General features: G+C 40.9%; 1 protein-coding gene and 1 long non-coding RNA gene across 5 annotated transcripts; one reads left to right on the forward strand and one right to left on the reverse strand.

The window, feature by feature from the left end:
• Positions 1-6,752: 6,752 nt before the first annotated feature.
• On the reverse strand, positions 6,753-89,881 carry BLNK (B cell linker). 4 transcript variants are annotated; one of them, XM_077125594.1, is made up of 17 exons: positions 89,634-89,877; positions 57,210-57,275; positions 53,656-53,705; positions 46,242-46,282; positions 41,553-41,709; positions 34,779-34,942; positions 29,722-29,803; positions 28,357-28,428; positions 19,954-20,026; positions 18,241-18,268; positions 17,398-17,440; positions 15,674-15,758; positions 15,196-15,227; positions 14,202-14,278; positions 13,149-13,232; positions 10,721-10,876; positions 6,753-7,145 (listed from the first exon to the last, which is right to left on the reverse strand). In XM_077125594.1, exons 1-17 carry the CDS (start codon positions 89,678-89,680, stop codon positions 7,026-7,028), a joined length of 1,377 nt encoding a protein of 458 aa, XP_076981709.1. In that variant the 5' UTR covers positions 89,681-89,877; the 3' UTR covers positions 6,753-7,025. The 4 variants fall into 4 exon arrangements, with proteins under 4 accessions (XP_076981709.1, XP_076981711.1, XP_076981708.1 ...); XM_077125596.1 differs by lacking the exon at positions 10,721-10,876 and having other exon boundaries at positions 89,634-89,881; XM_077125593.1 differs by lacking the exons at positions 57,210-57,275; positions 89,634-89,877 and adding an exon at positions 55,542-56,484.
• A 4,953-nt stretch (positions 89,882-94,834) lies between these two features.
• On the forward strand, positions 94,835-112,085 carry LOC143653169 (uncharacterized). The gene is made up of 3 exons (XR_013161137.1): positions 94,835-95,066; positions 111,379-111,562; positions 111,955-112,085. It is a non-coding gene; the product is annotated as an uncharacterized LOC143653169 (long non-coding RNA).
• Positions 112,086-122,382: the final 10,297 nt, after the last annotated feature.

Consider the following 122,382-nt stretch of genomic DNA (forward strand, 5'->3'; position numbering starts at 1 on the left):
AGTTTTATTTTTACAGTCATAACCTCTGGGGAGGAATTTATTTTTTCCTGTTTGTATATTTCTGTTGAATTGGGCCTCTCACTATTTGGCATTCATATAAAAATATGAATACATAGTCATATGAATGAATATATATCTACTTTCCTATTCTACCAAGGATTCATCACAGATTGACATGCAATTGTTTTTATGAAAATGTTTTTTCATTAAGAGATCATTGCTTTTTTTCTATAAAACACAGTAAGTTGTTTAGGCTTTACAGTTTCTGACTCAATTCTAATAATGCAAAAGCAGTAAATGAATGAATGAGTATGTTTTGATAAATATTTACAGAAACAGGCAACCACCTAGGTTTAGTCCACAGGCCATAATTTATTAACCTCCTGCTTAAATTTCCTCAAGGGCCTGCTCTTGTCTTTTACTAAAATCAGTTTAATACCATTGTGATGCGTACCAGACTGTACAAAAGAGAAGGCATAAAAATTAAAATTTATGTATATAAAGCTAGCACTATGGTGGTATATATAAAAATGAAAACATTGTAAATATAATTAAAATGATTAATGGATAAAATAGATAATGTACTAAAAGTAATGCAGTTTAGGGAGAGATTAAGAATAAGATCAAGCAGGACTTCTGTGATTATGTCCAGGTAGGATGGGAAATAGATCTAAAAACTAGTTGTTTCAGGATCATGCAGTAACTGTTAAGAGAAAGACATAGGTGTTCTTGGGATGAGGGATTGGAAATTTCAGAATGGAAGTGGGGTTAAGACAATATTTTGCATTAATTTCAAATAGTTAAAACCTCTGTGTGTGTGTGTGTGTGTGTGTGTGTGTGTGTGTGTGTGTTTAAGTAATTCCATTTCACCACTGAGTGTCTGCTTCCATAACTTGGAATATGACTCATTTGGGTTGGGTTTTGGGCTCTGTTTCCTTTATTAGAACCTGGAAGGGTAAGGGGAAAATAACCATTCTGAAACACACCCAGAACATCTGTTCTTAGAAAAGAACTGCCTTCAAGGAAAGAGTCTAACCAATGTGGGGAAAAGGAAATACCGAACTTCAGCCCCCTCTGTCCTTTGATTTGGAAGGGAAATATCCCATTCACCCTCTCCCCCCCCCCCCCCCCCAGCTTTCCTGTTTCACCTAAGGTGGAAGGGGGTGGAGGTGGGGGCAATTAATGAGAGGCACATGTTGAAGTTGCAGACTAGGGGTATAGGTTCACTAAAAGGTGAAGACCAAGTGATAAGATTATACAGCATTTCCCCTCCCATCACACTTTATCATAGCATCACTAAGCCTCCTATATAATAATGAAATTACAACTGAAAAGAACTGCAAGACTGAGAACTTACTTAAGGAGTCTCTAGAAAAACCCAAAGACAACAAGGGACAACAGGAGACAAAAACACCAGTAGAAATTTTAGCCTCTGACACCCATAGCTACAGCAAAAAGTGAGCAGCCTACTCAGTTGAATGGAAACTTTTCATTAAACCTCAGTTTCCTTTACCTGATACACTGTCTGGCATTCAACAAAAAATTACAAAGTATATTTAAAGGCAGAAAAAAGTCTGAAACAAGCCTAACAACCATACTAAGATATGGCAGAGATGTTGGAATGATCACACCAGAAATTTAAAAGAACTATGGTTTATGTCTCAGAGCTTTAATGGAAATAGTGGACAACATGGAAGAACCAATGTGTGATACAAGCAGAGAGAAACTAAGACTCAAGAAGAAATAATAGAAATCAAAAGCACTCTTAACAGGTGAAGAATGCTCTTGTTAGGCTCATCAGAAGACTGGATACAGCTGACAAAGACATGGCACTAGAAATTTCCAAACGTGAAATGTGAAGAGAGAATGAAGAAGGCAAAGCAGAGTATCCAAGAACTGTGAGACAAATACAAAAGTTGTAACATAATAATGTCTCTGAATTTTCCAAAATTACTGACAAGCATCAAACTACAGACCCAGGAAGTGCAAGAACACCAAGCAGGATAAAAACAACAAAAACAAGCAAAGACAACTAAGGCATACCATATTCAAACTATAGAAAATCTTGGAAGAAGCCAGAGGATTGTGGTAGTATGGGGCACCTTACCAATATAGAAACAAAGATAAGAATTATATTGTACTTCTCTTCAGAAGAAGAGTGGAGTGGAATATTTAAAGTATTGAAGAGAAAATCAAGCTGGGATTTTGTACCCAGTGAAATTACCCTTCAAAAGTGAAGGAGACGGATGGTTCAGTGGTAGAATGCTCACCTTCCCTGCAGGAGACCCGGGTTTGATTCCTGGACCGTGCATCGCTCCGCCCCCCACCAAAAAAGAAAGTGAAGGAGAAATACTTTGTCAGATGAGCAAAAATCGAAGGCATTTGTTACCAATAGATCTACCTTCCAAGAAATGTCAAACGAAGTTCTTTAGAAAGAAAGAAAATGATACAGGTCAGTAACCTTAATCTATATGAAGGAAGAGTATTTGAGAATTAAGTGATGGTAAAATAGAAAATTTACTTTTCTCATTCTTAACTGATCTATATATAACAAAAAAAAAGCAATCATATATTGGATGATTGTAGCTTAGACTAAGTGGAATGAATGAAAGCAGTTTCACAAGGGACAAGAGGAAGGAATGGGAATATACTGATAAGGTACCTACACTAAGTGTGGAGCAGTATAATGCTGTTCAAAAGTGGACTTAAATTAGATGTAGGTGTATATCGCAAACTCTAGGGCAACCAGTAGAACGAGTTTTAAAAGAAGTATAAGTGATACGCTGAGACAGACGATAAAATGGAATCATATTAGATGCTCAATTGAAACTAGAGAAAGCAGGAAAAGTAGAAGAGAAAAAAATACATAGTAGATATTAACCCAATGATATCAGTGATCACCTTAAATGTGAATGGTCTAAATATACCAACCAAAAGACAGACTTCCAGAGTCTTTAAAGAAAAAAACGAGACCAAGCTACATGTTATCCATAAGAAGCCCACTTTAAATACAAACATAGAGTAAAAGTAAGGGAATGGAGAACAATATACGTGGCTAACACTCATCAAAAGAAAGCTGGAGTAGCTATTTTAAGTTCAGGCAAAGTAGATACCTGAATGAGGAAAATTATCTGGAATAAAGAGGGGTCGTTACATAATCATAGATGTCAGTTGTTCAAGAAGACAATGATTCTTAATGTCTTTGTGCCTAACAACAGAGCTTCAAAATACTTGAGTTAAAAATTGATAGAATTCCAAGGAATAAAATAGAAAAATCTATTATTGTAGACTTCAACATCCCTCTGCCAGTAATAGATCCACCAGGCAAAAAATCAGTACAAGGGTATAGTTGAACAGCAACATCAGTCATCTGGACCTAATTGACATTTGTAGAATACTTCATTCAGCAACAGAATATACATTCTTCTAAGGCTCACATCAAATATAGACCACGACTTGTGCCATAAAACACACTTCAACAAATTTAATAGGTCAGAAATCATATAAAGAATTCTCAGAGCACAATAGAATCAAACTAGAAATCAATAACAGCTGAGAAAATAAGAAAATATTTGGAGATTAAACAACACGCTTCTAAATAACATGTCAAAGAAGAAGTCTCAGAGAAATTTAAGAAATATCTCGATGTAGATGAAAATGAAAGCACAAGTTATCAAACTGTATAGGATATAGTAAAAGCAGTGCTTAGAAATTTGTAACATTGTAGGCATATAATAGAAAGGAGAAAGATCCCAAATCAGTAAGCTTTCATCTTAGGAAACTAGAAAAAGAAAATTAAATTAAATCTAAAGTAAGCAGAAAAAAAGAAATAAATAGAAATGAATGAAAGCAGGAAAACAACATTGGTTCAATGAAACCAAAAGCTGGTTCTTTGAAAACACCAACAAAATTCATAAGCATTTAGTCAGGCTAACCAAGAAAAAAGAAGAGAGATAAATTACTAATATCAGAAACGAAAATTGGGACCATCACTGCTGATTCCATCCATGAACATTAGAAGAATAATGAAATTGTTTGCCCACAAGTTGACAACTTAGATGAAATGGACCAATTCCTTTAAAGTTACAATCTACTAAATCTTAACACAAGGAGAAATAGATAATTTGAATAGGCCTATGTTCTAGTTTGCTAGCTGCCAGAATGCAATATACCAGAAACAGAATGGCTTTTAAAAAGGGAAATTTAATAAGTTTTTAGTTTACAGCTCTAAGGCCAAGAAAATGTCCCAATTAAAACAAGTCTATAGAAATGTCCAATCTCAGGCATCCAGGGAAAGATAGCTTGGTTCAAGAAGGCTGATGAAGTTTAGAGTTTCTCTCAAGTGAGAAGGCACCTGGCGAACACAGTCAGGATTTCTTTCATCTGGAAAGGCACATGGCGAACACAGCATCATCTAACTTTCTCTCCTGGCTTCCTGTTTCACGAAGCTCCCCAGGAGCATTTCCTTCATCTCCAAAGGTTGTTGGCTGGTGCACTCTCTGCTTCTCATGACTGTGTCATTCTTTCTGCTCTCTCTGAAATCTCCATTCTCCAAAATGTTTCCTCTTTTATAGGATTCCAGTAAGCTAATCAAGACCCACCCAAATGGGTAGAGACATGTCTCCACCTAATCCAGTTTAACAACCACTCTTTTTTTTTTTTTTTTTTTAAACATGGGCAGGCACCGGGAATCAAACCCGGGTCCTCAGGCTTGGCAGGCAAGCATTCGTACCTGCTGAGCCACCGTGGCCCGCCCTAACAACCACTCTTGATTGAGTCACATCTCTAAGGAGATGATCTGATTACAGTTGCAAACATATAGTACTGAATAGTGATTAGAAGAAATGGCTGCCTTCACAAAACGGGATTAGGATTAAAACAGCTTTTCTAGAGTACATAAACCTTTTCAAACTGGTACAGCCTATATGTATTAAAGAAGCTCAATCAATAATTAATCTTCCAAAACAGCACCAGGCCCAAATGGTTACTCTGGTGAATTCTACCAAACATTTAATAAAGAAATGATACAATTTCTGTACAATCTCTTCCAGTAAATGGAAGGAGAGGGAATGCTTTCTAGCTTATTTTATGAGGCTTCATATTAGCAGCTGATCAGTTTCCTTATTAGCAAAATGCCTTGACTCTTAGGGATCTCATTTGGCAAAACTTGCTGAGGGAATTTTCAGGGAATCATTTCTTGGTATTTAGGTGTGTGGCATTGGCAGAAAAGGTGAAATAGGATTACCTTGGTTGATTTTGGTGTTTATTGATTTGGGCATGCTTCCCTTCATAGATGGAAAATTGAGAAGTATTCAGTATTTTAAGATCATGGCTAGCCTTCCCATCTCATTTATTCATCTGAAAAAACTTATAGCCCTTTTATTACCCCCTCTGCAATCTAGTTTGCAATATTCCCACTATGAGAAGAGAGCATTCTTGAAACAGAAATAGGAAACAGCAGCTGAGGAGTTTGTTTCCTTCTTTAGCTGCTACAAAATACATTTCTCTCTGGTGAGTGTCTCCTTTTCCACCACCCAACTAACTGTAAATAGTATAAGCCCATGGCTATGCTCTTCCACCTAGCTGGAATGGGCCACTTTGGAGAGGAAAGTGGATTGGGGCAGAAAAAGTTATTAGGAGGCCAGGGCCACTGTGGTAATAATAGAATTAATGAGGCTTTATTTACTTAACTAGAAAAAAGTTTCCATGTACCACTGAAAGAAATTGAAAAACTAGAGAACTGATATTTCATAGTACAAATAGATGCTTTGCTTTACAAAATGCTAACCTCTCTTTCCTTTAAATTAAGGATTGTGAGGTATCCCTTCTGGTACATTCTAAATGATTCCATTGTTTTAATAAATAGTATCCCAAAACCTCTCATACAAAATTTTCCAAACTCATTTATACTGACTTCATTGTCAAAAAAAAAAAATGAATATAGATAGTAATCATAGAAAGTATATGATATTTAAAATAGTTATCTTTACTTCAGACTCAGAAATACTTCAGACTTTAAATGAGTCTGAATTACTCTGAAATCATTACATTTTAGCCTTTTAAAATCTTTTGAGAGATTGCTATCTTATTCAGTAACTGTGTGCTTCTCATTAATATTTGATTTTATCTTAATTAGCAGCTTTATCATTTCGGTGTTGTTTGAAATACACAGTTAAAGAAAAAAAAAGCTTTGATATGGCAAAGTCTAGTACATTTATGGGATAACCTAAGACCTTGAACATGGCTACTCACAGTGGTATCTCTTCTGTTTCTTAGTGTTCATAAATGTCTGCTTTTCTGCCCCCACTCCTAGGAACTGGCTTATAATTTAGTTTTGCCCTCATCTGACTTTGAACTTCATGTCAAGTTTAACACCTGCTTAATACACATTAAAATAAGATAAAAGAGGGTATAATTATCTTTAATAAGCAAAGGAAGCCACATAATGCTTAACAAGAACTTCTAGAAAATTCATATTCATCTACATGTCCCATGGTTTAGAATACTCACACGAAAGGAACCATTTCATCATACTGTTCAGCTAATTAACAAACACGTATTATAATATGATTTTCTACACATTAAAATGTTAACCAAGACAGTTGTCAAGCATTGGTAGTAGACATCCCAGCCACGTTACTGCTAATGTGGTGGCCTAAATTGCCAGCAACTTTATTTTATCCAAGAGTATTATTTCCTTGTTTTGAAAATAGAGTGGTATTTTCTTATTTCACTGAACATACTTTCACCTGTTTCTTTTAAATAAAAATATTTATTTGAAGAGTATTAGTATCATGGTAACATCCTCACCAAATATTAACAGTTTATTTGGTCAGGCAGTAGATAGAACAAGTTCATGTGAACTTCTGAAGAAATGGCTGATAACTTTCAATAGCTTCCTCCGTCTTCTGTTTTCTTACTGGATGAATCATAACCCAAAGTATGAAGTTTTAAGATGTTTCCTCAAAGGTAGAAACTTGGGGAAAATGTTTAAAACGATGGTGACCTTTTTCTTTCTTTTTTTTTTATGAAACTTTAACTGCATACTTCAGTCTTGTGGAATCTTTTGTGTTATTCTGACTATCGATGAGAACCAGGGGACTATGTTGATGATTCTTGATTATTTCAGCAACACTTCCAAAGTACTAGAGCAAGAAAACACAGATGAATTATACACTGACATTTATGTTAACTTCAAGCTCTACTTCTATTCTTCAAAGCTCAGTTGAGATCCCACCTTCTCCCATTTTATCAAGTTAGTCAAGTTTTCTGGGTCCCAGCTCGCATTCTGCCCTAACAAGTCTAGTTTAACAACAGCTGTAACATTGGTGGTAGACCCTGGCCTTTCTTATGGTCATTAAAACTAAAAACAACTGATGCGCTCAATCATCTCTAATTATTTGGAGAAATTACTTCACTGAGTTATGATTTAATATTTTAATATATCACTTTTTAGTGTCAGATGTGAAATTGTGATAGAATGAGATTATCGGCATTCTTTACGAGTCAAAGATTATCTGTTATGTTACACAAGTCTTAGATAAAAGGACTGAAATAATAAAGTCTCCCTTAGAATTTAGTGTCAGGAAAAAGTTATTTCCCAGATAAGCTTACAGTTTTTTTGTTTGTTTTGTTTTGTTTTGAACAAGTAAGGAAAGCCTTATAAACACTCGTGTCCATTTTTGCTATGGCACCCACTAAGATTAGTGCTAAATTTGTGCTAATTAAATGAACTGTTTCATGCTAGCCTCTCAACTATACATATCTATTTTTCCATATTTTAATTCCTGTGGGTCTGGGATTTTATTTAAGATTATCACAAATCTTTTCTAAAAGTAGTAATCATCTAAGTTTTAAATGAAAGATAAATATAACCATGAAATGAACTGCACTGATTATACAAAAGTGTTACAAGGAGTTGAGAATTGAGTCATGTACACTACAAAAGGCAAGTTCAGGTCCCAAATCCTGCTTCTATGGGTGTCCAAATAGGACTTTTGGAGATATCATTAGTTAAGGTGTGTCCAAACTATATGAGTATGTATCTTAATCCAAGATGGCAGAAGTCCTTATAAGCAAAGGGAATTAGACATAGAAGAAAAGCCAGGGGGAACAGCCAGGAGCTGGAAGTCAGTGGAACCCAGAAGAGAAAGAAGATGCCACCATCTGCATTGCCATGTGACAGAAAAGTCAAAGAACCCCCAAAATTGCTAGCCAGTCAAAAGATACTGACCCCAGGTGGAAGCAAGCCTTCTAGCCTCAAACCCTGAGGCAATTAGTTGCTTGTTAATCGTGCTACCAATAACGATCTATTACCAAAACTTTCCATCACCCCAAACAGAAACTCTGTACCATCAAACAATAACTCCCCACTTCTACTCACCTCCAGCCCTTGGAACCTGAAATCCATTTTCTGTCCCTATGTATTTACTAATTCTAGTTATTTAATGTAAGTGAAATCAGACAATATTGGTCCTTACTATCAACTAATTTTATTGTCTCTTAATTTTTCAAATAAAGACAACTGGAATTAAAGTTTTAAAAACCCTGTGATACTTACTTGAATGACTTCCAAATATCTACATATTTATTCAAGTAAAATAGAATACTGTCTAATTTTTTCAAATTAAATAACCATTGTCTTTTAGATAATTGGGTATGTGAATATCAGGTCAGGGAGAAGAGTGAAAGACAGGGACCTTCAATACCTTTGGCCTTTATTCCTTTCTCTTCATTCAGCCCTTGTCGCAGTTACCAATGAAATTATTTTATGATAAATCCCAAAAGACATTCAGTTTGTTTGGCATAACATGTTAAGTGAATGCAATTGGAAGTTAATTATATAGACGGCAGGGCAGGAAAATGCAATAGCGTTGATGTGCTACCTCTTTGAAGTGGATTTCAAGAAAATGTTCTAAACCGAAGATGCAAAGAAGAGAGTCACCATACTTAGCACACAAAAGTTGTTCTGTCCTGCTAGGCCCTGAATACATTTGAGTATTTCTTTGTTGTAGTATTGGAAATTGAAATGTTTGAAGTAGAGAGGGATGACTGGGGTTGAATTAAATTTGTGGTTTAATTGAAAGAATTGTGCACAGTTTAGTTGCAGTTCCCCTCAGTTCTTTTTCCCCTGTCGACACTAATTCAGTATATTTGAGAAATTCATATCTGGACCGGAAAACAATATGTTTGGTAACTCAAAATCTTGTGGCCAATAAAATAAGTTCACCTGCCAAAGTTGTAAAGTTACTAAGTATTATAGCTACACAATCCCAAAACAGCTGCCTGTAAAGTTAAGCACTTAACCCATTAGTTACTTTTTCTACCCATATTCACACAAACTTTTTAAAATATCCACGTTTGACATCATGTAATCAAATATTTCATTTTTCATTCAAAGGTTCAGTTATAGGAGATGTGATCTTTTATTATATATAATTTAAGAATTTTAATGGACTCAGTGCTTCCAGTTGGTGCTATAATAATATAGTACTTATTTTGATATCTATAGATATAATTGGAAGGGATGAAGCTCCAATCTGTTCACTCTGTGGAAGGGATGAGGACTCTAGGCTAAGAGAAAGCCCTATGTAACAGAGTTTCCTAGAAGGATAGGGGAGTCCAGAGCCACTTCGGGATTTCCAAATTTATCCAGAAAAAGTATCGCTCCCTTTATGGAGCATGCATGGATAACTCCAGTCCATTCTGCAGGGCTTACTATAAAAATAAGCTGGCTGAAGTAGAATGTGGTAAGCCTTGAATTTAGTTCAGATTGAAGAGGATTTGAAGTTTGGTTAATATAAAGGACCCATTCTGGATTGAATCATGTCCCCCACAAATATATTCAAGTCCTAACCCTTGGTCCTGTGGATGTGAACTCTTTCATAAATAGGATCTCTGAAGATCCTATTAAGGTGAGGCTAAACTGAATTAGGATAGAACTCAACCCAATATGACTAAAGTCCCTAGAGCAAAGGAAATTTGGACAAGATAGGAGGAGTGAGGAAAGACAGAAGGAAACAGATCATATGTGACAGAGGTGGAAACGAGTAATGGATTGCTAGCAAACCACCAGCAGAATTTTGCTCAGTTCATAGACCGTATAGCCTCCTGACATGTTAAGTATGGACTTCTAGCTTCCCAAACTGTGAAACAAATTCCTGTGGTTTAATCTAACTGGTCTGTTGGATTTGTTCAAGCAGCCCTAGCAAAGTAAGACAGGACCCATGTAACGGTTTTCTTTCTGGCTGCAGGCCCGTAAATTCATTCTGGTCAAAGCAATATACTCTAATGTTTCAATCCACCAGAATTTGGGGTTTCCTCTGGATCCTTCCCTGGTCACCAGCCTTGGTGTCTGAGTTAAGATTCTATGTCTTGACTTTGGAGCTCTGGACCCTGACCTTAATTCTTGTGAACTTAATTCTACTTGACATTTCAACTTTGACTATATGTCCCCCTAGACTGAAATCTTGAGTCAGACTGACTCCATTAAACAGCTGGATGAGAGAGACTAGGATGTAGCCTTAATACAACAATCTTTCCTCCTTTTTATTCTTTCCTGAATATAGCATTTTATTTTGTTCTCCATTTATAACATGTATACAAGCTTAGGTCCAAGTACTCTTGCATCCTTTCTCCTCATCCCCACCACCCAATACAGTATGATGCCATTACGTGTAATGCATACTTATAGAGTTGCATTAAAAGAGAAATTACTGACCTCTTCACCATTTTTCTTTCTGCCCAAAGCATACTGCTTTGTTGCTTCAATAAATCGTACAGGAATATTATATACTCTCTTATTAAAGAATACAACTAATGTATATGGCTGTTTGGAATCATGACCAGAACTTTTCCGAATAAGAAATGATCCATCCTGTTTAATAAAAGAGAAGAGTAATTATAGTTAGTATTACTTATATTCCCAGAGGTTAGAAGCCAGTTTATAAAGAAACCTGTGTTATATTTGAAAGATGATTATATACATAATTTTTATTACTGATTAGAGATTGTTCTATTATTTTCTAAGAAAAGACCTCAGCAAGATATATGGTAATAGAATCCTTAGTGAGGTCAATACTATCTATCTGATATGATAAATAAAATATTATATCTATAGGATTTAGAAATGTGTGAAGAGAAGCATTACGCTCAAACCTAGAAGGCGCTCTTGATCTAGGAACTATATCCACGAGTTGCCTATGAACTGAAAAAAATCAAAACAAATTCCATTCAAAAACTCCTGTAAAAATAAAACAGAATTGTGAATTAAAACATTTCAGCTGATGAAAATTCTTCCCCCCAAACATATTGAAGAAGAAACGTGAGAATAGGGAATGGGGAGTTAATGCTTAGTTGGTATGGCATTTCTGTTTGGGGTGATGGAAAAATCTTGGTAATGGGTGGTGGTAAGGCTTGCCCAACATCATGCATATAATGAATACCACTGAATTGTTTATTTGACAGTGGTTAAAGGGGAAGTTTTAAGTTGTATATATGATGCTGGAATAAAAAATTTTAAAAAAAGGAAAATGCAGAAAGTATAAATATACAAAATAAGAAATGACAAGAAAGAAAACAGTGTTTTTCAAAAACCAGAAGAGACTTCTACACACAAGCTCACCTCTACGCTGCACCTATAAAACCTAGGTTAAATGGATAATTTCTTACCAAAATTAACACCGATAGAGATAGAAAACCTAAACAGACCAATTTACACAGAAGAAATAAAGCAGGTCATCAAAATACTGCACACAAAAAGCACCAGATCCAGATCGATTTACAGAGGAATTCTATCAACCTTAAAGATGAAATATTCTCAATGCTACATAAATTATCTTGGAGAACAGAAAATAAGAGAAATTTTTCAAATTATTTTTATGAAGTAAGCATAGTATCAACATCTAAACATAGGGAGAGCAATAAAACAAAATGGAATTACAAGGCAATATTACTTAAGACTCTGGAAACAAAAATCTTGAATACAATATTGCTAGATAAACTCCTACACCATATTAAGCCTGTTATACACTATAGCCAAGTAGGATGGTTCAATAATATGGTGTCTATTAACAAAATTCACCATATAAATAACTGTAAGGGGAAAGTATTTTAATAAGTCCATGGAGGCTGAAAAGCTTTTGGCAAAATTCAGTATCCAATATTACAAAAACTTGCATTCCAGTGCTCGCCTATCTTTGCATGTTTATTTTTTTTTTTTTGTATGAACTTCAGTATCAATTTGTCTAGTTTCAGAAAGTTATGAGAGGGGACTAGCCCTGGCAGATACTAAAAAATACTATATAATATATGTATTTAAAATAGTGGCTTGAGATGCTATCTTTCATATATTCACCATTAAATATATTCATCATTTCCATATGAAGTCTGAACTTTATTCTATTCCATTGGTTTTCCTATGCATATGTCAGTATCAATAAATGGAGGGTTTGGATAAAAAATATGGTAGGAGTTCTCTGTATTTATTCTTGAAACATTTCTGTAGGTGTGAATTTTTTTTTTTTAAATAAGCAAACCAGGACTAAGGTTAGTATAGATGGTGAAAAGAATGAATTTCTTTTTTTTTGACAAAGAAAAGAGAAGAAGACAGGTGACAAAGAGGAAAAGAAAAGAGAGGCAAAGGAAAAACCCAAAGAACCAGATGTGTAGTAACAAAAGTTTCTGGTATTAAGCAGTGTTTCTACATGGTTGGCTTTGGGCTCTCCAAAAAAATTTACATCCAGGTATTTTTTGCCATCATGATCCTGATCATTTATCCCATGCAATGACCCAAAATATCCTGCCACTTCTTGCTCCCAGACGAATCTCATGTACCACCAAGCCTTACATCCTCCGCCCCCACCCCCACAACCACACAGACCCTGCTTCTCTCCCACAGTTTGGAAGGCAGCAGATCCAGCTTTGTGGTTCCCTGGAGAGATGAAAGACATGTAGAAATGAGGAGGAACAAAGAGGGGGATGCTTGAAAGAGGAGGAGATGGCAGTCCCTCTCAAGTAAGTCAAGTCAAAAGATCCCTGCATTCATAAGCATTGCAATCATTCTAATTACTACATTAATTGTATAATGTACAATTATTGTGTGTAGTATAAACTGTGGGCAAAATATGGGTTTTAGAAATAAATCAAACCTTGTTTGATCTATATAACGCCTCTTCAGCAGACTTTCGATCGCAGGCTCCAGCATACCATGGCTTACTGTGAATGTCAGCTTCCTATGAAATAGGGAACAATGTTAAGCATGAGATGGTCCATAAACTGTAATTTCTGAGTACTAGAAACAAAGACCCTTTTTGCCTTACCCAGACAGGCTTAACTACATTTGACCTAATAATTTGAAAATGAGTTTTATCTGTTTTTTGATCAACCGTAAGGATTATATAATTGACTCCCACCACCACCACCATTTGGCCTTAACTGCTAAATTTAGTGCAGAACTTGGACAGGAGAACTAAATCTCACGGGTTACCAAACCGTTTGTTCTTTTCTCCTAAATAAGCTGTGATCTCTCGTGCTGTTGTGCTCTTATTGTTGTTGCTTTGTGGAGCGCTTTACTGTTTGCTAAGTGTTTTTATGACTATTATCTGACTTGATCCTTGCGATTACTTTAAAGGCAAGGACAGATGGGATCATCTTTATTTTAGCCGAGAAAGCTACAGCCTAGAGAAGACTTGTCCAAGATAATACAAAGAATCCTTTCTCTGTCTTTAAACTACTGTGTTACGGGTGGTGTGTCAGTGGCTCAGTGGCAGAAGACTTGCCTGCCATGCCAAAGACCTGGGTTAGATTCCCGGTGCCTGCCCATGAGAAAAAAAAGTAATAATAATAATAGTAATAAAAAAAACTACAGTGTTATATATATGTTGATATCATAAGCCTCCATAGATCTATTCTGAGGAAAGGTTGAAATAAAATCTAAGTGAGAGGAAGAACAATGAAAACAACACACATTGCTAGTTTTGAAGAAACAAATTGTTATTCAGGGCATCTGAAATGTAAATTAAAATAAATGGAGCTAGGTCTTAGACATTGGAAAAATAAATATATTCTATACACACTAGCAAATGTCAACTCACAAATTAACTTCAAATATAGACTGTTCTCAAACTGTCTTTCATCAGGACACATGCTCTTTCTTGCAGTTCACTGACAGCAATTTAATGACATAAGAGTTTATTTCATACCTGGTCTGACAAGTTGGGATTAGATAAAAACCTGGGTATTAGTCCATCTACAGTTGGGCTTCCCGCATCTGGAAATCCTGAAAGGGATTTGAATAGTCAACTAATCTTCATTATTTTTTGAGCTATGCTATGCCTGTACCCCAACAGTGTGCCAGGTGTGCAGGAAACATATACACACATACACAAGATTTTTTCAGGGGTTCATGAGGTCTTTTCTTGTCCAAATACACCTCTGTGTGAAATCCAATTTGCCTCATATACTTCAACCAAAAACATACTGCAACAGATTGAATATGAAGCAGATATGAGAATCCACTGTCTCTGTTACTCCAGACATTAAAGACATTTACAAAAAATGTGAAATAATGCCACTCTTCTCACTAAAATTTTTTGTTTGGAAAATATATTTTTCATAAAATGTTATTTATGTTAATATTATGTTTATTCATGTTATACTCACAATGGATTTATTGTTCTCATTTTAAAAGCCTACAAACCTGGCTCATCTGATTTACAGATTTCTATGGTGATGGATTGTGTGCCTTGGGAAAATTGTCCACATATTTGCCAAATCCTCTTTTTGGGATGTCTTTTGTAGATATATTTTATGGACATTAAAGTGTATTTACGTTTTAATTTAAATGGCTAGAAATTACTAAAAAGTATCTATGTACCTAGTACTCCATCAGGCCCTTCCCATAAGTTATTTTATTTAATGTTCTTATGTTAAAAATAACTATTGCTTATATAAAATAATGTGTGACTGGTAGAAATATTAAATCAGTGCTAAAAAAGAAAGTAAAAATTATCTCAAATCTATTTACTTTTCATAACAACTCTTTTATATAAATACTTTTCAGTCCTATTTCACAGACAAGAAAACAGGCTAGAGAGAATACTAAAACCAACCAGATGGAAGTAACATTATTGTGTTAAAACCCAGGGTGATCATACACTAAGACCCAGCCTTAACCACCACAATTATTGCACTTACTTGGCAGAGGTACAGGTTTTTGATGCATTTGTCTGAAAGAAATGAGTTCAGATTAATTAAAGGGCAAAGCACAATATGAATAAGTTTGACTTTTATACTGAAGATATTCTGAACAGGTTGTGAACAGTCAACACAAATGACCAATAAAACATATCCACAGATAGAAGAGGCACCAGAAACTTCAAGATAAGTAAAATTGTTCCCTTTAGTTTTGACAAAGAAGGAGCTTGACTAAGATGTTAGATTTTAGTTAAATGCAAAAAATAAGGAGAGCCCGAATATTAGGTCTCTGCAACTCTGAGCAGTTCTTTTTAAGTTGTTACTTACTTAGCACCTTTTTTTAAAAATGTAATTGCAAAGCAATGAAATATCAGATCTTTACCACGCAACAAGCCAGTGTCACTGTGAGGGATAACAATGCAGGTATTAATGCCTGCAACCACCAAGGAAACTTATTTTTAGAAGAAAGGATTCTTACTTCTGGGCAGCAGGAAACATTGGTGACTGCACAGCTTCTTGTCTGTGACTAGACCCTCGGTGGCGTTCAGCAGGTATAGGTTTTTCTGGAATAGGAACATTCTCATTAGGATAACAGTACAGTGTCAGCCACTGCCCTAAGGCTCAGCAACATCAGCTGAGAAGAGCCAGATTTGGTTAGATGTCTTCCTGTGCACATGTCTTTTATCAGGATGTTATTGGTTTGTGTACCTGTTGGCCTAGTGAGGTGTTCTTGCTATTAGGGCCAGGTTACAGGTACACTCTATCCCCCTGCTTCCATCCCCTGCCAGCGTACACAGGGATTCAACCTGTGGGATCTGGGCCTGCCAGCTTGTGAGTCCTGGTAGGAGCCAGAAGATGAGCAAATTTAAGCCACCCCCTCTACTTTCTATGTAACCTCCACAAGAGTGTTGTAACATCCTGGTGTGTCTTGATCACTCGTAAGGTGTGGTATATATAAATTATTAGTGATAAGAGGTAAAATATCATAGTTCATATTTGATTTTTGAAAAATTCACTGGAACACATTCAAGGTCTTCCTATAATAATTTTAATTTGATTTGCATTTCACTTTGTTTTCCTGAGCAGGAGGGGAAGGGGTGGAGTTAAGACCTGAAGCATAAGAAATTTTATGTCAAAGCCCATAGTAAATTGTTACTGCTGAACCATTTCTAAATATTGCAATTTTAAATTATTTTAATGATTTATTCTCCATCAGATTTGGTCTGGGGGGTATGTTAAAATCTTGGTAGGTCCATGGGTGTGTCAACTGCATGTAAGAAAGGTTGAAAACTATTGATCTCCCACTATAGGAAACTCAAAGAACTCAAAGATTCAAATAAAGAGTTAGAAAGCTTCAGGTTTCTTACAGTGCCTGGAAGTTCCTTGTGCTTCTGAGGTGGCAAGCAACCCTGAGCTAACATGTTAGATGCTTTCCTCATGACTTAACATTTTGATAATTTCGAAAGGAACAAGAGTAAGCACATTAGGTCCCAAAACACATTAAGTTTTGACCACACCTGCTCTATCTTGACTGTCCTGGAATCTTCCTTCCCAGGGCAAGAAGAGGCTGCCCAGCCACTTCGGGCCTGGATGATAGTTGCCTTTGCTCTTGAAATGAGTAAAAAAAAGAAGAGGCATGCCAAGCCCCTGTCCTGGGAACGCTTTGTGAACCAGGACACCTATGCAGCATGACGCATGCCATGAGAGTTTTCTCTCCAATTTTTGGGAAAAGCATTTGAAGATGCACTAAGATAGATATTTGAACTTTGAAAACCATTATTTTGAACACTCAGCATTTTAGCAGCTCAATTTGGCAGCTTTTTAAAACTTTCATTACCTTCACTGAGTTATTAGTTCTAAGTTATGCACATGGCTCTAAATTAGTTTTCACCCCTGTGTAAGACCACTGTACTGTTTCTTGGCAAGATGCACTTCAGCAGCAATTTCAGCTGCAAAAAATCCACAAATAGGCAGATTTTCAGTTTAGACTGTAGCCAACCCAAAGACCAAACCTGGTAAGCTCAGGTTCTTAGCCAGCTTTGCTGCTTGCTACTCATTGCAGAGTGAAGGACATTTTATTTAGAAAATTGAGTTTCATTGTTGCCTTTTAATGAAAAAAGTTTTAAAGCACATTTATATCAAGTCCTTAAGTGAATTAAATTGTCGGCGACATGCTCATTCTTCAAAATAATGTAGATTTACCTTCCCAAACACTTGATGCATTCTGTTGAGATGAAACTGGAATCTATATTTTAAAAAAAAGGAAGGCAAGGATATTCAGCACATCTGAATGTGGAAATAGAAGTCAAAGCAATACTATTAAAATAAATATATTGGAGCACTTTTCATTGATGCTTAGTTATCCACACTGAAACTGTTTTCAGTTAACAACACTGAAAAATACATACCCCCTAGCTTAACCTTTGCATTATGCAACAACAGCTGGAAATGTCTCACGGAAGAGGAGTTTCTGGCTCCATTAGTGGAGTTGATGGATTCCATGACCACCAGCAGCTTCCTGGACAGTAGTGTTTGTGCAGTGGGAATCTGGCATCTGGCTTTGGTCCCATGGCCCCAGCTTCTCTGTGCTTAGTAAGTGATTATGAATGTCAGGTTGCAAAGCATGTGCCAGGTCAAGATGGGCTCCCTCTCATAGTGGGGTAGCCCAGGTTCAACATGTTCTAACCAGAATCTGAATTTAGCCAGGCCTTTCTGTGCCTCCTACATGGTAGTCAGCCATTAGCTCTGGGTCAGTGACTAGGACATGGCACAGGGGCTCCAATGCAGGTTTCCGTGGGGAAGGCAGATGTGGTGGAAGGCGGGGATGCTCTCAGCAAAGCTGCTGAGATAAATTCAGCAAGATTGTGCTCTTCTGCAGTAGCCTCCCAGTTGAGGGTTTGAAGTTTCTCTTGGACGGTCTGGGCAGCAATTCAGCTGCAAAAATTGCCATGTTCACCTTAGCTGGAAGCATTTCAACCTCACATAGGTGGATAAGAATAAACATGCAAGAAACATGAAGCACTTTTAAATGCAAAATTAACTTACTGTCTTCAGTGGGGTAGCTGATTTCTTCCTGAGGATTAAAAAGAGATGACCTTTGTTAAAAACCCACTGAAAACAAGTGGAGCCAATTACTTGTCGTTTAACTTTAAATTTTAAATTAAAATAGAGAAAGCAATAAAGGAATCTCAGAAGACTATCCTTAAAGATTGGAGAGGGCCAGAGGCAGGATTTAGTTATGATCCTCTTAGCCTCATATGGAGTCCACTGGCAGATGGGGAGGGGGTGAACTGAGGATACACTGAAGCTAGGTTGCTAGGGAGTCAGCAGAACTGAGCCACTCTCTCTCGGCTGGGAGGTCGGTCTGAGCCTCAGTTTCCTCACCTGTAAAATGAGGACCTGGATCAGTGTTTTTAAAGTTGTAAATCACAAAGGCCACCTAACAGCACCCTGGGACTGCTGCCTGGGGAGAGAGGGTGAAGACAGGAAGGTTGCCAAGCAGGTGACGTTGCAGCTCCTACCCCCACGCCAGCTTCTGGCCTGCCTCTATGTGACTATTGTTTCCTGTAGTTCTGCATGGAATTTCATTTGACTAAAGATATCCAAGACTAAAACAGCTTGAAAATCAGTGTGATAACAGTCCTAAAGGTGTTTGCCTGTGCTAACATTCTGGCTTGTCTTGTTCCAGTGGAGATTGATATCACGAAGGTTTTATGCTTCCTTTCTGTGTTCATTTTAAATACATTTCAATACCATTTCTCTCTCTTGATTTGTTTTCGGCAGAGAGATGGAGTGTGCGGGAAGAGTGCTAACAATTACCAAGTGCCTGTAAGACGCCTGGCACTGGGTTAGGCTATTCATATATGTCCTTTTTTGGGGGGGGAGGGGTGCATGGTCTGGGCATCGGACCCGGGTTTCCCACATGAAAGGCGAGCCTTCTATGACTGAACCACCCGTGCACCCTTTATTCATTCATATGTTCTTTAAACCTCACAGTGACCTTTTAAATTAGATGCTTTTACCACATTTTAGAGATGAGGAAACTGAGGCTCAGAGAGATGAAGTAACTCACCCAAATGATAAAGCTGAGGCAGAATCAAGATTATAACAATGTAGGTCAGCTTTAAACATAGTTAAACGTGCTTTTAATAACTCATTAAGACAATATAAAGTTATGGAGACACTGTTTGTAATACTGAGATTTTACAGTACTCAGCAATGTGCAGAGGCCTTCACACTCCATGAGAAGGAATGGCTCACTCTCACTTTTGAAGGCAATCTCAGCAGCACTTTGATGGAATACCCTAGGGTATGCTGCGCTTTAGATGTGCATGTTTATAAACATTGACTACTGGAGAGGGAGGCCAAAACGTAGAAGGTAAAGACAAACCTGCCAGTGGGTCTCAAATTTATTCAGTTGCTGGAGCTTCTGAAAGTTGGGATGTTATTTGTGGAACATCAAATTGATGAAGACGTATAGGGAAAAAAGACTACTTTTTTTTTAGATTTCAGTAGGGGCACCCTGGTCCATGCCACAGAAGTAGAGGAGAAGGACATCTCCTGAGAGTCAACAGGGAAACGCTTCGGGACACTCCTTCTGTAAAGTGAGGTCCATCTACATTTGAGCTTCTGGGTGGAATAAACAGACAAGCAGCTCCACCGCCGCCCCCCATTTCTCAGGCAGGGCTAAGCAGCGCTTCTGGGAAGCTATGGAGACCTGTTCAGATATCTCAAAGCTTCTCTGCCACAGGGACTCACCCGGCCCTCGGCAGCGGGGATGGCGCTGCGGGTGAAGAAGGCAACTTGGATTCCCGGGCTCCGTTGCTTCGACCTGCACGAACAAACACAGGGGTCAGTCTCCAGGTCCTGACAGTTAGCCTGGTCTTTATGGCTGGCTCAGAAATATATGCATATTTGTTGTTGCTTTCTTTTAAATATATGTGGGCTCAACATATGTGGGTAGTTACATTGGTGGTATTGTGAACACCTCTAGGCAAATGTGATGAAACATTTTTAAGATGTCAGTTTATAAGCTCAGAACTAGGATGTGGATTAGGGACACCATTTTAACGTTTCGAAATAAGCTTTTCCTTTCCCCCATGGAGCGAGATCAGAGCCCCTGATTCTGGGAGCTCAGTGGGAGAAAGCTGGGAGTTTGCAATTGCTTCAGTATACACTGCACACATATACACAGCAGAGGTGCCTAGAGGCAGACAGAGGCACAAGCCCGTCATCCCTGATATCTGCCTGCAGGCAATGCTCTTTCATAACCACACGAAAGTACATACATCTGAGTTCGCCTTCAAAGGATGTGTACTCATTCGTCTCGGACACTGCAGAGATGGAGAAGTGGAGACAAGCTGCGAGTTACTGCCAAACCTCATCTTCTGACGTGAAAAGAGAATCTGAGAAGGTCTTGTCTACCTCATCCCACCTCCCGCCCCTCCCTGAAGATAGAAGTCAGACGATCATTATGAGGAAGGGGAGAGGGAGGCGGGCTAGAGCTTTGTGCTGGGACAGAAAGCAGGCCTGGAGGGGGAGAAGTGAGACAGGACGGAAGCACGGCTCAGCATCTCCTGGCTGCCTCCTTGCAGACAGATGCTCACCTGCCTGGCCATTATTGCTGGGTGAGACAAAGCAGACTGTTGATAAGGCTCTTCGTTGTATTAAAATGAACAAAACAAATATTTTATTAAGCAGCTACTAAATTTGTAAGTCAATAATTCCTAATAGGGTTTGTGGGGGATACTGCACAAGTACAGATTGGGCCTGATACCCTCAGTATGTATTTTTTGCTTTATGAGATAAAGTACACATACATAAACATTGAAGTAATCATTTGCCAAGGATGATTGAGAATCTAGTATGTTTTAAACATATGAAAGCAGTATATTAGGGGTTGTGGAGAAAATGAAGTAGAAGTAGATCCTTGCCCTCTCAGAATTTATAACAACTGAGGAGGGAGGACATATGCCCCCCCCATGTCATTTCATCTGACAGGACCACCTTCTGAACAAAAAAAGGAAAAAAATGACCTCAACTGGCATTAAAAATAGAGATCATGAAGCCCATTCTTACATACTTTACTAGGGAGAGGTTCCCAGGCTTTCACTGCAGAGCCCATTAACTCTTTTCTTATTTTTGAAATTTTTATTTTAAAATAATTTCAAACTTACAGGACAGTTGCAAAAATAATACAAATCTCATACAGAGAACTCCAACATACCCCAATCCCTCCAGATACCCAGATCTATCAATTTTAACATTTTGCCACCTTTGCCATATCATTCAATATCTGTCATCTATCTCCCTACCTAACATCTATTAATCTTCTGGATATTTGAGACCAGGTTGCTCACATCAGTCTTCCCTGACACATACCACTTCCATGTGCATTTCCTATAAGCAACGCTGCTCACTTCTGCAATCACCTTAAATGTACTTATCAAGTTCAAGAATTTTAATGTTGATCTAAAGCTTACCTTCTACATTCCAATTTTTTTATTATGTTCCAATAATGTCCTTTCAAACTTTTCTCCTCCATTCTTAGATCTTATCCAGTATCATGTATTACATTTAATTTTCATTATCTCTTTAGTTTCTCTTTCTCTTTATTTTAATTATATAAACAGATACACAACCGAAATTTTCCTGTCCCAACCTCTCCCAAGCACACCGTTCAGTGGGATAAATCATGTGCACAATGCTGCTGTTCCCTCACCACCATCCATTACTAGAACTTTCTCTTCACCCCAAACATTCATCTTACATGAACTCCCCATTGCCCCTGTCCCCTCTCCCTCGTAACCTGTACTCTACTTTCAGTAGCCGTGAGCTTGAAAATTTTCTGATATTTTCTTTGTGGTTACCATGGGGCTTAAATCTAACATCCTAAATTTATAACCATCTCTTTTGCTTTTATAACAACTTAACTTCAATAGCATACATGAACTGTGTCCCTATACCCCTTGATCTCACCACCTTTATGTAGTGCTTGTCACAAATTACATATATGCATTATGAGTCCAAAACTGTAGAGAGTCCAAAACCATTGATTAATCATTACACTTTATACGTTTGCCTTTTAGACCCTATAAGAAATAGATAGTATTGGTATTTATATTTACCCTTGCCATTATTTTATTGAAGAACTTTATTTCTTCAGGCTGCTTCAGTTAATTGGCTAGTGTTCTTTCCTTTCAACCTGTAGAACTCCTATAAATTTCTTGTAGGAGTTCCCTACTAGTGAAGAACTCCATCTTTTGTTTATTGGGAATATCTTAATCCTTCCCTCATTTTTGAAAGAAAATTTTACAAGATGTAGAATTCTTGGTTCGTAATTTTTTGCTTTCAGCACTTTAAATATATCATCCTGCTGTCTTGTTACCTCCATCTTTTTCGATGAGAAGTTGGTACTTAATCTTACTGAAGTCCCTGTCTATGCGATGTGCTGTGTCTCTCCTGTGGCCTTCAGAATCTGTTTTTTATCTTTGGCATTCAATAGTTTGATTATAACATGGTGTGGTTCTATTGGGATTTCTTCTCTTTAGAGTTCATTGAGCATCTTGGATGTGTATGTTCATGTCTTTTGTTAAAAAGTTTTCAGCCATTATTTCTTTGAAGATGCTCTCTGTCCCTTTCTCTCTTTGTTTTCCTTCTGAGACTCCCACAATGTGTATGCTTGATGGTGTCCCAAAGCTCCTCAGACTCTGTTCACTTTTCTTCATTGTTTCTTCCTTCTGCTTCTTAGACTGAAAACTTTCAGTTGTCATCTTCAAGTTCACTGTTTCTTCTGCTCTCCCCATAAATAACTTTTGGAGGTGGGGGGTGTGTGCAATGTGTCTGAAAGGTGGACAGCCCCACTGTCATCTGTGGACGGCCCCACTCTCATCTGTGGTTACAGAGTAAAGGCTCAGGTGGCAAACCTATGGGTCTTGCATCATAAAGACAGGGTTTTAGTTCTTTCTCGGTCACCAAACAGTCTAGGTAACTTCCTAAGAGCTGCTGTGCCTTGGTTTCCCCCCACCACCACCTACCTTACCTAACTCAGAGTTAGTGTGGTAAGATAATCAGATAACTTTGATAATTAGCCAAATACAAATCAATATTGCTTGAAAGATATTAGATATAGTTCAGGGTCTATAACATTGTGCTCATTTATAGGAGCCAAATGTAAAAGGCTACATATTATATGATTTCATCCATACAAAATGTCCAGAAAAAGCAAATCTATAGCAACAGAAAGCAAATCGGTGGTTGCCTGGGGCTGGAAATGGGAACAACACAAACTGCAAAACACATGAGGGATCTTTTGGGGTGGGGTAGGGTGGGTATGGAGATTTTCTAAAATTGGATTGTGGTGATAGTTACATAACCCTATAAATTTACTAAAAATCACTTAAAATGGGTGAGATCATGATATGTATATTTTAACTCAGTAAAGGATCTCAGTAAATATGCTTGTTGTTATAACTGTTTTATCATCATTACCATCAACCAACCACAGTATCTCTTAGTCTGGACATTGTACCAGGTACTTTCAATATGCCATCACTAAACCTAACTTGACATGAAAAAGAGGAAACTAAGGCTAAGAGAGGTTAGATAACTTGCCTAAAGCAACACAGGTAGGAAGTGGCAAGGATGGGATTCAAAACCAGGGCTGACTCTAAAGCCTCAGCAGGCGTTTTCCTCTCCAGCTAATACCACACAACATTACTTCAGGGCATGATTTGGTGTGTCAGATTTGCTTGCTACTTCTCCTATATGTGGAGGAAAGCGAGAGGAACATAGGGGTGCATTGGTGGATGCCCAAGAGAGGATGGCAAACCCCTCCTATTTCATAGGCCAGGGACCCTCTGCTGCTCTGGAATCCTCACAGCCAGGACTCTTGCTTCGTGCCTTAGCTGAATTCTTGGATGGAATACTATAAAGGTGGAATTGGGAAGGCGAGACAGGGAGATGGGTTGCAGAGCATAACTGTAAAGGAGAAAATCAACTTCATTTTAATTGTATTGAGCAGGAAATTATGTTAGTATCAGGGCAGGTTTGCATAAACTAGTGCTTACCAAAGTTTCCCAAATAGAAAAATAGTTTATCCTTAGTTTTTCTTCTGCCACATACATCTTATGTATCACCCTCTTTTCAGTTTTACATACAATATAAGGAAGTTCCCTTATTCTTTCCATTCCCAAAGTGGACATTGTAAACCCTTGGGATTTAGCTGTCTTTAAGTTGGGATAGAATTCTGTTATCATAGTGGAGTTTGTACACATCTCTGGAGCATCTCTTTCTCTCAGACCCTGCATGCACTCCTACAAAATAAAGAGATTTAATCTAGCATAGCAGCTCCAGAAACTTGGGCTGCAGGTGAAATTCAGCTAGCTTATTAATAGGAATTGTAAATTCCAAAGCCTCCTTTTTTTTCCTTAGGAAATAAAGAGAATAGGATACTTTCTATTGTATTTACTTAGAAGCGTAGAACTAAATGCAGCTACCCTCTTCTGAAAAAAGCACTAATCAGCCAAAGGTTGCATTATTTTTTGAATTCTCATTTAGAGATAAATCACAAGGGGGTTGAGTCTTTTAGTTTGCTTAGACCAGTGGCTCTTAACCAGGGGCGATTTTGCCACTGGTAAGGCACATCTGGAAATGCCAGGAGACATTTTTGGCTTTTGCAACTGGGGTGGGAGTGTATGCCCATTTGAATCTGTTGTGTACCCCAGAAAAGCCAAGTCCTTTAATTCTCATTCAATATTGCTGGGTGACATCTTTTTTATTGTTTCCATGGAGATGTGAGCCACCCAGTTGTGGGTGGTAACTTTTGATTAGATGGCTTCCATGGAGATGTGTCTCCACCTATTCAAGGTGGGCTTGCTTACCGGTGCCCTTTAAGAGAGAACCATTTTGGAAAATGCTTTAGAGTCCACACAGCCAAAGACCTGTGGAGATGAAGAAGGAAAACACACCCAGGGAAGCTTCATGAAACAAGAAGCCAAGAGAGGAAGCTAGCAGACTTTACCATGTACGCTTCCGGCTGAGTGAGAAACCCTGAACTTCATCGGCCTTTCTTGAGTGAAAGTAACTTCTTAATGGTGCTGTAATTTGGACATTTTCATAGCCTTGCCTTAATTTGGACATTTTCACAGCTTTAGAACTTAAACTTTGCAGCTTAATAAATTCCTCTTTTTAAAAGCAGGTCTGTTCCTGGTATATCATATTCCAACAGCCTTCAAACTAGAACATAGTGTTACTGGCATCCAGTGGGCATTGGCCAAGGAGACTGCTAAATATCGTAAAATGCATAGGGCAGCACCTCAGACAAACAACTCTTCAGCCCCAAATATCAATAGTGTGAAGGTTGAGAAATCCTGGTTTAGAGAAAAACTTTATATCAAATGGAAGACACAAAAGTATTCCCTGAGATATGTACAGGATGCTTTCCCAGATGGGTCATGATTCAGGGCAGGTTAAACAAGGGATTCTGAATAATAATAAGAAAGAGCTATCATTTTATGAATGTGATTCATATATATTTAATATCTAATATTCATAACAGCCTTGCCTGTAGGTGCCATTTCCCCCCTTTATTAGAATAGGAAACTGAGAAACAGAGATGACATAACTTGTCCAAAGTCTAGTACTGGCAAGTGTCAGAGCCACGTCTGAACCCTTTGGAATCTGAGCGAAGTCCATGCGACTGTGCTTCTCAGTATGGCACATGAAGGGAAGTGCAGAGTCCCACACTACGCCAACTTTACTGTGTGGTCCTAAAGAAGCACATACCCACTATCGAAGAGCAAAGCAAACAACCAGAAGCGATTCTCATGGCATGGTGCTTGGATAGAAGCACAAACCTGAAACTTTAGCACTCTCCTGATGCCCATCAGGCACCCAGGAACCTTTAAAGGGTATTAGATTGTAACTCAAAGACTCAGGTATTCTGATAATTCCTTCTTATAGGAATCACAATTGAAAATGTTACTTGTGGCACACTCAGAAATTCACCCTAACTGTTCAGTTTTGTCCCTCTAAAATGATCTTATTTTCTCCTTCCTCCTGTACTAACCCACCTGCATTCAGCAATCATATAACAAGGATGTTATTTTCATGTATAAGTTTGATTTCTTCAACTGATAACTCTAGTATTAAAATAGGGTTATATTAGATTAATAGCAAACTAATGAATAATAAATCTGATGAGCTAAAGCCATCATGATGGTTCTGCAGAGTTTTTAAAATACAGCTGGTGTTGTGGGGACTCACTTATCCTCTCAACCTTTTTAGTGCCTATTCTGGTCTAGGCTCTGGGAAAAAAAGCTTTGAGCAGAAATGAGCTGAACGTCTCAGACCGAAAACTCAGGAGGTGTCAGAGGATAAAAGAAGGTTCAGGGAACTATAGAAGTGCACATCAAGGGGTTCCAACCATATGTGGGGTCAAGGAGGGCATCCAGAGCAAGTGACATTTAAGGTAATGACTTCAAAGAACTTGCAGTATGCTTACAGAGGTCAACTTTGATTAGAGAATAAGTGCATGCTAATTGTAAACGGAATGAGAGTTTTGGCAAAAGAGACCTCACTGAGGGTTGCAGCAACCAGAAGAGGCTTCCCAGAGGGAGACGCTTCAAGTTGAGCCTTGAAGGATGGACAATAAAAGTAAGAACACAAACAAAAACCTAAAAAGAAGGACCCATGAACTACATGGGGAGCTATTCAGAACCCAGGCTGACCGATGTGTGAGGTGTGTTTTAGGAAGAAGAGATCCCTCTAAATCAAGAAGAGCATTTTAAGATGTACACAACAGAGATTATTAAATTGTTTTCTTAAGGAGGGTTTAAGCTTTCATTTATCTGTTTCAGTTAAAGGTTTTCTGTCCCCCTAATAATAGCCGTTCTTCTGAGTGGTCATTAGTTAGAGACCTTCATTTCAGCTGGCACCAAACCAACTTCACCACGGCATTTTAGGTTGATGTGTTGACATTTGTTCCAAAATGGTAAGACAACTACACAAGACAGCTCTGACCTCCACTTCCCAAATTTTAAGAGCCTGTGGGTTCATAGGGAAGGGGTAAATAAGACAAGAACTTCTGAAGAGGAAAATTTTGCAGGAAAAGATTAAAAATACTCTTAATTTCTTTCTTCTTTCCAATTTCTTATGTTCCGCCTTCAGCTCTGGGAGAGAAGGGTGTGTGTGTGTGTGTGTGTGTGTGTATGAGAGATAGACACACAGAGACAGAGAGACAGAAAGACAGAACATGAGGAGGAGAGGAGGCACCCACACCTCTCTGCAATGTTAATAGGGTAGGGGTGTGAGCACCAGTCAGATTTCAGCCTTTGAGGTTGTCAAACCCTATAGGAGTTCAAACCCTAGGAACCACTGACTATTCATGGCTTTATAGGGATGACATAGTAAAAACTAGCTTTGTAGTGGAACAAAACTGGTAACATTTGGAGGAGTTCAGAGGCTCAACTGAACTCCTCAGGCTTACTGAGGAAAGAGCCTAGAGGCAGGGGTGTGGCCCTCTAGACAAGAATGTGTCAAGTGATAAAATGAAGACAGCCTGGACTAGGGTGGAGCAACTAAGATAGAAGAGCAAATTCTGGGCAAAAAAATGGCAGGCTTTGGAAAGAATGTAGGTGCTCTGAGACAGGTTCCCTGGAGGTCAGGAGGGAAGAGAAGTGATGAGTGTAGAGTTTGGTGGTGGGAACATTGAGATGTTCAGAAGGCAGTGGGTGAGTAGGGTAGGGGTAGACAAGCCCAAGGTGTTACAGTTGGTAACTAGTAGGAATGCTGGGATTCCCATCCCAGGTCTGTCTGGCTCAAAACCCAAGCTCTTAACCACTTAGAATATCCTGAAGGAAGATCTGGGGGCTGAGGGCTGAACCGTGAAGACATCCTCAGTCAGGAGAGGAGAGAAGGATGGGAGGCCAGCAAAGCGCTCAGTGAGGTAGGATGAAAACGGGACCTTGTCATCCAACAGAGTCCAAAAGACGGGGTGAGAGACCCTTCAACAGAGGTGCCCCTGACGAGTGGATGAGGATGCAGGCGAGGCCTTCTGTCACCATTTATTAAGAAATTTGGAGCGATTATTTCTTCAAGATTAAACTGAGTTGTTTATCGGATAAGTTTAAAATTTCAAACCAAGTTACACATATACTTTACCTGAAGCTGTCCCTGGAGGAGGGGCTGGCTTTGAGGAGTTGTTTGGCTTGGTTGATCTGTTCACCATGGGAGCTTAAACATACAAATATATACATATATATATAATGATTGCAGATATATTCTACTGAGAATACAGATATATTCTACTGATTGCAGATATATTCTACTGTATAAATTCACTCTACAGAAAAATGCAGGATGGAAATAATGGATGTGACCAGAGAATTTGCAAAAAGTGGGAAACAAATTTATTAAACCCACATGCCATTAAAAGAAACCTCCAAATAAGAAACATCTTTAGAACGAATATTTTAATGATCCAATGGAAAAATCAAATTGCTTTCTCATAGGGATTTTTGTTAAAGTGAATACTGGCTAGAAATTTCAGTTGCTAAACTGGAGGGTTGGGAGATGAAAGAGGTTTTTTTGTTTTGTCTTCAGAAATGTATTGTGCTCTTGAGTGTAATAGTGGAGAGGCCAAAGTAAAAGTCTCTCTTCCCCTGGTATGTGCAACAGACACCATTTCTCTTGGAGTGTGTGTGTGTATGAGTCTGTTTTAGCAGGGGTGGGGGTGGGAATGATTTGTTATTTCATCATGATGGGTGGCTTGGGAATTCAGGTGGGTCTTTAAACTGTGGGTGATATTTAGGGAGAGCTGAGAGGAGTAGTACATGATGGCAGAGTAAAAGGTCAGTACTGCTTCCTCTGGTTCAAGTTTATTAGTTGTATAACTGTTACCTGAAGAGGCCAGAAGTATCATTTATGCAGAATTAATTTCTCCATAGTGATTATATCCAAAATAAACTTGTACTATTTCTACACTTCATTTGAGGGTATTATGGTACTAGCTTTTTTTTTTTTTAAATAAAAACAGTTTTATTCACACATTATGCAAACCATCCAAAGTGTATATTCCATAGGCATTAGCTTTTTAATGTACAATTTATTTGTAATAGCCTTTAAAGAAATAGGATCCAGAAACCATCTCACCTTTTCATTTTTCTTCCCTGCAGAAAATTTTCCTGATGCAATGTTTTTAATGCCCTGGGCTTGCATTAAAAATATTACATTCTATGAGAAATTCATTTTTATAAGAGGGCAGCTGAAGGATAAGATCCCAGGTGCTTTTGTAATTTGAGATGTGAGTATTAAATCATGGAAGAGGAAGGAGGGGAAAAGCCAGGAAATACAAAGATGGGTGGCTCAGGGATGCTTTCTGACCGACCAGCCAAAGAAGGACATATGCTGGGGAGAAAGGCTTGGGCACCGTTATTTCTGATCTCAGTATTGTTTACCACCAAATAGTCTTGTATGCCCTGATTGACCACTAGAAGTATCTTGGTGCTAAAAATTAGAAACTCTTGCCTTTTTCAGATGGGGGTGAACTGCCTTCTGTGGGATGAATATAGTTTTCGTCTTCATCTTCCACAGGGACCACATAATCAGCCTAAAATAAATGCAGAAATAAATCAGGAAAATGTTGTACATTCATATTTCACTTATATGGGAGAGAACCTTTTTAAAATGGTTTGATTGAGATTTAATTCATATACCATTAAATTCCCCAATGTAAAGTATATAATTCAGTGTTTTTTTAGTAGATCCATGAAGTCATGTAACCATCACCACAATCTAATTTTAGAACATTTTCATCACCCCAAAAGAAACCTTGTACCCATTAGTCACATCCAAGTGCCCCGAAGACCTACTCATCAACTAAATTTTTATAAAATCCATTTTATCTAATTTTCTTTGGTTGCTTGAATTTTTGGTGTATCTAAGAAACAATTCTTTAACCAAAGGTCATGAAGATTTATCTTTATGTTTTCTTCTAAAAAAACATAGAGATTTAGGGTTTTAGTTCATACATTTAGGTCTGTGATCCATTTTTAGTTAATTTTCATATATGGTGTAAGGTAGGGGCCCAACTTAATTCTTTTGCATGTGGATAAACATTTGGCTCAGCACCATTTGTTGAAAAACACTATTTTTCCCCATTGAATTGTCTTGGCATCTTTGTTGATAATCGATTGACTATATATACAGGGGGAATGATTTTATATTAATAAGAGGCAAATGAGGACCAGATCTCAAAAGTGGTTTTTACAGCTTGGTAGCCAAAATGGGTACTGGGAGAAAGAAAAATCAAGCAAACATCTATTGAATATCTGATATGTTCTCATCCTCTTCTAAGTACTTTACATGTGTTATCTTACTTAATCCTCACATCAGCTCAGTAATGTACACTCAGCCCCATTTAAAGATGAAGAAACGGGCATGCATTAATTAAGTAGCTTGTTCAAGGTCTCCAGTTAAAAAGTGTCAGAGTCAGGATTTGAACCCAGAGAGTCAAGAATTCAGTGGCAATATTCTTATCCACTGCAGTCCAATAACTTTCTTCCTTCCCCTCCTCTTCGTGTCTACTTCTACCCTCTCCAATTAATTGCTCTCTCTCATCTCTTTTTTTCACCTCTAAACCTAGTTAAGAGATAATAAGTGGTTCTACTCACACAGTGTCTCAATTCTGCAGTCATGTTTAGAGGTGATCTGTCTGAAAGAGTTGAGACTTTGGAATCAGAGAGACCTGGGTGGAAATCCTTGCTTGACTCTTTTCTAGTTTTATGACATGGGGTAAATCACTGAATTATCAGAGGCCTTCTTGCATCTTGCCAATCAGAAGAGCCCACTTGTTCCTCTGTTATACACCTGGCCTCACTGTATTAGACCTTGAACTCTTGAGGACAGGCCTCTTCTTTGCCTATATTTGCGTTCCTAGTGTCTGAGAAGTCAGTAGCCTTGTGAATGGACAGAAATCGATGGACCCAATATCCAAGGTTGGGAAAAGGTCGACTTAGTAGAAGCGAATAATGGGGATGTTGAGTGCTTGAGGTATCCGTGAGAATCCTTTTGCTTCCATGGGTCCATCTCTCTGGATTAGCTCATAGCAGTGACATGTTATTAGAGCCCAGCTTTTCTTCCAGGGATTAGTTCCTGTGAGCAAAGAGCCTGAGCCCCCAGGTAGATTATGGCCACTCTCTCTAAGGCAGTCAACAAAATACTCAAATATCTTATATCTGAACACAGAGCACTGGGTCTAACAGTCAGCAATGGTGCCCGAACTACCTCAGAATTTATTCCTCTGAATTCTCAACTTTGCACTTGTTTTATTCTGCAGAACTTGATTGTGTAGAAGATTGTTTATCTGCAATAACTTGAATCTGATCTGTTTAAAATAATGCTATTTCTGGACTAGAGAAATTTTATGTCCAAAGAGCAATGATAGAAAAAAAGACCTGATCCAATCCAATCCCAATCAATTCTGTTTGATCTCTCTCTCTCTGACATTATACAGTCTAAGGAGAGGGAATGTGTAATGTATATTTCCAGCATTACAGCTCAATGCTTTAAAATAGTTGGTACCTACCAATGTAAGTAAATGATTAAGAGCCATCATAATTTGTATACTAACAGGACCATCTGGAAACTGCTGGAATGTTTTAATATAAACCTCATCATCTTGTGTGTGCAACACAAAAATTTATCAGTGATGACATCAGTGATTGATCTTGTGAAGCCAGGTGGATTATTCCATCACCATGATCTATACACAATTACAAATCCTTTTTCTGTTATTATAACGTGTACTGAAAATAGAATATTTTAAAAATCATCATTGATCAACTCCAGTGTTTAGACGTTTTCAGTATTAAGACCCCTGCCATAGATGCTTATGTGTTTGCTTTCTCCTCAGACTATAGGACTGTCATGGTGTCATTACTGCCCCATACCCTATATTTATCAAGAGTCATTTTAACCAGCTATTAATTTCCCACATGAGTTTCTTCCTTGTTACAACTCATGTGAACATTTAATAGTTTTATTTTATTGAATTCTTACAGTAATACCTACTCTCTAGTTAGGTGTATTTATTCTGATTTTACAGATGAGGAATTTGAGAGAGGTGAACTAACTCACTGAGGCCACATAGTTTGAAACCTTACAAGGACAGGGTCTGAGATTTCTTTGGGCACCATTGAAACCCTGGGACCTATGAAGTACCTGGCACATGCATGTTGAATGAAGAGCTGGTCTTTTCTTCAGTGGATGCTGGGGAAGTGGCGCAGGGCAGCCATCTAGTACCTGGGCACTGCCATCCCATTTTCTGGGCTCTCCCACTTACCTCTAGAACTTTGGACAAATTTTTCAACCCCTTTGCACTCTTGTTCCCTTATGTTTAAAATGGGGATGGATAACAGTAAATATTTCTTAGGGTTGTTGTGAGGATTTCACGGGATAATATGTATGCAGTGCCCAGAACACAAGCTGATACACAGCACTTATCAAATGATAAATCAGCTTTATCACATATAAGCTCCTTCCTCCTGTGCATCGCTGCCACACCCTCCACTCTCTGATTAGCCTCTACTTCGAGATTTTGGTTGGAACATTTACAGGAAAGTTAAACACTTATTTATGATTGTATTTGACTTCCTCTTTTCCATTCTACAGGTCTAGCCATATCTAAATGCTGACTTCTGTTTGTTTGGCTTTTTTCTTAACCTTTTTCTTATCTTGACCCTCCATCTGCCTATTCCAGAAGGCAGCCTCCTCTGTACTTCTCCTTTTCTCATTGGTTCAGCTGGCATGTGCCACCTCTGCAAGGCTGCCATTAGCAAAACTCTCCCTTGCCTCTCTGCAATCCACTCCTAATTAGTCACAGAAATGGAGACCCTTATGTATTCCACAGTATTCATTTATAGTCTTTCACTGAATTTATATCTTCATATGGATTGCTGAATGTTGAAAGAATTCACAACAAGACCCCAAAATCTAGTCCCTCCATCCTGTCTCCTGCTCAGCTTCTCCCCACCAATTCGTCCCCATTCTGAAAGGCCAGCATCACCTTGAGAAATTGACAGGCCACTTTCTCCAAGTCTGCTGACTTCCTGACTGTCCCTGCTTACAGGAGCGGGCAGATAACAACCATGAAAGCAGGCGCAGGGTAAGGGTATGTCCATGTATTATGCAAGTGGTGGGGACTATGGCAAATGGGAAAAGGGCTCAGGGATTCACAGCTGGAAGTCAACCATGAGGCTCAGCTGCTTTGAGGTAACAGATGGCCCAGTGTCACCTACTCTTCAATTTTCTGGAGAAACTAGAAATCTGGATTTTAAAAGAATTTAGAATCTGGTAGAAAGGAACCCAACATATATCAAGTCCCTTCTGTGTGTCAGGTACCATATTTGGTGCTGTATACACCAAATATGTTCTATCATATAATTCTCAAAATAACCTGAAGAGGTGAAAGTCTGAGGCTCAGAGCAGTTATCTGACCTACCCAAAGTCACACAGCCATTAAGGGTTAGGGGAGGAATTTGAATCTTGATACTGATTATATTTTGATTTAAAAGCCCCTCATTTCCATCTTGTGCTAGACTGCAAGTTTTATCAAGGTAAAAATGGAAGTCATTTCTCAACATGTGCATATACCGTAGGTTTTATTATTTATAGGTATTTAAAAACAAGTAATCCCTCAGAGAAGCTGCAATAAAGTTATGCATGTTGACGGCTAAGAGTTGTCTTTAATATCATTTTGTTCTTAGACTGTTACACTTGTATAGCTGTCCTGATGGCTAAATTTGAGGGCTGTCTTTGTCCTTATTTAAAGTGTAATTACCTCTGGGAGACATTGTATAATAGGCTCTATCAGTCATTACTACAGCAGTCTGAACGAGTTTTACTCATTCACTTGCAAAGGGAGAGCAACTGGGAGCGATTCCACAAGTAACAGCTAGGTGCTGACAGAGGGGAGACTGAGGAGACATACCCAGGGCTGGGGCTGGGACAAGCTGGACAGGTAGGTCTCTGAATATCTGGGGGGTTGGGGGCAGGGATAGAGGTTGAGAAGCAAGAACTGTCAGAAGGAAGTACAGGGTTTCCCTACAGTCTAGGGTCTCTATTAGATGTCCCGTTTACCCTTGTCCATCTTTGAAAAGTGTAGGAGCAGAGCGAATAGAAAGCGGAGAGAGAAAACGATGTGGGGGCAGGGCAGAGAAGCAAAGGAGAACAAAGACGGGGAACGAGTATTTTATGGAAGAAATGGAAGACGTGCAGGAAACCACAGGGAAGAAAGAGTAGAGGAACACAGATCCAGAGTTGATATCATACCCTGCGCCTATAGTAAATTAGAATGCTTAAAATAATGACATAGCTATTTTTAGAGAAAAAAAATTCCTTTCAGTAAAACAGCAGCGATTTAGAGGGATGCATTCAAAGAGGAGGTTGGCTGGTGCTGGCCAGAGAGCAGCGCAGGGAAGAAGGACACTAAGCCCAGGGCCAGACCGCTCTGGCCGCCTACCCCCCTCCCCCGCCTCCCGCCTGTCCACTGGGGCTGTGGAAGCCTCTGGACAGATTTACTTTACCTCATCCTCGACAAGCTCTTTGGGTTTGGGTGGGACTTGAGGTTTCTGAAGAGAAGATGGGGACGGCAGAGTGGAGGAGAGCCTGGCTTTCCCTGAAGTCCAGTTGGGCTTACTGGGAAGCGTCTTGCTGAAGGGTGGAGATAGCCTCTGGCTTGATCTATTATCTTGAAAGGAAAGCAACAGGAGACAAATGAGGCTCTGGATGATTCCCTGGGAGAGCGCCATCAAGAACAAGAAAACATAAAACTAGCAGCATTTCTGTAGCCACACATTTTTTTTTTAAATATTTTTATTGATAAACAACATACAAACACAAACATTCTTAACATAAAACATTCCATAAATGGTATACGATCAGGGGCTCAGGATATCATCACATAGTTGTGTATTCATCACCATGATAATTTCTTAAAACGTTTGCATCACTCCAGAAAAAGAAATAAAAAGAAAAAAGAAAAAAACTCATACATTCCATACCCCTTACCCCTTCTTCTCATTGACCGCTGGTATTTCCATCTACCCAATTTATTTTAACATTTGTTTCCCCTATTATTTATTTCTTTTTAATCCATATTTTTTACTCATCTGTCCATACCATAGATAAAAGGAGCATCAGACACAAGCTTTTCACAATCACACAGTCACATTGTGAAAACTATATCATTATACAATTATCTTCAAGAAACATGGCTACTGGAACACAGCTTTACAGTTTCAGGCACTTCCCTCTAGCTTCTCTAATACACCTTAAACTAAAAAGGGGTATTTATAAAATGCATAAGAATAACCTCCAGGAGAACCTCTCGACTCTGTTTGAAATCTCTCAGCCACTGACACTTTATTTTGTCTCATTTCTCTTTCCCCCCTTCAGGTAAGAAGGTTTTCTCAATCCCTTGATACTGAGTCCCAGTTCATTCTAGAATTCTTGTCCCACATTGCCAGAGAGGTCCACACCCCTGGGAGTCATGTCCCATGTAGACAAGGGTGGTGAGTTTGCTTGCCGTGTTGGCTGAGAGAGAGAGGCCACATCTGAGCAACAAAAGAGGTTCTCTGGGGGTGACTCTTAAGCCTAATTTTAAGTAGGCTTAGTCTGTCCTTTGCAGGGATAACTTTCATATGAACAAACCCCAAGTTTGAGAGAGAGCACAGCCTATTGATTTGGTTGTCCCCACTGCTTGCAAGAATATCAGGAATTTTCCAAATGGGGAAGTTGAATTTTTCCCCTTTCTCGCCATTCCCCCAAGAGGACTTTGCAAATACTTCTTTATTCACTCTTCAAATCAATCGTCTGTCTTTCCTTCTGGTTTCACTTGTGCCCCCAACCCTCCTCCCTCTATCATTCTCATATTGAGCTTCATTCAGTGTACTAACATCACTGACCCACCCATTATTAATAATGCATTCCTCGAAAGAGTAAAGTAAAACGTTCAGAACAAATTTCAAGTGACCGTTGACTTGGATTATAAGAACCAAAAGAATGTCCCGATAAAAAAAAAAATCCTCTCGGGGAAATGAGGGAGATTCATGGACTGTGGAGAGTTGATAGCTGTAACCAAGTGGGCTGAAGAGCTTGAGCAGCATCTGTGGTGTGCGTGCAGGTGTGTGTTTTTGCGGTGTATGGTCTTTGGTGGTTCACTTTGTTCTATGAACTCTTAAGGGCAGTGGTTCTCCATCCTGTTTGTACTTTAGAACTCCCTGGGGAGATTTAAAAATGACCAAGTCCTAGGCCCTTCCCCAGACCTATTAAATTTGAACTTCTGGGGAGGGACCTGATGTTATAGGTTTAAAAAGTTCTGTAGGTCTCCCTAAGATCAGGAATGAGACAAGGATGCCCTCTGTCACCACTATTATTCAGCGTTGTACTAGAAGTTCTAGCTAGAGCAATCAGGCAGGATAAACAAATAAAACACATCCAAATTGGAAAGGAAGAAGTAAAACTTTCATTGTTTGCTGATGAAATGTTATTATACTTGGAAAATCCTGAAAAATCTACAGCAAAGTTACTTGAGCTAATAAATTCAGCAAGGTGGTGGGATATAAAACTATTGTGCAAAAATCAGCAATCTTTCTATACACAAGCAATGACCTAACTAAGGAGTCAATTAAGGAAAAAATTCCATTCAAAATAGCAACCAAGAGAATCAAGTACCTAAGAATGAACTTAACTAGGGATGTAAAGGACTTGTACACAGAAAACTTCATAACATTGCTAAAAGTAATCAAAGAAGATCTAAATAGGTGGAAAGACATTTCCTTCTCATGGATAGGAAAGTTAAATATAGTTATGTTGTCAATTCTACCCAAATTAATCTACAGATTCAACGCAGTACCAATCAAAATTATAACAACTTACTTTGAAGACTTGGAAAAGCTAGTTACAAAATTCATCTGGAAGATAAAAAGACCCCGAATAGCTAAAAACATCCTAAAAAAAGAAGAATGAAGTGGAAGGATTTAACACTTCCCGATTTTAGAGCTTATTGTAAAGCCATAGTGGTCAAAACAGCATGGTATTGGCACAAAGATAAAAATATTGACCAATGGAATTGAATTAAGAGTGCAGGAATAGACCACCAAATCTATAGTCAACTGATCTTCAACAAGACCCCCAAATCCACTGAACTGGAACAATATAGTCTTTTCAATAAATAGGCATTGGAGAACTGGTTATCAATAGCCAAAAGAAGGAAAGAGGACCCTTACCTTACACCCTATACGAGAATTAACTCAAAAGGAATCAAACACCTAAATACATAAACCAGTATAAAGCTCCTAGAAGAAAATGTAGAGAAGCACCTTCAAGATCTGGTAATAGGAGGTAGCTTCCTAAACTTTACACCAAAAGCAAAAGCAACAAAAGAAAAATAAATAAATGGGAACTCCTCAAAATCAAATGCTTTTGTGCTTCGAAAGACTTTGTCAAAAAAGTGAAAAGGCAGCCAACTCAATGGGAGAAAATATTTGGAAATCAAATATCAGACAAAGGTTTGATATCCTGTATACATAAATCATACAACTCAACAACAAAAAAGAACAAACAGCCCAATTATAAAATGGACTAAAGATATGAATAGGCATTTTTTTCTGAAGAGCAAATATAGTGGCTAAAAAGCACATGAAGAAATGCTCATTTTCATTAGCTTTAAAGGAAATGCAGATCAAGACTACAATGAGATACCACCTCACACCTGTTAGAATGGCTGCTATTAAACAAACAGAAAACCACAAATGTTGGAGAGGATGTGGAGAAATTGGGACACATATTTCTGTAGTGGGAATCCACAGCTGCTATAGAAGACAGTTTGGAGGTTCCTTAGGAAACTAAATATTGAGTTGTCCTATAACCACGCAATAGCACTACTCGGTATATACCCAGAAGAGCTGAAAGCAGTGACACAACAGATATTTTCACACCAATGTTCACAGCAGCATTTTTCACAATCACCAAAAGATGGAAACAACCCAAGTGCCCATCAGCAAACAAATGGATTAACAAAATGTTGTATATACATACTGTTCTAGTTTGCTAGCTGCCAGAATGCAATATACCAGAAACAGAATGGCTTTTAAAAGGGGGAATTTAATAAGTTGCTCATTTACAGTTCTAAGGATGAGAAAATGTCCCAATTAAAACAAGTCTATAAAAATGTCCAATTTAAGGCATCCAGGGAAAGATACTTTGGTTCAAGAAGGCCAATGAAGTTCAGTGTTTCTCTCTCAGCTGGAAGGGCACATGGCGAACATGGCAGCGTCTGCTGGCTTTCTCGTGGCTCTGAAAAAAGGGACTCTCTCCAAAATGTTTCCTCTTTTAAAGGATTCCAGTAAGCAACTCCACCTTCAATGGGTGGAGACAAACCTCCATGGAAATCTTCTAATCAAAAGTTACCACCCACAATTGGGCGGGTCACATCTCCATGGGAACAATCAAAATGCTCCCACCCAGCAATATTAAATGAGGATTAAAGGACATGGCTTTTCTGGGGTCCACCGCAGATTCAGACCAGCACACATACAATGGAATATTATGCAGTAATAAGATGAAATGACATCCTGAAGCACATGACAAGATGGATGAGCCTTGAGGGCATAATGCTGAGTGGAATAAGCCAGACACAAAAGGATAGACACTGTATGACTCCACTTTTATGACCACGGTAAAGGTAACATCAGAGGCTTATAATACAGATATAGGGGGCCTAGAGGTATATGGAAACTAGAAACAGTCAGCTAATGAGGTTCAACTCAAATGTAAAGGAATAGATAGTAGTGAAGGCTATTCCCTAGTGGGGCTGTAAGTAATATTACCATATTGAAAGTGAACATGATTGAAAAGGGTCTTATAGACCCATGTGTTGTATTGATTAATGCTAGAAATATAAATAAGTTCTTGCACGAACTACTTCAAAGGTATGAATATTGGACAAAGAGTGTATAAGTTTGGGGTATAGGTGGAAAACATCAACTGTACCACAGCAACACCAGGGGTGAATAATATGGGGAGGGACAAGAGTCAAGGGGAGGTTTAGACTTTCTGTTTGGTGAGGGTGTGGTTGTTGGTTATCTTTCTCTCGGGAGCAATAAAATTACCTAAAGTTGAGAATGTTGATGGACCGTGGACTTTGGACACTATACATGATGCCTGATGAATGGAGGTGGCTGAAGGATGCACTGACTGAGAATTAGATTAGTGAGGGATGGTGTGTACATATGATCGAATATTTTGCTGCTACAAAAAGGAACAAAATTGTGAGGCATGCAATATTGTGAATGAACCTGTGGGACATTTTGGTGAGAAAAATAACCCAGAAACAAAAGAGCAATTATTGTATGGTCTCATTTAGAAAATGCTTATAAGAAAACAGGTGCCTAGATTGTAAGCTCTTGTAGCAGTCACATTTAGTCCAGAATAGTAATTATTATTTTTAGATTTTGAGAGGCTGTATTATAACCTGCTATTTAGAAATGAGAATGAAGCCAATCAGGTTGGGATTAAAGTAATTCAGAACACAGGGGTAAGGAAGACATTGTCTATATTTTAGAACCTCATCTACTCTCTGAGACCAAAGGAAGAAAGGTTCATTTTGTCCAAAATCTAAATTTTCTGTAGCACATATTCTAACTCAAACTGTCTTTTATTTAAATAATCCAAACAGGGAGCCCAAAATAAGAATGAGAGCCTTTAATCCTGTATTTCTTAACAAAACGCCTGGATACATCCCAGAGTATATTAAGCAGATAATCAAACAGTATTGGCAAAGTCCCTTGAGGGATGGGAGAAAAAATATGAAACTATTAAACTGTATTGTACCACTGCTTCCTCCTGCTTCCTCCTGCAACAGCACTGCTAGCTTGGTGCAGCTGCCCTGCCTGTCCTGGCCCCTTTCTGCTTCCCGGCTGGCAGCTGCCCCTGCCCTCAGCCCTAGTTCCCGCCTTGGTGAAGGTGTGTTAGTAACTGCACATTTGAAATCTCCCCGAAGCCTTTCTGAATGGTGTGGCTGGTACTGAGCCTCCAGGGTGTCCGCATGGCTGTATCTTTAGCCTGTCAGTTTTTGCAGTATTATTTGCAGCTCTTTGCGTTTACTTAAGTTTCTTCATGCAGCAAAGCACAGAAGTCAGACTTTGAAGGTTGCACCATTGGATGGGCCATTGAATCCTTCTGAGTTGTAGTTTCCTGGTCTGTAAAATGGGTCTGACACAGCCTCTTTCTTCCCAGGGTTGTTGTGACAGACATGATCGCTTACCAAACAGAGCAGCAGGTGGAGCCGGGTGGTGGAGGGCGGGGGCTTTGGAGCCAGGAGGCCCGGCTCGCATCCCAGCGTGGCTGCCTGTCAAACCTTGGTCCAGTGGGTTCCCTACTCTGAGCCTCCCTTTCCTGCCTTGCGACGCGAGATGAACACCTCTTCCGTAAGATCATCGAGTGGGTTGAATAGGCCACGACTGTAAAGCACTCAGCTATTAAGGAGTGTCTGTCTTGCCGCTGATGGTACTGGCTCGGAGTAGGTGCTCCATGGCTGAAATGTAGGATGAAGCCACGAGCAGTGCTTGGTACCTGGTGGGAGGCAGGCAGCGGTAGCCGCAATGGGCACAGGGCCTTTTCACGCAGAAAGCTGTGCACCGAAGTCCGCATCACTGGGCATGCTTGCTCTCCTCGTTGTACATCCTTACCCCGTAAGCTTGAAACACGCACCTCTTCATGACTGCCATTAAAAGTCACACTCAGGCCTCAAGGCCAGACCTGAGCTGTGCCTACTTGACCTATGAGGCTAGTCCGGGTTTGGAGCCCCACCCCCCAGTAATAAATCCGCTCCAAACCCCGCCTGACATGGGGCTGGCTGGCAGTCAGTCTGGGGAGGAGGAGGGAACGGGGAGGAGGGAGAAGGGGTGTCAGCAGACACTGAGGATTTTGTAGGTCATCCCTGGTCCGTACAGACTTCTTAAGAGAAAATTCCAGGAACCTTGGCACAGGAAGCCCTAAAAGAAGTGGGTCTAATCGCAGGGCTGGTTTCCCACGGGGCTGCTAGGAGTGGGGGAGGCAACCATCAGGCTGTGTGTGTTTTACTTTTTTTGGCTGTTTTCAATATTGCAGACTTAGGAAGCCTACCTGTCCCCTTACATTGGAGAGCTTTACCATTTGGGTGACCAGACCAGTGGCTGGGAGGCGGAAGTGAGCGTGGGAAGGAGGCGCGCAGGAGGCCCTCGGGCAGCCAGCAGGCTTGCCCAGCACTCTGCTGGCCCGGGAGGCACCGAGCCGAGGGTCTGGGGTTCGGGGCTCACCTACGTACTCGCCCCTGGCGAAGGGCAGGGCTGGGTGAACTGTCCTGGTCTCCTGCTCCACTGGGGGTGGCTCGTAGCTGTCGTCCCCGTTCTCTTCCACGGGCATCACGTACATCTCCGAATCCGAGTGCTCATCCGGGTGTTCGTAATCGCTGTCCTGGGAAGGCAAACACCCTGCTCAGCGGAGGGCACAACTCTTTCCCCAGAACTCACCCAAGGTGAGGGAGCAATTGAAGAGGCAAAGCTGGGATCTGCAACCAGGGCTCTCCTGACTCCAAAGCTCTTCGCCTTGATCCCGGTGCTTTCTGAGGGAAAGCATGGACTATTTAAACCCGAGGGTGGCTGAAATTCTGCATACTGACAAAGCAGAACAGTGGGAGATAGTATGATATCTTTTTAAAAGACAGAAAAATGACCTAATAAAATGGAATCACTAATAGGTATTATTTCTCATGAATGCTGATGGTTGAGGAAAAAGTAGGTTTAATTCAGGGAGGGGGAGGGGATAAAGAAATTACATAGATGCCTTTGAGGAGACGAGTTGTTTTTAAAAACCTAGCTGGTCAACTTCAAAATGACTCAGAGTCCATTCTCTTTCTTTCTTTTTGCTATTTTTAAAATATAAATTCTATTTCAGTTCATATGGAAAATGCATCGACAAGGGCCAAAATCGAAACGGTTCAGAAGGTCGTAAGGTAAAGTGTTCCCAGTCACTTAGTTTCTCTCTGTTTGGGCAAACCATGTTTCTAGCTTTATATGCACCATGTCAGAGATGGTTTTGTGTATAACGTTTGAATGATGTGGAGGAAATACTTGGTTTGGGACGGAGGAGGCCCTCTGCCTTCTGTGACTGCTGCCCACGCGCTGCCTGACGCCGGGCACGGTGACGGTGAGTGACTGAGAAATGGCTGTCCAGTTTCATGGCAGGGATGGAGGTATAGCTGGTCACTGTCTTGTTACTTCTGTATCCTCACCGCCTTAAACAGTGCCGGCACGTGATGCGCACTCAAAAGGCTTGGAATGAACAAATGAATAAATGAGCGAAGACTGTTCTTTTCTTTTCAGTCAGGGGATAAGTGGGGTGAAGGGGTTGGAGCAGGAAAGGAGAAAGGAGGATGAAAAGACAGCTTTTCCTGAGGTGGCTGGAGGCATGCTGGAAGAGAGAAGAAAAGGAGGAAGGACCCTGAAGAGGGTGTACATCCTTGTCCTTGTGAAACATCTGGAAATGGACCGGAAGGGGGGAGGTACGAAAATTCCGGTAGGAGTGAGATATCTCAAACTTAAGGGAAATTGCCCAACCCCCTATCTCAGTAACAGCAAATGGAGGTGGGGGGGGCTTAATAATTCTTCCTGAACATGAATAGGAAATTAGGCTGAGTATAATATAATTATCACTATAATGAATAATTATTAATTGCTTTATATTATACATAAATATTATACTTATTAGAATACATAATATAATATTCTAACTGGAATTTTGATGTTACTGCATATGACATGGACTACTTCATTTACTCCTCCCCATAATCATATGAGGTTAGTTTCTTCTTATCTCATTTTACAGATGTGGAAACTGAGGCACAGAACGTTGAGTTCATTTGAGTTGGCAGTCTGTGTCCTGGGGAAGACAATAACCATTATCAGGCAGAGGGCCTGAGGGATGGATAAGGAAGCCAGAAAGCCTGGCTTCCCAAGACTCATCTGATCTTGCATGGGGTGGTAGGAACCCTCCTGGTTCAGGGGATGGACATAGCGGGGGCTGTTACAGCATCCCAGGGAGAGACCAGTGCAAGGACTGGGAAACGGTTGCTTTAATAAACGTCTGGAAATATCAGTGGGCATTGCCTCCTGACATGTGCACCTGCATAGGGTATGGTTTGGGTATCCCACTCTTCTTCATTTTGCAGGGAACATGGAAGGGGCTTTCTGGACTTGGTTTCCTGGAGGCTGCGGGGCAGCATCTCTCCTGGGGAAGACACTGGGGTCCTTGCAGCCCCTTGGACAGAGCAGCCTGACTGAGAAGACCAGGTTGGCAGAAATGACAGGGAAAGAGAGGGTAGAGGAAAAGTGACCCCAGGTCAGCTGTCTCTGGCAGCCAGTGTCTGGCACTGGGTGTAGTCCTCAGGGGGACAGGATTGAGACTGTGTCCCCAGAACCCAGCAGAAAGTCTGCTCCAGGGAAGATGCCCACTAACCATCTGTGGAATGAATGAATGAACTGAGCTGCTGGCCTTGAGCTTAGGGACTGCAGAGATGGGAATGAGTGCTCAGGAGAAGAGCTGGGCTAGCCCTTCCTTTGGAAAATCCTCTCCATCAACCAACACCATGAGCAGTCACTGCTCAAGGCACAGCAGACTGCACTAAATACCTTTATTAAGAAAATTTGAAAAGGAATCTGTTCAAACTTCTGAAAAAGTTAAAAAAAAAAAATTCCTTCCTCCAAAGTTAACCTGAATTCCGGCAAACAAGATTCCTTCATTCACTCAATACTAGAGTAGGTGCAATATGTAGGACAGTCTGATGGAAATTTTGAAGGAGAAAATGTGCAATCAGACAAAAATCCCAAACTGTTCATTCATTCATGTAATCAATTAATATTTATTGAGCACCTACTGTGTGCCAGGCATCATGCCTGGCTCTGAGTTCAAGACAAATACAGTATGGCTTTCATAACATTTATATTTTAGTGGGGATATCAATGATAAATGAAAGTGAAGATAAATGCTAGGTAGGGAACTAACTAAATAAAATAGCTATCACTTGAGATAGATGTACTTAAGGGAATGATTGAGGTCCTGAGACAGAGCCATGGAAAGAAGTGTTTTACCTTGACTAAAGTGCTGGAAAGCCCTTTCTGAGAAGAAGAGATTTAAGTGAAACCTGAGGATAAGAAATTACCAACCAAATGAGGAAAAATGAGGGCGTTCTTTGGTTTCTCCTCACTTGCCTTCACCTGCCCAAGAACTATGAGTGTGAAATCCCTGAGGCAGGCAGGACCTTGGACTATTCTAGGAGGGAAGGCAGTGTGGCTGGGGTGTGAGAAGCAAGGAAGGAGTGCTTGGAAGGCTGGACAGGCCTACAGGGGCTGGACATTGTCAGATCTGGAGGTTTTAGTAACAGGCCTGGATTTTAATCTACGTGCAATGGGAAGCCACTGAAGAAAAACTAATTGAGTTAAATAATGCTTATTATAACTGATAATGTTGGTTGATTGACCTTGGGTCAAGTCATTCCCCCTCTCCAGGCTGATTTTCTTTTGCGCACCCACTGTCTTCAAAAGCCTTACTGTGGTCTTTTTATCCAGCCAGATAGTTCAATTTCCTTTGCTTTCTTCCCGATGTGGACCAACTTCTTCTGTTGCTTCAGCTCTAGTGCAGGTGCGTGCAGCCAGCAGGGGGCGCAGCCGCAGCACTTCTGGAGTATCAGGGACTGCTGAGCCCCAGGAAGGCCACCCTACCCCTAGTTTTTCTTTTTCCTGTAGGTGAAAAGGAGTTCCTCTCTCCTAATCTGCAGAATCAACACTTACAGGTGTACACAACACTGAGCTGAGGTCAGGCTCAATTCTGGGCCATATTTTCATCCCACTGGGCTCATTGAATAACTGAATGACCATGGACAAGTCATTTTCATTCTCTTGGCCTCAGTTTCCCAATCTGTGAAATACTGTGTGTGGCTGTGTGGAGGGCCTCTTGGATCCCTTTCAGATATAAAATTCACAGATTGGAACAGGCCAACATTCTGGATGAATTTGATGTAAGTGAAAAATTAATTACTCTGCAGGAAAGTTTTTAGTATGTCAAATTCACTGCCACTCCCCCCTCCCCCATATTTCCACAACCAGGGACTGATTTTGTCAGGCTCGGTGGCTTCTCTACAAGCTTGAATTTTATTCCGTGTGCAGTGTGAAGCCATTTTTGTGAAGAAAACTTTTTAAAATGTCTTATCCCTACAAGATCCAGCCCAGGAGAAAAGTAGCCACAGAGGCCTGCTTTGGACGTCTCCAGGTTGCAGACACCCGGCGGAGGTTGACAGTTAACTCTGAAACTATCCACACACAGCCCCTGCTGGTCGTCAGGCCCAGGTCTCACTCCCTGGGACTCTGCTGATGTCCTCTTGTCACACAGCAACCCTTGGTGGTTAAGAGCCTAGTTCTGAGATCTGAGGGTCTGGGCTTAAATTTTGGAACTGTGAGTTACTTAAACTCTCCTTCCTTGATTTCTTCATCTGTAAAATGGGCAGAATTGATATTCAAAATATTTAACAACTAGTAAGGTGCAGGTTCTGACCATGGTGTTAAAGAGGGTCCCAGACCCCCTCCCTGATGACCAGGCATTAACTCTTCAGTTGCTGGTTTATTTAGGGACCCTAGGCAGGGGCCAGGTGGTGACTGGGCACTGGGGAGTTTGGGACAGAGGCCATTTCCCAACTGATATGGACATATTTAAACATTTTAACATCTATTTTGGCTGTGCTGGTGAATATGCTGGGAACTGACATTGAAAATGGTTATAAACGTACCTGCCTCAAAGGTGTGGTGTATGAGATAATGTGTGTGAAGCTGTTGGCCTTGTTTGTAGGCGGCCTTTCTAGCACTGCCCTCATGCAGTTCTGAAACAAGCCCTTAAAAGGGCCTCCCCCAAGTTTTGGTGGAAACAGTGCCTTGCTGGTCCCGGGAGCAAATACTTACAAAGTCATCTGACCACTGCTCCTCTCCATCAGCAGGGTTTTCTGAAATGGCATGTGGGAAACAGAGTGAATCTCAGCTGGCCAGTGCCACCCTACCCACAAACACCCGTGCCTGTCTTCCCTTCCTTTGGGCTTCCAGGTCCCGTTTACTTGGCTTTGAGAGCGTGTTACAGTCATCCCGTATTCATTCACTTTTGACCGTTCTCTCTTCTTTTTTTTTAAGTCAAAGCATAAAGAAAAGATCCACTGGGCAGGGCAATGCTGCATCTGACCCATGTCTGTCTTTTTCAAGGGTCATTTCTTGGACCTTTCGCTATCCTAGTAGGGACTTGAGATCCCTACTAGGTTTGCTTCTAAGAATTGTTTTGAATGAATATGTGGATGGTGCAGTACCAGAGCACTGGGCTGGGAGTCACACGGACCTAAATTTGGATCTTGGTTCTGCCCCTAACTTGTTGGGTAGCATGGGCAAGACACGTAATATCTCCGGGCCTTGGTTTCCACATCTATAAAATGGGGAGATAACTTCTATGATTCTCTTTAGCTCTTCGATTATTTTTTTAATTAAAACGATGTTTGTCCAATGCCTTACTATATGCCAGGCAATATTATCAGAGCTTTTCACCTGCTCACTCATTTAGCCCTCTCAAAAACCTTGTGAGCAAACCGAGGCCTAGAGAAGATAAATCATTTGCCCAAGGTCACTCAGTAAGTAAATGGTGAGGCCAGGAATTGAACCCCAGAGGTTGACTCCGGAGCTCGTGCTCTGAATCCCAGTTCTGTGCTGCCTTGCTATCCATGAGCTACAGGGTGCAGCTGTGTCCTGAGTTCCACAGGGGATACAAAAGCAGATAGGACAAGTCTCAGCCCTTAAGTATGATCTTGAAGAATAAATATGTAGATAAATAATATATAATATAATTAATAAAATATAAATAAATAAAACTTATATTCTTGCAGAATAAAAATGGATCTGAATTATGGCAGCAAAGAATATTTGACCCCTTCTCTTCCAAAACACATTTAGGATATAAGAAGCTTAGCATCTCTGCCATCACATCAAGTGACCTTAGAGGTTAAACTCAATTCACTCTGCCATGTTAGAGCTCAACCAGACACAGGCCCAGATAACATAGTATCTCCAACGACTACCCCATAGAGGGTTCCAGGCCCCTCCCACCCCACTGCAGAGCCACTGCTAGAGGGCCAGTAAGTGGTGCCTGAATCCCTCAAAATCTCAGCAGAACCTTATCTCACAATTTCTATCCTTTGCCATGGCAAACAGCCAACTTCAGCTCCACATGGGTTCCACAGAGTGACGAGGAAAGGAATCTTGCAGGTGAAATGGGGGACAGGAAGGAGACCTTTGGACTAGTGTGGCCATGTTTTAATCTAATGGTTAGCAGCAGCACCCTCTCTTGGGGAAAACTTGAGAGGAGCTAAGAAGGAGCCTCACCATGCAAGTAAAATATGGGATCAAATTCTGACATTAACAGAAAATAATTCTTACTAAATTATCCTTTTGGTTGACTTATACCAAATTATGGTGTATTCTAATCATCTTCTAGAAACTCTAGAAGAATAAGTGAACAAATCCTCTTCTGATGTGGCAAGATCTCTATCCTGGTACAGTGGGGGAAATAACAAGTTTCTAATTCCTTATGTTTGGGGATAATTGAAGCCCAACACTTAGAATGGCAAGATGTTCATGTTTTAACCATATGAAGCAGAAACTTTGTAAGATAAATTGTACGTTTCTTTACCTTGATAACCTGTATTGGCTGAATCCTTTCTCCAGGACTCAGTGGCTACTTTATGATCAATTACTAGTGCAAGTAGTTGCAACTAGTTTCCTTGTCTCTGTGATCGCTCCTCTCCCATCACTCCTTCCTACTGTTTCTAGTTATTTTCTTAAAATAAAAGTTAGATCGTGTTGTTTCTTTCCTTCAGAATCATCAATAACTCCCTATAGAATAAAGTCTAAATTCTGTGTCAAGATATTCAAATGACCCCACCTTTTGTCCCTTTATTGACTTCTCCTATTTCAGTCTTACACATCCATTTTTACTAATACCAAAGAGCTTGTCCCTTCTGCATGTGCTTTTGATGGGTCTCTGCCCTGCTCTAGCTGTTTCCCCAGCCGGTCCCACTTCTTTCTTCCATGGAAATCCTTGTCGTCCCTGACAGGCCTATTCAGAGGCTTTCTCCTCCATGGAGTCCCCACCAGTCCTTCTGCTCATAACCAATCACCCTTCCTCTGAGCCCTCCTAGATGCTGCCAGCATGTTGATGTCACATGTACCTCCTACTGCCTCATGCTATGATTAAAATATATCTCTCTGTACTGAAAGGCAAGGCCTATTTATCTTTGTATCTGAATAGTGTTTTACATTTCTAAGCACTAATCTATGGACTGTGTAACCAATGAACTAATAAAAATATGAACCATTGCATGCACTGAATGAATGAAAATTAGGATAATAATAATAGATTCCATGTGTTAAATATTTGCTATACACCAGGTGCTCAGCTAAGCTGTTTTAAAAGCATTTCTTCAATTGTCCTCATAAAAGCACTGTGTGGTAGGCATTATTATTATTTCTGTTTTACAGTTGAGGAAACAAGGGCTAAGAAAGATTGCATAACCTGTCTGAGGCCACAGAACTCCGAGTGCAGGCATAGGATTGGAGCCAAACTGTCAGTGTTGGCTCCCGCACCTGAAACCCATGTGATCATTCAGATAAAACCTAGGAGAAAAGCAGATAACCAGTCCAGACATCTTGGGGCGTGGAGGCAGAAAATGGAGAAAAGCCTCGTGTTGTAGAGTTGACTTGATGTGTTCCACCCACCAGCGGCTACCTCTTCTGGTCTCAAGGGAAACATGTGTCAGACTCAGAAAATCACAAGCTTGTAGGCAATTCTCTAAACTGAAAAGTCTGACAGTCCCAAGCACTAGATCTAAAGTATAGCTGATTTTCCAGTATCTCAGGGAGCCTCCAAAAGCGTGCAGGACTATGGTTCTAGAACCAGACTCCCTGGGTTCAAACCCAGGCTCTGCTCTTTTCTAGTTGCTTGGCCTTGGGCCAGTCATTTAATATCTTATAAAGATCAGTTTCTTTGTCTGTAAAACAAAGATAGTGTCTACCTCATATGGTTTTTGTGAGAATAAAGTAATATAAACATGTGAAGTACTTAAAAAAGCCTGGCACACAGTAAATGCTATATTAATGTTAGTTAGTCTTGTGTAGGATATTTGCAAACGTCTTGATAAACCCTTAAAACAACACCAATACTAATTCACTCCAATGAAAATCACACAGTATGGCTACCACAAAGAAATGGATCCTAGAAAGTCTCTAGTGTAATGGGTAAAATTTTAAGGAGGATTAGTTCTAATTTTGTATATGCTAATGCCCGGCCCCTACCAGAAAGCTGAGCTCCTGCTTGGGCCACCTTCTCAGGTAAAGCCTTTCCTGTTGTGTTGTTTACTTGGTTTGGGGCTAATGGTCCTTTTTTGAGTCATAATCCCCTGCCACACATAGAGGGAGCCCTCCCTTGCCTGGCCTAGGATTTGCATTGCACGCGGCCCTCCCAGGCCTGCATCACAGCTCCACGTGTGATGACATGTAAGAATTGCCAGGATGGGCCCATCTCGGTATTGCTCCAGGCAAGAGTATGCAGGGGTTTGAGCCTGGATTCTGGGACCACACTGCCTAACTTGAAATTCTGATTTTGTTGTTTTTATCGGCATGGACTTAGCCAAATTGCTTAACCTCTGGGTCTCAGTTTCCTCATCTCTAAAATTGGTATTAACAGTAACTGCTTCATACACTTTTAAAAGAATGAAAATGAAATAACATATTAAGTGCTTAGAGAATACCTTACATTCAATAAGGCTCAATGAACTTTGGCATTCACTATTCATTTAAATTCTCTTTAATTCTCACAATATCCTAAACAATAGGTATTCTTATCTCCAGTTCAGGAATCTGTGGCTAAGAGATGTTACAAAACTTTTCTAAGTTTGCATGGCCATTTGGGAAGCAAAGTCAGGATTTTAACCCAGTAAAAAGAACCTAAATTCCAAGGTTTTTGCACCAAGATATCCTGTGTAATGGAAATAAAGAACTATGGACTAGATGAACTATCATGTATTAGATTGAGAATAATCCAGGGCAGCGTAACTCTCCTAGCATCTATACTGATTCCAGGTGCTGGGAAAGTTCAGGGAAAGGGGTGCTCAGTGAGGACAGAGAGATTGTGTAAGGTTGTGTGCAAGAGGTGGAACTGAACTGTGAATTGGAGGATGAGCAAGTTTCTCACAAGAGAATGAAGATGAGAGAGCCTCCTGCCTCCAACAGCTAAGCCAGAGGCCTTAGGTGTCAGGTCCAGAAGCAGGGCTTAGCAGATAGATGAAATGGGGCATTCATGAGGGGCAGATGTGCTCATAATGAATGAGCATCACTGGAGAGTAACAGAAGAATATGCCAGATATAAAGACAAAGCTAGATTCATTGCCAACCAAGGAGATGTTCCAGCTGCAACGGATTTTAGAGGTTCCAGTGGCATGCTGGAGATGGGGAGGCTGAAGAAGATGGTGTCCAGTAACTCAGGCAGGAAGAGATGAAGGCTGAACTAGGCTGGACAGCTGGATGGATAATTAAAGGTCTCCATGGTAAAGGGTTGAAGGCAAGTGCAAACTCAGCCTCTTGGTTCTTGGGCCAAAGAAAAATGGTAGCATCTCATCTATGGGCATTGAGGGGTGCTCCCCATGATGGCATCTCTGACACACAGCCTCAGTTGCAGTCCTGCCCCTGCCCTACCCATTTCTCCCTTTACAGGGTGGTAGTGGAATGCAAGGAACAAGTCCCCAACTCCCACAGTGGGAAGACTACAGCAGACAGGTAGGCAGGAAGGAAGGAAGGGAGGAAGGAAGGAAGAGAAGGATAAGCAGGACGTCCAGCTGCAGTGGTGGGGACAGACACAGGGAAGGAACAGAAAGAAAGCAGAAACCACAGAGGCTGAGCAGGAGGCAGCAAGTAGACAGTCCCACCTGGTCTGGCAATTGAGAGGAGAAAGGGGTGCCGTCAATGTGGGGAGATGAGGCACAGCTCTGAATTGTCTGGAAGAAGTGTTTTGAGTCTAAGTACTTCACATCTTAGAAATTCCCTTTGTCTGCATTTTATCTACCTTTTGCAGACTTCTGTGTGTGTATGTGCAGAAATGGGGGACATGGTCCTAGCTCTGACATTACCTGACTGTGTGACCTTGAGCAGTCACATTGCCTTACTGTTCTCCAGTTTATATCCCTAGAAGGCGAGGCTTGCATTGGTAGCTTTCGGGACTTTTGCAGTTGTAAAATACCTTTGAGGTCAGATTCCATTCCTCCCCTCTTAGTTCCACAGGGCAGGACTGATGTCCAGTATCACTCTCCCAAGGTCAGCTTTGCTGATAACACTAGGGTAGAGTGCAAATGAGGGGATAGAAAATCAAGTAAATGCTGGCTTTACTAAGGACACCAGGATAGGGGTAAAAGTAGTTTCACTTCTGTAGTGGATCGGGGATTGTCTATGCATACCCTATGCCTCTGTGGTGGGCATTTACCCAAGAATGCCTGTCTAAGGACCCTCCTTTGCTCTGGAGTCTTTTCATGCAAGTGGGCCTTTGCTACCCCTGGATTTCCAGGCAGAAATAATCAGTTTGCCTGAAGAGATCAGGCAGCTGCCTATATAAACCCTCTGACCTCACTGGATGACATCAGTTGTGAAAGGAGAAGGTGGATCTCCTGGGACATCTCAGCAACCCCTAGATATCAGGCCCCGAGAGTACAAAGAGGGAGGCTTGTTCAGTTCTGACACTTCAGGGGTTTCTGGAGTAACCAGCGGGGCTTCTGCAGTGACCCCAGCAGACTTGGGGTACAATGGCGGGCCCACCCAGAGCCAGTCCTCAGGCTGCAAAGATGCAGGTGCCCAGGAGGGTGTTCAACTAATGAAAGCTCAGGAACTAGGATGCAAGTTCTGCTGGTAACTTCAGAGGCTGTGGCGCCATCAGAATAATGAGAAATGTCCTAGAAGAGGATAGAAATCTCTGCTTGGGTCAAAGCGAGGAAGGGTAGAATGGAAGCCTGGGTAGGTTTGTCGCTTAGGGGTCGCGGGAACCTTGCACAGGTCACTTAATTTCCCTGAGATCCTTTTCTTCATCTGAAAAATGGAGATAATTTCTATATAATGGTGCAATGGGAAGATTAAATAAGATAATATCCTTAAAGACTTTAACATCATACCCAGAACAGAGTAAATGCCCAACACATTGGATCACTTCCCTTCCAGCAGCAATTGGCCACCTTCCGGGGGTGATGCACTCTGCTGTCAGAGCTCTTTCTGTGGCCTTGTTCTTGTAGCTGGAAAGAATCCCCAAGGTTCAGCGGAAACAGCTGGAAATGTTCCTGGGCGTAAGTTGGGAGCAGGGGTTGCCAAGAGGATGCAGGGGGTGATAGTGGTTTTGCAAAAAGGACAGTTTCATTTCATCAGTGCCCAGGAGAGACCTGACTATCTGATTTATTGAAATCTTGGTCAGTGGCAGAAAAAAGAAAATAAAATCATTATTGCCATTTAAGGCTTGTTTTTAGCTGTTGTCCTCGTAAAGGAAGAGTCTTCAGTGATGTCTATAGCTCTGTGGTTTTCACCGAGGGCTCTACAGAGCTGGCCGTGTTCAGGAAATCTTTATACTTAATGCCAGCAAGAAGAGATTTCGGACCTGTCCTCTTAAGGTATCTCTCCTAGGAAAGGAAAATGTATTGGATATTTTACTTTACTCGTCACTGCCATATACCCTACCCATCTCAAATTAACCTTTCTCCCCTGCTCAAGTGGATCCTAGTTGGATTGTGGTTGCAGAATTAAATTTAGGGAGGATAGAGTAACCATCATGCCATCAATAATGTATTCTCCTCCACTCTTCATCATCCCTAAAGTATCTGTTTAAATAGACTCTATCTAGGATGTCTTTTTTTCTATACTCCCTTTGAGTATCCTTCCTCCCCATCCTCCACTTCAGATTATATTATGTCATGCTGCTGTTATCACACGGAATTATAATGACTTTTCACCTCATCTATTTTCCTTTCTGGACTATAAATCCTGTGATCTTATGTGCCTGGCATATGGAAGATCCCTAAAATAAGTTTGATAGATACATGGATAGAAGGATGGAAGGATGGAAGAATGGAAGGATGGATGGATGGAGTACTGCATCTCCAGTTTAGTCAAATGCAATACCTAATAGATTTGCTTATTCTTAAAATTAGGATGGGCACTTGTTTTCAAATGAGAACTTATTTCCCTTTTCAACAAATAAATATGAGCATTTAAATGAGTCAAGCGTAAGTTAATGTATCTTAGAAACACTCTTTCTTACCTGAAGCATAGTCCCTTTGGGGAACACTTGGAGGTGCTTTGACTTTCAGCCTGTAGATAATAACCATTAAACAAATGGTTAGAGAATAGGACAACAGGTGTCATGATAGAAGCTGATATAAAGATAACAGGTTGATGACTAATAGAATAATAGCTTATTTGGGGCACATCACATTTAAAGACAATAATGGTGAAGCCATTAACTCAGGGAGTTCCCACCTCTCCCCAACTCCCAGTGCACAAAGCGGCTGCCACATAGCGAAGGCCAAGACTGGCAGTAAAAGGCTGCACAAGGTCAGGGTACCATGAAGCACTGAGGTCAGAGGTTCAAGGACGATGTGGTGATTGGGTGATAGGAGCAGGAGAGAAGAAGAACTATATTTTAATGGTTTGCAAATCTTTAAATAACAGAAGAAAATTAGCTAGAATGAGCACTTCAGTTATAAATTGGGCTGAAATTATTTTTTGCACCATTGGAAAAAAAATTACTGAGCAATGTGCAGTGAATATTTCAAGATTGGGGACTGTGACATTTAGTTTATTTAGAAGTCCAACAGTTTCAAGCACCTTCCAAACTACTTTTAACACATCAAGTGTGCTGAATATTCAAAGTCTTTCTTAACTCATTAAAAGAAGAAAAATTTTAAAAATTTAAAAATTTTTTAAAATTACATTTTTAAAAAGTATTCTAATTTTTAGACTTTTCATAAGTTCTAATATCTACCTTTCCATTATTTGAAATAGGCAAGGTTTATAGAACATTATTAATCTTAATAATAGTTTATGTATTTTAAATAACAAAATAAATCTATATATTTTCAGTAATTTAACTCTTTAAAATATCATTTTAAATTATTTCCTTAATGAAATTTATAAATTATAAATAAAACCAATATCAAGTAACATTTACCAGAACTTCATATCCTTTTATAGAAGCATTTATTACATTTATCTATGAAATAAAATAATCATTTCATACAAAATACATTTCATTTCTTGCAAAAGAAAAGTATCCCAAAACTCATGTTTTGTTATAAAAAAAAAATCCCCTACAAACCATAAAAATAATAAAACCTATAATTTTTCAAAAATAAAAGATTTGTACTTGTGTAGCAATTCTGCTCTTTGTCACCCTAAAGGCTCTCATACCATTTTATTCAATCCTTGTAGCAAACCATCAGGGTGTGCTGGGAAAATGTTACCCTTATTCCTATGATGAGGCCCAGAGAGAGATTGCACAAGGTATTGCAGGGAAAAAAAAATGAAAAAACTGGATATGGTGCAAGGCCTGTTCAAGGACCAGGAAAGCTAAACAAAACAAACAACAAAACCCACAAACCAGCTACTATATTGCCATCGTTTTGTGAAAGAAATTGCATTTTAAATGGGGTTTTAAAATGGTATTTTAATATTTCTAAATGTAGGGAGGTTATAATCTCAGAATAAAGGATTCACTTAAGGAAGGACTGTTGGCCACTGAGCACCGACAGGGACTAGAGGCCAGGGTTTGGATCTTGCTTGCAGCCTGCAGCTGCACAGCGAACTCTAATACTTCAAGGTTCTTATTTTCTCACTTGGCCACAGACCAGCGAGGACTCCGTCACAGTCTTATGTAAAAGAACCAGGGTGCTCGACCGTGCTTCCTCCTTTCAAGGTAGCACCTGCTGCATGGTTTCGAGCGAGAGCTTCACTGCACCTCATTTTGAACCAAAGGGTCATTAAGTTCTCCCAGAATAATGACTATGGCCGCCACATTTTCCCAACCAAGCTGGAAAAAAACATGGCTTGTCAAGTAAAAGCACTTTTGGGGACAATGGACAGAATGTTTGAAATGGAAACTGTCCAAGAAAACTCTTGATCTATGGTTACTGTAAGATGATGACTTACCATGGAATTGAGGGACATTTTGTACAAAAGCTCCATATCATTGAGGAAGCTGGTGTATCGTAAAATTGGCAACTATGGGATTCTAGATCGATTGATCTAGAATTTACAGTCATTGTTACAATCAACAGCAGTGTTCCCTCATTTGAATGGGATTCTATGCGTATCAGAAATAACATCAAAATAAAAGTAATTGCACACCTCTCCCAGTTATATCCCAGAACAAAAAGACAAAAGTCTTTCTAAGATGACCACTATCCCACAAGCAGGGGCACATTTTCACTATTTTATGATGATCGCGTACACTAAGTGAAACTCCTTTATATTTTTTACATATTCTAGTCTAACATCACTACCCAAAGTGACTTCTTAATTATAAATTTACTTAAGATAAAAAAATGAAAATACTCTGTGCTGAAGGCATGGAGAAAATGAACTCTTTGGTGATACAAAATGTTTTAGGGAAATTTGGTGATAGTAATCAAAATTTTAAGGGCATACAACTTTTCATCCAGAAATTTCATTTCAGGAATTTAGCTTACTTGGGTATTGAAAGTGTGTAGCATATTTATCACGGTATTATTTGTGACAGTTAAGCGAAAAAAAAATTAGATTTCTATTATCAAAGTGCCTTCCAAAGCTATGGTACCAATTTGAATCTCCACCCTCCTTAAAAATGCCCACCAATATAAAATTGGTTAAATAGGCCATAATGCATTTACAGCAGACTATTAATCGTGAGTTCAAAAAGGAATATAGTTTTTTTTTACAAAGATAAAAACGCCCATGATACAGCATTAAGTAAAGCAAACCAACAAAGCAAACTAGCAGAACAGTCTGTATAAGATGATACCATCCATGAAGAGAAGGTTTATGTGTATTGGTATGTACTATATCTGTGTCAGTGTGTGTGTGTGTAAATATATATATGCCAAACTCATGATAATATCTGTTTGGGAAGAGTGGGTTAGGGTGGAGGTATGGGGAAACGAGAGGTTTTTACTTCATATAATTCTCAACTCTTTAATTTTTTTTTACCTGGTGAATATGTATTATGTTTCACTAAAAAGAAAAAAAAGAAAAAAGAAAAGAAGCAAACAAAATTCTTACAAAATATTACATCGCTTTTCCTCTTACATTTTGAGTAACAAATGCAGATATGTACATTTCTATTTTCTTTTTTAAAAAAAGGCTTAAGAGGTTTTTGGTGTATAGGACATTTGAGATTCAAGCTTTTCTTCTCCAAGTATCAGCAGAAAATACCACTTTAAGGCAATAGTTGAGAGAACAGAAATCAAAATAGAGCAAACAGCCTGGCACTGTAGAAGCTAAGGACTCTGTTCCTGTAACTTATTTGGATTTTTCCAGGCATGTCCTGGTGGCCCGTAGCTTAATATTTATAGAAGCTGATTTTTCTGCTTTGATGTTCTCTGGGCACCTTGAATAAGCATCCCTCACCTTTCCTGCGGGAGAGGGAAAGGCACAGTGCCCCGGGCACCCCCCCACTCACTCGCCTGTGGTTAACCGGCAGGGACTCAGTCATGAGTGAGAGAGCGTTACAGGCCAAAGATCTTGTAACTCCTCACTCGGGTAACAGAACTTTCTATTCTTCCACTTAGCACTGGTTGACATATTAAAATGGTTTCTATAGTGCCCTGATGTTTAACTTACTTTTTGATTTTGTTCATTATTCCACCTTCGTTGTGCTTGATATCATGGACCATCTTTTGAAGTTGCCTGTAAGAAACAAAATTAAACATGAAATATTAGTAATTATTATACAGTTACGTTATATAACTAGGATGATTTTTTTAAACACTTCTTGAATATAAAATAGAGTGTATTATATTTGATTACGTTGACATCTGTTACTTCAGATGGAAAGAGAAAGCATGGCTGACTGTATAAGGAATGTGGTCCCTGGGCTGTGTCCCATCTGTTGAGCTGTCTGGGCCAGCCTCAGGCTGTGAAGGCAGGAATTCTACCTCACAGATCATCTGTGCTCAGGAGACACGTGAGGCAGAGGTGTCAGTCAGTAGAAGGAGATTACTCTGATTTTAAGGCAGCCATTTAAATTTAGTGGGGAACTAAATGTTAAAGACATTTTTTCAATTGAAAGCTACTTTAGTTAAGTGGCTAGGGTCATCCCATAGAATAACCTAATAAACAACATAAGGGGTAAAAATAAGAAAGACTCAGGAGAGAGAGAAGGAGATGGAGAGGGAGAGAAGGTGGGAAAGGGGGTCAGGGAGGAGGGAGATAGGAGAGGGGAGGAAGGAGAGGAATTTTGGATTTTTCCAGGCATGTCCTGGTGGCCCTTAGCTTAATATTTATAGAAGCTGATTTTTCTGCTTTGATGTTCTCTGGGCACCTTGGATAAATATCCCTCACCTTTCCTGCGGGAGAGGGAAAGGTACAGTGCCCCGCACTGGTCCATAACTTAAGGACAGAACAGGTGTGTAGGAAAACTCCGGGAGAACTCCCTAGTAGTCTCTAAATTCCAAACACTTTTTCATTCCATTTCCAGTCCTTAACATAAACCTATTTTGTGCTCAAAGTTCTTGGAACTGGCTGATGTCCCACGCAATCAAATGAGCCTAAATCAGAAATTGGTACCAGGAATGAGATTATGCATACAACCATCAGCACAGTCTGGAATGGACGGCTAACAGCGTATGTGCCTTGATGACACAGCTATGAAGCTATGTAAGTCTCTTAGATAAGTGCGTACCAAAGATGAAGCTTTTGAGATTTAGCAGCTCCTACCTTAGAATAATTTAATAGGGAAAAGGATGCAAAATGTAGGGCAGATGGCCACTTCTCATAGCATTGGGCAGTTTGCAGTGAGAAAGGGTTGTTCTCTGGTTCTAGGTTGCTTTATGAGAGAAAATCTGGCTGATTGTAGCCACCCTTTGAAATCACTGAACACCAGACCCAGTCATGTCAACTTAATGCTTTGTTATGCCAGGTTTCTCTTGTCAAAGTTAATTATTTGCTGGCAAAGTCAGAGACGGTGACAACTGAAATGCAGATATTGGGAGGACCCAGAGGAGCTGGCAATTCCCTGCTCCCTGGTCTCTTCCCCAGTACTTCCTCCCATGTCCCCATTCCCAAAATATGAAGTTGTCTTACAGTATGACAAAGCCCCTGAAATTAGGGGTGTAAGGTAGAAGAAGCCCAGAAATAATCATTCTTCTGTTCTACTACAACCTAGAAATCAGGATTTAAGAGATGATTTTGATTACTGAATCATTATATAGACATTCCTTTCTGCTTTCTGGTATATTGGAGTAGACAGAAGGAAATTCCTGGAATTTCTAAATTGTAATCCAGCTGCCTTGAATCTCTGATAATGATTGTATAGCCCTTATCTTCTGCCCCTGTGATTGTAAAAACCTTGGGACTAACTTTCATTTGTACCCAGTTATCCAGTAATCACTAAAGACGGCCCCTAATGTTTATTAATGAAGGGTCTTGGGTCTGCCCAGAACTAACCCTTCCCAAGTTCAAAGTTATTTTTGATGACTGAGACTGGATCTAATCAAAGTGGAACTGCTGGACATGTGCAGTAGCTTAGACTTTAACCTACAAGTCACCTATATCTTCTTCCACCATTTTCTTACATATGTTCTGTGACTAAGCATGTGATCAACCTGTGCATCCCCAGTAATCAGATCCCCTCTAATTACATCACCTGGGGCCACTGTGCTCATTATCCTGAACTCTGCCCATATTTTCTCTTTTAAAACTATCCAAATTACCACAGTTCAGGAAGACAGATTTTGGGCCACTAGGCCATCTGCTCTCCTGCTACTTGCCTAGTAATAAACTCTTTCTCTCTTTGAAACCCCGGCATGCCAGGAATTGGTTATGGAGCATGTTGGGCAAAAGAATCCATGGCCTTTGTCCATTAAAACTACTCCAGTGCTAAATTCCCAGTCCAGCCTCGAGGAATCTACTATGAAAAGGAGGACAGTTGGGAGGCAAGGTGTACTTTTGCCAAGCTATTGGGCCTGGTGGGAGCAGTCCTTGGCTCTCAGTGCTACTCTTAGAGGAGGATATCATAGTCCAGATTCTGCAGGCATCTTATCAGAGAAATATCCAGAAAACCTCAAACTCAACATGGCAGGGAATTTTGGCTCCTCAAGTAGCCTTGTGATTTGAACTCAAAGAATGGAAAAGCCCAAAAGGTAAATTCCTGCAATGCTAGAGCCCCCATCACTTGGTCAGATTTGCCAGCCAAGGAACTCACTTCACTGTGAATGAAGTCAGATGACAGTTGGACAACCATGAAGTTCTCTGTTCCTATCAGAGGCCTCACTGTTCATCACTGACTGTCCTTGGAGCATCCACATTACAAGGATAGATGCTACCCAGAAGGACAAAATATAGGCGGAAATTAGGTTGCAAGACTTTTTTAAATCTCTGCTAGGTAGAAACTGGAAAAACTGTCATGCAAAAGCTATAAAGAAAATGATTAATGAATCTGACTATATAAATATTTGAAATAATAAGCACACAATCAAAATACAAATGCCATCCTGGAAGAAACATTTGTAACATGTAATAGTAACATTAAACATTTTCTTGATTTATAAAGAACTCTTATAACTCAGTAAAATAAGATGAACAATTTAATAGAAAAATGAGCAAATGATATGAACAAATAGCTAATAGAAAAGAAATGCAAGTGGCCAATAGATCAATGATTTAAAGAAATCTAAATTGAAACAATAATGAGATATCATGTTCTACCTATCAGATTGGCAAAGATTAACAAGTGTAATAATATCCAGGGCTGGTGAGGGTGCAAGACTACAGATATTCTTGGGAATGTGAATTGTTGCAATTGCTTTCTGTCAAAAAAGTTAAAACATCTATACTTATTGACCCCGCAATTCCACTGCTGGGAATTTGTGAATTGTCCCAAAACTTTGCCATTGATGTTTATTGCAGTATTATGGACTGCATGGACCCAATCCTCCCTGCCTCTGCCCCAAAGCAGCTGGAAACAACCTAAATCCAGTCAATAAAAGGGAACTGGTTAAATAAATTTTGATAGAGCCATAAAATGGAATACCACAGACCCTTAAAAAAATATAAAAAGAAAGAAACTTGGATCTGTATTGCTGATACAGAAAAATCCCCAGGAGATATTAAGTTTAAAATAAAAGGAGGAAGAAGAAAGAAAAAGAGGAAAGGATGGAAAATGCAGAACAATGTGTATAGTTGGGGAGAAGAAAAACATACATACATTTGTTCTTGTACATGCATAATTTTTTACAGGTTATGCAAAAAGTTTGTTAAAAGGTGGTTTTCAAAACCAATGGCGTCCCTTTGTACAAATTAAATACAGGTGCTCCTTTTGTCTGGGTGGACCCTGCTCTGTGTCAGAGCGTTCAACCTGCAAACAGAGCAAGGCTGGATTTTAGCCCCCGCTTGTTCCCATAGCTGGGCACCCTCATACAGGGACAGCCCAACCAACTGCAGGGTGAAGACCTGGCGTCTGGGAGTGCGCTTGATAGGTGTTTCAACAGGAAGGAGAGGAAATGCAAACTCAACTCGATTAAAGGAGTTTTACTGTGAGGCTATGCACTGGTGGACTGATGCCTAAGATGGCGACAGCAGTGAGCGGAGAATGGGGCACAGCTTATATAGGATGGTTGAAGGGAAATAGGGAAAGGGAGGTGGTGGGTTTTCTCTATCTAGCTTGGGGGAGGGAAGTTGGCAGGTGTTCATTGGTTGGTTTAGAAGGCGGGGGCTAAGTAGGGAGTTATCCAAGCTTGCAGCTGCTGGGGCTGTAACTGCCCGAGGGCAGATGTTAGATAAGGGGAGTTATAGCAGGAATGCAGCTGCCAGAGGGGGATATAAGGACATTCATTGCAACTGCATGTGGGCTGGGGCAGGTTTGGTTTTGCAAGGGACCTTCTGGAAGTTATGAGTGGGGGAAGTTTCTTGGAATATTTGCTAGGGGGTGATTACATCATGGGGCAAGGGGTTCTGCCTAACAGGGCTTCTACTGTATATAAAAAAGGAGACTTTTACTTTACAATTAACATCTTTCTAGATAATTTTGAATCTTCATAGCATAGGCATGTATAGCTGGTGCTATCTGTATTATATACACATATAGAGAAAAATGTTAACAGGATGGGAGTAAAGGTCCATATACTCTAAAAGCCAACGTGTGGCTTTTCAGTGTCACAGTGGAGCAATTGCTTACAGGAGCTTCTGAGGCTGAGAGGACAGTTCAGCAAAAGAGCTCTGCTTGAGTTGGCCTGTGATGTCCTCCACTTACTCTTAACTTAAGGCTAAATAAGCCAGATATGCTGGTACTCTGCTGCATTTGTTCATGATAGTCTTCTGACAAGAAAATATAAATAAAAGTTTATGCGGTTCTGTCCTGGAAGAGGAGCGTATTTGAATCACCTTTCATGCAGGCCTTTGTTTCGAGAAAACTCTTTGATTGAGGCCTTTAGATAACTTATGAAGCTTGAGCCTAGCATTGTTCTTGGAGAAAATTGTGATTTCCCCATTAACCTGAAATGCAGATTTCTCTGACATTGGGAGCTAAGCCTTCTATTAGGTAATAGGATGGTGATGTATAATTAAACTTAACATAGCTCTATGAGACTCTGTTGACTGGGGTGAGGGGTGACAGCTGGGAAAAATATTTCCTTGGCTTTATGTGGATTTAGAACATCTATGCTGCAAAGTGTGGCTTTTCAGTGTGGCAATGGAGCAATTGCTTAAAGGAGCTTCTGAGGCTGAGAGGACAGTTCAGCAGAGGAGTTCTACTTGGACTGGCCTGGCCTGTTAATGTCCTCTACTCAACTTTTAACTTAAGGCTAAATAAGCCACATATGCTGGTACTCTACTGCATTTGTTCTACTAACTGCTAAAGGTGGGGTGGCATGAGATTTGCTGGGTAGGAAATAGACATTTCTACTCTCAATCATCTTGGGAAAAGGAAGAGTCTCAAATGAGAAATGGGGACTTGGGTATTTTAGGGAGCTCTTTCTCCTTCTGGATCTAAAGATTGTTAAGAGCTTGAGTCCTAAAAAACAAAGACAAACCTAGGGGATTTTCAGCGAGGGGATGCTGCAATTGGGCCCACACCTAAGGCTGGTTTCTGGCCTACTTTCCATAAGGTAATTTGCACCCATTGTCCCTGGCCAAGTAATATCTTGTCAGTAGTTGTGAGGCAGGTTCGATAAGGAAGGAGGGAAGGGGAGGGGACCCTAAGACCCATGACATGAAGTCCTTTTTGGGACATGTACATGTAGCCCCCACAAACCTAGCTCTCACTCAGGTCTGCACCTGGAAAGAACCAAAACAAAATGCATCTCCTTAGTCCCCTATTAGCACAACCAGGGGGGAAAGGGCTCCTCCAAGGCCTTCTAATCCCAACTTCAGAGGGCCCCTCCTCCTTTGGAGAATGCCTGCGCTCATCTTCCTTCAGGCATGTACTTTTGCTATTCATTAGGCTTTTTTTTGTTTTAAGTATTTTTATTGAGATACCTTCACACACATACAGTCCATCCAAAGTAACAATCAGTGGTTCACAATATTATCACATAGTTGTGCATTCATCACTGCGAACATTTTAGAACATCACTCTAAATGGCATGCATGGCAGCATCTGCTGGCTTTCTCATGGCTCTACAAAAGGGACTCTCTGCAAAATGTTTCCTCTTTTAAAGGATTAATGGGTGGAGTCACAACTCCATGGAAGCTATCTGATAAAAAGTTACCACCCACAATTGGGTGGGTCCACACCTCCATGGGACAATTAAAGTGCTCCCAGCCAGCAATATTGAATGAGGATTAAAGTACATGGCTTTTCTGAAGTTCACCACAGATTCAAACCGGCACACTTCCCTATAACCACTTCAATACACCATAAACTAAAAAGGGATGTCTATATAATGCATAAGAACAACCTCCAGGATAACTCTCAACTCTGTTTGGAATCTCTCAATCACTGAAACTTTATTTTATCTCATTTCTCTCTTCCTCTTTTTAGTCAAGAAATCTCTCTCAGTCCCTTGATGCTGGGTCCTGGCTCATCCTGGGAGTTCTGTTCCACATTGCCAGGGATATTTACATCCCTAGGAGTCATAGGGAAGAGAGCAGTGAGTTCACCTACTGAGTTGGCTTAGAGAGAGATGCCATATCTGAGCAACAAAAAAGGTTCTCTGTGGGTGATTCTTAGGCACAATTATGAGTAGGCTTAGCTTCCCCTTTGCAGGAATAAGTTTCATAGGGGAAAATCCCAAGATCAAGGGCTTAACCTATTGAATTGGTTATCCACACTACTTGTGAAAATATCAGGAATTCCCCAGATGGGGAAGTTGAATATTTCCTCCTTTCTCTCCAGTCCCCCAAGGGGACTTTGCAAATATTTTTTTTATTCTCTGCCCAAATTACTCTGGGATGTATTGGGGCATCATACTAACCTGTACAAACCAACAAGCTCTCACTTCCTACTCAAGATTCCATGTAATTTTGGTGTCTGAATAAACTAACCATACAAATTAAATTAGATAATGCACTACCCAAAATATGAATTTTACACCAACTAAGCATCTCTTCCTTTAGTTTCACCCAGAAATTGAAGTTTTTAAATATGGACCATATCATCATTTACCCTGTATTCTGATTTATCTTAGCCCTATCCAGATCAGCTTCATTCATATCTTTAGTCGAAGTCTGATCAATCACTTTTTAACTTTTTAAATGGTTGTTGTATGGAGTGATGCTGACCTCCATAGCTTCAAAGCTCTAAATCTGAGTCTCAGGTGTCACATAAATACCCAAAGTTTCAGGGAACAACCAAGTTATACACAAATAGCTCGGTATCTTAGAATTTAGAAATAACAGTTACAACTCCAGAATAGATGTGACTGCTGTAAGAGCTTAACAACCCAGGACCCTTCATAATAGGCCACAACCCATTAACCCATGCTTCGACTTCAATTCTCTGACTTTGTATATTATAGTCCATATGAGTGAGGCATGATAACATTTGTCTTTTTGTTTCTGACATTTCATTCAGCATACTGTCCTGAGGTTTCATTCACCTAGTTGCCTGCCTCACAACTTCATTCCTTCTTGTAGCCGCTCAGTAGTCCATTGCATGTGTACACCACAATTCTTTCTTCCATTCCTCGGTCATTGTACCTTAGGCCACCTCCATCCATTGTGAGTCAGGAACCTACTGCCATAAACACCGGTATTCAAATGTCCATGTGTGTCCCCACTCTCCGTTCATCTAGGTATATATCTAGCAATGGGGTTGCAGGATCATATAGCACCCACCCCTAGCCTCCCGTGGAATCACCACACTGCCCTAGGGGATGCATCTCTCAGGTTTGCTACCAAGAGTGAATAGGTGCATCTCTTTCTCCACATTTTCTCCAGCTTGTGTTTCTACTTGTTCATTTTTAAACAGTTTTATCCACACCTCGTATAATCCAACCAAAGTAAAAAATCAATGATTCCTGGTATAATCACATAGCCATGACTTTGCCACCATGATCTATATGAAGACATTTCCTTTTCTTCCACAAAGAATCCCATACCTCTCCCACATATCCCTCGTTTGTTGACAGTTAGTTTTGGCATAATGCCTTTGTTACATTCCGTGGAAGCATATGAGATTGTTACTGTTGACTATAGACCTTGGCTTGCACTGATTGTACTTTTTCCTGTATAATATCCCATTTCAACACCTTGCAATGATGACATTCATGCAATGTCCCTCATGCAAAAAATTCTTTTATTTTTACATTTAATCGCCCATGTTGTCCACTTAAGGCCACGTTACAGTTTTGAGCTGTATACTGACAAGTCTTCGAGTTCTGTCCCACAGCTGAGTCAAGAATCTTCACAGAACCAGCCTATGGCTGGAGTTTTGACTTCTCCTAAAATTTCTGGGGCTCTCCAACATCCAGCTGAGAACTCCTGGGGCTCTTTGGCATTGAGCTTATTAAACTATTTGGCTGTACACACTGACTAATCCTTGAATTCTTTCCTGGGAATGAGTCAGGAACCCTGATGGTTCCCCCAGCCCTTGGTGGACATCTCAGTTTCTCTGAGAACCCCTGGGGCTGCGTGGCTTCAGCTGCAGCTTGGCCTCAGCGAGGCTGTAGAGAATCTAGGGAAGGATGTGTTCCATTGGCATGGAGTGGGAAACAGAGGCTGGACAGGCTGGAGTGTGGAATAGAAGAATAAGAGAGAAAACTCTTTTGGGACATCCTTTATGTAGCATCTTGGGGAATTGTCTACGTCACTAACGAATAGAAACTGAGGGGCCCAAGTTTAGATGTGCAGGATTGGTGCCAAGTCATTTTATACTCACCAGTTAGGGAGACTGGGCATACAAATTGCATACATGTGAGAGCTCAACAAAGTACCAGACACACTTCATAGGATCAGTAGCAGAGAGAATGGATGGAATGGGAGACAGAGGGGACCACTGGTCCATTAGACACACACAGAGGGTGTCTAGGGCGAAGTCCTCCAGTTGGTTTTTTCAGACTTTTTTTTTTTTTTTGCATGGGCATGCACTGGGAATCGAACTCGGGTCTCCGGCATGGCAGGCGAGAGCTCTGCCTGCTGAGCCACTGTGGCCTGCCCTCCAGTTTCTTTTAAACCTTCAGGTTATCTAGAATCTGTTTACATATATTCTATGTCAAACCTCTTTCTCCTTCTGAGGAATTATAGTGAATCTCTGAGGTAGAGGTAAAAAAGGGGAAATGAAAGATAAGGAGTGGGGGGGGAACAGTGGGGAGGAAATTTCATCTTTGTAAATGCAGAGCAGATGACGGTGACTCTGGTTGCAAGCTGATTGTAACTGAATGAAGTATCTTTTGCCTAAGTGCTTAATCAGGTTGAAAGGCAAAATGAAGCCGCAGTGACGAGTCCTTTCAGAAGTTTATCAAAAATCACATACAGAGTAATACGGAGCAAGGAGCTGATGATTTTTATGAGAGACCTTGCTATAAATATAGATAAACAAATGTAAAAATATATCTATACTATATAAATATATGGTATACATTTATATATTTTTGCAACTTTGTCATTTGCTCAACTTGATGTTTCTTGCCATTTCTTAATTACTTTTGATTATAAATTATAAGTAAATTGCTCAGGTGTTTCATAAATTTATCTTTTGCTCGAAATATTTTTGTTTCTCTCTCTGCATCTTGTACATACAAATCCTGATGTCAGCAGATTGCCCAGTTATAGCTGCCAAACTTCTGTTACTTTGTAAAACAGTCTTCCCAAAACCAAGAGAATGTGGTGACAGTGCTTCACTCATTTTAAACATTTACATTTTTACCTATTTTTGTATGTAGGTAAAAATAGGTAAGGCATAAAATAATTTCATTTTTATTATCCCTTTCAGAGTTACCTTCCATGGTGGGGAGAAGGATAATAGGAAAATGATGCTATAATTTTTTTAAAGTTGTGAAGACACAGTCATGCTCATGTAACAAAATAAAGTGAACAACGCTTATCTACGTTTTAAACTATACGCATCTTTCAATATTAATATATAATATATAATGTTTAAACAGTATGGCATTTAGGCAATTAAATTGGTGAGCAGGTCATATAACTGATTATAATAATAATTATTACTTGTGTATTTGAAATAAAATTTTATATGATTTGCTGCTATTTATTTTAAATTCAAGCTATAGTTAACAAGAGATTTGTTAATCTGACTGAGTCTGAATCCCAAGAGATTTAGATCTCATCATGTACTGAGAATGGAAAAATCATCATTTGAAAGTTACCACCAGTTTTTTGCCGTCAAAGAAGTGGAAACTTACTTTCGAATCTGATAGCCAGTGGTTCTCAAACTTTAGCTGCATCAGAATCACCTGGAAGGCTAGTGAGACAGCTCACTGGGTCCCACCCCCAGAGTTTCAGATGGGTGGGTCTGTGGTGGGGTCTGAGAATTTGCATTTCTAACAAATTCCCAGGTGGTGCTGATGCTACTGATTAAGAGACCACCTATTCAGTGCCCCTGTGATAGATGCTACCTTTTTCCGATGTGGACTATTAGTTGTACCCAAGAAAAGCAAACACTTGCCTAGGGAAAACTGAAGTCCTCATTAATCTGAGTGCTAAATTTCAGACAAATAAACTGCGTGGTCAGTTTGATAGCATCATATGGGCTGGTGCTTTACTAGGTTATTGCTTCTATATGAGCCTCTTGACTTTTCTGTTTGGATTTAGGCAACTCAATGCCCATTTATTTGCTTATTTTTTTAGTTACGTGCTTTCTTCTTTTTTTTTTATATAGTTTTTTTATTAATTAAAAAAAGAATTAACAAAACAATTAGAAATCATTCCATTCTACATGTACAATCAGTAATTCTTAATAACATCACATAGTTGCATATTCATCATTTCTTAGTACATTTGCATTGATTTAGAAAAAGAAATAAAAAGACAACAGAATAAGAATTAAAACATTAATAGAAAGAAAAAAAAAAAACCCTATACCTCACATGCAGCTTCATTCAGTGTTTTAACATAATTGCATTACAATTGGGTAGTATTGTGCTGTCCATTTCTGAGTTTTTATATCCAGTCCCGTTGTACAGTCTGTATCCCTTCAGCTCCAATTACCCCTTCTCTTTTTTTTTTTTTAATTAACGGAAAAAAAGAAATTAACCCAACATTTAGAAATCATACCATTCTACATATGCAATCAGTAATTCTTAACATCATCACATAGATGCATGATCATCAATTCTTAGTACATTTGCATCGGTTTAGAAGAACTAGCAACATAACCGAAAAAGATATAGAATGTTAATATAGAGACAAAAATAAAAGTAATAATAGTAAAGTCAAAACAAAACAAAACAAAACAAAAACCAATAGCTCAGATGCAGCTTCATTCAGTGTTTTAACAAGATTACTTTACAATTAGGTATTATTGTGCTGTCCATTTTTGAGTTTTTGTATCTAGTCCTGTTGCACAGTCTGTATCCCTTCAACTCCAATTGCCCATTATCTTACCCTGTTTCTACCTCCTGCTGGACTCTGTTACCAATGACATATTCCAAATTTATTCTCGAATGTCTGTTCACATCAGTGGGACCATACAGTATTTGTCCTTTAGTTTTTGGCTAGACTCACTCAGCATAATGTTCTCTAGGTCCATCCATGTTATTACATGCTTCATAAGTTTATCCTGTCTTAAAGCTGCATAGTATTCCATCGTATGTATATACCACAGTTTGTTTAGCCACTCTTCTGTTGATGGAGATTTCGGCTGTTTCCATCTCTTTGCAATTGTAAATAACGCTGCTATAAACATTGGTGTGCAAATGTCCGTTTGTGTCTTTGCCCTTAAGTCCTTTGAGTAGATACCTAGCAATGGTATTGCTGGGTCGTATGGCAATTCTATATTCAGCTTTTTGAGGAACCGCCAAACTGCCTTCCACAGTGGTTGCACCATTTGACATTCCCACCAACAGTGGATAAGTGTGCCTTTTTCTCTGCATCCTCTCCAGCACTTGTCATTTTCTGTTTTGTTGATAATGGTCATTCTGGTGGGTGTGAGATGATATCTCATTGTGGTTTTGATTTGCATTTCTCTAATGGCCAGGGACATTGAGCATCTCTTCATGTGCCTTTTGGCCATTTGTATGTCCTCTTCTGATAGGTGTCTGTTCAAGTCTTTTTCCCATTTTGTAATTGGGTTGGCTGTCTTTTTGTTGTTGAGATGAACAATCTCTTTATAAATTCTGGATACTAGACTTTTATCTGATATATCATTTCCAAATATTGTCTCCCATTGTGTAGGCTGTCTTTCTACTTTCTTGATGAAGTTCTTTGATGCACAAAAGTGTTTAATTTTGAGGAGCTCCCATTTATTTATTTCCTTCTTCAGTGTTCTTGCTTTAGGTTTAAGGTCCATAAAACCGCCTCCGGTTGTAAGATCCATAAGATATCTCCCAACATTTTCCTCTAACTGTTTTATGGTCTTAGACCTAATGTTTAGATCTTTGATCCATTTTGAGTTAACTTTTGTATAGGGTGTGAGAGATGGATCTTCTTTCATTCTTTTGCATATGGATATCCAGTTCTCTAGGCACCATTTATTGAAGAGACTGTTCTGTCCCAGGTGAGTTGGCTTGACTGCCTTATCAAAGATCAAATGTCCATAGATGAGAGGGTCTATATCTGAGCACTCTATTCGATTCCATTGGTCGATATATCTATCTTTATGCCAATACCATGCTGTTTTGACCACTGTGGCTTCATAATATACCTTAAAGTCCAGCATCACTAGACCTCCAGCTTCGTTTTTTTTCCTCAAGATGTTTTTAGCAATTCGGGGCACCCTGCCCTTCCAGATAAATTTGCTTATTGGTTTTTCTATTTCTGAAAAATAAGTTGTTGGGATTTTGATTGGTATTGCATTGAATCTGTAAATCAATTTAGGTAGGATTGACATCTTAACTATATTTAGTCTTTGAATCCATGAACACGGTATGCCCTTCCATCTATTTAGGTCTTCTGTGATTTTTTTTAACAGTTTTTTGTAGTTTTCTTTATATAGGTTTTTTGTCTCTTTAGTTAAATTTATTCCTAGGTATTTTATTCTTTTAGTTGCAATTGTAAATGGGATTCGTTTCTTGATTTCCCCCTCAGCTTGTTCATTACTAGTGCATAGAAATGCTACAGATTTTTGAATGTTGATCTTGTAACCTGCTACTTTGCTGAACTCATTTATTAGCTCTAGTAGTTTTGTTGTGGATTTTTCTGGGTTTTCGACGTATAGTATCATATCATCTGCAAACAGTGATAGTTTTACTTCTTCCTTTCCAATTTTGATGCCTTGTATTTCTTTTTCTTGTCTAATTGCTCTGGCTAGAACCTCCAACACAATGTTGAATAATAGCGGTGATAGTGGACATCCTTGTCTTGTTCCTGATCTTAGGGGGAAAGTTTTCAATTTTTCCCCATTGAGGATGATATTAACTGTGGGTTTTTCATATATTCCCTCTATCATTTTAAGGACGTTCCCTTGTATTCCTATCTTTTGAAGTGTTTTCAACAGGAAAGGATGTTGAATCTTGTCAAATGCCTTCTCTGCATCAATTGAGATGATCATGTGATTTTTCTGCTTTGATTTGTTGATATGGTGTATTACATTAATTGATTTTCTTATGTTGAACCATCCTTGCATACCTGGGATGAATCCTACTTGGTCATGATGTATAATTCTTTTAATGTGTTGTTGGATACGATTTGCTAGAATTTTATTGAGGATTTTTGCATCTATATTCATTAGAGAGATTGGTCTGTAGTTTTCTTTTTTTGTAATATCTTTGCCTGGTTTTGGTATGAGGGTGATGTTGGCTTCATAGAATGAATTAGGTAGTTTTCCCTCCGCTTCGATTTTTTTGAAGAGTTTGAGGAGAATTGGTACTAATTCTTTCTGGAACGTTTGGTAGAATTCACATGTGAAGCCATCTGGTCCTGGACTTTTCTTTTTAGGAAGCTTTTGAATGACTAATTCAATTTCTTTACTTGTGATTGGTTTGTTGAGGTCATCTATGTCTTCTTGAGTCAAAGTTGTTTGTTCATGTCTTTCCAGGAACCCGTCCATTTCATCTAAATTGTTGTATTTATTAGAGTAAAGTTGTTCATAGTATCCTGTTATTACCTCCTTTATTTCTGTGAGGTCAGTAGTTATATCACGTGCTTTCTTCTTGAGCTGTAGTTTGCAAGAGCTGCAGAGCAGAGATGAAGGGACTGCAGGATGAACAGGCCCCTGTGTTGGACGACAATGTGGAAACGGACTGGACCACGCTTGGAACAGAGCTGCATGGCTGGGCCCGTCTTACCATTCCTAATACGGTTTCTAATAGTGAATAATAGAATGTACTGACATTGGGACAAAGACACCAGCACAGCCCTACCAGTCACTCATCCTACAGGGATGTAATCTAGAAACAGGAAGTGAGGGATATGAGGGTGTGGGAGGCAAGCCCTAGCTTGGTGCTCTTATGTTTCCAGTCTGCCTAGGGCCTCATGATTGCTGACCCTTGGATTACAATTTCAGCAGACTTCTAGAAGGATTTCCATAGGGCAGAGGTGAGCTGGCCATTGAACTGGCCTCTAGTTGGGAGCAAAGCAGGGGGACCTGAAGAAGTGCCCAAGACACTGAGCAAAACCTGGCCTAGCAGCAGATGTTGATCATTCACAGTGTTGTCCTTTCCTCCTCTCATCTCCCATATTTCAGTAAGGTCCTTGTTCTAGTTCGCTAGCTGCCGGAATGCAATAAACCAGAAACAGAATGGCTTTTAAAAAGGGGAATTTAATAGGTTGCTAGTTTACAGTTCTAAGGCCAAGAAAATGTTCCAATTAAAACAAGTCTATAGAAATGTCCAATCTAAGGCATCCAGGAAAAGATACCTTGGTTCAAGAAGGCCGAGGAAGTTCAGGGTTTCTCTCTCAAATGAAAAGGCACATGGCGAACACAGTCGGGGCTTCTCTCTCAGTTGGAAGGGCACATGGCGAACACGGCATCATCTGCTAGCTTTTTCTCCTGGCTTCCTGTTTCATGAAGCTCCCAGGAGGTGTTTTCCTTCCTCATCTCCGAAGGTCACTGGTTGGTGGACTCTCTGCTTCGTGGTGCTGCAGCATTCTCTACTCTGTCTGAATCTCATACTCCAAAATGTTTCCTCTTTTATAGGACTCACATAAACCAATCAAGACCCACCCAAATGGGTGGAGACATGTCATCACCTAATCCAGTTAAACAACCACTTTGGACTAAAGCACATCATACAGGGAAATGATCTGATTACAGTTTCAAACATACAGTATTGAACAGGGATTATTCTACTTTATGAAATGGGACCTTGGCTAAAACATGGATTTTCTAGGGGGCATACTTCCCTTCAAACCAGCACAGTCCTGTTATGTGTTAATAAGTCTCTTGCTAGGATTTTGATGAAGTAAGGGAAGAGTCTGTGGCCAAAGGTGGAAAGAGCCCAAGGAAATTCAGTGGGGCCTAGAGGATGCCATCTGTACCATGGTGAGTAGCAAAAAGTAACATGTCCTGTTTTAAAATCGTGGAGTTCCAGGTAAATGAGTGGTGGCTGGTTGTGCATTAAGGTTGCACAGCATTTAATTTTATAACTTTACGATTAAAAATGTAATGCATGTTAATTGTTTCAAAAATTAGAAACTGCTAAAACTGTCCCTCCTAATTTCAGTCCCCACTATTAACATTTAATAGTCTTCCCATTTTTGCTACACGTATGTAATATGTTTATATGTATAGATTTTACATAATTAAGATCATACTTGACATTTTATCATCTGCATTTTCCACTTAGTTTAACTAGAATACTTTCATAAGTGAACATGATTCTGTCTGTCTGTCTTTCTCATGCACATTGTGCACATGCCCAATCTAGTTACCCATCCTTGGACTTTGTTTTGTGAGCCAGTCTTAGCATCTTTCCTCCCTCTGCAAAGTGAGTGGCTTCTAATTAGCTGAAATTCTGCTCTAGGTGAGTATAATAGGAAACAGTGATATCTCAGGACCTTATGCCTAGGGAGGGGAAAGCAAAGGCCAGACCTGACCTGAGGAAACCAGGTGAGCAAGTGCTGTGTAAGAGTAGGTGCTAAGAGCCTCACTGCTGGGGTTCTGGACTGAGAGGGCTGGGCACGAGGCACAGGGAGAGGGGATAACCCCCAGTTCCCTCCTGTGCTTCAAACCCATTCTCTCTTGCAACATCATCTTTTCAAACAGGGTTTTCTAGAGTAGTCTTAAGGCTACTTATATGTTCTCAGTAAAAACTCAAGACTGCTGGGCCCTAAACCATACCAATGAAATAAAAATCCCAGGAGAGGCCCAGGAATATGCTTTTTAACAAATTTTCTAGGACTGGTGATTCTTATGTACACTGAGGAACCATTTTAAAGAGGATCAGGGAAGGCTTAATTTCAAAGAGTAAAAGAGATATCCCAATCTCCAGAGTCTCTTTCCTTGCACCCTATTGCCTGAAATACCTTTAAAGCAAATCTTATTTTTCGCTCCATAATTAGAGACTAAAGCCCTACCTGCTCTCCCCAGGGAAAGTAGCACACTGGCAAACAGGATTTTTAAAGAAGAATCAGCTTGGATGCTGATGACCCAGATTTTTCCCTTCACTTGTGCTCATTTCAATACTCGGCCACAGAGAAGCTTCATGTCTGCCTGACTTCTGTTCCCAGATAGCCTGGCACCAGGGCAGGGACTCTGGACCCAGGAGCCAAACACAAATAGCCCAGCCTTCTTCAATGAGTATTTTATGAATTGAAGTTTAGAGCTTACATCAATGGGCAACCTCTATACATCTTCCCCTTCTTGGAAGAAAAGTTCAACAGCAAAAATAGTTTCTTGACCCTGATTGCACATCAGAATCACTTTAGGAAGCTTTGAATCATCTTGATGCCCAGTACTTAACTGAGACCTTGGAAAGTGGAATAACTGGGTCCCAGGGTAACAGCGATGTGCAGCCAAGGTGGAAACCATGGGAAGCATTTTTGGAATTGGAGACAGATTCACTGGCTGAGTCAGCACAGGGGAAGGAGGACTCCATAGGTTCTGACTGACCCTCAGCAAGACACCTGCAGGCTGAGAACAGCCCAGGAATGTGGAGAACAGGCCAGGTCCAGGAAGACTGAGGTTGGCAGGGCACAGGGCACATGGAGACAGCTGCTCCTAAGTGTTTTGGCCAGATCACCACCGAGTTGTCTAAGAAAAATTCACGACTTACAAAATACCTTCCCATTAATTTTTTGTAAAATACAAGACATGGTTTAAAAGATGATATCATCTGTACAAAATATATTTGTTTAAGTTTAGTAGGGAAAAAAAAAAGGATCAGAAAACACCTTGCCCTCTTTTCAGCTCCTTAGTGCACTTACAGAGAATGGTGAAGAGGCAGGCGTTAGCCTATTTTTTTTCTCTCCTGTCTTTCAGAAAATGTGGAATGCAATGCAATGTTAATCAGAGAAAATCCCTTCTAATCTGGACTTGGGAACGGATTAAAGAGAGTCTCAAATTAAAGCAAGTTTTGCAAACAAACAGAACAGATGAATCCTTCCTTCTCCTTTGCCTCCATATTTTAACCTCTGCTCCAGTTCTCGGGTTTCTTCCTTTTAGCATCTGTGGTACTGGGACTCTTCTCTCAGCCAAGATCCAAGCCTAAACCTTCCCTTTCACACCGGGAAAATACTGTGCCTAGCAGTGGGCCCTCCAATCCATGGCATGCAGGCTCCTAGGGCCATGGCTAACATTTTCTAAAACTCAGATCCTACTAACCACTCCCTCGCCAGGAGCCAACAGTAGCTCACCAGTGTCTCCTGACTGAAGCCTGATTTTTTTTTTGGCATGGGCAGGCACTGGGAACTAGCCCGGGTCTCTGGCATGGCAGGTGAGAACTCTGCCTCTGAGCCACCGTCGCACCACCCTCAAGCCTGACTTTTATCTTGGCCCAGAGCTACTCAGTCTCCCAGAGCTCCTGTGCAGTCCCGGGTGAAAGGCGCTCAGCCTGTGAGCTGTGTCCACCACTTGGTGGGTTACGCTCAGGACATGTTATGATCTCCCCATGTATCTCCAATTTACATGTTTCAATGGTTAATTTACAGTAGAAATCTCACTAATATTTTCCTTGGTATATGTGGAAATAAATAAATCATGCATCATAACTACTTTTTGCAATGAATGGATTTTAAAATGTAATGATAGTCACTAGGTCCATTGATTCTTTAGTGGACTTCCTCTTTCCCAAGGTGTTTAAATGATCTCATGTTACTGACTTTGGGCTTTTTTTTAAGAGCTACTACTCATTATTTTAATCATATTATTTATATTTTGTTATTAAATTTTAATACAGTATGTTACAGGACATTTTAGAATGCAGATAAGGAAAAAGGAAGAAAATGGAACTTGTGGTCTGGTATCCTAGGATCTTCCGGCCTGAAACTTCTGAGCTTTCTTTGACCTTTTCTCCCTGCTTGACTTTTTATCTCCTATCACCAGTTATGTCGACTCATCTTTGGACCTATCTTATGAGTCTCTGCCCTCCCCTGTCCTCTCCCTCAGCTGCTGCCATTGTAATCTCATGGACAATGGATGACGCTAGTGGCCTTCTATCTTATCTCCCTACCCCAGTCTCTCCTCTTCCCCAATCTATACCAACACCAAATTCATTGTCTTAAACTGCCCCTTTCATCATGTTACTCGGCTCATGAACAATCTTTGAAGTCTCTTTATTTTTTGCAGAATGAAGTACAGATTCATTAGCTTAGTATTCAAAGACTTTTACAATCTGGCCCCAACCAAACATTTTTGGCATAAACTTGCTGCTATGAACCCACAATCGTTCCCGTTCCATCCCTCAGCCCAAGGCACAGCTCACGCTCATTTCTTCTTCCTTCCAGAGAATTTCCTGGGTAGAAGAAGGGAAGCCATTAGGGAAAGAGCACAGGACTGTGAGTTCAGAGAATTGGATTCTACCCCATCTCTGCTACCTGTTCCTTACAAACCTGAGCAATTCTCATCTTCACTCTATGCCTCATTTTATCCTATAAAATGTGAGGATTGTATTACATGGACACTCAGGTCATTTGCAGCTCTAAATCTATTTCTGTATTATCTGATTCATGACACTCCAGGCAGTATTACTTATTGGTCATTTCGTCTCCTGTATCTAATATCAATTTTTGAGCTGTTTGGTTATGTGATTTCTTATTTATTTTATGTCTTAAACTGTTTTTTTAAAAATTTCTGCAGTTTATAAAAGTCATCCATGTAAGGCAGGCTACGGTGGTTCAGTGGCAGAGTTCTCACCTGCCATGTTGGAGAGCCAGGTTCAATTCCCAGTGCCTGCCCATGCAAAAAAAAAAAAAAAGTAATCCATGCAATCTGTAGAAAGAACTGGGCGTGGGGAGGATCACACTGGCATGGGAATTCTGGGAAGGGAGTGGCCAACTTGAGGTTTTAAGAAGTGAGTCACGAGCTGGGTCCTCTGAAATTCAGCAGACAAAAGAATGGGGAACAACACCTCAGTAGCAGGAACAGCAAGTACAAAGGCTCAGAGGTGGGTGGTGGTGGGGAGTGAAGTCAAAGATGAAGCTGGAGAGGGACAGGACAGGTCATCAAGGCTGTTGTTTGCCAGGCCAATGAGATGGCATTTGTAGGCAACAGGAAGCCTGTGGGGACTTTTACTCAGGGGTATGTCATGATCGGGTGAGCAGCTTGCAGGAGGACCTTGGCATGGAGATGCTGGTGGCCAGGAAACTAGTGAAGAGGAAACTTTGCTGGGCCCAAGCCCAAGCCCACAATAGGGAGATACCAAAAGCAATGGTGTTGACATCAGGAGCTACTCCATTGACTAGGCCACAAGACAGCTCTCAAAGTGGGAGTCGCCAGGACACAGTGTCCTGCAGGCCACATTGGACCCTGGGACAAAGTAATCAGCCACCCTGGTCCTGTCTTTATTTAAAATTTTGGAATTTCACTCATTGTGGATTTTTTTGCATTAAGTTTGACTTGTTAAAATGTTATATTAAAATATTGTTTATAAATCTTGCTTTAGTGATTTTATTTTGGGACTCTGTTGAAGTTTGCTGCCCCAGCTCTGCTGGAATTTCTTTAGGTCCACATTATTTCATATGAGATGCTTATTTTTCTTATTCATTCCACAAATATTCAGTGAATGCACACTAGAAAATGTACCTGCTGAGTGCAGAGCTAAATGGAACTCAAATCCTGCCCTCTAGGAATGCAGGTGAGATGTCCATTCTATCTTCTTGTCACATGGCAAAACCTCTGGCCTATGTGAAGCCAGGGGACAGATATAGATGGAATTCTTTGACTTATACAAAATATCTCTCTCTTGGATAATTTCTGTCTCAAAGCCAAAGTTTTTGGCTATCAACCTGTCATTTTGAAACCAAGTGCTGTTTCTTGGACTCTGCTATTATTTGCATGCGGCAGAACTCCTCTTGAGCACCAACTTCCCTCCTCTGCCCTTTCCTGTCTCTTCCAGTCCAGGCCTCTCATGCCTACTTCCTCCAGTCTGGCCTTCTTGTGGCATTACTGGCTTTATATTTAGATTTGCAGATTCAGCACCCAACTCTGTTTCCCCCTAGAGAGTGAGCCCACAGTGCAGAAGCTCAGAAGTTTGGACAGTCCCTTTCTGAGGTGAAAACCTGAGTGAGACTCCCAAGGTTGAGCTGGCCGGCCCCACACCCCCCATTTCATAGGCGCAGATAACGTGGCCCAGAGAGGTCATGGAGCTTGCCCCAGACCACACAGCTTTGAAATCCTGACTCCTAATATTATCTGTAATTAAAGGAAATCGCCATACTTTGGAACTGAGAGAGACCTTGAGAATACCCTGGGTCAACCTCCTTTTGCTTAAAGGAAGAAACCAAGTTCCAAGTGAATCTGCAATTTTCCCCAGGTTAATTGAGCTGCACCTCCCTTCCAGCTCTTTCCATCATACCCTGCTCCTTCCCTTTCTGCACATGGCTGGGCTCTCCAGCTAGTGGATAAGCTTTTCCATGGCAGGGACTGTCTTCCACCTTCCTGTGTGGCCAAGTCCTGAGCCATGCTTGCAGTACAAGCCCAGTAAGATTTTGCTGAAAAACTGCATCATACATGCCAGTGGGCAGACAGGGATAGTCATAAACAACATTTATTGAGCATTTAGTATGTGCCAGATATTTTGTGTGCATAATCTCGTTTAATCCGCAAGAGAACCCTAAGAGGTAGGCACTATTATTCTCTTCATTTTTGTAGATTAGAAACTTTGGCTCAGAGAGGTGAAGTGATTTTCCCCAGACCCCACAGCCAGTAAATTACAATGCTGGGATTCCAAACCAGGCAGTCTGACACTGGAGCCCGAGCTCTCAACTACCCCTGGATGGTAAATGCTGACCTGCTTCCACTGGACCCCTGGCCAGGGCAGGAGACAAACTACCACGTGCCTCTTTGGGCACCTTCCTCTCCAGCCCCGGAGATGGCATCCAACACCTCTTCCAGCCAAGCAGCCTTACTAGGGACCCTCACCGGTCCCCACCCTTGCTCTGCTTCCAGGCCCTAAGGTCAGACTTGTTGCTCGAGGGGGTGCATGGGTTTATTTCAGTCTTTACGGAGAAGAAAGAGGAAGGGACAGATAGTGGGGGAGAGAAAGGGGACAGAGAGAGGGCTGTACATGTAGGAGGTAGAAGGGAAGTGGGGGAGAGTCCTATGGGGTTCTAGAACGTGCTTAGAAGTAGGGCAGCTAAACCAAGCAGCTGGAAGGAGACCAGGGCATGGTATGCCCCAGGGTCCTTTCCCAACAAGCCCAAAAGGCTACCTAAGAGTCCAAGGGCCGCGGGACCGCGTCCACCTTACGTATAAGCATCCTGCAGCCAGGCTTATTGAATAACCACAGAAAGCAATTTGTAAATTTCTCCAGACAGTTCAGACTCTACGTTTTGGTTTTTGTTTATTTCTTTTTTTTTTTCTACTGAGTTCTGCAAATATTTTGTGCTAACCTTTGGCAGTGTTTGGACTGCTGACCTAGGTGATGGGCAGACAGAAACTGGGCTGATTTGGCACACGGATGGTTATACCAACACCCTATATCCTTTCAAGAATCATGGCATGCTTTACCCTTACTCTGGAGGCAGTTAGGTGTGGGATGCACTGCCCCCAGATTGATGAGCTGACAATGAAATTATGACTATATCAGCTTTAAAATTTAGGTGATTTGCCACTTGATGTGACAGCAGAAATTGTCAAGGTCCACCTCCTCCCTCATGTTGGGGGCTGGGAGCCCCTAGGGCCTCTAGGGACACAGCATCTTCCTTCCTCTTAGCACAGAAGAAACCTTGCTGGCCCCTGCTCTCACCCACCCACACAGAAGGGCTGGGGGTTAGACAAAGGGAAACATCTTCATGAAGCTATGTAAAAGCTTTAGAAAAGGTTGTGAAACCTAAAAACGTTCAAGGAGGCTCCTGCATCCCAAGACAACACAGACCCCCAGGTCTGGAGTAGACTCAGAAGTCACGTTGTTTAATCCTGTCCCTGAGCTCATTGTCCTTAGTAGGGGGTGACAGCTGAAATTGCCATAGGTACACGGTCTCTATTCTGCCAGTATGAAAATTATGGTGCAAAACTAATGATTTTTTCAAACTGAACCAGCTGCCAGTAAGAAGTTTTTAAGACCAAGTGGCAAACAAGTCATTTGAATTCATATTTCAGGAAAAAAAAGTGTAATTTTGTAAGTGATATTGACATTGTAAAAATAGGATATAGATATTGAACAGCCTGCAAACATAGTCTGAAAGTCCCAATAATATATGTAGAAGACCCAGTTTTCCAATGATTTGCCACTTTCTTTTTTGAAAGCATATTTCTAAATTTTGTTAGAAATTAGTTATTCTCAACAAAACAAGATCTTTTTGTTTCATTTTCTCTTCTGGCATATTCAGTATTGTGTATGGATATCAATGTCATTTCTGTGCTTCAAAAAATTATTTTTCATCCTGTAGCTTTTTACACTTTGAACAAAGCAATGTTATAAAGCAAAGAAAAAAAAAACTGAACGGGGAAGGGCAGCTCTTCCCACTTTTGAACTCTACCCTCATCTTTGTTCCAAGCACCCCGGGTCAGTCTCCCCCACGGAACTAACTTCCTTTACTTAGGAGCTTTACAAGGGTCCCACCTCTGACCTTTCCCTCCTTATCTCCAGTTCCTGAACAATGCACCATGCATTTGGTGGCGCAATGTGCTAACGCGGTCGGGTGGCACGCCTCAGTGCAGGAGACAGAGGCGGGCAGCTCTGTCCCCCTGCGTCTGAGCTGGCTCTCAGATGAGCTGATCCCGCCTGGGTGTTAGAGACAGGTGACGGCTCTGTAGGCAAACTCCTGTGCTTGGTGAAGTTTGATTGGGGCCCAGGATGCTGTGTCACTGTTTGATTCTGTACCAGGATGCCTTAGTCTCCGTGGAGACCTCTCCGGTGACACAATATGGGGCGTCAGGGAGGTGTGGGCCAGGAGGGATTGCAGGAAAGGGGGTCTTCACCAAGCTCTTCTTCTCTGTTTTACACATTTACTATGATAACATTTTATATACTAGTAACGTATATTATTATTCCCATTTCAATGATGCAAAACTGAGGCTACAAGGGATTAAGTGATCTCCTCAAAGACCATGAACTAGTAAATGCAGAGTGAGTATTCAAACACAAGTTCTGCTTGATTCTGGGGCCTATATTTTCTCAGTTCAGCAGAAACACCTCTCAGGGGCATCTCTTAAATTGTACACGTTGATGTTGTATGCTGGGTGCACATGAGAGAGACCAGCTCTGTTCTTTATAATTATAACTCATACCCAGATGACATGACCTATTGTGGAAGCAGTCTTTGAAAAATAAATGGCACTATGATACCAAACACACCTTGAATCGGTGTGTAATTCAGGTTTGGACTTGGAAACATGTAATGGACAGTAACTTACACAGGGAGAGAGTAGCAAATGAGGGCATTTGCTACTCCCGCCCTCCTCACAAAGAGGGACATCTAGTTCTCGATTCAGGGGGTGTGAGCTGGGGCAGGTGACGACCTCTCTTGGCCTCGGCTTCCTGAACTGAAGAATACAGGGTTGCAGAGATGACCTCTAAGGGCCTTGCAAAGTAAACCTGGATGATCAGGGTGGGGAGCCTCCATTCATGCCCACGCCCCTCCCTCCACATTGCAGGGAGGCAGGCATGGCTGGTGCTACTCACGGAACCTGTGGCCAGGACCAGTTACATAATTTCTGGGACCTAGTACAAATTGAAACTGCAGGGCCCCTTGTTTGAAAATTATTAAGAATTTCAAGAAGGCAGCAGCAGAGCGTTAAATCAATTAAACCCTTCTGAGCATGGGGCCCAGGGCAGTCAGGAAGCTCAGTGGCCTCTGCTGTGTGTTCCCTACACTGTGGGAAAGGAGGAAATCTGGATTCGTTTGGGGTCCCAGCAAGTCTGGGAGGCAGGATGCCCCTGGGATAAAAAGCCATTCCGGGGAAATGGTCAATAGGCAAGTGTGGTTCAGTGGGTAACCACGGTGTGACCCTTAAGCTAGCTTCTTTGCCTTGCTTTTGAAATAAGCACTGAAAACAGCCATGCTGGATTGCAAGAGATGGTCTCTTTCAGGGTTTAGACCATAGCGCTGTGAAAATATGTGTGAAAAATAAGGCAGGAGATGCAGCCTTCACTGGAATTCTCTGAGAAGAGAGGAGAAGGCAGGACAGATGGGAGAAGGAGGGTCAAAGGAGGAGCAGGAACTTGTGAAGGAGCCCTTTGGAGAGCAAACAACCCTCAACTGTGAAACAATGGAAACAATGAGCACGGAGAAGGAAGACAAAGTTGCAGATTGATGATGGACAGCTGGGGCTGGGAAAACAAAGGCACCAACAAGGAGACTCAACCCACAGCAATGGACACCTTGAGAGGGGGTTTCCATTACAGGCCAGGAAATCCTGGGGTTCCAGTATCAGTGCCCAGGACAAAGGCTACTTCTCTAGACACCGCCTGGGAATCTGGAGGTCGTGTGGACCTAGAAAACAGCAGCCAGGGTTGCACTTAGGGCTCACCCTTCCCTTGATCTTGGGGCTGGAATTCCACCCCAATAACAGATGGGGCCAATTTCTGGAGTAGCAGTGTCCATCTTTGTATACCTAATGATGTGCTTGGTCCCTGGAGACCTCTGAAGTCTGGCAAGAACTTGGAACAAGAAAACTAAATTTATCCTTGAGAGACATTCAATGAAGCAAAGAGAGACGCAAGATCACCTTAAAGAAGCAAAATGGCTCCCAGGTCTGTAAGATTTACAGGGGAACATGATGGACTATAATCACAAATTCAGAGACAGAGTATGTCTGACAGCGAGGCACTGGCAGAGTCTCTCTGACTGCTAGTTCTACAGAAACAGAGTCAGAGGTTTCCTTGGCAAGACGATATCTATAGTGAGAAGAGCCCTGCAGCCCCTTCAGTTCAGAGGCAGGATCCAGGATCACCCATAAGCCTTGAGCATGTGACATTTCAACAGACGGCAACCCTCCACCAGCCTGGGCCCCCATTTATGCCTACTCTTCCTCTTCCTCATATGCATGAGTAAATCAGGCAAACAGTTTCCTGAGATCTGGATAAGATCAACACCAACATAAAAAGTCATTTTGGGGCAGGGGAGGGAGAATAAAGGATTGCTTCAAAACAGACCTGAATCTTTTTTTTTTTTTTTTGTATACTGTATGGTGGGGTCACATTTCATTCTTTTTCCATGTGACTATCCCCTTACTGCAACACCATGTGCTGAATTTTTTGGAAGTGCATGGGCCAGGAATCAAACGTGGGTCTCCCACATGGCAGGTGAGAATTCCACCACGATACTATCCTTGCCCCCCTAAATGAACTCTTTTTTTTTTTAAATGGTTTCATCCACAAAATCCACCAAGCAGTGTCAAAAAATATATGCTGCTGGTCACAGGAACACCAGATGAGAGAGGGTATATTATGCAGCAGAAGCTATCCCCAATAATGAAAGAGTTATTCCAACTCTGCGCCTCACAGACTCTGCTGCATAATCTTCATGCATGATCAGAAGACACTAAAATGATGGATAAACACACATTGTCTCCCCTCTATCCTTCCTTGGTCCTTTATCCAGTGTCCTCATCCAATGAGGAACAACATGTTCTGCTCCAGGACAGCACAAGGTGTCCACCTCCAGCCAGAATTTGGACATTGGATCAGAGCCACAAGCCCTTAGACTTTTTAATAACTGTGCTATCCACTAATTTCCTTCTTATCCCAACCATAAGGGTTCCCACTCAATGTGTGTCTGATCTACTTAGAGAAATAGAAACAGGGACTATTCCAGGATGAGTTAATAGCTGGAAATCTTTTCCTGCTCTCATTTCTCTACCCAGAAGAGAATAAAGTACACCTCGATGGTGCATACAATTCATGGAATCTGGTTTTTGTTTGACACTACAAATTTAAAAATAAAACAAACTGATTAAAATGTAAGCCCAGTCATTTCTAGCCCTTCCCTTGGAACTGCTCACCTAAGCCATCCCAGACAGAGGAAAACCAGTTTGGTGAGGAGAACTCATAACAATTGCAAAGGCATGTATTTTATATTATGAAACACTTATTGTCACTTCAAGCCCACATAAATGCATGTATGCTTCTTGTTCTAGAAATAACTCATTCTACTTGGTCTGAATAACAGCACTGTTGACATTTGGGGCCAGGTAATTTTTTGTCATGGAGACTGCCCTGTGCAATATGGGACGTTTAGCAGTATCCTTGGTCTCCACCCATGAGATGTCTGGTAAAGAACCAAATTGATCTAAATGATGCAGCTATGCTGAGAGGAAGGAAAAAGGAGAACACTTCTATGGGGTTTATTTCAAATAAAGCCATCCAGAGTTTTAATTTCCTTAAAGCATGCTGTCATTTAATTTATTTCGTTTATATTCTTTAACAGGCCCAGGTTCCTTGATGTCAACACACGAGAACAATAGTATGCTCCTCTCCAGAACTTGAAAATGAACCAAACTGGTAAATTCTCCAAAGATCAGACAAGATCAGTCATCTATGAGGAAAACCAAGAGCTCGTTTGTAAATGTGATCCTGCAGCATTTGGAACCAGCCCAGTCTCCAGGCCAGTATTCCAGGAGTCAGGCCTGGAATGGAATCGTGGTTCAGTTGCTGGAAGCCCGATCAATAGTCTCATGCACCATTTGGAGAGAGGCTGCATAAAGAGGAAATGGTTGTGCAGCACATGGAATAAGAAAGCTACAAAGGTAATCACTGAAGGACCCCAGCCAAGCCTTGTCCAAGAGAGAAGGCACTCCAGATATGTGGACTCTGGTTTAGGGCTTGCCTGGCATAGCCATCCCCAGAGTGGGTGAGAAAGAATGCCTTGAGTTTTTTTAGCTGATGCCCTGGAAGGCCTCACTCACCAGGCAAATTTCTGATAATGTGGCTCCTGTGTAGCTTGTTCATACAAAAAGCCATGTCTGGCTTCTCTGAGCATTCCACCTTTCATTGTGATAGAAAAAAAATGGCCCAGTTGAGGGATTCTTGGCTGACATGATGTGGGTAGGCAGTGGAAAGAGAATGAGAAATGAAACTGTTTGGGAAGCCTGTCTTAGCTCTACTGTTAGGTGCCCACCTCATGTTTGCCTTCCTACATCAGCACATGTCTCTGAACCAAGCTTATTAAAGGATGAGCAGGAACATGTCTCACACACACACATATTCAGGAGCTCCTCTATCCACTGTGATCTCCTGGGAAGTTCCCTGCTCTGCTTACTACTCTGTGAGAAGAGGGTGGACCTATAAACATGAGTAAGAAGAGAGAGAGAAAATGACCACTCAAGATGGGTGTGTTAAAATGTTGATTGCGTATTCAGTTTTTATTGATTTACTGTACTGACCAAGTGCCAAATTCTATTTTCAACCAATTGTTGTCTTGCCTGGTCTTCACCACAAGCCTGTAAGGAAGGCATATTAATTTCCATGTGGCAGTTGAGGAAATCAAGGCTTGGAAAGGTTGATAACTTCCTCAGGATTCATAGCTAGTAGCAGTAGCCAGCAATTAGAATCCAGCCCTTTTGGGCTCCCATTATATTTCCTTTCAGATTCTTCACAGCTCCTTTCCAGATGATCTCATCTGGATGCTGTCTAGATGTGTTCCCTGATCCCAGTGTTCAGAGATGGGCAGCTTTAAAGCAGGAGAAAAGGTATGGAATTATCTTGAAATTATTTGTCTCAACTAAGTTGATAACATTCAATTAAGAATTTTCTCCTAGGGGTCATGGGATAAGACATTAGCCTTAGAGGATGCAACAGCATCATACAGTATCAGAGCTTAGAAGGATTTGGGGAATTGTCGGGTACAAACTCCTCGTTTTATAGATTGGGGCTTGGGGACCTAGGGGAGATGAGGGCTTGGTCAGGGATGGGGCAGTAGAAATGAAAAGAAAAGGCATATGCGAAAGATCACATGTTCTAAAAATGATCATGGTGATGAACAGACAACTATGTGATGATATTGTGAGCCATTAATTGTATACTATGTATGGACTGTATGTGTATGAAGATTTCACAATAAAAATATTAAAAAATAAAACAAAACAAAAAAAGAGAGATTACAGGGCATGGAGTTCAGTGGGTATGAGTGGAGATACAGGGAGGATGAATCTGAGTTAGGGCTGATGATGACGCTATTGACCTAAACATGAAGCAATGCAGTGGGAGCTAGTGGAGGAAAGGTAAAAAGAAGGTGAGTTTGTTTCTGAGGAACTGAACTTGAAAAGTCAAGTAACTGGGAACTCCAATTTAAGATCACAAGACCTGAGAAGAGAAAATCACATCCCAGAATCATCTGTCAATTAAGAAGTGAGCAGCCTAGCAGTGAGACTTAGGGCTCTGAGGTGTTCAATAGTTTTATTATCCTCCTAGAAGATGGGAGAGAAGGGATGCTTGTCACGTCTGCTGTCCACACAAAGCTAAATGCCAGATGTCAAAATCAATGGGCAAAATGGACAAAATGGCTGGAAAGAACTGAGACAAACATGAAATGTGTCAGGAGTTGATGTAAAACCCTATGTTTATTTCAGAAAATCAATTGCTTAGCTATGGAGAAATAAGAATAACAAAAATAATGCTGCTAATAGCTACCAGTTGTTTTTAATCCAGTAATTATCATATGCTATACTCACTATTTTCAACTGCTTCATGAAATCATCTATCTAATTCTCTTAACAATAACCACATGACATAGACACTTTTATTATCTTTATCTTGGAAATGAAGACACTGGGACCAGGTAGATGAAGTAAACTTCCGTAAAATTGCACTATTAGTTAATGGCAGATGTGGTATGAAAACATTGGTTCGTCTAAGTGAAAAATACCATGTTCTTTAACCAATAAACTAAAAATTGGGAAGACCTGCTTTGCCAACACTTGTGTCAAAGACTTGGAGATTTAATCTTTTCTATTTGTAAAAGTAAGTGGATGTGTGTCTGTGTGTGCTACAAAGAAAAATACACAAGTCCAGATGATGATTCAATTGGGAGATAATTAAAAATATAAAATTTCCTATTCAAATTAATTTCACTAACTTGAAAAGAATATGTTCAATGTGATCCAGGACTTGTCAGTTTTGAAATGTTCACTCCAAAGTGTGGAATTTTGATGACCGTAGGAATGTTTAGTGTGAAAGTATTGAGAACCCAGGTCTCAACTGGGTTTATGATGACATCATCACCTTATAAAATCAAGGGAAAATCATATCTAAGAATCAACTGAAAAGTCCTGAGAGTTTATGAACTACTAATAGAGACAGCTACTTCATATATTGCCTTAATTGAAGAAAAAAGCAAGAATCTGTGCTATAGATCCCATATCTCTGTGCTAAAACTTAGCCACTTCAATTTTTCCACAGCAGAAATTCTCAAGGCAAGTATCCATCCCTCACTGTGTCCATTTGAGAACTTTCTCTCTTCTGCACCTTGGAAATCACTTGTTTCCTTCAATCTTGCTTGCCCTTGGTTGACTTGGCTTTCTCTTTCTTCCTGGCTATTCTGTCTGCCCCCAGTCTCTTTTCAGCCTTAAAATATACTCCCTGGGTCCGTGTTATCCCTTCTAAGCCCCCTTATGGACTTTCACAATCTCTCTATTTTTGAGATGAAGAATTTGAGCAAATTTACATAAACTTTGATAAGCCCAAGACTATGAACTTGGCTTGTCACTGTCAGCTGGTGCCAAATAATTGCATAGTTAGGCAATCTTCTGAATTGAAGTTAACCAGTCAGAGCAGTGATATGAGTCACAGGGTCAAGTACTTTACCTTTCCATTCTTTGCCATCCCATCTAGTTACAGAAAAAAAAAAAGTTACAGAAAAGAAGATGTGCTTCAAACCCATTGTTTTTATAATTTTCTTTGAAAAGTTCCACATTAGCATTACACATTTTACCAAATAGGCCAATTCTGCAAGGACAACTGAGTAAGCAAGTTGAAAAAAATGTTAATTCTGTTTTAGCAGATGAGTGTAGTATATGATTGATTATCCACAGTTTTGGTTTCCTACCCTATAATCTACACTTGCATATCACCTACCAAGAGCTCTGTGATCAGGCTGTACTTTGCCCCAAAGACAGTGATCATAAAACAATTTAGGTTATATTGCCTCTCCTTATTTAAATTTCCATCTGGATTTCCTAACAGAGATTCTCATGCTTAGTATGGCTCTAGGTTATAGAATATATCTGAAAAGGATCATTGTGTACATTTTTACTCATTTGAGAGAAGGCCTGATGCACAACTTATTAGCTTCTTTGGCACATCATCCCTACCTGTTTTTTTTTTTACATGGGCAGGCACCAGGAATCGAACCCGGGTCCTCGGGCTTGGCAGCATCCCTACCTCTTCGTCCCTTTCCCATCTCACTGCTGTGCTCCACATCCAGGCCTCTAACCCCAGATGCTTGGGTTATTTACCCATCCCCCTACCTAGTCTCCTTCCCTCCAGTTTCCCTCCTCCCCATTCCATCCTGCAGACCTCCCTAAAACCTGCGGACATGACATCTCTCAAGAGTGCAAACCATTCTCCAAATCCCTGTGGATAAACCCAACCTGCCCTTTGTGGTATGGTCCCGCCCTGTGCATGCCCACCTCATTAGGACATCGTGGTCCCACATGCCCCAATCTACAGCCTCTGTTGGACCAGAAAACTCTCCTCACCTTCCCTCAAATGGACTGTACTCAAGTCTAGCTGCAAACCTCAGCTTCTGCTATTTCCTCCTTCCCAGCACGTAACGCTTTTCTTCTAACTCTCCAACTACTTTTACCTTATCTGCTTCTCAAAGTCTAGCTCTTAAAATATCTACTCCATGAAACTGTCTCCAGCTACTCTGATTCTCTTCTTATACTCATTTGCTCACTCACTGTCTTCCATTAGTTTACCTGTCCTGGGGTTACAGCAGCTGGAGACCAAGGACAAGAATGAGGTACTTTCTTGTACCCACTCCGTGCTGATCATGCTGTGTGCACTCAACCACCAGCTATTGAAATGGCTGACGTAGCCTTTGCCTACTGATTCCAGATAAGTAATTCATTTCAAACTACCATTTACCAAGCACCTACGAGGCATAAAGCCTGTATTATAACTGTGAAGGGCTGCCCTCTGTCAATGCTAGAGTTAATTTTCTTAAATGTTGTTTTGAAAGCTCTAATTCTCTAGCACATTATATGTAATGATTTTTATACTACGTGTGTCATATTAGCCCATGAAAAACTGGTGAAGTTCCAATATATTTGGAGCATAAAATATTCACTGAACATTTAAAAGTCTCAGTCTCCAAAAACCATGATGATGCTACAATTAGACAAAACAAAAAAACAAAACAAAACCTTCAAAATCACAATTTGAGAAGTTGTCTTTTTCATAGATCAGACGAATTTCTTGATTCTTGCTCTTTGGGCCACTTCTGGTTTATTCTTTCTCAGTGGTTTTTTACAGATAACTGTTACACTGACATAAGGATGTTGGAAAAACAGATCTAGCCCCCCTCCCCATGCACTTGAGATACATAACACAAAATAAATGACATACAATAAAGCAATAATGAATATGAATGATTAACAGCTATCCTTAAAAAGAAATAGTAAACCATTATGAAATGTTTGGAGACTCAGCGGAATCTAAGATCTCAACTTTTCTTTTTGCTAGCTCTTCAGAGCTTTACACATTAAAGTACCATTGGCAAAAGCCATCTCAAGCAAACCTACCTGTTCCTTTTATAATTTTCTTAAATATTCTTTTGAACATTAAGAAATATTTCTTAAATATTTCTTTAAAAACTCAGCCTACTTCCCTATGGTAATGGCAACCCATTTCCCTAAAATTAGCAAAGTATTCCAAGAGCTGAGAATTTCTAAGATGCCACAGAGCATTTAAAAAAAGAAGAGGAAGAAGAAGAGCTGGACGGAGAAAATCTTACCTCAACTTCTGACTGGCAGGGACAGTTATTTTATTAAGCTTGTCCATTCTTTTTGGTAATGGTAAGAGACGAATGACTGCCCAGTGGTAATATCAGCAGTTCCTTGCCCTCCTGGGGAATAGCATGGTAAGTGTTTGGACTCAAGAGTCCTGGTTACTTGAATCTGATTTCCGAGAGCACAGGCTGCTGGCAAACACCCCTGCGCTAGGGAGAAGTAAAACTTGCCGGAGCACTTAGTCAAGTTTCATGTTTCTATATAATCATGTGATCTGAGGAGCCAGCCAGCTTGGCTGATTACTCTGCATTGTGTAAACTTTAATAGTGAAACCTACTGGGCATGCAAATTTCTTTCCAGTGCTTTCTTTTATAGCCAGATTTGTAACCAGGTCCGGACAAGCCTCTGGCTGGTCACTATTGCCTACTTCATCCTATACACATGTAGTCACTGTTTTCAGCAGGTGTCATGAGATGTGGTCACTAGCAGCTTTCTGGCCTCAAGCAAAAGCAAGATAGCCAATTCCAACTGAATATCTCTTTAGGACTTTCTGATCATTTGCATAAGGACATGAATAAGTTTTTCCTCCCACTTACAGAAACTTAAATGAAAATGGCATTTTTGTACTGTTTCTTCCTCCAAAATATATTTTAGAAAATAACTATCACTGGGCAGTGGCCCAGTGGTGGCAGTTTTTTCAGAGAGTTGGAGTCTCTCTTTTCCTGGAGAGCCAAATAAAATGGGATGGGAAATTCCCTGTGTAAGGTCATTTAGGGGTGGAGATGAGTGATACAGAAAAGGGGAAATGATGTCCAATCCAAGATGATGTGTGGCCTCTTTATTGGGCTGGTGGAGGCAAGAATTACCATGCTGGTTGCCAAGTGCTTTCAGATCAAACCAGAAGTCAGCCAAGAACTTAACTATCTCCCAACAATGTAATTCTCATCCCAGGCCATTCTGAAGTCTCCCCTAAAAGCAGTTGCGTCTCCCCTCCCTGCCTATGTCCCCTTCCATCCTCATCCACTGCTCACTTTCATCCCCTCACCAGACCCAAGGTCATGGGTTCCCAGCATGGGGTGGCAGTGGGTGTTCTGAGCACAGACAGGAGGGATGAGGAGGGGGGTGGAGGGAACCACATGTGCATGTGACTGTCCACATAGGTCTACTTCCTTTCTGGAAGGCTTGACAGTTCCTTCCAACTATTCTGAGTTTATTTAAAAATGTCTTTCTCCTGAAACCTTTTATTGGTCCATCATTTAGAGAGCAAAAGGCAATTCAGCATTAAGGGGGAAGAAAATGAGAAGATTGTTCCTTTTCTACCTGGACACATTTCTCCTGTAGCCAATAGGAATGGCTTGCTCACCTTTGTGAGGTCAAGTGCACACTTCTCACATTCGCTGTGGGAACCAGCCCTCTCCTGGGTCTGAAAAATATACAGAAAGGAAAAATTAGAAGACTCGCAGAACAAACTAGAGGACTCGCGTGTTGCAGACCTAAGATCTAGCTGAAGACAGAGAGGGTAAGAGAAGAAGGAGGCAAAAGAGGAGAAAACAGAGGGGGAGAACGGGGAAGGAGTGGGAGAATGGGGAGACAGAGGTAGTGCACCTCTCCTTCCCCTGTGCCTGTTCTTTGTACTGATGGAGGTTTATTTGTACAATGGAGGTTTAATCAGATAAGCCGTGATTATTCATATTCATGCCCTGCCTCCAAATTTCAGGTTCAACCAGATGTTCAGAAGTAACATCCTTAGCGCTATTGAAGGGTGGGGCCCTTCTGCCAGGCCAGGCCATCAAATTAGCCAGGCCAGCAAGACAGCAGACAATCTTTCATGAGCCAAATGCAAAAACTTGCCTCCTCCAATAATTTATTTTCCCCAAATGAGAAGCTTGATTTTCTTGCAATGTATCCTGCAGTAGATCTAAAACAACTCCCATGGTTCTTAATTGAAAGGAACAAGCAGACCAGAGCAGGAAAGGCGAGTACGTCACCAAAAGATCAGGAAGAGCAAGCTTCACGGAATGGGATGACACTAATCAATTCCTTCCTTCGAAATTACTGTAACATGCCCCCCATTGGCCACATGGTTTTTCTCTCAACCAACAGCTCTACCCAGCACCTGGTCTGGCAACTTATTTCCCCAGAGAAGAAGACCAAGGGCATGGGTTACACTTCTGCTTTTTCTTTTTACAGCCACTTGTCTTTCTTCTTTTTACTGTATTTAGTCTGACATGATGAAAATGAGAGTCTGCTTCTCCAGATTGGACATTTTGCCCCATGTGGTCCTAGCGGGACAGTTCTAATGTACCAGGCCTGCTGTCGGAGGTTGAGTTATGTACCCCACTTTAGACATGCTCCTAATCCACATCCATGTGGGTGTGAATTCCTTGTAAATAGGCCCTTTTGAAGATGCTATTTTTAGGTAAGATGCGGTAAACTGAACCAGGGTGGGTCTTCATCTGAATTACTGGAGGCTTTTATAAGGAAAAGGCTGCAGGGAGAAGCAAGAAGTAAGTGGAAACCCAGAAAAGAAATGGCATCACCATGTGATAGGAAACAGAGATACAAGCCAAGGAACGTCATGGGATGTCAGCAACCAGCACCAAAACATACAGATTCCAGGAGAAAGCATGGTCTTACCAAGGCTTGAGTTGGTCTTCTGGCCTCTGAAACTAGGACCCAATAAATTCCCGCTAGTTAAGGCTAGAGTAGTATTTGTGATAAAAGCTCAGGCAAACTAAGATACCTGGCATGTCTTCTCTGCAGCTGTAACTAGCTCACCAAGTAGGTCAATGCAAGGATGGAAATTTATGACACGAAGTCTTAGGTAATGACTTGGAAAGGGAATGAGAGCACACAACATCGTTTCCACAGTACATGGAGGACAGCAGACCGTGTTAAATGCTCAGGCTCAATGTACATAGCACAGTGGAGGTGAAAATTAAGTAATCACTAGGTTAATAGGTGGAAAAAAATGGATAATCCTACTCTTAAAAAATTTGGAACTCCTATACACTGTGGATAAAAGGCTAGCTAGAAGCAGTAATTTTGGAAAACGTTCAGTATTATCTAATAAAGTTGATGATGAACATACTTATGGCCCATCAATTCCACTTCTAAGTATAAACCATGTATGCCAAGGTCATGATCAAGAATGATCATTGAAACACTGTTTATATAAGCAAAAACAAAACAGGAAATAACCTAATTATTGCTCCAGCACAATTCCATTTATATGAAGGTTAAAGATATATGAAAATAATATATCATATAGGGAAACATACATATATGGTAAAACCAAGGAAGGGAATGATAAATGCAAACTTCAGTGAATGGTTACCAGGGAATGGGGATGGGTAGAGGTATACACAGACCTACCTTGAGGTATCTGACTCCTTGAGTCCTGGGCATGTGGATGTTCATTATTTATATCTTACACATTTGATAGATTTTTCAGCTATTAATAGAAATAAATAAAAGAAGAATGAGTCTGTAATTATGGGGCAAATCCAGGACAGTCTGTCTCTGTCTACATTAGCTCTGTGAGAGGATGAGGTTTAAGAACAAGAAGCCAGATTATACTGGAGCTTGGAGACAAGACCCATGTAACTCTGTTCCTTTAGGGCTTTTTTACTTTCTGTCTGTGTGATGATAACAACAATGTGTTTATTGAATGCTTTCCTGGTGCTTGTACTATATTACATCCATTTACAAATGAGGAACCTGATGCTTCGAGAGGTTAAGTGGCCCAAAGGTACATGGCTAAGCAATGGAAGTGCTAGAATTCAAATCCAAGTCTATTTATGCAGCATAAACTGCTAATCACAGAGTTCTACCATTGCTGAAGACTCATATTCTGGAATCCTGCAAGAGACACAGGTCCCTGCCCTGGCATCCAGGCACAAACCCAACCATAAACTTGGCAAGTCCCCCTGTTCTTAATGTCTCACTTATAGAGTAAAGGAGGAGGATTCAAGGAGGGATTTTGGGCTCCTTTTGACTTGAAATCTGGACACTAGCCAATGTGCATAGGTTGGTACCAGTGGGCACACACTCAGAATCTTTGGCATGTCCTTCACCTTCAGGTGAGGTCTTGGTTTAGAATTTCTGGAAAAGAAGCCCCTGATTCTCCATGGTAGACTACTTCCCAAAGGGTCCAGGTCCCCACCAGAGCCTGTGCTGAGGGAAGCAGATTCGGCACATTCCTGCTTGAGGAGGTCTGGCATGGTTCACTCTCTCTACTCTGCCCACTGCCCACTGGGGAGTCTCTTCCGGCCAGGGCCAGTTTAGGCACACTGCCAGTGGAAGTAGGCAAGGTGAGGTGGTGGTATCCTCTATGCAGGATACTGTCCTCGCGATGCTCATCTCAGTCCCACAACAACCCTACGAGGTATGTGCTCTCATTATTCCCATTTTATGATGCAAAAGCTGAGCCTTGGAAAGGTGACACAACTTACTTAAGGCCACCCTGTCTTCCTGACCCCTGTCGCAGTGCTCTTTATCCCCAAACCATTCTCTCCCCGATTCTCTCTTCCTTTCCTGTGCTGGCCTTCTCTCTTGAGGGGAGGGCTAGGGCCTTCAGCAACAGCAGCCCTGGCAGCCTTCTGACCCAGGCAGGCCAAAGTGCCAGGAATTATTGGTGACGCCCATGTTGAGTTTTCTCATCCAGGGCCAGTTAAGAGCACAGGTGGAGAAAGGTGGAGAAAGGTTTGGAAGGAGGGTAAGGAGCCTGGGTGGGCCAGAGAAGGAAAAGAGCAAAAGAGGCCAGGAAAAGACAAAGAGAGAAAAGGAAGTGTGGCAGATGCTTGTAGTGGTTTGCCTTCCTCCTTTGTGCAGGGGGGTGGAGTGGGGGTCAGGGGGTAGGGATGGAGAAAGAAGGAAGAAGAGAACACATCTGTGACTTGAGCAAAGGGGCAAGCCCATTTTAAGCTCAAGACTTCACTTTCTGTGAGACAAATCAGTTCCCTATTTTATCTATTCAGTAAGTTCGACATTCTGTGTATCTAATTGGCCTAGAGTGAGGCCTCTGTATTGTTAGGGGAATAGCTTAGATGAAAGCAGACTTTACTCAATGAATCACTGCAATCCACACCAGCCAAGAACTTTACAGTCGCCTAGTGTTAGGATGGGCAGCTTGTGGCCTATGTGTCATCTTCCCCTCCACCCTCCCCTTCAGCCCTCAGAGCCCATCCTTTGAAATATTTCTGCCTTCACACTGCTCTCAGCTGAGCTTAGGCCCACACCTGGTCCACTGTTCAGCCTCTCACTACTCCTTTGTAGTGAGATCTACCCCCATTCTCAACCCCAATCTGGGGTCCCAAATGCCGACTCTTCTTAAGGGCTTCAGAGGCTTTTCCTTTCTTCGAGGACTACGTGTGGATACCTTTCACGCCCCCTCTGTGACTGAGTGCCACCTTGATGAGCCATCTTCTCCCTAGCAGGTAAACTAATTTTTTTTACAATCAAGGAGGGGGAAATTGTAAAAATAAACACTGGAAGGATAAGTCAGAAACTAATAAAAATGGTTATCTATAGGAAGCAGAAGCGAGATTGCAATAGAGTAGATGTGATAGGGGTGTAGATAGGTTCTTTGAATCTATCTTTTTATGCAGTTTGACTTTTTAAGTAGGTAAATACTTGACACCTCCCAAAAAAATTAAGGCAGAAAGAAAAAAGGCAAATCTAAAAATGAAAACAGAGACAAATTTAAATGGTAACATACCCCATTGAAAAAAGAATTATTCAAATAACTTTTGAATAGTCTTCTGTGCATCCTCGGTGAAATACATTCTAAGAACAAAAAGAACTGCAAAGAATTCTTAAATTTCTCTAAGTATTTTAATTTTTATTAGTAAAAATTGTATTATGACTTTGAAAGGATTATTGTATATTGTAGATAAAACTGATATGTATGTAAAGATTAGTAGAAACCAATACTTTTGATATGTGAAAAAATATAAACATGAAATCAAAGAACAAAAAATTCTGTAAAGTTAACTTTAACTGGAAACATCAAACTGAACTCATGATATCCCGTCACTAAACATAGAAAGGGCCAAGAAGCAATGACACTCCAGATTTTAAACACATGAAATATGCTCAATAATATAACTGTCAATCACAATTATATTATTGCATATTATATTATATTTTGAAGAGGACACATTTCCCCTAAAAGGAGCCAAGGCTTCTTTGAAGAAAGAGTTGACTCCAGCTCTGAGGCAGGGAAAGTAGAAGATGAACCTGGGACAGTTTGTGCCAAAAAGCAAGGACATACTCAAAGGCTAACTGGGGTGTGTTAAAAGGACACAGTAGCAGATCCTTGAAGGGAATTCCAGGAGACAAGTTTGGGACAGTTTGAGCATCGCAAAGAATAATGGCTGACCTGATCTTAAAGCATCAGACAGATAGGAATCCACTAGTCCATATTATTAAATCAAAAAACAAACTCACTTGGCATCACTGGAAGTAATTACTTCATTACCTCCTTATTTCTGAAAATTGGAAATTAAAAAATGAAAGACTAAAGTATTAGTCTCATGTTTTAAAGATCTTCACAGATGAATACTAGCTAATAAATGTAGAATGAGTGGTTAGAGTAAGAAAATCAGCATTTTGTAACCCCCCCAAAAATAATTGATCAAGGCAAGGATCATCAATTAAAACTATTAGGTGAAATGCTGGAAACAGGATATTTTTAAGGTATCAGAGTCTCACCCACAGGCTTCTGGCTCATTGCAAAGGGAAAAACCACCCTTTACAGAGATGGTGGTATCTGCCTGTCACCACCTTAATTGAGACCTGGTACAACTTATATAGAGTGTACATAAAATTAGTCATGCAACCCCCAAACAAAACCATTCCTGCCAAGCCTAAAGAACACCTAGGGTGTTATATAAGTTTCTGCAAAGGTTCCATGCACTAGGGTAACATTCCAGAAACCTACAACCTCCAGATGGAACACTGGACTAGATAAATCCTGAAATGCAGAGGGGTCAGCCTCTCCAAATAACAACTAGTTCCATCCCCTCATCCCATATTGTCAACAGCCCCTCCCAAAATGAAAAAGCCAGAATGGGCACAGCCCAAATACCCTTAAAGAGTAGAAGGAAAATCAAAGGTGATGGTGGAGTTATACAGAGAAAGCAGGGTTTAACAAATGAGTATGATTGCTGAATCATTATGTTGATACTTCTTCTAGCCTTCAGTATCTTAGAGCAGCTAGAAGTCAAAACCTAAAGTTGTGGAATTGTAACCCACACCAAACTCTGAAATCTGTTCTACAACTAATTGTTGTGATGTGCTTTGAATTGTATTGCTTTTTTTGTATATATGTTATTTTTCACAAAAAAGAAAAAAGTTAGCCATCCACACTAGAGTACTTTTTTTAAAAATTTTTTTTATTAATCAAAAAAAAGAAAAGAAATTAACACAACATTTAGAAATCATTCCATTCTACACATGCACTCAGTAATTCTTAGTATCATCACATAGATGTATGATCATCATTTCTTAGTACATTTGCATCGATTTAGGAAAAGAACTAGCAAAACAGCAGGAAAAGATATAGAATGTTAATATAGAGAAGAGAATTAAAATAATAATACTAATAATATATATATATATAAAAAGGAAAAAGAAAAAAACAAAAACAAAAGATACAAAACACACAAACAAACAAACAAAAAACCATATTTCAGGTGCAGCTTCATTCAGTGTTCCAACCTAGTTACATTACACTTAGGTATTATTGTGCTGTCCATTTTTGAGTTTTTGTATCTAGTCCTGTTGCACAGTCTGTATCCCTTCAGCTCCAATTACCCATTATCTTACCCTGTTTCTAACTCCTGCTGGTCTCTGTTACCAATGATATATTCCAAGCTGATTCTCGAATGTCGGTTCACATCAGTGGGACCATACAGTATTTGTCCTTTAGTTTTTGGCTAGACTCACTCAGCATAATGTTCTCTAGGTCCATCCATGTTATTACATGCTTCATAAGTTTAGTCTGTCTTAAAGCTGCATAATATTCCATCGTAGGTATACGCCACAGTTTGTTTAGCCACTCGTCTGTTGATGGACATTTTGGCTGTTTCCATCTCTTTGCAATTGTAGATAATGCTGCTATAAACACTGGTGTGCAAATGTCCGTGTGTGTCTTTGCCCTTAAGTCCTTTGAGTAGATACCTAGCAGTGGTATTGCTGGGTCGTAATCCATTCTACCATTCTATGTCTTTTGATTGGGAAATTCAGTCCATTAACTTTTAGTGTTATTACTGTTTGGATAATATTTTCCTCTACCATTTTGGCTTTTGTATTATATATATCATATCTGATTTTCCTTCTTTCTACACTTTACTCCATACCTCTCTCTTCTGTCTTTTCGTATCTGACTCTAGTGCTCCCTTTAGTATTTCTTGCAGAGCTGGTCTCTTGGTCACAAATTCTCTCAGTGACTTTTTGTCTATAAATGTTTTAATTTCTCCTTCATTTTTGAAGGACAATTTTGCTGGATATAGGAGTCTTGGTTGGCAGTTTTTCTCTTTTAGTAATTTAAATATATCATCCCACTGTCTTCTAGCTTCCATGGTTTCTGCTGAGAAATCTACACATAGTCTTATTGGGTTTCCCTTGTATGTGACAGATTGGTTTTCTCTTGCTGCTTTCAAGATCCTCTCTTTCTCTTTGACCTCTGACATTCTAACTAGTAAGTGTCTTGGAGAATGCCTATTTGGGTCTAATCTCTTTGGGGTGCGCTGCACTTCTTGGATCTGTAATTTTAGGTCTTTCATAAGAGTTGGGAAATTTTCAGTGATAATTTCTTCCATTAGTTTTTCTCCTCCTTTTCCCTTCTCTTCTCCTTCTGGGACACCCACAACACGTATATTTGTGCGCTTCATATTGTCATTCAGTTCCCTGATTCCCTGCTCAAGTTTTTCCATTCTTTTCCCTATAGTTTCTGTTTCTTTTTGGAATTCAGATGTTCCATCCTCCAGTTCACTAATTGTAGCTTCTGTCTCTTTAGATCTACCATTGTAGGTATCCATTGTTTTTTCCATTTTTTCTTCTTTGTCCTTCACTCCCACAAGTTCTGTGATTTGTTTTTTCAGATTTTCTATTTCTTCTTTTTGTTCAGCCCATGTCTTCTTCATGTCCTCCCTCAATTTATTGATTTGGTTTTTGAAGAGTTTTTCCATTTCTGTTCGTATATTCAGCATTAGTTGTCTCAGCTCCTGTATCTCATTTGAACTATTGGTTTGTTCCTTTGACTGGGCCATATCTTCATTTTCCGAGCGTCATCCATTATTTTCTGCTGGTGTCTGGGCATTTGATCAGATTTCCCTGGGTGTGGGACCCAGCTGGTTGAAAGGTTTTTCTGTGGAATCTCTGGGCTCTGTTTTTCTTTTCCTGCCCAGTAGGTGGAGCTCGTGGTGGTCGTTTGTCTGCGGGGCAGTCGGCCCGGGAAACCGTGCATGGAGGCGGGGGTCGCTGGCCGTGGCTTGGGGGAGTGCCGGTCCAAATTGCCCAGCTGGCCCGAGACACCAAGCGTGACGGGAGGGCCCCACTATCCAATGTTCCCAGTCAGACCGGGGAGCCACGTGCGTGGAGGGGACCCCAGTCGCCAGCCGCCCCGGCCGGGAAAACGTGCGCCCCTCGGGTATCTCACCGCAGCGGATTCTCCCTGCCTGTTCAGCCATTCCAGAATGGGGTACGCTGTCTTTTTGGTCTCTGTCGTGACTCTGGGAGCTGTTTCGTATTGTTTCTGTTTCTTTAGTTGCTTTTCTGGAGGAGGAACTAAGACCCACGCGTCTTACTAAGCCGCCATCTTCTCCGGAAGTCCCTCCACACTAGAGTACTTTTGAGAATGAAGGAGGACTCTATTAACAGCTGTGCCAGGATTACAGGTGTAAACAAGCAGGACATCCCCAGGCAGACTGGAAGGTGGCATTTTGCTAAGTTTACAGGGTAGAGGAACAAGTTGGGCGGCACTAAGGGGAAAATCTGGATTTATCTACAAGATAACCATCTGGTCTTCTAAAAACAAATAATAGTGTCATGAAGAAAAAAAAGTGGAGGAAATGTTCTAAGTTAAATCAGTCTCAAAAGCTAATACCCAAATGCTATGTATAACCCTAGGTAGAATTCAGATGTTAAAAAACAACAGCAGGCAACAGTGTGGCTCAGTGGCAGAATTCTCACCTGACATGCTGGAGACCCGGGTTCGATTCCCAGAGCCTGCCCATGTCAAAACAAAAAACGAAAAACAAACAAACAAAAACCCCAAAACCCAACTATAGAGGGCATTTGAAGGACAATTGGGGAAATTTTAGCATGGTCTGGATATTAGATGATATGAGAGGATTATTATTAGTGCTCTTAGGGATGGTAATGTAGAGGTCCTTATTAGGACAGTTTGGGGAGATGCATGCTATTGGATTTAAGGTTTGAGTTTCAAGATGACCATAACTTACTTTCAAATTGTTCAGAAAAGAAAAAGTTAACAATTGTTGAAGCCAGGTGATATGCTCATTGTGCCATTCTTTCAACTTTTTTGTGCATTTGAAATTTCCATAAGATTTTAAAAAATAGATAGGACTCCAAATTTCTCTAACACTCAAGCCACTCCAAAGAACCATCAGGGGCCTTGGAACTGCCTGAGCTTCATTAATTCTGCCTTCACCAAGGGAGAGAGGCTAGAAGCAGGAGTCCTGCTTGGGAGTTCCCTCTGGAATAGTCTTTCCTTGTGCCGTATATTGCCATATTCTTGAAGGTTTTCTCTTTCCTTGTAGTATGTCCAAATCCCTCTCACTTTCAAGGCCCATGTCCTCCTAGAAGCTTGTCCTGTCTCCTTCTGGTCCACCTGGACCTCTGCTCTGATCTTCTCTCTCTTGGTACTTGGACCACAGTTTTGACTTTCAGCCATATGCCAGCTCTATTAATTTTTCTCATAAGTGAATATCATTTTACCTTGATTAGATTACAAACATTCCAATGAAAGGACTATATTCTATTTCTTTCATGTTTCTCTATAATAGCCACAAAACTAGAATAGTAGGTATACATAATAAAAACTTACTGGATCAAATCTGGCAGTTATTAAAAGAAATCTACAAATAAATGAAGTAAAAATTAGTTGTGAGATGCAATTACCACTTGAACTCAGAAACTAAATTGATATTAAAAATCTCTGAAATTCTAATTATTTATCTATGCAGGAATGGGAACTATGTGGCCATGGAGAACCTTGCTTTTCAATCCCAGAATTTCTCACATCTGAGCCTCGGCATGGGGCCCTTCTCAACACATGCCAAAGAAGTCACTGCTAAGTACTTGAAGAGATACTCCAGTGGAAATTGATTTGCTATTCCTTTCCTAAGAGAATCTTGAGGAATAAAATCCAGAACTCACCATTTGTCATTAACTCCAATCCTACAGCCTCTTCCCTATTGTCTCTCTTCCCACTTGCACAGTGTACCTACCTCCGAACTACTTCAAGTTCTCTAGAAGTCCTAACACATCCTCAGCCTCCCCAGGCTTTACCAAAATTTCCTTTACCATCGTCCCTGGAAGTATCTGGCTGCCGTGTTTGGGAGCCTGATGAACCAGACTGCAAAGGGACCTTGAGATAGGATCACATTGCTTGGCCTTGCATTAATCACACCTTGTAAGGTGTGGAATAGGCCTTACAACTAGGGTTGTGAGATTTAGCAAGCAAAAAATATAGGATAGCCAGTTAAATTTCAGATTTCCAACATATACTTTTTTTAGTAAAAGTATGTTGTGAATATTGCATAGTATCCTGCATTTTCTCTGGCAACCCTAAGGTAAGGAAACAAAAGCCCTGAGAGTGAATTGCCATACAAAAGTCCATTTTAGGAAAAGATCCCAAACCAGAAAAAAAGAGTAGGAAAAATCTCAGCTTTCCTTCCCAGACCATGTATAACATTCTTTTCAGTTTTTCAAAGATAACAATATCTGTGTTAAAAGTGGAGGTAATCTCTCTCTAAGTCAACTCTGCAGGTGAACTCACCACCCTCCCCACTACGTAGACATGACTCCCAGGGGGGAAAATCTCCCTGGCAACATGGAGATGAGCCTGGCCCTGGCATCATGAGATTGAGAAAGCCTTCTTGACTGAAAAGGGGGAAGAGAGAAATGAAACAAAGTTTCAATGGCTGAGAGATTTCACAAAGAGTAATGAGGTCATTCTGGAGGTTATTCTTATGCAGTATATAGATACCCCTTTTCAGTATTTGGTGTATTGGAGTAGGTAGAGGAAAATATACCTGATACTGTTGAATTGTAATCCAACAGCCTTAATTCTTGAAGATGAATGTATAACTACATACCTTTTAAGGTGTGACCAGGCCACGTTCCTTGGACGCATGACCCTCAATGGCGCAGCCCCATGACTGGCAACTCACCCCACACCCCACACACCCGAACCCCGTCACCTGCTGCCATTCCCCGCACTCCAGGCACCTCCACCAGCCCCCAGTGCACATACCTTCCCCACCCCAAGTGCAGCCCGACCCACCTCTCCTACACACCTCCGGAGCACTGCCTCCCCCTCCCTATTACCTGCAGGCTGTCGCCAGTGCATAAAGGTTGCGGGTGCTAACCTCCATACCCAGGCTACCCCACCAAGTTCCATCCCCCACCCCACCCCCAGTGTCGCACAGCCTCACCCCACCCTCCCTGAGCTCAGCGCATCCGTTTACGGCACTCTCAGGCCCACACATGCGCACAGGCCCCCAATCACGTCATTCAGCTCTGGGAACTGCACTTTACAGTAGTCCTAAAACCGTGCATGCACACAGCCCTCAGCCTCACTTCCCAGCTCTGAGAAAGGGTCGGCCCGTGCAGCCGGGTCACATCTGCCCCCAGTCCATGAAGGTGCAATGCCGACCTGCTGCCATAGCTCTACACATGCACACAAAGGGCCCTGTGTCTTAAACCAGCACACACCAGGGTCACAACCCCCAGACCAGTGCACCCACACAGCTACAGCCTCCCTGGCCGCTGGGCGCCCGCGTTCACAAGCACCAGAGTAACATCCCCAACCTGCGCCCATTCCTGCCCCGAAACAAATCACCGTACTGAGTGCTCCACCCCATGCCCCACTCCCTGCTGTACAACCATCCCACAAACACATGGCCATAGACTCTTAAAGTAAATCAATCAAGATATTTACACGCCACAAAGACAGCAGATCACTAAGCATATCACAATGCAGACAGATATCACCCTGCCTAATAACCAAATTAAAACACCTGAGGAGACACAGACACTGGAACAAGTAATCAAAGATGTTCATACAATTCTTAATAAAATAAGTTCATACAATTCTTAATAAAATAGCATATGACATAAAGGAGATCAGGAAGATAACAGAAGAGCACAAAGAGGAATTTGAAAGAATAAATAGAAAAATAGCAGATATCACAGAGGTTAAAGACACTGTTGGCCAAATAAAAAGCATACTAAAGGCACACAACACCAGATTTGAAGAGACAGAAGAAAGAATAAGTGATATAGAGGACAGGATAATTGACTTCAAAGACTCAAAACAGCAAATGGCAAAAAAGATGGAAAAAATTGAATGAGAACTCAGGGAAATAATAGACAAAACAAAGTGCAGAAATATAAGAATCATTGGTGTCCCAGAAGGAGAAGAGAGGAGTAAAGGGCCAGGTGAGTAGTTGAGGATATAATGGGGGAAAACTTCCTGACTCTCATAAAGGACATAAAATACATAAGTCAAAGAAGCCCAAAGAACTCCAAACAGAATAAATCCAAATAGGCCTTCTCCAAGGCATATACTAATCAGTCTGTGAAATGTTGAAGAGAAGCAGAAAATCCTGAAATCGGCAAGAAAAAAACAATCTACTACATACAAGGACAATCAAATAAGACTGTGCTCAGACTACTCAACTAGCACCTTGGAGGTGAGAGGGCAGTGGTCTGATATATTCAAGACCTGAAAGAGAAAGACTTCCAGCCAAGAATTTTGTACCCAGCCAAATTTTCCTTCAAAATTGAAGGGGAGATTAAAGCTTTCACAGACAAAGAAGTCCTGAAAGAATTTGTCAACAGGAGACCGGCCCTACAAGTAATACTAGAAGGAGTTCTGCTAGCTGAAAAACAAAGATGGGAGAGGGAGGTCTGGAGGAGGGCACAGAATTGAAGAGTATTGCTAAGGGTAATTTAAAGAATACAAAGAGAATGAAGGAAAAGAATTTATAGATCTGACAAATAAAATAAAAAAGATAAGATGGTGGAATCAAGAAACACTTTTTCAGTAATGATTTTGAATGTTAATGGACTAAATTTATCAATTGAAAGACACAGATTGGCACAATGGATTAAGAAACATAATCCAGCTATAGGCTGCTTACAAGAGACTCATCTTAGACACAAGGATACAAATAGATTGAAAGTGAAAGCATGGAAAAAGATTTTCCACACAAGTTGTAACCAAAAGAAAGCTGGAGTAGCTATACTAATATTGAACAAAATAGACTTTAATTGTAAAGACATCATAAGAGGCAAAGAAGGCTGCTACAAAAAGGAACAATGTCATGAGTCATGCAACATTGTGAATCAACATGTGTGTCATTTGATGAGACAAAATAAGCCAGAAACAAAAAAGCAACAGTGGTATGATCAACTTTAGAAAATGCTTATAAAAAAACAGGGGCCTAGATTGTAAACTTTTGGAGCAGACACATTACGTCTGGAGTGGTGATTATTATTTCTGGATTTTGGAAGGCCATTTTTTATACATAACCTGATATTTAGAGATAAGAATGAAGCCAAACAGGTTGGGGTTAAAGTAATTCAGAACATAGGGGTAAGGAAGACAGTATATTTTAGAACCACACATACTCATGGAGACCAATGGAAGAATGGTTTATTTGATCTGGAACTGAAATTTTCTGTAGTGCATAATCTAATTCAACCTATCTGTATAGCTCATTGGAACAATTGAAACACAGGAAGCACAGACTAAGGAAGAGGTCCTTTAATCCTGCATAGATTATTGTAAAGCCTGGAAACATCCTAGAGTGTATTAAGCAGATAATCAAAAAGTATTGGCAAAGTCCCGGAGGGAGGGGAGAAAGACCATGAAACTATTAAACCTTACCATCAGGGAATCCCCTGATACTGCGTCAAACTTTAGGGACACCCAAATCAATAGGCCATGCCCTCAATCCTTCACAAGGATTACTCTTGTGAAGCTTATGTAGGTAGCACAGAAGCTTACACTACCAATAGGCATGCCTAAGAGTTACTTCTGGAGGACCTCTGTTGTTGCTCAGATGTGGCCTCAGTCTCTCTAAGCCCAACTCTGCAAGTGAAATCATTGCCCTCCCCCCATATGGGACTTGACATCCAGGGGTGAAAGTCTCCTTGGTAACATGGGAGAGGAACTCCCAGGGATGAATCCAGACCTGGCACAGTGGGATCAGCAATTACATCCTGACCAAATGGGAGAAAAGTGTAATTAACAAAGTATCAGTGGCAGAGAGAGTTCAAATAGAGTCAAGAGGCTATTCTGGAGGTTGCTCTTATACAAGCTTCAGGTAGACCTTGCTACCTATCATAAACTGCCAACTCCCAATCAGGAACATTCCAGCCAATCCTAAAGAACACATAAGGCAATATATAAGATTCCATAAGGGTTCCAGGCATTAGAGTAATGTTCCAGAAACCTACAACCTCTAGATGGCTCCCTGGTCCAGATAAGTCTTGAAATCTAGCCCATCCTCTTTAGAACAACAGATAGTTCCATCTCCCTACCCCATATTAGTGACAGACCCTTCCAATATCAAAAATTTAGAATTGCCACACCCCAAACAACCCCAAAAAGAGGTATGGAAAAATCAAAGGCAATGGTGGAATTATATGTAGAAGATAGGACTTAACGAATGAGTATGAATGCTGAATCATTAAATTGATATCTCTTTTAGTCCCCAGTATTCTAGAACAGCTAGAAGTAAAAACCTAAAATTGTGAAGTTGTAACCCATATCAAAGTCTGAAATGTGTTCTACAACTAATTGCAGTGCTGTGCTTTGAAATATATAGCTTTTTGTATATATGTTATTGTGCACAAGAAAAGAAGGAAAAAAGTCTATTGTGATGATAAAAAAGTATTTAAGCCCTCTAGCCTCCTATATTCTGGAGAAGCTAGAAGGAAAATATGAAAGGATCGTGTGGTAGCCCATGACAAACTCTGGGATCTATCCTGTAACCACTTTTTGAAGAGTGCTTTGAAAACCATTGCTTTTCTATTTCTTTGCTTTGTGTATATGTTATACTATACAATGAAAAGATAAATAAATAAATAAATAAGTTAGAATGGGCATAGCCCAACTATGCCTAGAGAGTATGAGAAAGATCAGAGGTGATGGTGGCGGTACACAGAGAAAGTTGGATTTAACAAATGAGTGCTGAATCATTTTACTGATGTTTCTTTTAGCCTCCGGTACCTTTGAGCAGCCTGAAATAAAAACGTAAGATTATGGAATTGTAACTCATACCAAACTGTGAAATCTGTTCTACTATTATTTGTTGTGATGTACTTTGAAATGTATTGCTTTTAGGTATATATGTTATTTAAAGAGGAGGAGTATGACAGAGAAGATAGGATTTAACAATGAGGATGACAGCTGAATCAATATATTGACATTTCTGTCGGTCTCCAGTGTCTGGGAGGTGCTAGAAGGAAAAACCTGAGACTGTGGAACTGTAACCCATACCAAACTGGGAAATCTGTTCCATAACTACTTGTTAAAATATATGTTGAAATTAAAAAAAAAAAGGTCAAGGTTGAATGGACTGGAAACATCAAAGAATGCATCATGGCAGCTTGGAGTTGGAATGAGATAATCAAACAATCGGTATCATCCTCCCAAACTGTGATCACCTACCCCATGTGACTTCAACATTTGTTCTTCAAAAAAATGAAAGAACCAAGCATATAAATTGCCAGAAATATCTATAACAACGCATCTTATATAAATAAATTTTTATCAGTGCTCTATCATGTTACGTTATAAAGAGAACTTTCATATTAATAATTAAATGGCTAATGGCCCAGTAGAAAAGTGAGAGAACAGCCCCAAAGGTTAACTCACAAAAACAGAGGCACAAATGACTGATCAAGATATATAGCTCACAATCTCATGGAAGTGAGCAAAGAAACACAAATTAAAGAAAATATAAGATACCATTTTTTAGCCTGTCAAAATAATTAAGTTTTGAAAAAGTGATAATACTCAGATTTGTCAAAGGCATTAAATGGGCACTCTCACTGTGGTTGCCAAGACCACAAACTGATAGAAACTTCCTAGAGAGCAATTTGGCAATGTGTATCAGATTCTTAAAATGTTCATATGCTTAAGCCAAAAAAGTAAAATTGCAAGTATTTATCGTAAGTGTAGAATTGTTTAAATCAGTGCATAAATTATGTAAATATCCAACAATAATGTAACCACCTTATAAATTATATCCATAAGATGGAATGCTCTATAGCCATTAAGAAACTGTTTTAAATGATATGGGAAAATCCTCACAATGTAATCGAAAAGAAAAACTAATAGGATCTGAAACTATCCATATAGCATGATCCAAGTTTTATAATTACACCCTCTCTCTCAGACACACATACACAAGGAAACACATTGACATAATAAGAGTGATTGCCTCTGAGTGATTATCATGCCCACTTTAAAAACTGTTTCTAGATTACATACTAGGTTCCTTTTTTTGCTCTTAATATTAGGGTCAAAAATGTAAAAGACACTTGCTGGGCAAGTCAAATACTACTACCCTGTAAGTAGTTTTGTAGTGCTGACAAATAACCACAAATTTGGGGCTTAAAACAATTGAAATTTATTCTCTCAATAAATTGAAATGTATTCTCTCCAGTTCTGGAGGCAAGTGTTGGCAGAGCCAGGCTTCCTCTGAAGGCTTTGGGAAAGAATCCATTCTTGCCTCTTCCGGTTTCTGGTGGTTCCAGACATTCCTTGGCTTGTGGTTGCAAAATTCTAGTTTCTTCTCCGTCTTCCTCTTCTCTCCCTGTCCTTTTTCTGTGTGTTTCTTGCTATGGTATTTAGGGCCCACCCAGATAATCCAAGTTGATCTCATTTGAGATTCTTAACCTTGATTTACATCTACAAAGACCTTTTTCCAAATACGGTCACATTCACAGGCTCTGGTGCTCAGGAGGGGGGACAGCCACTCAACCCATTATATACCCCAAATGACAGTCAGTCCCACTTGACTTACAAAGGTCAAATATATGTAAGAAGTTTTAGTCTTCATTTAGGACTCTTTCAACTGCAAGTAATGGAAAACCCAGACTGGATTAAGTAAGAAATTGTTGATGTATCCACCTGTCCTGTGACTGAGCAGGCAGCAGAGTTCATGGACCAAATAGTATGGTTGAGACTGGTTTTCATCCTCTCCGGGCTCCTTGGCTAATTTCTTCCTTCAAGGGGGCCAGATGACTCTGGCTCCAGCTCATACCGGCTCTTAAGTGACAACTGTTAAATTTGTAGGAATTTTGTGAGTCTATTGCTAACACGGCATTACTTAGGAAAAGAAGTATATAACCTTACAATTAAATAAATTATGTTACAAACAAAAGTAATAAATACCTAAACACTCATTGCTTCCTAACCATTTTACTCAATGTTGCTGTTGCCTGTGCTCTTGAGATCATTGGCATCTATTGCCTCTGGCTCAGTGGGGGAAATACTCCATAGGCCTGCTGCTGCACAGCCCTTCCCAACTCCACGTTCAGCGACATTGCATTGGAGCTTGAAATCAGCAGTTATACTATGGGAATTGGCAAATGCCACAAATCAGGGTGTTTTTATTCCTTTCTATTTTTGGGGGGGGGGGGTGCAGTCATTAGACATTCACCAGCACACATCACTCCGACTGCTCTGGAAATCACAGCCCCTCGGGTTCAAGTACAGCAGGATGGAGACAGCGCCTTCAAAAGTGATCTTCACCCTGGTGGGATACTTCGGGTCACATCTCCATCTCTAGACCCAACGCCACCCCCAGACAGCTAGCAATGCCTTGTCCTTCACCCTGGAGGTGCCCACAGCTTAGGGAAGAATGGCTACTGGGAAAACTCAGCATAGCCACCATATTTGTAAAGCAGCGGCCCGCACATAGCCTCAGCCTCCCCTGCCCCACCTCAAGGTCTCCTTCTTCCATTCATTTTGGACGAGAGGTTGGTGCTTCTAGGCCACGGATGCTGCCCTGGTAAGCGACTTCTGCAGCATTTCCAATCCTCCCCCTTGGCTGGAGGAGACCCGCTCTATCTTCTCCCCCCTAACCCCGTCCTGTTTTTCACTATCACAGCTTGGTTCCAACTTAGACAAACAAAGCATACACCCTTGCATTTTATAGGTTACTGAGATTTTGTTTTTGTTTTGTTTTAACGAGTTTAAAATAATTTCTTCATTTGAGGGGTTCCTACTTAAGTGACGGAGACATTTCCAAACAAATAATTACGAGACAATGTGATATCTGCTTTTGTAGATATATGTAAATTGTCCTGAGAGCTAGTGGAAGAGTTAGGAAAATGGGGACAGCTCCCCAGAAAAGGGGACTCGTGAGCTGGGCCATTTCATACAAATAGAAAGTTCCCTGTGTGGCAAGAGGGGCATGAAGGGGGCTTTTTATTCTGAGAGGACATCATGAGCTTTAATGCCACTAGGCCACCCAGCTTCATTTAACCCCCTCCCTTCTTTTCCAACACTCTGGACACCTCAGGAAAATTATCCTTCCCCTCTCTCCTTTCTGTTTTGAGCCAAAATTAGAACCCAAACATGGCTGAGTCAGGTAAAAGCAGTTTTTGGTGCAAAGGGCAGGGTGAATGTGCAAAGGGCCCAGGCCATTGAAATGACCCATCTCCAACCACCCCCACCCCCTCCTTGGCCGAAATCCAATTCCTCTTCTAGCCCAAGCAGTGAAGACAAACACATTCTTAACTTCGTTAGTTTGGCTCTTTGGCTCCATTACTGTATTTCTACGGAATGAATTATTTTCTATTTTCATCACTAGGGCAGACATTTCTATAAGTCCTTCAAGCCTGGAGACCAAAGCACCATTTTTAGCTTTACCTCCAGGGGAAAAAGTGCTTTCACATTCCAGACGTCCAGCTTACAAATAAACAACTGAACACAACTGCTATTGCTTTTAAGCAATGAGCTTCCTGTAATGTTTTGTACTCTTCAGTGCTAAAATCTGGTGTGTGTGTGTCTGTGTGTGTGTCTTTTAAAATTTCTAAATATGGGTGCCAGGTGCTACATTTTCAAACTGACCAAGTGGAACTTTTTCTCCCCCTCTTAAAGCAACAGAATCTTTTTTTTTTTTTTTTTTTTTTTTTTGGTGAACATGTATCCATTTAAAAGACAACTTGGCAAAAGAAATGGCTGGGGTCAAAAGTAAAATAACGATACTGAAAATTTAGGGGAGGGAGGGGATACATTTGCACATTATAAGAAAAGAGATTAACTTTTTTATTTTACTATTACATGTAAGGGTGAAAGAGTAGAGATCCCCCAACACAGGGAGAGGTAAGAGATCAAAACCACCTGAACAGCTTCGTTTTACTTTGCGTCCAGCCGAAATGAGATTCCTAGTCTGCTTCAAAGCAAACCCAGACAAACAAAAATTTAAAAACCACACAGTGGGTAATGACAGACACAACCCTATTTCCCCAATAAATCAATATCCTCAGATATTGCACACATTGGAAGGGGTGACAATGCTAACTGCTTATGTGTTTTTGTATCGAAAGAAGACTTTTGTACCCAACTCCTGATTCATTTCACTCTCCCAGCCTTCCATTCCTCTCTGTTTCTTTTCTCCACCCTTGACTGATCTTCTCTCTTCAGTCTTTTTATTTCTCTCTCACTTCCTCTAACTGGAAGGGATGACATGGTAGGAATTAATGCTCCAGAACCAAAGAAGTTAATTCAATTATAGTTTTTTTTTTCTTTCCCTTTTCAAAACCATTTATTTGGTGCTCTTGATTCAAGATGCATACCCTTTGTGTAGACACTGGCATGATGAAGTATCTTTACTCCTGAAGCACTGGCCTGGATTTTCTACATACCTGAATGGCATGCATTTTTAACATAAAATAGTGGCAGTTATCCAACTGAAAATTTTTTAACTTACTTGCACCTTTGAACAAAGTCCAATATTTCATAGTGGGCAAGACTGGCCACATAATTTGTGGGCACCAGTGCAAGATGAAAATGTGAGACCCTTGTTCAAAAAGTGTTAAGAATTTCAAGACAGTCACAGCAGTGCATCCAGTCAAGCGTGGAGCCTTTTGAGCAAGGGATCCTGTGGTACTGCAGAGCTCAGGCACCCGTGAAGCTGGCCCTACAGGTAGTTTTATTTTATTTTATTATTACTTTATTTTGTTTTATTATTTTACTTTATTTTATTATTTTTTTATGAGAGTGCACATACAGACACATACACATTCTCTAGGCTGGTGTAATATGAACCAAAAATTCATGCTGAAAATGATATAATGTGACTCCCTCTCAAAAAAGTGACTGCATCCTGTGGTGGTTTCCAATACACTTCCTGAGAATTCACATATTTGCAATAACTGACAGAAAATATTGTTGTCATTCGTTACAGCACCTGGGCCAACTGACGAAGGGGGTGTTTTGGATGACCTGTTTTCACATTCTTTTTTTTCTAGATCTTAATAAAATACACTCCAAATACGCTGAACTCGGAAGGAACTTAGAAGCCGCCTTTCCCCGGTGACCCTGTACGTGGCAGGGCTCCGGGAACCCTGATCCGCCGGACACGGACAGACTGACCGACGGGTGACAGCGGGCCGGGAAAGCCGAGTGGATAGCTAAGAGAATTCTACAGAACAGGTTTCTCTGGTTCCCGCAAACCAACCACTGTCCCCTTCTTCATCAGGCGTCCCGCAGCCGCGACCCCACGGCTGGCTTCGGGTCGGCTCCCAGTACTTCTTCTGCTGGTCCCAGCCCGTGGCTTCCACTTCCCCTGTGGCCGCGGAGTCAATACCGCAGGTGGCGGCGGCGGCGGCGTCTTCCCCGCCCGGACCTCTGCGGACTCCAAGGCGTGGGGGGGGGTGCAGCCTGGACCCCCGGGCCCCTCCCTGCAGGGGGGCCCGACCGCAGACGGGGCCCTCCCACAGGCCTCAAGGGCGAGCGCAAGCCCCCCTCTGCAGAGGGCCCGTGGTCCTCAGCCACGCGTCCCCCCCCACTACGCCCCACCCCACCCCCAACTTCTAATCTCCTAGGAACTGCAGAGTTCCTCCGTTCCTCCCCTGGGAGGGGGCTGCAGCATTGCACTGGGGCTTGGAGAGTTCAAGTAAGAGGAGGAGGGACTCTGATTCTACCCCGCGGTACCTGGCTCTTACCATTATTCTGTCCTGACCACAGAATTGAGTGATAAATGATATGGTAAAACAGAAATCGTTTACATTTCCTAGAAAATAATTATATTTACAAGATTGCAAATAAGCTCGTTCACTCTCTCTTTGGTTTTCCCTCTCTTCTAGGTCTCTGCCAACTTGTTTAGCCTTGTGAGCCACCTGCCTTTCCCTCAGAACCGAATGGGTTATTCTCATTTCCTAGTCACCGCTTCCCTCCCTGCCCCCACCTCCCTGCCCCCCTCTCAGACGCTGTCAGAAAACAAGCAAATGAACAAAAGCCGGCAAACTGAGGATACTTACCAGCGAGGAGAAAGAAGCTGACCATCTCCAGGGAAATTGGAAGGGTTTCGAGGAAGTTGATCAATTCAGAGATCTAGAATTGTGTCTCATAAATTGACTGGCAATGACTTGTAAAAATTCAAATAGCAATTAATGTACTTATAGCCCTTTCTAGTTTGTAAGGCTTTTTTCACATACACTGATGTATTTGAACTTCATGTCTTATGACCTAGATGCTATTATTTAGATCCATTTTGCAGGTGAGATAACTGAGGCACAGAGCAGTTAGGTGACTTGCCCACAATTAGTCAACTGGAGAAGCGGTGTCAGGTTTTCTGACTTGGGAGCCCATGTTCTTTCCAGTTTGTCTTATGACTTGGTAAATGGTGATGTTTATTTTAAACATGCATAATTTATTTCACCCAGCTATTTGTTCACATCAATACATATTTATTTCTTTTCCAACTGATGAGAGACACGATTCGGAAAGAGCTAAAAGCCTGATCTAAAATTTTGCAGCTTGGACATCCTCCTGTTGCCAAATTTAGAAGTCATTCACCTTCTTTATTCTTTTGAAATCTAAGGTTTCAAATCAGTGAGGAAAAATATGGATTATTTAATAAATGGTTCTGGGACAACTAGGAAGCATCTGAGGGGAAAAACCCCCTCAGATTCAATACCTTACTTCATACACAAAAATAACTTCCACATGGATTGAAAATTTAACTGTGAAAATAAAGCAGATAAAAGAGAACATAGAATTCCCGCCCCGGCCCCCCCACCCCCATTTTTAGAATCTCACGAGTGGGAAAGGCCTTTCTACATATGACATAGAATTTAGAAGCCACAAAAGATAAGATAAAATGTGTGACTACATGAAATAAATTATGCATGTTTAAAAGAAACATCACCATTTACCAAGTCAAAAGACAAAAATTGGGGGAAATATTTCAGTCACACAGAAATAGGGCTAATTTGTTAGTATATTAAAAATCCCACAAATAAATAAGGAAAAAACAACACACCCAATGGAAAAGTAGGCAAAAGATAAAAATGGATGGTTTATAGAACAATATGTCTTCTTTAAATAGATCAAGGATGCACAACCTGATTACATTAAGGAAATGCAAATGAAAACCCTACTGAAATCATTTTTTCCATGTTTCAGATTTGCAAAGATCCCCAAATTTGAAAATACACTTCTTGTTACTAGGAAACAGGCTCATTCTCACCTCTATGAGAGCAAATTGATACATCCTCAATGGAGAGCAAAATATATATATATATAAATTTAAATACACATATGGAGAATTCAAACAAATTGCCTATTCTCAAAGTGCCATCAAGTGTTAATGATGAAATCTGGACCTGATTCTCTCCCCCAAAGTTATTTGCACAGCATGGGGGCTGGAGGGCCTCTAAGCCACAGCAGCCTCCACCTACCCTATAAACAGACATTCACTAAGTATCTGTGAGTGCAGCAATTAACACCTTTTATTTTCATGATAAACTGGGAGAAAAGTGCATATGATACGTATTATATGTGTGAGAAGACTAGGCTCAGAGAGGTTCAGTTTCTTACCTAAGACCTCACAGCTGCTAAGTGACAAAGCCAAGCTCAAAGCCAGGTCTAGCCTCTCTCCCTACAGACCCAGAGCCTGCAGTGACTGCCTCTGCCCTGCTTATGCTGCCATCTTGCATCCCAAAAGCACGCTAGAAGGAGGGACCTTGTGTTGCCCAGAGCTGGACCTCTCTGGTGTGGGTCGAATGAATGAACAGCAAAATGCTGGTGCCGCGCTTTGTCGATAAAGAGGATGCTGCCCTTTACTGCACAACCGCAAGGAAACCGACAAGGCAGAAAGAGAAGCAGTGAAGGCTGAATGAGAGAGAAATCTAAAAAAGCTTCTGAAATAAAGTAATTTATTCACAATAAAATGCCCCAGACTCTGTCCAACAGGAAATTTGCTTTACAACCAGGATTCCTGTTAAAGTAGAAAATACTGTCACCAAGTGGTGACAACTGGAACTTCTACGTGTGAGACAGAATCTTTGAACTCAACTCTGTGGGACAGGCTCACTGAATAGTCCTGAGCTTGTCGACAGCATTACAGAGAAGTCTTATTTTGCATCATTTCTCACATGTATAAGTCAGGGTTTTCTCCCGAGAAGTCACCAGAATCTCCGACTCTGACAGATGCTGCCCACTGGCCTAGGCTTCCAAAGTCGGCTACTGCCTTAGCCTACTTTATGGGATGTGTAAATATTCATAGGCACGCGGGAATAGATGTATGCATATACATATTTATAAGCTCATGTGCTAGCATGCAAAATGACTTACATTATCTTATGAGTTCTGAGAGAAATGTGAGCTTTGTTATTTTATCTATAGAAAAGCTGTTTTTGCTTTTTTCCCTCTTGCTGGATATGAGGAAAGAACTAAAATTTAGCTCCATCTGGCAAATTCAGTCCAATCCATTAATTTAAATTAGCCCGTAGGTAACAGTTTCTGCTTGGATAACTCCAGGAAGTGTAACAAGACGGCGGCTTAAGAATATGGGAGAAGGATGTGGCTTATGTGGTCCTCGCGGGGTTGGAGGGAAGGGGTCCCTGGTCCTTGAGCGGGTCCCTTGGCCGGTGTTCGGCTGCTAAACCCACGACCGGTCCTTCTGGGACCTTTCCCTGCGGACCCGGCCGCGGCGGCTCTGGTTGATGCTGCAGGTGCCCCTGAGTAGCTACACAGACGCCCGCGGGCCATTGTCCCCGCGGAAGCCTCAGCCGGGAGGGGTGGTCCTGCTGCACAGTGGGCCCCTGGCAGGCCTGCTGGCCCTGCACCGCGCGCTCAGCTCCTCCGGGGGCGAGGCTCCGAGGCGCAGGGCCACCCCGCGCGGCGGCGTCTCCCCGGGTGGTGGGGGGACGGCTGAGAACCCCGTGCCCGAGGACGTCCCTTTGGCCCGCTCTGCGTTCTTTTTCCCGCCGCAGTTCCTGAAGCCCCAGAACGGAAGGGTTAGGGCGCCCCCCACCCCCACCGACCCATTTCCCCTCTCTGCCTCGTGCAGTCCCGGGGAGGGGGTGCCAGGCCTCTCGGGCGGGCCATCCCAGGCAGGGGCGTCACCCCTACACTAAGAGAAATTTCATGAGCTGGGCTCTCCCTGGATATAGGAGAGAGATTCGGAAAATCCTTTCTTTTTGAGACTGTCTGGTTCTCAGTTCTCTGACCTGATGAAAAATCCTATTCTGACGGTCAGAGATTGAACGTTTCAATTCCGCTGGAACACTGCCTTTCCTTGCTCCCTCACCCTTCCCGCTTCTCTCGGGCACACAGAGAGCTAGGGCTTCTGCGGAAAATCCGAGCACAGAAAGGTAAAGGAAAAGAAAAGAAAAGCACGTAAGTGTTTTTCAAAATAACAACCCCTGTTACACATGGGGAAAAAAAGCTCTGCAAGAATGCACCACAAAATGCTAACGATGTTGGTCTCAGTGCTGGGTGTATAGATGACTTTTAATGTTTTTTTCCCCCTTACCTGCATTTTCTAAAATGTCTACAATTGATACATCTGTGTGATTATTCTATTTTGTTTTGTTTTGCTTTGGGGGGTGGGGCGGTTCACGGTCCGGAATTCCAACCCGGGTCTCCCTCATGGAAGGTGAGCATTCTACCACTGAACCACCTGTGCACCCTGTCTTTCTTATAGAGAGAAATAAAACTGTTTTTTTTTTTTTTTTTTTAAAGGCTTGGTGAGTCCGCTGGGGCTTCCTCTGGGTAAGTGGGAGGACACAAGCCGGCAAGGGCAGGAAGCACGCAGGGACTCCAGACTGCCAAGACCACGGCTGCCACTGGCACCTCAAGGAACACTCGAACCCCTTCTGGATCCTTGGGGCCATTAAGATTCCATCCCTCTCTCTTGGTCTGCAGTTATGATTGAAGGGTCCTGGTTCCTGGACCTCCAGTTCCTCACCCCTCCATCATCCCCTCCCCCGACCCCCCCACATTTGCCCCATCTGACTCCAGTGCACCCTTCAGATCTCATCTTATGATTTCTCAATGAAGTCTTCTCCCAGATCCAGCCTCCCCCCTCCCCTGGGTCAGAGCCCTGGTCCCCTGCTTTCACAGCCCTGATCACACTGTAATTTTACAAGTGTGTGTGACACTTTGCTGCCTCCCTGCCCCTTTCCTGCGGACAGGGCCCCTGACATTGTCACCATTCCCCAAAGCTTAGCAAGGTAACAGAGAGCTTAACAAATATTCTTTGAGTGGGTAAACGGCATGACCTGCAAGTATCTGGTCTTCCTGGAAAAGTATTGAATTATGCCAAACAAAGAAGAAATCCTTCCATAGTATCTCAACACTGATTATAAATATATAGACATGCACATTAATATAGTCAAGAAGGAAATATAAAAATAAAAATTGTTGCTGTATTATGACAGCCTGATTATCATGGTTGTTTAAAATTGCTCTTTATGGCCATTTAAAATTTTATTTTTTTTATTTTTTATTTTTTATTTTTTTTTTTGGCTTTTAAAAGGGGTAATTTAATGAGTTGCTAGTTTGCAGTTCTAAGGCCGAGAAAATGTCCTAATTAAAACAAGTCTACAGAAATGTCCAATCAAAGGCATCCATCCAGAGTAAGATACTTTGGTTCAAGAAGGCCGATGAAGTTCAGGATTTCTCGCTCAAGTGAGACAGCACATGGCAAACACAGTCAGGGCTTCTCTCTCAGCTGGAAGGGCATATGGCGAATACGGCGTCATCTGCTAGCTTTCTCTCCTGGCTTCCTATTTCATGAAGCTCCCCAGGAGGTGTTTTCCTTCTTCATCTCCAAAGGTCACTGGCTGGTGGGCTCTCTGCTTTGTGGTACTGCAGCATTCTCTGCTCTCTCTGAATCTGTCATTGTCCAAAATATTTCCTCTTTCATAGGACTCCAATAAACCAATCAAGACCCACCCAAATGGGTGGAGATATGTCATCCCCTAATCCAGTTTAACAACCACTCCTGACCAAATCACATCATCCAGGGAGATGATCTGATTACAGTTTCAAACATACAGTATTGAATAGGGATTATTCTACCTTTATGAAATGGGATTTATATTAAAACATGGCTTTTCTTAGGGGGCATACTTCCTTTCAAACCAGCACACTCCACCCTCTGGCCCCTAAAAAAGACATGTTTTTCCCATATATAAAATACATTCATTCCATAACAACATCAGAAACCTTAAACATTTCAGTAGCAATACACATGTAGTACAAAATTAGAGACAGTCCATAATCTCATCAAGTCAGTTACAGGCATAGTCTGTCCTAAGACAAAATTCTCTCCATTTGCTCTGGACCTTTGAAAACTCATAACAAGTTATTTGCTGCCAACATACAAAGGAGGAACATTCATAGGATACATATACACATTCCCATAGAGAGGAAGGAACACAGGGGTCACCAGACCCATACAGTTTCAAAAACCTGCAGGGCAAAGTCCATTAGATTTCAGTCTGAAAGTCATTTATCCTCAGGGCTTTAGAAAGCAGCAGTCCCACCCTTTCCAAGGGCCTACACAGAGACCTGCCTCTCTCTGAATACAACCTTGGGGGACATTGGGGAGACCACCTTTTTCTCAACTCCACCCTCTCCAAGCATCGGGGCTGCAACCAGGCTTTCTGCCATCTCCGAGGCACACACTCAACCCCTTCATGTGGTGGCGGCCAGGCTCTCCCCAAACCCCAAGGAATGTGCTTCACCCTCTCCAAGGCCTGAGGTGGCATGACTCTTCCACTGCAACGAGGTGGAAGGCCCATTCTCTGCCTTCGGGGCAAACTCACCCTCTTCACAGGCTTGGGTGGGTCTGCTCTCCTGGCCAAACGCTTCTTGACTTCAGACCTCAGCCTCCATGGTTTTGCCTCTGAAGTTATTTTTCCTCCAATGTGTCCCTTCTCTGAACCCCCCCAGTCCAGACTGGCAGCGGCTCTGTTTATACAGGTCCCACAGCACTCTCATCAGCTTTCTATGCAGTAGTGTTGGATCATGCCCATCAGACATAAGGAGTTTCCACAAATCTTTCCTGGATAACTCCATGTCCGATCCTGACTTTCTCTGAAATGGCTGGTTGGTAAAATTTTATTTTTATTGTCAACACTTATAGGAGTACACTAAATATTTACAATCAAAGGACAATTCATAATTTTTTTAGTTGCACATTCTGTTCATTCATTTTAAGTATACCTTTCCTCAATGTCGTAATAGCTCTACCAAGGAACAAGTCAAACCAACAGTGAACACACCTGTTAATATGGTCATGTTTTTACATTAAAAGTATTTTTTAAAGGGAACTAATTGTTATGTATTTGTCAAGTCATTTATTGGACTTAGAGCTCATATTTAGACACAGGAAGTAGAGAAACGAGGCAGCTATTGGATAATTAGTTCAATTCAAAACAAATATTTTTACTTTCAAGTATAAGGCCATTGCAGGTAAAAACTGGGTTTCCTTTTACCTCGATGCCCAACTCTGCATTTTGCTGGAGTCATACAATAGAGAAAATCACCCTCCAAATTATTGTCTTGATTCTATTTATATGAAAATTATTTATGTTCAAAATCACTTGACTTTCCTAGAGAAAAACAGGTTAAGTTCAGGGATATGAATGCCAGGTGGAAAGGAGACATTGTTAGCCACTCTTCTCTAAAGAACCACGGCAGACTGAGGGTCTAAAAGGTTGTAAGAATCAAAGTAAGGTTCTTCCTCATGGCAGCCCTTTCTGCTCGTTTGCAGTTGATTTCAGAATCTCCCCTCAGTTGTCCCTCGAATGGTAGCGTGAGAGCCTGGTCCGTTTTCCTTTCCCACTGTTGTCGCTGACATTTGGCCTACTTTCCCCACCGGCCCTCTGGTTTGGCCCTCATACAGCAGCTAATAAGCAAATACATATTCATAATACCCTGGTTTATTCCCTTGAGGAGATTGCAGACAGTCAGAGAGCACCAAACTTGGAGTATGGACTTTGAAAAATCTGCTTACTCCTTTCGTATTCTTCCCACATACAACTAAGCTCAGACCATAGGTTGGGGAAGCAAACTCTTTAAAACAGAATCAAAATTATATATTTAAATTCCCTTGGTTCATCCATTTGTTACCTTTAGTCTGGTGACCAGCTTGTCCCAGTTTGCCCGGAGCTTTCCTGGATTTAGCACTGAAAGTCCCACAACCCAGAAATACTCCATGCCAGGCAAATGGGACAGTTGTCACCATGGTTAATATTTTTCTCCCCATCCCCCTACCCACCATAGCAACCACACTCATGCCTTCTAACTCAAGCAGAGATAAAGATAAATTGATGGGAAAGGCACGTACTTCAACCAAGTGGAATAACCAAGCTGTAGAGTCAAATTACCAGAGTGCAAATCGAGGCTTTTCTGCTTGCTAAGCATTTGACCTTGGAGAAGTTAATTGACCTCTATAAGCTTTAATTCTTTCATCTGTAAAATGAGGGAGATAATAATTCCTATCCAATAGGAACTAAAATAAAGAATGCATTATACATGGTCAATGAACGCATTTCATTAATCTTTTATCCTTATTTGTCTTATCAGCAAGGCCTTCAAAATGCCTGACTTTTTGGAACTGTGTGTTTTGACTGTCAAATTTGAGGATAGTTGCCTTGGCTATTGCACCACGGGCAGTCCTTCAATATTCTGTGTCATGGTGCTGGCCCGAAATCCCATAAATAGATGAGGATGTTTAGTGGATGTGTTGTTCAGAGTGAGATGCTGTTAGGCACGGCATTACATGACACTGAATCATAATTGGGAGGGAGATATTTTGTTTTTAAAAGGCTATTCTTATTACATCAAAAGGAAAGGAAATCTTAGCTCAATGCTCCTGAGTCTTCAACATCTCCAAACCGTTTTTAAGAAAGAACCAGCCTCAGACTGAACGTCTCTGCTGGCAAATTATGTAGCTAGAATTTAATGATGTTTGGTTTTCCTTGTATTTACTTTATTTTCTGTTTCCTTTCAGTGAGACTGGTTTCTCTCTATAGTACAGTTCTAAAGTTTCCTTTCCAGATGCATCACTTTATACTTTGTTGCAAAGAGAGTTGATAGAAACAATAGGGTAAGTAAATACTAGTACTGGTGTTTCATGAATGTGGCAAAAAAACGTGATGAAGGTGGTACCAAGTGACTGAGGCTGGGGACTGCTGTCCCAGAGGTGGCTGATGAGTTGGAGCCGGCTCAGAAGAGGCCAATACCTTCCTCACCCAGGCCCCAGACCCCGCCCCCCGGTGCTGTCTGACAGGTGCTTGGTGGTGCAGTTTGGGGTTTTCTGGAAGAGTGAGCAAAACATGCTACCAAGCAAAGGTAGTTATTTTATTTAGCAAAGTCAAATATCAAAAGGAAGTAGGAGAGGAGTCTCTAGCTCTGTATCTTTTTAAAAATTACTGTGGAAAAATATATATAACATAAAAGTTGCCATTGTTAAGTGTACGACTCGGTGGCATTCATTATGTTCACAGTGGTGCGCGACCATCGCCACCATCTGGTTCCAAAATTCCCATTCCCCCAACCAGAAACTCTGTACCAATTAAGCAATAATCCCCCAATTTGTCCTTCTCTCCAGCCTTTGGAATCTTTCATCTGATTTCTGCCCCCTGTAAATTTGTCTATTCTAGGTATTTCATGAAAGTAAAATCACGTAATACTTGTCTTTCTGTGTCTGGCTTATTTCTCTCAGCATAATGTTGTCAAGGTCAGTCATGTTGTCCCACGTATCAGAACTGCAGTGAAAAATATTCCATTGTATGGAGAGAGCACATTTGGCTTCTCCAGTCATCTTTTGATGGACACGTGGGTTGTTTCCATATTCCGCTGTTGCAAATCAGGCTATCATGAACACTGGTGCACGAGTATCTGTTTGTGTTTCTGTTTTCAGTTCTGGGGTGCATACATAGGAGTGAAATTTCTGGGTCATATGATAATTTATGTTCAGCTCTATTGAGGAGCCACCAAACTGTATCATTTTAACTTTATATAAAGGAGAATAAAATAAAGTTTTGATTGCAGTCTTCTTCAACAAATATTTTAAGCCAGAAAATTTCTCAACCTTGGCAACACAGTAGGATAACTGTGGGACTTGTAAAAAAAAAAAAAAATACTGATGTCCAGCTCTGGCTCCATTCTCTGAGGTTCTGATTCCATTAGTGTGGAATTGGTGGGGCTCCATCACTGATATCATTAATCTCAACTTCTTCTATTACTGTAGCCGGGATTGTGAACCAGTGTTCAGAGTAGAGAACAAGTGTTTATGTAACAATGTATAGATGTAACAAGCGAACAGTAGTTTTATTTGATGCATGATGCCCCAGGATACTAGTATCTGGAATTTACCTAGTTTTCCTCTGAGCACTGCCCACATCCTCTTGGATTTTCCTGGAATTCTCCCCCTTCTCTGTCCATGACCTCTTACCAAGCTGTCTGAAGGGAACCTCTTCCATCAGCAGAAGTTCTTTCTGCTGGGCAGTCTCCTGTCTTTTCTAACAGAGATGAGATTTACTAGCAGTGTGTAGGTTTACTGAGACTAAGCAACTGGACACCTCAGGAAGTGATGAAAAGGAGCCAGGCCCTTTTGTACCACAGTAGTACATAATCTATATAGTCTGTATTTTGTTTAAATATCATCACACCATTTAGTGCATGACTATATGCAAAAATATTGCTTCACAAGTTCAAAATATTGAATGCGCAATCGTTCACATTTTACAAAAGATTATTTTGAGTTTTGTCTTCCAAAAACTTTCTATTTCTGAAAAACATACATTTCAAATAAATTTCTCAAATTTGTTGCATGAAAAATGGAGTTTGCTTCCATATTCACCAGCATAAGATTTTTTTCTGCTGGCCGTTGAACCCCCTTTTTCCTCCCAGGTGGTGATAAAAGACTCTCACTTCCTGGCAGGGAATTAGAGAAGGTTTTGGCTGCATCCCCAGCAAAGCCAACTTTAGAGAAATGATTTGGCAAACAC

This window comes from Tamandua tetradactyla, chromosome 13 (assembly GCF_023851605.1).
Source record: "Tamandua tetradactyla isolate mTamTet1 chromosome 13, mTamTet1.pri, whole genome shotgun sequence".
Taxonomy (NCBI): domain Eukaryota; kingdom Metazoa; phylum Chordata; class Mammalia; order Pilosa; family Myrmecophagidae; genus Tamandua; species Tamandua tetradactyla.

Excerpts from the sequence above, each read along its gene's own strand:
- BLNK (XM_077125593.1), bottom strand. The coding sequence starts at position 55,717 with ATGTTATTTCTGATACGCATAGAATCCCATTCAAATGAGGGAACACTG. Across the intron at positions 17,441-18,240 it reads CAGCTACCCCACTGAAGACA|ATTCCAGTTTCATCTCAACA; the intron begins GTAAGTTAATTT and ends TTTAAAATATAG. Across the intron at positions 15,228-15,673 it reads ATGTTTCCTGCTGCCCAGAA|ACAAATGCATCAAAAACCTG; the intron begins GTAAGAATCCTT and ends CATTTCTTTCAG.